The 144179-nt window shown below is 39.4% G+C and overlaps 2 protein-coding genes across 4 annotated transcripts; one reads left to right on the top strand and one right to left on the bottom strand.

The window, feature by feature from the left end:
* The first annotated feature begins 28176 nt into the window (after nucleotides 1-28176).
* Nucleotides 28177-123359, top strand: LOC146546875 (uncharacterized). 3 transcript variants are annotated; one of them, XM_085265511.1, is made up of 6 exons: nucleotides 28177-28462; nucleotides 36782-36903; nucleotides 41526-41573; nucleotides 113716-113921; nucleotides 121475-121723; nucleotides 122063-123359. In XM_085265511.1, the coding sequence occupies exons 1-5, from the start codon at nucleotides 28405-28407 to the stop codon at nucleotides 121689-121691; spliced, it is 651 nt and encodes a 216-aa protein (XP_085121637.1). In that variant the 5' UTR covers nucleotides 28177-28404; the 3' UTR covers nucleotides 121692-121723; nucleotides 122063-123359. The 3 variants fall into 3 exon arrangements, with proteins under 3 accessions (XP_085121637.1, XP_085121636.1, XP_085121638.1); XM_085265510.1 differs by having other exon boundaries at nucleotides 121475-123359; XM_085265512.1 differs by lacking the exon at nucleotides 28177-28462 and adding an exon at nucleotides 29195-29235 and having other exon boundaries at nucleotides 121475-123359.
* On the bottom strand, nucleotides 84676-93706 carry LOC146546876 (uncharacterized). The gene is made up of 6 exons (XM_085263743.1): nucleotides 93605-93706; nucleotides 91700-91903; nucleotides 87096-88118; nucleotides 86698-86853; nucleotides 86288-86380; nucleotides 84676-85855 (listed from the first exon to the last, which is right to left on the bottom strand). The coding sequence occupies exons 1-6, from the start codon at nucleotides 93704-93706 to the stop codon at nucleotides 85532-85534; spliced, it is 1902 nt and encodes a 633-aa protein (XP_085119869.1). The 3' UTR covers nucleotides 84676-85531.
* Nucleotides 123360-144179: the final 20820 nt, after the last annotated feature.

Below are 144179 nucleotides of genomic sequence, written 5' to 3'. Positions count from 1 at the left end.
ACAGCAATAAAGCCTAAAGATGAATGCATGGACTAGTTTTTCCAGGTCCTGTTGAGACATCAGATCTTTTATCCTTGATATATTCTTGAGGTGATAGTAAGCTGATTTTGTTATTGTCTTAATGTGTTTTTCTAAGTTTAGGTCTGCATCCATCACTACACCCAAATTTCTCGCCTGGTTTGTGGTTTTTAGCTGTATAGATTGAAGTTCTCTGGTGACCTGCAATCGTTTTTCTTTGGCACCAAAGACTATTAATTCAGTTTTGTTTTTGTTTAGCTGGAGAAAATTGCGGCACAAACAGTCATTAATTTCCTCAATGCATTTACCAAGAGCCTGTACAGGGCCTCGGTCCCCTGGTGACATTGTGATGTATATTTGTGTGTCATCTGCATAGCTATGATAGTTTATTTTGTTGTTCTTTATAATCTGTGCCAGTGGGAGCATGTAAATATTAAACAGATGGGGTCCCAAGATGGAACCTTGGGGAACTCCACATGTGATACTTGTCTGCTCAGATGTGAAGTTACCTATTGATACAAAGTATTTCCTGTTTTCTAAGTATGTTTTGAACCAGTTTAGTACAGTTCCTGAAAGACCTGCCCAGTTCTCCAGTCGTTTGAGTAATATGTTGTGGTCAACTGAATCAAATGCTGCACTGAGATCCAGTAAAACTAAGACTGACATTGTTCCATTGTCTGTATTCAGACACAGGCAGAGTTGGCTTGCTGAGGCCGGGTTGATTGCCAGCCTACTACTTACAGCAGGCCTGTCCAAAGTCCGGCCCAGGGGCCAATCACAGGTCAGATCTTATATGGCCCCTTTAGTCCTATCTTAAAATGTTTTTTTTTTTTTTTTTATCCAGTCGTTAAGTCTAACGTCACTAGCCGTGTCTGGGCCTACACTCCGCTGCAGGTCCATATATCAAACGATCACTATGGCATTACTGAGAGTTGACAAACTGTCTAATGTCTTTCATCTTTAATAAAATGATCAGCGTTCTGCTCTACCAGGTGTAACAATTGAGTTTAACATCCAGGCATCCATGAAAACGGAATTTATGACTTTTAACGGAGTTAGAAGTTAGCAGGAAGTTAGCTTGCTAGCTTCTATCTAAATACAATATAGCATGTCCTGACTGCGGGGTTTTGGAAACAAATTAAAACGTACAGCTCTGTTATCACTTCCAACATAAATGAAGACAGAAAACTAAACAGCAGCGACGTTGATGTGCTACGTGACCGCTAGCGACACAGCTATGTTAACATAATATAAACAAGCTAACTTTTTTTGCACTCGATAAAAGTTAACGTGAGTGTTCTCGGTGGTCAGGAACAAATGTAATCGCATGGCAGGATGCTGTAAAAGGACCAAAGGACCAAAAAGGACCAAACTTCTTTTTGAGCTTTTTGAGATTAAATAGAAGAAAATACAAAACATTAAACATGTTAACAACACAAAAGCCATATTAAACGCAGACTACTTTAGGCCCGGAAGTAGGATTTGTCACGTCATCACTTAACGACCGGATTGCCAGCTATCACAAAAACAATTAATAAAGTGTAATTTGTCTTTTCACCTCATGGTGGCAGCACCATGTGGCATAACAAATGAATGTATAAAAGTTCTATACACGCTCACAAGAGTACATCTCGTTTAAAATGAACCTGTGATACTGATATTCAGCAGCTTCCCTGAAGTTTCAGGCATTCCGGATAGTTTGATCTTTGTTATTTTTTTCTCCATATGTGAATGAAAAGGAGATTTATTTTATAATGACAACTCTCATGTTACTCAAAATAAAATTTAAAAAAGCATAACATTTATGCTTCAAAAAAAGGCACAAAGAATTGTTGGGCCCTGGGTGATATTAATAAATATGGCACTCTTGAAAATAAGTTTGGACACCCCCCTGACTTACAGGGGCACTGAGTCTTGGAGGACAACTGCTGTTCCCTGTTGAAGTTGTCAACATGCAAAATGTAACTGATTTGTGGCATAGCAGGCCCTGGCCTGTAGTTTTTCTTTTTTTTTCTGCAAGTTGGATATGGATATGGTTATTGTAGCAGATTATTGAATGATTATTTTCCTTTTGATCTGCACAATTTAACTAATAATTTACATTTTAGGATTTTAGCGGTTGTCATCTTTTGCCCACAGCTGAGACTGTTTGTCAAACTTAGTATCTGTTTGTGTTACAACCATGTTTTACATGCCATCCATCCATCCATCCATCCATCCATCATTCCATCCATCGTCATCCAATTCTGGGTCACATTTGGCTGGAGCCTTTCAGAGCTGCCATAGGGCGAGATACAGGGTATATCACCATGCCACTGTGCTGCCCATAGTACACCCCATCAGACTGTAAGCTTACCCCTGCCTGCTGTCGGCTTCGAGGTGACAGGAAGATGGACCTCTGCTGTTAGTGTGGAGCAAGTTTACGCTAAAGCTTGTTGATCAGCTTGTGTGATTATAGGACTCTTATCAGTGTTTTCTTTTAATATAATTACAGTAAAACAAAAAAAATGGTGTTTATTAGCAATGTTTTCCTTCAGTCAGTTTGCTTAACAGGTGAACTCATAACTGCTGTTGGCAGAAAATCCATCACTTACCCCAACATGCCAGAAGGGGCCAATCAACTTGGCCTGCATACTTTTTCACTGGCCGCAGGTTATATCGAACCTTGGAACATGAACAACATTAATGCAGTGACATTTCTTTTGCAAATGTCTTATGGATGGTTTTGATGGTGCGCAACAACTAAACCTGGAAGTGAATTATTCCTTTGGTTACAACGTGAAAGCTTTTAAAACAAGTAAATGTAACTTTGCCTGATAATTCAACTTACTCCTGAATAAACTCCTGCCTGCATCACCCCCCGTAAAGTTGATTCTGTTCATCTGGACGTAGCGTTTTCAGTTAGAGAAACGTCTACCTACGTGTTTTGGGGTATTTTGTAGCTGCCTTTTCGTCAATTTATCTAAGTTTAGTTACAAAACCTGAAATGAATGATACAATTCAAGACCCAGTGACATCAGTCAGTTTTATAGAGAGAATACTTCTGAGTGCAGGATGCTTCTGATAAATGGGTAAGCAGAAGAAATTACTTCCACTCATGCTGTAAGTCCCTCTGAATTGCCTTAATGTCAATTCATTCACCTTAAACTTTTGGTTTGTGTTAAAAAAAAATCATTCTCATCACAAAGTATTAATCAACTACTATTTTTGAATAAATAATACAGAGCACACATAGAAACTTTCCACTTTCAGTAGATTATTTCTTAAAAATCACAGTAAAATAAAAACAATAAAACACACATTTGTTTGTTTACTTGCAATGAAGCTGTGTTGTATATGTTAAAGTGTAAGATTTGTATTCATGTGAAGGATCAATGCCTACTTTTAGGGGGAAAAGCACTAGCGACTTACTGATTTAGTGTGTATTTGATGGAGCTCTGAGCGTCTCAGTTCTTCTGTCTGATATATATGTTAAATTTCAAAGCTGAGCAGTGAAACACACTTTCCTTTTAGGCATCAAACCTCATAGTATACATAAATCCATCATTTACCTCTTTGCATTTTCTTCTTTTGCGTCAGTGCTCGTATTTCCCTCTTTGACTTCTTTGTCACAGGAAACATAATGCACTGTGCGTGGTATATATAATAGGGTGTCAAAGGTTACACATACAGACATACACCATTGCAGTTTGACTTTCAAAAGATGTCAGTGTCGATAAATGACAAGCAGGTGGAGCTGTGAGCAAAGTAAAGCTCAGAAAACCTCCGGCAACATTACTTTTAGGGTTTTTTTTCCCTCTTCTGAAGAGGGACGTGTTGGTGCTTTATTCCTGAGAAGGTTCCTCAGAGAGAGATTATTACTGCGCAGCCTTCTTCCACATAGATAAGTCTGTGTAACATCAAGACCTCCACTCTCCACACTTAGCCCATATCTATTATAACTAGAGGCTAATAGTCTCATTCTAATTGATGTTACTTCCACATCTCTGCTTCTTCCTGTGTACTCCGATGCTGCTGCTGCTGCTGCTGGTTGGTAGTGTAAGTGACAGCGTGGAAAGGCACTTCTAATCCGGAGGTGGCAAATAATCAGAATAATTTGGACTCTGTGTGTGTTTGTGTGGGGCGATGGCCTGTATGTACTGCTTGTCATTTTTTCAATTACTCGAGCTGTGGTTAAATGTTCATTTTCAGCAGTCAGCCCGGAGCGAAAAACTACTGAGCCCCATTAGGTTTTACCCACAGCCTCGCACTCATTAGTTTTCTCCGGTCAGACGAGAGTGAGGGAGAAGCTGGGAAGGCCTCTCTAAAGAGGTCAGGGTGGAGTCTTGTGCAGCCACAGTAGAGATTGTTAAGGAGTTTTCAGCCAGTATGCTACAATGGGAAGATTGCTGTGAAGACTCGGGCGACCTTTTTAAGGCCAATCGCACACGCAGCCATATCTCTTTTCTCTTTCTCTCACACATGCAGGAAACTACTGACCTATGAGAAAACTCAATAAACATGACAGCACAAACATGGGTATTATACTTATGTTTAAATCTAGATTCTGGGAAATGTGCACTGTCCTCACTGCTAATAGTTACAAGGCTTTTATCTTCCCTGTTGCATCTCGAATGGCGCTTTCAGACCAGTACAGGCATCATTAACCAGCGTCCTCTGTTTCCATTGACCTGAGGGATCCTGTCTTGATTTTGTGCCGCTACGGCTCTGCCAGCTAAATGGAGGTTGCAGGAAGATGGCATCCATTATTGAGGTATTCAATTCAAATGTCACCCGTTTCCACTTGGCACTGTTTTCTCTTCCCTAATGTTTGCTCGGGGCATGTGGGAGGGAGGAGGGGCACTGGTTTTTCAGTGTTCTCCCAGCACTTGGGAAGGACTTTTCACAGACATTAGCAGGGAAAAGATGCAAGGTGACACTGTTGTAAGTCCCGCCACTTCACCTTGCACTCTGACACCTGGACGGTTTCTCCCTGCATTGTTAGTATCCTCCTGAGCACAGGCCTAAAACAAGGCTGATTGTAACTATTCATCATCCAGCCTCTGCTTAATTGGACCAAAAGTAGATTGCATGTAGGGCGCCATGAGTCTCTCAGGTGGGTGTGGACAGAATACAGTTCAGATAAGAGCTGGAAATACTTCAGGTGCTCACATGGAATAAACCCAGTTTCTCTCTAAGTGCAGGTTACTTATTTGGCCACTACAGACTCGACTTTCATTACCCGGTTACCCTCCTGTCAGTGTAATTCACTCCTATCATCCCTCAACCCAGTTGAAATTAACAGGTAATTTGTAAATGTCACTTTGGGTTAGACACCTCATTTTCTTCCTTTTCCAACAATCCAGCACCCGTGAGCTATTTTTTTCTCGTCTTTTGAATAAGGTTTTCATTCACAAATAGAGTTATGGTCCACTAAATAAATGAGAGTAATTGATGAGGGGGAAAAAACGTGATTTACCGTAACCTATTAGAGTCAATCAGTGACATACCACCCAGGATTCTTTTAGTTACCCTAATGCTGCATGTCAGCTGAAATTCTGAAGAAGTTCATTTTAGGAGTGAAATGAACTGTGATGAGATGGTAAAAAAGCTGTATTATGTATATTGTTTCCACACAACCCCACAAAAACACTCAAAGATTATTTATATAATTTCTTTTTTTTTACCTAAATAGAAAAAATATTGTTGAGCTCTTTTTATACTTACATACAGTCTATATTTGCAAAGTGATCTTTAATTAAAAAACACATTTATTTACATTGGAAGTAGTTCAGAAAAATCACCCTGCCCTCCCAAATGTTACAGTTGTTATCATAAAGTTAAATAAATAAAAAAAAATCTAGTTGCTTGCCAGTCATTTAATACACATATATATATTGACTATTGACTGTTTTATTGTATTTTTTTAATCTGTATTGCTCCAAATGTTTTAAAACTCTTGACTGTTTTAGTCTGAGTGTTTGCTAGAAAGCAGTGCTGTTCTGAGTGTGGTTTGGCATAAGCAAGGTTTTCTGGCCATAGGATATGTCCCTCCAAATATGTATCATTTAGCTTTAATGGTGTCTTCACAGACATGCAAGTTTCCATTGCCATGTGTATCACGACTCTGACATACCATCGCACTGGGTGACTTTTGAACAGTCTGAATACAGTCTGTGTGTGAGTGCCCTGAGTGATGGGGGTTACTCAGACCGTGGCTCAGATTGTTGAGGTGGGCAGGGGTAAAGTGTGGGGTGATCGTGTTTGTTAACAGTTTAAATGGCCCAGGGGAGGAAGCTGTTTGTGAGTCTGAAGTTGTGGGACCTGATTTACCAGAGGGCGGCGAGTCAAACAGATGGTGGGCGAGGTGCAAGGGGTCACCTATGGAGGGCCCTGGTTTTCCTGAGGTTCTGTCCTCCAGAACATTCCTGTTCTCAGTAGTGGCACCTCTGTACCAAACACCCAGGCAGTAGGAGAGCACGCTCTCCAACTTCTTCTTTACCAGGGTGTTGGTGTTGTGGGCCCAGGTAAGATCAGCGGCGATGTGGGTGTCCAGGTCTTTGGGGATCCGGTGATGAGTGACAGTGGGGGGAGAGAGGTGGGAGCCAAGTCTGACTGATTGAGGTTGGTTTGTGAGGAAGTCTTTGATCCAGGAACAGGTGACTGGGGGATCTGAAGGTGGTCCAGTTTGTTGGCCAAGATGTCTGGGATTATGGTATTGAACACTGAGTTGTAGTCCACGAAGAGCATCCTCACGTAGCTCTTCCTGTTCTCCAGATGGCTCAGCACTTTGCTCTATCACAGGTGGGGGTCGAGGGAAGGGGCTAAAGAGTCTGTGATGTGCTGAGACACTATCCACTTGAAACACTTCATGACTACAGATGTGAGGGCTATAGGTCTGTAGTCACTGAGGCTGTATATTCCAGTCTTTTTAGGGATGGGAATGATGATGGTGGCCTTCAGACAGGTGGGAACGGTGGCACGAGTCAGGGAGAAGTGGAACAGCCTGGTGGAACAGCCCTACCAATTCAATTCAATTCAATTTTATTTATATAGCACCAAATCACAACAAAAGTGGCCTCAAGGCGCTTCATAAGCGGAAGTTGGTCCTCAGAGGCTTTAACCACAACCCCAGGGATGCCGACAGGGGTTACCCTCTATCTCCTCCTGACTTTTAATATTGGATTCGTTTTACTATTTTTTTTTAAAATTAGTTTTACTATTTTAAAATTAAACCTGTAGTTGTGGATTTTTGTATTTTGGTTACTTGGTAAAACTTTATTTTTGTAATTTACACTTTGCCACCATCATAGCTGGTCTTGCATCTCAAGATACTGTATATAAGAAAACTTGCCTTAATGTGTCAGTGAAGTATTACATCGATATAGTCCCAGCAGGTCCCTGAGGTCATGTAATCAGGGCCTGCTGGCTGTGCATCATACCAGGCTGAAAGGTAAAGGAGACAGAGCTCTTGGAACAGTGCCCCCCTCCCCAAACTGTTGAACCCTTTCCCTCTGAACTCTGGACTGTATACCTCTTACTGGCACATACCCTCTATTGAACGTTACCTCAGCTGTTCATGCAGCATTGAAGAGTTATTCAACTTTTTGTTTTAGACAGCTTGTTTCTGGGGCATTTAGCTGCTGAAAAGCCAGATTCTTCCTCCAGGACTTCTTTGGTTTTAAGGAGGTGGAGACCCAAGGAGAGTTAAGAATGTGAATCCTGTACTTTTTTAGGTGGCCAGGACCACCGACTCCAAAGTCATGTTCCTGCTTTTTGACTGTTAAACAAGGGCATCCGACAAAAATTTCCAGAACCTTTCTTTTTTTCTTTACACAAAATTAAAATTCCTTAGTCTCCCAGCTGAGATTTCCTCTACTGTTTCTCAAACAGGAAGTAACTTTATTACTTCAGTGATGCATTTAAATGTTATGCTTTTACAAAGCCCATCTTCAGAGTGGTATTGCTGAGTTGTACTGTCCCAAATGTAGGACATACCTGATTATAAGGCATTTTGAAAACAGTCACTAAACCACAATATGCAAGGCACTTTGTAAAAGTCTGTAGTTGGTTCTTTACAATAATATTGGTCTTATCAATATTCTTCTGAAGGAACTGGCCACAAGTGGTGCAAATAGGTTTGCTCAAGATTTTTGGACAGTCCTGTATTTAGCATCACTCTTCCTCCCAAAATCTGATGCAGATTCAGTTTAAAACTGTGGCTTTAACAGGCTTATAAAACATGCTGAGATGGTGGCATTGAGTTACACAAAGCTAAGTTGATATAACGCTGGTTTACAATTTTTCAAAAGTCGTCTACTTTGGAAATACAGTGTAGTATTTATCAATCACGCTCAGTCCAAACATACACTGTGACATGGACAAACACTGGTTTCATTTCATTCATTTCACATTATAGCATCTGAATATGTTGGTTTCATCACTTGGCTACATGTCTGCCTCTGGCTGTCACCACTAACATAATATTATTTAATTATTTAACAACGAAGGGCACCAGTTGAAAGAATGCAAGAGCTTTTATAAGTCACAGTGCCAGCATGTTGTGAAAGAAAAATAATATAAAACTTGTTGGATATATTAACACAGTTTTTGAAAACATGTTTGACCTTCTAGAAAGAACAAATCTATGTTGAAATAGAGTCCAAAAGTTCAAGTAGATATAGTATAGGTTTAGAATTTCACACTTGCATTTCTTATTTGGTTTGAATTCCAATTAATACAAGCCCTTTTAAAAAATATATATATAAAAATGAGAGAAATAGTTTTGGAAGAATGACAATCTGAAAATGAGCCCCCACACCTATTTGCCAAATTTCAGGGCTAAAAATATATTTTATTTATTTGGATTTCAGTTATAAAACTTGTGGTTCTAAAACTGACCTATTACGATATCACAGAAACTGAAGCCAACCAATAGTTTTCAACCTTATTCAGTTTCTCAGTTTCAGTGACCCAGAACTGGGATTATGTTAATTTCAGAAGCATTTTGGCTGTAGACCAATATCGACAACATAAAAGCAATATTAACTACAGTGTTAACAATGTTAATTTAAAAAAAGACATATTTCTGCTTTATATAAGAGTATGCACAGACAATGAACATTTGTAGGTATAATGATTTTTTACACAAAGGCCTCAGTGCAGGCATCACTGGTTTCTGGTCAGAAGGATATTCTGTATTTCTGTCTGTATGTTTGTGGCTTTATGCCCAAACAGAGACTTTCTGATCAAGAAAAGCAATTTCGTCCGTATATTGACAAAATACAATATTACCACCTTCGCATAATTAATGCGACTGTGTTTTGAGGACAGATGTTATTGCTTTTGTAAGATATTAAAGGTTTTTGAACTGATCATTAGGAAAATGGAATTGAAATGATGGCCAAGCAGGTGGAGGGATTCGTGTTTCATTTGACTCAGCTAGAGGAGTCTAATAAGGAAAATTGTTCCATTAACTGTAATGCAGCCTTTAGTACCAGGAAAAGGCAACATTTAGGATACATCGCAATATTACAACAGCCAAAATCCCTGATAATATCTACTTTCATTTTAGGCTATTATATTACTAAGTCGCAAGGCTCCAGGTGGCATGAGCACAAAAAAATTATAGCAATAACTCTATTAAGACAAAGCATCACTGGCTTTCATACATAATTTATTAGTTATTGAGGGATCAAAAAATTTGGGAAAATTTCACGTTGAAAAGCATGCAGGTAATGTCTGCCTTTTCAGTGGCCAGGGGTGAAATGTAAATAAACATTACACACTTTAATTTATAAATAGTATACAGTTTTAGTTTTGTTCGTATAGCTGTCTTGGCTGTTGCAGTGCCATCATTCAAAATAGCATTCAAGCTAATTCCTCAATCAGTCAGAGCACCGGCTAAGTGGAATTCAAGACTGATTTCACCATGTGATACCCGTGTGCCTCCAGCCTAAAAGCCTCTGTGTGACTGATAAAAAGGAGAATTGAGGAGACATTTCGACTGGGAAAAGGCCCCTCTCATTAAAAATATGGTGTTCGTAATGAAGAGGAAATAGAATTAGCACTGAAAAGGATGAAGGGGAGCAAATTGATGTAAATATTGTAAAGACTGATTGGCAACCTCCTCTTCCAGCCACAGCAGAAAGTCATTATGTGGGTTTTGGGTATAGGTTCCCCATGACCGCATATTTATTATCTATCTAAATAGAATCACTTACCTCTGATGCTGCCTCTGATAGCCAGTCACCACAAATATCAGTTCCCCTGGTGCCTCTGCCGGCAGTTTTACATAAGGCCAAATGATTATATGTGAAACCAGACAGGATTGCATTTTGTTGTTAACTTGATTCCTGTTTTCCTGTGAGAAATAACCATTTGTGGGGGAGATTTTTTCCCTTTTAAGAGTGTAAATTCAACACTGTTTGACATCCTCCATGGTGGAAAATGAGGTCAGTGGTAGAAAGGCAGGATACTTTGTAAAAGCAGAGGCAGAAAACCGCTGTGGCCAAAATCCCTATCTGTGGTCCGATATCTTTATTCACTGCAGTCTGCTGTAATTTAGCATGGTTGTTTTTCTGCGCCGCCATTGTTCAGGCGTTAAGGCAATAAATATATGTATTACGACCGGGGATGCGGCACAATGCCTATTCATGAAGGCAACATATGCAGTGCTCAAAAGCATGTATGCACATAGGTATTGGCCCATTTGTCAAGCCAGGAGAACTAATTATCTCATACCGTGTGATATTGTTTTCAAGCCATGCATTTCATTTTGCAACATTAAAACACACGTGGTAGAGGCAGCAGAAATGGTTTCCATGAGTATGAATGCATTAGAAAATTTTGGGAGGGGATGTTGTATTAGAACTCCACAGGGATATCAGCATGCTACACCTCTTTCGGTTTGTCATTCATCTTCTTCCGCGAGGGCGGAGAAAGAACTGGTGGGTAGTGACGCCTTCAGCCAACTTGGCAGGTTAATGAAGGTAATTTGATTTCATGCATAATGGCTGCCCGTGCCACATTGGGCTTAATTGCGCGCGGTGTCTGGCCGTCATTTCGTGGTACCAGCCGAGGCCCTGCGTATTTCCTGAAGGTTGTGCAGAGGCAAACAAGTTCCTGATTCATGTGAGATGGAACTGATAGCTCAGTTTCATCTGCTAATAGTTTATCTTATTTCCCAGGCAGCTGTGAGCTCTGCCGTCACAGTGTGATGGCAGCGGCTCGGTTTTAGTGAATCGCGCAAGTTCATTACTACATGGCAAACAAACACCATAGTAGGTCGTACAGTCCCAGGATGACTCTAAAGGAACACGCTGGTGTTAACTCTGTCCTATTTGTTACACCTTGATATGATATTATCCATGTGGAAACTGATTTAGCTCTTTTTAAGAGCTGATAACTTTTGTCAGCTGTATGGTATAGTACTGTAAGGTGAGATTGTCCTGATACCTTTGTGGTTATTAGGAAATATTTATGGGAAGGTCAGTTTTGCTGACAATCAAATCTTATTTACCGTCAAGCAACCAAGTGACTGAGATTGTTTATAAATCCATTATATTTTATCTAGAGAAGATATTCCAAAATCATAGTTTCTAAACACTTTTATGCAAATACAAGAATGTAAGCACACATGTACCATGCCATAAAAGTCAGATAATCTCAAACTGGTTTGTTGAACGTGTAAACATTGTACTGAAATAGCTTCCACAGTCACCAGATCTCAATCCAATAGAGCACCTTGATAGACCACTTCATATATATATACAGATATACAACCAACAAATCTGCAGCAACTGTGTGATGATGTCATGTGAACGTGGACAAAAATCCACTGGGACTAGCATTGAATATAGCGTTATAAGATTCGATACGGACAAAAATTCAGTTTAATGTAAATCTGAAGCATTTAACATTTAATTTTTAAGTCTTTGCACATTATCAAATCTGTCTTATTTTTACCGTCAAAGTATGTGGAATAGTTTATGTAGACATATATCTGTTCCACGTATTTTGTTGTCATTATTCATTTTACTTTTCTTTTAGCGGTGTTATAAAATAAGAAACTGTGGAAATAGAACACTTTTAAAAGTTGCTTCTTTGAATAAATAAATACAGGGATGCATAAATGTAACTTTTTCCAACATTTGATGTAAATACTTTTGATGTAAAAAAATTATTTTCTTTTTTTTAAATTAAAAATTCCAAGAATAAATAACATGTTCATATATATGTCTGTGAAGCTTCTCCTTTGCAAGCTCCTTTGACATGTTCATATATATTATATATCATATCTATAATACTTATTATGTTATTGCATTATATTAAGCCTGCATTTTAAAAATAAGCTTGACTATATGGGTTGTGCCCATGAAAAACACTCTCTATTGACTCTGCTATTTCTTTACTTCTTTTGCTGAGTTTCTATAATTCTTTTCATCTGTAGTTCTTCATATTGGTCTCACCATTACTTTTTGTACATCTTAAGTATCCAAGTCTTTCTCAGTTTCTCTCTCTCTCTCTCTTTGGACAGAATTTTCTATCTTCTCAAGTGAATGAGAAAAACGATGCATTTAAGTAATGTGGAAAAAATAAAGTATGCATTTAAAATAGTATTTTCAGCAGTTAGCCCTAATCAGGTTTTTCCGAATAAAATAAAAACAATCTGAGAAAAACCCCTGCCTTTCTCCTCCAAACCAGATCAAATCACAAAACAATGGGAACTACAGGCCATTCTAAAATTAATTAGATTTTGTTTCCCACCCTATAATTGGATCCTAATTAGAATTGGGGTTCAATCTATTTTCCTAAGACCTCTTCACTTGATTATTATCTACAAAGCCGGTGTAGATATTATAGGTCATATTCCTTACTCTGCCATACAATCTAAATGGATCTTGTTTCAAAGCCTCAAGGACAGTCTGAGATGAGCTTGACTAGATTGCACTTTCCCCCTTATCTTCATCTGCACAGATGTCTGTAAACAACATAATGCAGAGATCAAAAAAATGTTGTGTTGCACAAAATGATTCTCAAGAAATTCAAAAATTATTCAAATATATTTCCAAGGAAACATCCACAGTCCATATGAGATTTTGAATCACGTATAACTGTTTCAATTTGTCTGTGGAGTTATTCTGCCTTAGATGTGGCCTCCTCAGTTTGGGCTTATAAAAACTGCTTTCCAGTGGCAAACAGTGAAGCTGCAAAGCGACAAAAACAATTTGGCTCATTCAGCGCACTTTGACGGCAGCTTTATGACAAATATAAAGCTGTATCTTCCTTAATTGCTGTTACCGGTACATCTACCCATTAATGGGCTCGTAGGCTGTAGTTCCTGATATCTTTCTGTGGTCATCTTGCCTACCAAACAGGTCTGTATGTTCTAGTTTGAACGTTTACATTAGATTGGCAAAAAATTGTGTGAAAATGATGTCTTCCATTTTCACACAAAGGCCAAAAAAACATCACACTGAGGTGATAAAATGAGGAGATGGAAAAAGCTCTTCCTACAGGAACGCCTCACTTTAACACACAAAGACGTAGCTCCACACCGTTTTCAAATTACAGGAGGAACACACTGAAAAACAGTAGGCAATTTCGCTTGTAATTATTGCTGGGGAGGGAGTGAAAAATTACCTGCATTCACACCCCATACGGGATTACAATCACTGTCCAGGGCAGGCAATATTAAAATCACCCCATAAAATCTTATCCAAATGGAGCTTTAGAACAGCAGTGACAAGGAGCCTGAATGAATGGCTAAAAAAAGATCCAAAACAACAACAAAAAAAAGACGTGCAGAACTCTTAAAATGTGCAGTCGCTTTATTTAGCAACTTCTGAAAATGGTTGAAGAAAGTTTAAAGTGTTGATGTTTCGTTGTAGTAACAGTTTTGTCTTTGATTATACAGTTTGCTGAACATGCCAGCACGCAGGAGTCTAGAGCTGCTGTATGGCTGCATGTTACCTTTGACCACATCAGTTATGCACAGAAATGCTTCAAAGTGCTGTTTTCATTGGTCAGTCTCACTCTGCTCTGTCTGTAAAACAATTTTCACTCGGTGCCAGAAAGCTGAGTGGAAAAGCGCTCCTACAAATGCTCATAATATGGAGCTAAAAGCCTAGTTCTTCCTCAGCTCACTGCCAGCCTTTACTAGTGGCTGCACAATTAGCAATAATGGTCCCTCACATAAAGTGTGTGCCTGCCAGGATGAACACTGACCACCCACATTTTATAGGTGGGTGTTTAACTGTTATAGACTAAGAGGGGTTCTCAACTACCAACATTATAAGAATGAAGACATGATATGAACCGAGCACCTTCAAGTTTCCCTGTAATTGCAGTAGGGTGACTGTGTAAGAGAAAATACAATAGATGAAGATAAATGGCGTATGCATGTGTACATGTACTTGGTAGTGCTACAGAAGCATGTTGTGGATATTTATTTTAACGTTTTACTCAGTTTGACAAAACAATATGAGTGGTTTACTACTGGACAATCCCCTCCCTCTTATTTTGAAAGCTCAGTTGCTGTTAGCAAGCGAGCTCCTGTCTTTCCTGTCCTGTGTTTCCTTACTAGCACTCTGGTTTGGTCACTGTAGTGGCAGTCCTCAGAGAGGACATTTGGGACTGCAGTGGGCGATACTCCAACCAGAACGTGAAGGAGGTGGAGACCAGAGCTTTACTTCACCAAGGCTGAAGAACAGAAACATTGTTGTCCAACATGTAACATAAAATGAAGTATGATGGAACTTCCTTTCATGCCTTGGACAATATTTAAAGATAGACATGGGTGATGACTCCTACAGCTGCAGAAAGACCTCTGGTTGTGTGGAAGTCTATCCGGTCGTTAAGTCTGACGTCACTCCGCTGCAGGTCCATATATCAAACGATCACTATGGCATTACTGAGAGTTGACAAACTGTCTAATGTCTTTCATCTTTAATAAAATGATCAGCGTTCTGCTCTACCAGGTGTAACAATTGAGTTTAACATCCAGGCATCCATGAAAACGGAATTTATGACATTTAACGGAGTTAGAAGTTAGCAGGAAGTTAGCTCACTAGCTTCTATCTAAATACAATATAGCATGTCCTGACTGCGGGGTTTTTGAAACAAATTAAAACGTACAGCTCTGTTATCACTTCCAACATAAATGAAGACAGAAAACTAAACAGCAGTGACGTTTGTAGGGTTACTGAAGTTTGGCTAGCTGGTATATAATGATGTACTACGTGACCGCTAGCGACACAGCTATGTTAGCATAATATAAACAAGCTAACTTTTTTTGCACTCGATAAAAGTTAACGTGAGTGTTCTCGGTGGTCAGGAACAAATGTAATCACATGGCAGGATGCTGTAAAAGGACCAAACTTCAGCCAGGAGAACAACTGAGATAATCCATCCACAATACGAGGTTAGTCATTCATATACTGCTGCATGGGCTGGGCTGTAGTTACATCCTAAGGTTTTAAAAACTGAGCTTAAATAAATGATTAGTGGTAATAAAAGCCGAGGGAGGTCAACAGTGATCACTGACTGTTTTAGGAGCTTTTTTAGATTAAATAGAAGAAAATACAAAACATTAAACATGTTAACAACACAAAAGCCATATTAAACGCAGACTACTTTAGGCCCGGAAGTAGGATTCGTCACGTTACCACTTAACGACCGGATAGTAAAGCAGTCTTCTGCTCCATCGCTTTGTGACCTTACTAAAAACTTCCCTGATGATTTTATGGGCTTATTCCAAGAGTTGGGAAAATTATCCAGGATATTGTCATTGGCTGGTGACTTGTCAATCATAAGCTGTTAACTAATAAGCATTCATTTTTAGAGTCAGATCCAAACCTTGCTTGTCACTGGTTTCTAAACGCCAAGATGGCAACAATGAAAATGCTTAGCTCAAGGCATTGAAATGGCTCATGCATGTCACCATGACTACAGCCATCTGTTTCACAGGCGCACACACTAGCGTACAAGTGCAGGCTTTGTCCTGGACAGTGTATCTCTTTCTTTCAGTTCTGTGGGAAATATTTATTATTATTAACTATTTTTGTCTTCAAAGTCTAGTTGAGTATGGCACTGTACACGTTGAATGCCTAGTTATGAACTTTCTTTGATTTTAGCTTAGTAAAACAAATCTCGTCCTTGTTTATGCAAAAATCTTTCATGGCTCTCCTTCTCACTTTGAAATGTGTTACCCTCTCAACTCAGACATTATCTCCACCTTGTTTGAAGAGGTTGGGATGATCCAATTGCACTTGGCTTTAACAGATCGAGGCTATCCAGCAAAAGGCTGCTGGGCAGCTGAGATCGCTGTGGGAAATTTAGATGCTCTGTTTAGATAGATATTATACAACATAATATTAGAGAAAAGAACAGGACAAATCAGCACAGATCTGCATCACAATCACAACAAAATACTCCCCTGCTGTGCATTGATGTGTTTGTCTGTGTTTTTTTTAATATACAGGTTGTGGGTTCTATACACAGTTACTATCTTACCAGCGTTCCTTGTGAAGCTTTGCCTTTCTTCTTGGCCCTGTTACTGGGTAGTCATGTCAGGCTGCCTGCTTTTCAAATATAGAAACTTTCCTTTTATAAGGTCAACATTTATGATTGTTTGGCTCCATAATCTACCATAAAGCCAAAGCCAAAGTCCACTTCTGAAAATGGCTCATTAAGATTTTGATCAATCTTGTGCTTTCGGTGAGACAGACTTAGGAAATGCCATCAGAAAATTGCATTTCCCAATGACATTAGGCGCCCAGTTGACCATCCAATTCCATGTGTTTCTATTGAGATGTTAAGATCTGATATCATTTGGGTCAGAAAACCTGCTTTTTTCTCTAAGTGAGGCAATTAAATTTCCTTGATGGTCTCTGAGAGCACTTAGCTTAAGAGAATACACTTCTAAATCAAAAAGCTTTCAATCATCTCAAATCATATTTGGGAGAAATCTGCCCCCGAGTGTAGTGTCACATGCAATGCCATTGAGCATGTGACAGACTTGTGCTGAGATAGGCGATGTTGGGAAAGGTTATTGTGCGTGTCTCTGTGGGCTGTGCATTGGTTGCGACATGTTGTTTGTCGGAGATCCAGTGTAACTTCATATCAAAGACAGGATGGGAGAAGAGAGACTAACCTTAACTGAGAACAGGCCTGCCAAATTGAGACAGAAGATATCAAAGGACATAAATGAGAAGAGAAATACTTACAGCCTGCTGAATTTATTAAATTTTTTTTCCTCACACACCACAAGTAAATTTGGCAGTTGATGTATTAAGAGTAGCATTAAGAATGACTGCAAGTTTTAAACAGTTATCTAATTAACGATTTAGATTGATTTGCCTTTAAAAGCTCACTACAACACCTGCTGTGGATGAAAGCATAGGCCATAAACATTTATGCCTAAAAGAACATTACCTTGCCAAACACATTTATATGCATGTGCTTATGAGTCTTTATCCTTTGCTCATATAAAACTTCCAAATTGAGTACAAACAGTGAACTTCTAACATACAGCCACTGATTCATGTTCAAATTTAAAAAGCAAAAATTCACATCAATTTTAAAAGATAAATAAGGTCAAATTAAGAGACTAAAATGCAATTGAAGAAATAGTTTAGCAGACAGAGCCTAAATAGACTCAATCATCTGTTCAGGCTCCATCATCTATCATAAAGCTCTGCCATGGTAAAAAAAAATATGTGGATAAAGACTGGCTAAAGCAACAAGAAATATTTTTTAGAAGTTGAGTCTACTTTGGCACAGCATTGTTCTTTTATTGTAGAAGTAGCAGATTATTATAATTTGTTTTTGTTTTTTTTAATCATTTTTGAGTTTGTTGGCCCTTTTTCATGTGGTTTTTATTGTTTGAAAAGGTTATGTTTAGCTTTTAATAGTGTTACTGTTAGTTTAGTCTTTTTAAATTATCTTACTATAGGAAGTAAAGTTTTCATGAATGCCTTGACATATTTGTAACACTTCCAAAAACAGTCAGAAAACTCTTGAACCTTGTTGCATTTGGACAAGTGAAAAGCACTGCTAAAACTCGAGACATAAAATAAGACAAAAAACTAAATACTAACAAAGTTTGTTGGGTGTAATGATGTACTATGGTCAATATAAATCTTTAGCTTGTGGAAAACAGAGGATGAAGGTTAGGTTATTATCAGTTAAAAACAGTAGCATGACTAATTGGAGACGTTGTACATTTGGAAGATGGTAACTGGCGTCTCTTTTTTATGGCTCTGTCACACTAGAATAGAAACAGGACAAAGCACTCTTTACGATTGTGCAATCGGTTGTTCTCTGGTGATTGCAATGACGTTTTTTGTATTTGGTGACCAATTGCAAGTAGTTACCGTGACCGCTTTTGATTGCAAGACAATTGCACAGGTCTGGTCACGGGAGACAAACAATCTTTAAAGAATCGAGGTCCAACTTGGACTGACTATCACTTCTATCACTCTGACAGATTGGCAGTGGTTTGCAAATAATTTCTGTTTAATTTATAAAAGCCCACAGATTGCCAACACGTTAAAGTCAGTCAAAGGAAATTTTGAATGATGTCAATTTTTTGCAGATTATTATGAGTTAAACTGACTCTGTGTTATTGCTCTTTTATTGATGTTTTGAGACAAAGTTGCTTTAAAGTTGCTTTGAAGACAACAACTAACTGCAGCTGGTCGTAGTCCTGGTTCACATCTTTTAATAAAACCATTTCAAAAGTAAGAAGATCACATTCCACATGGTCAAAGTAATTTCGACGGTGCCACAGTCTCCAGCAACTGTTCCCTAGTATGACCTTAGCATTAGAAAGGGATTTCAAATATACTAGGATCATGTGACCAATAAATTATTGGTAACATGAATAATAATAATAATTATTATTATTCACTAAAAAACCCAAGTAATTCTGGATACTTGATTTAAAAAAAAAAATTCAGTACAATTCATTAGAATTTTTAAAATAATTGGTGACTGAATTTTCTAATTCAAAATAGGGAAAAAAATAAAATCTTTGAATATTATAATATAAAAAATTATTTTTCTTTGCTGCACAGTTGAGCATTAGGTCAAATAAATGTAACACATAAAGATCTTTAGTTAATAAAAGTGAAAAATATGCAAGGAGGCCATCTGGAGAGTGAGAAATAAAATCCTTAATTCTTTGTAACTACCTGCTCGCTGGTTTACCGTTCAGCTCTGTTTTACGACAGCTAATTAGGCTGGTTTTATAACCAGGTTTACTTAACTCTGTCATGCAAGGATAAATTACCATTTTGCACTTCTCACTTAATCATTTTAATTACCACAGGCAATTTATCAGGCTGTCTTCAGGGCATGAATAATTGGAAATATTATTAGATGAGAATATATACTGGATATATCAAAGTAAGCTGCATATGTATGCAGAAGAATATATGGTACACTTTAAGGAGATACAATGTATGTTGCTTTTTATATTTATAGTATAAAATGCATTACAGATGGGCAGGTAATAGGTTATGGCTTCATGCTCTTATATATCTTTTATATAGTCATTCATTGGCTCTGTGTTTGGAAGAGGCTGACCCTTTGCTGACTTTGTCCACGTTCATTCTCACACTATATCAGCAACAAAAGTGGGAGGCAGCAGCCACCCCTTCCACACAGATCAAAGTGGGGTGTGCCGTGCTGCTATGGTGCTTACTTGAGAGACTACCAACATGAAAATACCACATCCCAGTTCTCAGCAGGGGGCTGGTCTGTAATTGTGTCTTGTCAGACCTCCAGAGTCGCTCTCACAGCTTCGTACCTGACATTTTCCTCCAAAGAATTTATTTTTCAATCTCTGGTATTTTTGCAGTTGTGCCACTTGTGACCAAATTTAGCTCCTTTTTTCCCCTCTTCACCATGTGCACTGTGAGCCAGTGATAAAACTATGTGTGAAAATTGCACTTTTTATGAAAAGAGAGCATTACCCTCATCAAGAAAAGGTCACATCGTGTAACTGATGAGCGGCCAAATGCACCAGTGTTTTATGAGATTGTAATTCATCACTTTAGATGTCTGTGTGTGTGTGTGTGTGTGTATGTATTTTATCCAAGATAGAAATGGGCATAAAATTATAAACACTATGGTTTGAAGAAAATCAAATTTCCCACAAAGCCCTTTTAATGTAAACAACCAAAACCACGAAGGACGTGTACGACGTGTTGTCTCTTCAGCTGTCGTTGCATAAAGTGTGCCTTGGTTATAAAAGAAGGCATTGTCCACGACACAGATCCCAACCTCTAACCATCATAACAGACAATTACCTGTCTTTAAAGGCAAACGATAACGGTGATACTAAATACAGATATGCTGTTTTTAGTTTTGTTGAACTCATTCCCTTGGGATCATCCTGAAGAAGGCTGGATCATACACCTGAGTCACTAGCATCCACCTCCACATGCAAAAATCTAGAGCAGCAAAGAACAGCAAACTGGATAGACGAGCTTTGGTTATTTTTGTATCTGTCAGAGTGCTTTTGTGAGGCTGTGCAACTGTGTTATGCTATTGTCTAGTTTAGGTTCCACTTTACCGTATTATTTTGTTTGCTTCTCTTATGCTAATTCATCCTTTGTTTTCATCTTTTCGTGTTAACCTTGCCAGAGAAGGCTTGAAAGGAGCGCTGCCATTTTCCCCTCTTCTCTTTTCTTTGAGTTGCTAGGAGGTTTAGTTGCAGTTTTTCTTTTGTTTAGTTAGTTGACGATGATTTTGTTTTAACTATGGGTCTTATCTGTTGCTTTGGTTTGACCTTTGGCTGCCCTGTCACCAGCTTAGGGATAAACTTGGATTCATTAGAATGAACACTTTCAGTGTTGGAGGAGGTCAGGGTTGGACGCAAATGCTCAGAAAGTAGATACAAAAGCACAGAGACTAAATCAAATCAAATAATTTGCCTGTATGGAGACTAGAATATGTAAATATCTGGATAAAACATAGCAGAAGTGACTTTATTGTAGGTTTTTTAGTCAATCTGAGGCTTTAACAGTAACTTAAGCTGTTACTGTTAAAGCTTAACAGTAACAGTAATCCATACCAATCCATACATTGGTATGGATTAGTGTTGGTCCTGTTGATGACACTGGCGATGTGAATGTGTAATATTTATATGATTTGTCCCACTAATTTTGTGCTGGCTAAATGATTGACAGATGTGTGAAGAAGAACTTCTAGACCAGCCCGTTGTACCACTCTAATGTACCGTTCTCTTGTGGTAAAGATAGGGTTTAGCACTAAAGCAACGAACCACGAGCTGCGGCTCATGACCAAAAGGATAAGACTGAAGATAATGTACAAGCTGCATAGATGAGCTTCATCGAAAGGGTGTCTGGGGTCGGTCTTACAAATCAGATGAGGAGCTTGATGATTCAGAAGAAGCTCAGAGTAGAGCTGATACTCCTCCACATTAGAAGGAGGTGATAGATGTAGATCAGCATTTGGCCAGGATGCTTCCTAGGTGAGGTGTTTTGGACTCGTCTAACTGGAAGGAAACAGACCCAGGAGATGCTGGAAAGATGATCTCTCTCAGCTGTTTTGGGAATGCCTCCCACATCCCCACCCCCACCCCAAAATTATAGCTGGGGGTGGTGTCTCCAGACAGGGAGGTCTGGGCATCTTTGCCCTGACCCATCCCCCGATCTGGATCTGGACCAGGGGCACAGAATTGTTTTGTTTTTTTGTTTTGTTTTTTACAGTGACAATTTGCTCGTTTCCCGGGGACAAAAAGTTAAATAAATTTAAAAAAAAATCTAAATACTGGGGAAAAAATGGTGTTGGTTATCAGCCAAATTGTTATTTTAAACATCGGCAACGAATTTCACAATCTGTGCATCCCTGCTAATAACGTCTGTCCGACTGGGAAATAAACACGGAACTAATGTACCAATACACTGATGTGAAATACCAACAAAGCATGTGTATAATACACATCATATTATACAGATATGGTTTTCCCTGTGCTGTTTATTATTTCAGTTGCAATTCATTTCATCGGCTTTTTAAAAAAAAATATTATTTTGTGTTTTCGTATTATTTTCTTATAGATGTTAAAATGTTGTCATTGTGTTTTTTTTTATGATTTCAGTCATGTAATGTTATGACAGCCCAAACTGTAGGCAGTCTGAGTTGTAGGAGAACGCAAACACACGCTGTAGGCCGTCTCATAGCACACCTCTGACTTACTGTAGTGCTCCTTGAAAGCTCCCCGTGCTAACATGCTGCATGTTACCGAGAGGACTGAAGATTAGCATATGACATGACAGATTACATTAAATCATGTCTGCGCCGTACTTTATGACATTAGCCTCTTAGCCCAGGCATACAGATGCATGCAAATGCTCCCTCAAACCCTCTTATTTAAATCTGCTGCATGACATGGCACCTTTGATATGATTATTAGTCATCTAAGCGACTTGACTTCACCCTCATCAGATAGAAGGTGTCAGCAAAGGTGAGAAATGATGGCCACTTTGAACACGAACCTTGATGAGCTGCGGAAAAATGGTGAAAATCAGACGAGCGACTGAAGACGTTATTTAACAAAGGACGGCCATGTGGGCGGAGGGGGGAGGGCCTCCGACCCGTCCGTGCTGACGTTATGAAAAAAAATGTTGTTAAAAAAGTTGAGCAGAAAGTGTCGCCACCTCCTCAAATATCACAAAAGGAGAAAGTTGTTGAAAATGTGGTTGTTCATTTCATGCTGGCCAACTCATTAGCAACAGAAGTCAGTCTGTCTCAGTCGTAACTGCTGCCCAGATGGCTCTCCAATCTGCCCTGTGTAAAGAGCGAATAGTCATAATAATACATAATCTTCTGTTTAACACATGCCTTTTGCTTCATTTTTTTGAACTGAACTAGTACAGTAATACATAAATCAAGCTCTCCCTTTTTTTTAACATCCTGAAGCGACACAGAGATCGTGAGTTATCACGCTTTCTGAAAGACGTCAGCGATTGTGGTATTTCAAGCTCATTCCGATTGTCAGTCACACCCAGTGTTTGCATATAGTGATACCCACATTCGCCTGCTCTTTAGGGAGGTAGGGATTGTAGATACTTCTCTCCAATTATTCCCAGTATCATCAGAGAAGCCCCCAACACCACTCGAGTGTCTTGTCTGTTCTCTGTGGTCTTTAATCTTAATTATAAAGCTATCATTACAGCATGAACCCTGGGCTGCCAACAGTGGAGCCCTGGGCTCATCTGCTCTGAATCAATCAAACTAAGTTCTGCACTGGAGGACTTTTTTCTCTTTTTTTTCAATCAGGTCATTTTGATTCTCCCTTATCTCATTTTCATAATTATGCTTGTCCCTTCTCTAATGGAGTGAAAATGCTCTACCTCCTGAAGCTTTACATGGTCAAGTCTGAATATTAAAACCGTGCGGCAACCTTGAACGTCTGACCTTGCTTTAGAACTTTGTGACAATAAAATGCTTTTTTTGTTTTTCAGCGGCAAGCAAAAGCCTCTGTGAGCAATCCGAAAGATTAGAATTTGTTCCCTGCTGCGCTTGTTAATAACGCCTCGTTAATAGAGAAGGATGAGACAAGAACAAAATAACTTCGGCAATTTATTGTTTATGAGAAGGTGTTAGATGTGGAGTTATGTGTCTGCGAAACACCCTCATTCACACTTAAATTGCTGGCGTCTGCTGTAAATCAAGGCAGTGAAATTGGATGACGGAGAGAAGGCTGGCTGCAGCCAATGACAAATTCTCCCTATCTCAAACACAGCTGACATCTTAGAGCTGTGATCAAGTGGAATGATCAAAGGCATTCAGTACTGCATTTAGAGGTACTGCGTGTGTGTGAGCGTGAGAACGGGGTGACAGTGTCAGGAGGTTTATTTAATGTCAGACCGAGACTTTATACTCATTTCATACAAACTCGTCGTGTTTGCGCACTCGTGGTCAAAACTGTGACTGCCATAAAGAGGAATTCTGAATGTATTTGTCACTTCTGCTTGAATTTACAGTTCATCTGACAATGTTGGTACTGGTAATTGGTAGTTTTATTGATGCAATGTCTGTGTGGGCAAGCACTAAAAATAGTTTGACAGCAATTTCAAGAGCACACAGGCTGTTAATCAGCTTGAGGGGTGATGTTGTTAGCAGCTGCTTAGTCCCATCTGTGATATGAGCACTCTTTGTGTTAGAGTATTGATTTGATTTTTTTTAATGTATGCACCTTTCCTAATTATCGTATATGGAGTGTGTGACAACAATGCAGCAGTATTAGAATTTGTTCAACTTTGAACTTTTGCCAATCACCCGTGACAACAGCTTGAACTGACAGCTAATTAGACTTATTTCGCAGCTCCCAGTCCTTATAGCACTCACTGATGAGCATACTTCTTAATATTAATGAGAGCATGTTGGAAAACACAATTTATATGCTACCATACACTGTATTTCTTTATTTATAGGAAGATATCACCACAGAATAAATAAAATATCACAAAATTTTACAGAAACCAGACCTACAAAAACCAATCGGACTGTGTCATATTCCCAGTAATTATTCTTTTCTAAAATGTAGTTTATTAAATAGTTTCTGACACATAAACTGCAAATAAGAGCTGAGAGCTTCTACACACATACCGTGCGTTTTGGATCACTGTCAGATGCTTTGTCATGTGGCCATTGGAGGAACTGCAGTTTTTACTTTGACGTAGGCGTCATTTTCTAGCTGTTTGATTTTCATAAATCTTCATCAAGATAACATTTTCTTTATTTCACATGTTATTTTATTGTCATGTTGAATGTGGAGTGCCATTTTGTTATGAAAGTTTCTTGTACTACTCCGAAAAAGCAGCAGTCATGCTGTGTACTGTAGGGCTGTAGGCATTTTATTGTGATGTAGGGTATAGCTAGGAGAGTGAAACCAGAGTTTCAGTGCAAACTCCTTTAAAATAGTAACATTAGTAATAATAGTTGTTATACTTTTTTTTTTATTGTGCTCCAATGTTGGGAAGGCTTGCTAAGGTGGCTGGAGTTGGGGACATTTGCTTCAGAAGTTTATCAGTGCCTTCAGAACTGTCATAAGATAAAGGTGATCATGAAGAACAATTACACATTGATTTGCTGTGAGGCCTCTCTCTCATTGGATCACTGGAATCCAAAAATTCAATGTTTTTCATTTAATTTGTCACCAATTTTGAAATGGTTTTATTTTGCAAACACAGTCATAGTTACTCTATTTATTCAATACTTTTTAGTGTATATTTATTTTTTCATGTATATTTAGTGACCGTTATGTATAGTATATATTTTGTATAGCATGTACAGGTTTTACAAAATGTTGGTCAATGGAAGTTGGAACTTACGCGCATTAGATGAAATACTGTCCTTCATTAAAAAAAAATAAAAATGTGGAGAATTAAGATTTCAGTTGAGCTGTAGTGTAACATAATAGCATAAATGTGTATCAACTGCACCGATCAGTTTCTTGTCAAAATTCTTGAAAGGTTCAATTTGCAGATCCAGAGCTAAAGTTTAACCGAGAGTGAACTTTTTGTCTCCGGTGGAGAAATTCAAACAAAATCTTACACAAAGACAACCTGTAAGTCACGTTATTCATCATTAAAGACGATAAAACAGATCAAAGAGTAGATGAATCGAGCTTTTCAACTTTTAACAAGCAGAGCAGGTAGGGTATTACTTCCCACTGTCCGTGGCACCCAATCCTAGCACAATGGGGAAACGAGCCTGACAACTGAGCATAAGGCAGAGAAGATTACGTGGAGTTCATAGGTCACAGTTCTTTAATGCGCAAACCCTCCAGAATACCTTTTTATTGCTGTCTGGGAGAAAGCGAAAGCCTCGGTTTAATGCGACAGAACTGAGGTCCTCATCGGTGTTAAAATATGCAAAGCAGTACATGCTAACATTAACCAGTGCCTACATTATTTATCCTCCTGAAAAGTGTTTTATCAGCACTAGGCCTGCTTTACTTCACTTTAAAATATTCAAATTAGAGCAGAACTAAAATATCCACCTTGCAAAAATCAGCGCTTTTTAACTCTGGATTTGAAAATTAAGCTCACAATTCTCATATATTTGGTTAAAATACAGTTTGGTGCATTGCAAATTCTGTAGCACCGCAGTTATTAAAGGAATTGCCGAAGGCTCAGCGCTCCACAATAATCAATAGTTTTCCCTCTGAAATACAGTCAAGTACTGACAACTGTTCATGTTTTTCACAAAGTTAAAGTTTGACTTTAGACTGAAGTGGAGCTGAAACGAAGTCACACAGTAAAAATGTCTCTAATGATCATTTTTGTGAAATATTTGGACGCCAACATTACTTCATGAAACCAAGGCTGTATTTTTAAAATTATGTTCCACTTTGGGCACTTGGGCTTCAAATCCACTTCAAAGTGTATGTTAGGTAAGAGAGCTGCGTGAGAAACATAACAAATGAACATATTAATTTCTCAAAAGTTACTTAGCGTTCATTTCTTAGACTTTGGTGTTTGATTCTTCCCCTGATGTGGTCTTTATTTACATGGCAGGGGGTTTTAGAGGGAGAGGGAAAAGCTTTTACTGTGGTTTACGTTGGCCATGTATCATTGGGCTTACTAAAAACTAAAGAGCTGCTTTGCTTTTTAGCACTCAGTCTCCCCCTCCACGCTCTTTATTCCCTAACACCCATCGCAAATTTGGTCTGGTATGTGACTGCTAATTTATCCTTTCAATGTATGATATCCTGTCATCTCCTCATTTGTCCCTGAGTGTTTCTAATCTGAGATAATCCCAGTCAAATCCTTTGATTGTGTGTTTGGACCAGATCCATCTCTAAAGAAGCAATTTAATGGGCTTCATGGCACTTGGTGTAAAGTCATTTATCTAGTGGATTGGATGTGAATGCTTGTTTTAATAAGTGCTCTTCATGAATAGTAGGAGACGTGCCATTTAATTAGGCAGAGTGTAGACCTAGCTCATCCTCACAACTTCTCCAATGTGTTTTATTTTTTTCCATATATATATTTTTATTACTATTTCTGAAGCTGAGTGCTTCGTTATAACAGGTATGAGACTCTTCAGATTTCTGTATAAAGAAATAAACTGTGTGATCTGGTGTTTTAAAACACGGCTGCACGATTTAAACTATATAAACGCTGGTAAGAAAAATCGTCTTTTTGCCAAACATATTCCAGACATTTAGGAGCCAAGAATGCATTAACGTCATCTGACAACACCCCAGACTACTTGTTTTCTACCAGGTTTAGACTGGGAAAGTAGAAATAAGAAAAGGTGAGCTATAAACGATTTAAGTTTTATTATTTCTTCTTGATTCAAGTTGGGAAGAGTTGGATCGTGTCTGCATCTTGCAGTGAATATTTGGATGTTCTGTATCACGTCGTGCTTTGTCTGGTACTTGTCCTGCTGACCTTTCATTCATACATTATGAAATAAGCAGTTATAAAACCTTTACTAACACACTGACAACTAGCTCATTTTATAATGAGTTTTTGCTTCTCATTCATTTGATGTGCTTCTTAACTTGAAATGTTATAACCTTGCATTTACTTGCTTCTACCCAGAGACACTGACAGATAAACTGAAAATCTTTATTCCCTTGTGTCTGTGACAGCTGTAACATTTTGTGTGTGTTTCATGGCCTGGCCTCACTTTCAAAAAGGAAACTGCAGGAGATCTATCAAAATGCAGCAGTAAAGGGACAAGTAAATGTCACAAACTGCTGGTGAGGAACTTTCCATCGATGAATGTGTTCCGACACAATGCAGAAAGACGTGTGGGGAAATTCCAGAACCTGTTAATCATTTCCCAGCAGGGACTGTACACGACGGTTTGTTGCAACTCTGGTGTTTTTTGGAAAAAGTCTCATCCACTTCATGCTCCTCCCTCACCATGAAACAATGCTCACTGTAAATCATTTTACTCTAAACAAGCAAACAGACAAGCACCTTTGTGCTGTGTGAGTCATCACTTTATCGCCAGCAGCATCTGTTTTTTAGACCTTCTTGAAAGCAACACAATGAAATCCAGCGGAGAGCCCCCCTCTCCAGCTCTCTCTCTCTCTTCCGCTTTCTCTCTCCCCTTTTTTTCTTTCATGTGGCTTCCTGTCGTGACGTGCTGCAGCTCACGGCTGTAATTGGCTGCTCACTTTCACAACTTCCGTTCAAACAAAAACACAGCTTATCAGCTGACCGAGTGCAGCAGCAGAAAGTGGAGCTATGCTGTGCTAAATTTCTGTTCTGACATGTCAATTCGTCTCTAAATGTTCATCCGTCTTCAGCGAGGGAAAAAAGAGGAATGCCAACAGGAAGTAGAGCAACTTGCTGGTATCTGAAAACAGTCAGAGGAGAGTGGAAGGAGTTGTTTCTCAACACAGAGTGAGACATGGGCTCCGAGTACCGACCTCTGTCTCCGGCAGAGTCATGTAGAAGCTTGTTTATAGGTATGTGCTTGACGTTTGATGATATGTTACAATTTTCAGTTTATGTGTTCAAACAGAAATGATAGATTGGCTTTTTTTCTTGGAAATGAAATGAAACAGCTGGCTGTCCATTTCTGACAGCCAGATGTTTCAGAACAGAAACCACAGCCTGTATCATTGGGCTGGAGGGAGTCTATGTGCTGTTGTCAAAGCACGCTGGCACAAAGCGCATATTTGAACACATTCATACAAGTTTTTATAACCAAGTTATCAAAGTTACCTTTAAAGATAATACGTTCAGGTTGTTTAAAAAAAACAGTTGGTCTCAGTCTGCATCACTGTGTGAGGTAGCATAACGTAAACAGCATCAGCAGACTAAGTATACTTTATTTCTGGCATCTACCACAAAACAATCAACCTGGTACGCAAAAATCCCACTTGCTTTATACAGGACGTTACCCACACCTGAACCTCGTTAGTCTCTACCATTGAAAGAAATAGGTCAGACCAAACAATACAATTCTAAACAAAGAACAGGAATAAGATTATGCATGAAACTGACAAACGCATTTACTCAGCTAAATGGTTTGAAAAGTAAAACACTACATACAATACAACTCAAAAGGCTACTTTAAAGAAAATAAACAATACTAAACAAAATGAAAAACCCTTCATTTGGTTGCACCCAGTGATGCGCGCAGTGACCTCATGACCCTATATAAACAGGAAGTACTGAGGCGGCCCTTCCCATATACTTGCCTTAAATACAGGACCTGAATAAATGGACAAACATGGTAAGTATAACCGAAGAAACATAATTTACCAGACATTTGCCTGTGAACAGAAGAAAATTCAAGTGACCTGATGGTTAGCAGTGTTTGCTTTAAAAAACATGTGCATGGATGTAATGGATGTAACTACTGCTACCACAAACAAACCCGGGATAGTGTGTTAAGCAAAGTTACACCAGCAATGTCTAAATTAAAGCATTATGGCTGACTGTAAAATAACAAGGAAATACATTATCAATATGGTCAAGGGACCAGTGGTAAATGAGCATGTAGCATGTAAAGCTTGTTTTCTTGGTTTAAACATTATAAGAAATCTATCATCACTTTGTCCTAAGCTAAACACAAAAATAAAGTGCAGATTCATTTTTTATAGCTAACTAACAGTGACTAACCAATGCAATTCTCTAAGCTTTATATATGTATGATACACACATATATGATGTGCTGTTTGCATATAAGTGTGTGAAACAAAGTCAGGATCTGCCTTTGTCTCTGTCCTGCTCTGACATCAGATTCAAATGTTTGAAGCAGCAAGAACATGAATTTCATTCTTCTGTTATCAGACTTTTGGAGATAAGTTTTCTAATTTGCCGGAAAAAGCAAATGAAAAACAAATAAAGAGCTTAAATATCATTGACATTTAATAATAAGCTGTTGGCACAGAGGGCTGTAAGTAAACAGTGGGCAGCTTCTTAAGGTCACAGTGAGGAGATTTAAATCAGGTCCTTCACATCGATTTGATTGCTCAAAAGTCTACGTCAGTTAGCATTTATATGGGAGTATAGAGGTGTAGTGGGCAAATTCACTGAAAGGCCGCCTTCTGTATAACTACAGTGGATGTTGTGCTTGATTTCTCTTTTACCAAATTTGGAGGAGTTGCAGTTGAGAAAATGTATTTGAACAACAGCAGAGCCAAAGTTTTATGGCTGTTTTTTAAATTTTACATACCTCGAAGCATCAGTGGTTATTGACTGTTGTGATATTTTTTTTTTAGTTTTCTTTTGAGTTTTAGTTTTGATATTGATTTGGTTTCACTTTTGCTTGTTTCGGTAAGTGTTTACTGTTTGAAAATGGCGAGCTGTCATTGGTTTCACTTTTACTTTTAAAATTCAGAACCCATAATATATTTCAAGCACAGCATTTGACTCAGTCATGTAGACATCCCACCTCACTGAACAAAGCCTCCTTGCACTGGTTGTTTTGAGGAATTTGTCTAAATTTAAAAATGTAAATATAAATGTTAACCAAAATGCTTTTTCCCACCTAATTTTAGTTTTTGGTTTAGTTTAACTTAACTATGGCCACACCCAGTTTGCACCCATTTAGCAGTGTTGGAAACGACACTGCAAAATGAATTTATCATTGAATTTTTATTACCAGAGTCCAACAGCCAGTAATTATTACACTATGTGAGGTGGTGGTCTTCCCATTGCAAAGATTTTGGTTTTACCTGTCTTAGGCCAGTCATAAAACACTACAATGTCAGGTGTTTAAGGACGATACAGTGTTTTTAGGTGTGCATAAATGCACTCTGTGTTTGATGTATAATGGATATTATACTGTATATTGCAATTACCTACAAATAGACCTAAATGCTGAGAAAAGTCATTGAGCTCTTGTCCAGTATTAGTAATATTTTCTCTCATTTTCAGACTTTGGTCACATTTTCAGTAATTAAAGAGAAAAATGTCGAATTTACACTTGTTTAGTAAAACACCACTAACTTCCATCTAGAGGTGCTCTAGGTCTGCACTTGGAAGTTGCGATGGTCGTGGTGTTAGCTTACAAGTTCCCCAACCCCCATCGCAACCCCCCCTAACCATTGTAGCCAGATGGCTGTCACACAGGCGGTTCCTCGCCCAGACCATGCTGATTTCCCATCATTCTTTTGTTAATGAGGTCGTTAGCAATGCAGTGGACAATTAAATTATCCCAATCTGGCATTTTCCTCATTTGTTTACTTTGTAGTGCACTGTACAGTGTTTCAACCTCGAGTAACACTGCTCAGTTTGCCTCTGTTGACATTATGGTTTCCATCCTTCTGTCGTTTTCTCTCAGGTTTCATGTGTGATGCTGAGCAGCGGTGAATTAAAACATCACTGACATGCCTTGCAACTGAAGCTGGTTTCACAGTCAAGTAGCATAAACAGAGCTTTTGACAGAGTGTTGGTACGTTCTGCTTTGTGATAAGATCATCACCCTGTATGGAAGCGCACAGCTGAGAGCTGCTGCTGCTGTACAGAGCAAGTTTTGTTGGCTGTTAAATCGTGCAGAGAGGAGGACTTCAGCCAGTTAGTGGAGCACCCACCTTCATGTGAAACTCTGCTGAACGCTGACACCACTGACAGTTAATTATGGGAGTCACAGATCACGCAGACGTTCCAGCTCGACTACGATTGACACACTGCATGTTTACATCTCTGTTGTAATGTTGTTTTCTAGTTATTTTCCCAGCAGTAGTGCTGTTATTTAGCTCCAGAAGTGCCCCAGGGCTTGCCATAATGATCGTAAAAGCAGCACAGATTCGGGGGAGTGAAATGTTAAAAAGGACTTGTGCGTATAATTGGTGAACCTGCCATCACAGTAACTTTGGCAATATTTTTGGTCAGGCTGTTGAATCACTCAGACTGCCTGTTAGCTAGATTGTCATTCTCTATAGGTATGTCTGTACATGGCTCCATTATTTTCTGCAAACTCTTCAGCACATACAAACTTATTTTGACAGTGACTGAAAACCAACTAAACTTGCTATACTGTTAGGAAGGCAGACTAAAGGCGAGCAAACAGATGAATGTTGACATACTAGTATGTGGAAAGTGTGTCAGTGCAGCAGTAGGCCAGTTGCTTGCTGTCAATAACAGCGAGTTAAAGCAAGCAGCTAAACACCAGACATTTACCTCGAAGTGCCAGCTTTGGGACTGAATCAAAAATAAAAGTTTAGGGTTTCCTCCTTTACACAGCCTGTCTCAGAGATCTTAATGCAAAGTGAAATATATGCATGGTCAGTAATAAAATCTGCTTACACAGATCGTGATGGGTTGCATTAAAGACTCTTCCTTTGATTAAAAGATTTTTCATCTGAGGATAGATTTTCACCTGAAGCAATGCAGATCAGTGAGAGGCCCAAAAGAGACAGGAGCTTCTGAGGCAGCAGTTCATCCTCCTATCAGGCGAGAGCACAGATGACAGCTAGCCCTCGCTGCCGTCTCTCAGTGTTTTTCTGGGATGAAACCAGCGGACCTGGCTTCTAGCTACTGTCCAATATTTAGCTTCAAAGCTGCTGCTTGGGAATCATCACTGACGGACGGTCCTGGCGAAGTGTGCTGTTAAATCAGAGGTGCTGGTTGCAGCACAATGGGGCCTAAAGCGCTGGATGGATGTTGTGGCTAACCCCAGCCTAGGGCCAGGACCGCATGTCTGGCAGCTCGCACATGATGTATTCTTCTCTACTTTTATGCCCACCCCTAATTGAACCGGGACGGATCATTTTACTGCGAGACTTTAGGCTTTGCTTCAGCTGTGCGCTCAAAGCAGCTGTTAGGAGTTTTGATGGCAGCAGATGAAGTGTTGTTGTTAACAATTAGCAGCTCCTGACCTTTCTTTACATCCTGTTGCTTAACACAGTCTTGCATGAGGACCGAAGCAATGGAAATTTGGGGTTTTAGAATGTGTGGTACTAACCTCGGCACTACAGGGGGCAAAACACCACCTTAGCTTAGATTAACGTATATTTCCACAACTTTGTTGTATATGTACAATGACAATAAAGGGCTATTCTATTCTATATAAGGGTCGGTTCAGATTTCAGATTGTAAGGACCCGTGGTTGTTGCAAACATATATATATAACATATGAACATAGCAGTTAAGATACATTCACAAATGAAATTATTATTTTTCACCAAGAAGGAATCAAAGTTAGAAGATGAGCCTGCTATCAAAATATAGGGTAAAACGAGTCCTTCCATATCCTGCCTATTGCACATGATGATGCAAACCCTGAAAGTTTACCTAAAATACATTTTTTCAAGTTTTCTCCAGTGAGTTGTGAGATCAAACAATCAGGGTACCAATGCTTGTTTCTGTTCCTCTACGTCATAGAGATTAAACTGGTGCAGTTTTGCTGTTGAAGCTATGAGGTATTCCATGACAGTGATGCTCAGGGTTGGTCAGAAAGAAAAATGCAAGAAACAAAACAAATGTGACGCTTGGTGTAAAATCGATCTGGTTTTAGAAGCCCTGAAAATTTCATGTCATGAGTTATGATGCAGAAAGAAATACAGGAAAATGCTACATTTTGACCCACCTTTACGTACCTTGGGGACATGTAACTTGAAACATATTTGCAGTATGAAAGGAATATTACGCATGGCTTCATTTATTATACTTGAGTTACTACACAAAAACAACATCAGCTGATTCTGATGGGGTCAGGTGGGAGGGATCGGGTTTTCGTGAAATGACCCGTGAATGTTTTACGTGGTATAATCACACTTATAGCTACAGCTGCATCGGGATTTTTATAGTGACAGGAGGTTATGCAAAAGATGCCAGACTCACAGAGTTGTCACCTGACTGCAATTAATGGAGTTTTTAGCATGTGTGAGCTCATTATTTTGGTTTTATGCCTCAGTGCTCTCATGCGCATTGCTGCCAATAGGAAAATAGTGGAAAAAAAACCTCCCTTATCCCCAGTGTATGCTAACTGCCCAGCCCCAAACTGCAGACAGATTTAGCAGCTAGCTGGTGAATTTTGTGGAACATTTAAAAACTGAAATGTTTCTCCAGATATTTCTTTCAGTAGTTCTTCAAGGTGAGTGTATTCTTTTTTCAACTTCAGCCCGGTTTTCCAGCAGTGCTAATATTGTTAGTTCTGAAAGTGGCCAGTGTTCACCTTCTGTATACTTTTAAGCTAAAATCAGTTTTTTTAAATGAATTTTTTAGGCTAAATGTGGCTTTGATGCAATGTGAAAACTTCCAAACTGACTTTTGAATGAGAATTACTCTTACCTTTTGTTTTTGTTATTTGCACGCACTAGTTGAACTTTGTAAAAGCTGCTCTAACTGAATAAACACTGCAGTGTCATCATGGTAAACCCAGTGAACCCAGTTCATGCTTAAAATCCAGTTTACTGTGTAGAAATACAGGTTTAAATAGATTGTCCCTTTAATGTTCCCTTAATGACTAAATAGAAAACAACATTGTTGTTGTTTTTCATCTCTTTATTGAGTTGGATTTGATGTATTTTCTGTACTTTCTATATTGTCTCTAGCTTATCAAAAATAATCCAAAGTTCAGAGGTAAGCCACCAGGACGTTTGATAAAGGCCTGTCAGTTGACTCTTCTACCACCTAACATGCACACATTGGTATGACAATGTTTTACGTCCTGAGAATTCTCAAAGTTGAAAACGCCCAGACTGCTTTTGACTGCCGACTGTGGGGCAACCAATCTGTAGAATAACTTTGTAAAGCTTTTATTGTTTTAGAAAGAAGCTGCCGTTTTTCTACCAACTAAATATACGTATACTTAAACGCTGATACAGGGAGTGCAGAATTATTAGGCAAGTTGTATTTTTGAGGAATAATTTTATTATTGAACAACAACCATGTTCTCAATGAACCCAAAAAACTCATTAATATCAAAGCTGAATGTTTTTGGAAGTAGTTTTTAGTTTGTTTTTAGTTTTAGCTATTTTAGGGGGATATCTGTGTGTGCAGGTGACTATTACTGTGCATAATTATTAGGCAACTTAACAAAAAACAAATATATACCCATTTCAATTATTTATTTTTACCAGTGAAACCAATATAACATCTCCACATTCACAAATATACATTTCTGACATTCAAAAACAAAACAACAACAAATCAGCGACCAATATAGCCACCTTTCTTTGCAAGGACACTCAAAAGCCTGCCATCCATGGATTCTGTCAGTGTTTTGATCTGTTCACCATCAACATTGCGTGCAGCAATCTGACATTTGATGATGGACCACAGGTTCTCAATGGGGTTCAGATCAGGTGAACAAGGAGGCCATGTCATTAGTTTTTCTTCTTTTATACCCTTTCTTGCCAGCCACGCTGTGGAGTACTTGGACGCGTGTGATGGAGCATTGTCCTGCATGAAAATCATGTTTTTCTTGAAGGATGCAGACTTCTTCCTGTACCACTGCTTGAAGAAGGTGTCTTCCAGGAACTGGCAGTAGGACTGGGAGTTGAGCTTGACTCCATCCTCAACCCGAAAAGGCCTCACAAGCTCATCTTTGATGATACCAGCCCAAACCAGTACTCCACCTCCACCTTGCTGGCGTCTGAGTCGGACTGGAGCTCTCTGCCCTTTACCAATCCAGCCACGGGCCCATCCATCTGGCCCATCAAGACTCACTCTCATTTCATCAGTCCATAAAACCTTAGAAAAAACAGTCTTGAGATATTTCTTGGCCCAGTCTTGACGTTTCAGCTTGTGTGTCTTGTTCAGTGGTGGTCGTCTTTCAGCCTTTCTTACCTTGGCCATGTCTCTGAGTATTGCACACCTTGTGCTTTTGGGCACTCCAGTGATGTTGCAGCTCTGAAATATGGCCAAACTGGTGGCAAATGGTATCTTGGCAGCTGCATGCTTGACTTTTCTCAGTTCATGGGCAGTTATTTTGCGCCTTGGTTTTTCCACACGCTTCTTGCGACCCTGTTGACTATTTTGAATGAAACGCTTGATTGTTCGATGATCACGCTTCAGAAGCTTTGCAATTTTGAGACTGCTGCATCCCTCTGCAAGATATCTCACTATTTTTGACTTTTCTGAGCCTGTCAAGTCCTTCTTTTGACCCATTTTGCCAAAGGAAAGGAAGTTGCCTAATAATTATGCACACCTGATATAGGGTGTTGATGTCATTAGACCACACCCCTTCTCATTACAGAGATGCACATCACCTAATATGCTTAATTGGTAGTAGGCTTTCGAGCCTATACAGCTTGGAGTAAGACAACATGCATGAATAGGATGATGTGGACAAAATACTCATTTGCCAAATAATTCTGCACTCCCTGTACAGTTGAAGCTTTTTAAAGTTCACAGTTAACTCTTACTCCTTATTGGCTGCCCCTCGAAAGCAGACAGTTGTGTCTGACCATATTAGGATATCTGCTAACACTGACATCATGCAAAAAACTCTCTGAAACTTCATATTTATAGCAGTCTCAATCCTGAACTTTTAACTAACAGGGATGACTTGTAAATATTCGGACCTCATTATCTGAAACTGTGGCCGTATTTAATGTGAGCATGCACTATTTTAATAGTTTATATGTGGCAGAAAATAATGAAAAAGCATCATAAGCCCACATTCCCTTCTCTGCGTTCCCACTGGGAATAACATGAATGTCTAATGCTCTGTGGAACCGTACTGTGTGTGTTGAACACTGTAATAGGAAATAAGTATCGCTATACATGGATGAATATTTGATATGAATCTTAACGCGAATCAGGGATTAGCCTTTGATCCAATGTGAAACCATTCATAATCTCCATCTTCTGCTCGTCTTCCACAGAGACATCAGAGTGCTTTATATGCAGGGATGGTGAACTTAAAGCCAGTGACCCGCTGAGGAATTTCTGCGACTGCAAGAATTTACTTGCCCATCACGTGTGTCTGTCCACATGGATCCAGAGGGTAAGACAGACTTTCCATGTAGGGAACTGTGATATTTTTGAATTGCCATCAGCTGTTTGTTAAAGTGTAAGCGGTGAAACGTCTGTGCTGGTTTTCCAAAATTGACTAAATGTATTTGCCGTCTCGCCTTATTGAGACAAAACATTGCTTGCCTAATGAGCTACCTTTCAAATAGAAATACCAATTAGTTTTAATGAGGGTTGCTAACAATGGTGACGCGTCATCGTTATACAGTTGAAACACGGAGGCCAAGACAGTGAGAAGTACCTCTTAATGGACTGGCTGAAATCCAGGAAGCTATCAAGTGCCCAGCACAGGTCACCTACCACAGAGGAGCTCATTAACATCTGTAGTCCTTCTTGAACCAGCAGTTGTACTAACACATTGGTCGGGGAGCCGGTGTTTTTGGACTGCACCTCCCAAAAGCTCACTTTACACTCTTCTCAGTTGATAAAATCTAAGGTTCCGTAGGTGGCATACATTTCTCTTTCTGTTCAGTCATGGAGCTTCTTTCTGCTCATGCTAATTACTCTTCCACCATTAATTCCCAACAAACTGCTGCTGCTGTCGCTGCCAGAAATTGGATTGCCAGAATGTATAATTACCGCTGTGTACCAAGTATTTTCCCAGAAATAAAAGATAAAAGCTAAAAAGCGAGTGAAGAGGTGTGTTGATGTGAAAATGTAAATTCAGCAGCGGACTTTAACACCTCAGCTGCAGTCTTTCACAGAAGTAAAAAACCTTCTCTGTATGCAAATGAGTTTTTATGTCACAGGACATGAAAGTGCACTTTACGAGCTTGTTACTTTGCTTGGACAGATGCACTGATGCGCTGTTCAGTTTTACATAATGTGATCACTGTACAACTGCCTTAAAGGGCGTCATACAGCAGTAATCACAATATGACTCTAAAAGTACTGGTTGTTAGCTCTGAGAATCGTAGCAGACGGCACTGTGAAAGTTAAAGCTCTAATTTAATGTTTGAAGTGAAAAACAGATTGAATGGCTATGTGTTGTGTGTAATGACTCTCTCTTAGGCTAGGAGCTGTGGTTTTATAATGTAGCATTTTTAGCGCTTCCATTTAGCTGTCTTACCAACCTTGTAGCAGCAGGTAGCTCTGATAAACCCCCTGAACGTCACCAACATGCAGACTGACAGTTTTAGGAAAAAGCTGGTAAATATATTTAAGCATTTAGCAGTTAAAGAGCCACATTTTCCTAAACTGTGGGTGGCAACTAGGGGCTGCTTTTGCTAGTCAGCTAATCAGTTAAACAAAGTATTCTTACTTTATTAAGATGGTATGATGCCACGCACCATTAACAGGGTCTGCAGCCCCCACAGACGGCTTTAATGGGAAGTTGTAAATGAGCGCGATGGAAAGTAAGCAGACAGCTGTGCAAATCGGTGCAGTGCTGCAGTATTTGGATTTCAAAAGTGAACATAACCATTTGACTGAAACATTCCATAAACTACATCCTGCGCAGGCGTGTGGATGCTAGTCTGCAGTAAGACAAGGCAACTAACAGCTAACGTTAGCCACACAAAATAATCTGATGCACACAAATTGATGAGTGATGCATTTCAGGAAAAAGTATATTTTGTGTAGGGACGACATCACCATGGCAACCATGAGCACAATGATGCGGACCGTTTTTTATAACTAAACTTAAGTTAAATATGTAAGTTTAACCTTGTCATGAAGTTCTGTCACCATTAGGGATGCTCCCAAAAACAACAACAACAAAAAAAAGCAGAAGATAATTTCAATAAATTAGAAAGTCAAACGGTGGAAAAAAATCTTCCTAAAATGTTCCACGTTTTCTGCTTTTTCAAATAAAATCTATTCTCAAGTTGAATAAATACACACACGGACAACTATAAAGACTACACAGTTGCATGGTGGGAAATGTAGTAGGCTTCAGTCTGTGTGGCGTTTACGCCTTCTAGAGAGTTAAATGTGAGGATGTGTTGGCACAAATTTCAACCATCTGATTTCGGATTTGACTGTAGAGCCAAAGAGCAAATAAACTGAAAAGTAATTTCATCTGTGTCACTAATGCACGTTTGGATAGTGCTTGATTCCATTTGAGGTATAAACAAATTCCAGCTGTATATAAATGCATCAAGATCTAATTCTGCATCATAATGTATGCACTTCACAGCATACTGATGCTTGTAGATTAATCAAAGAAAAATGTGCGTAAGCTTGTTGTGTCGTCCACTCCAGAGAGCTTTGGGTCTCTTTGGATACTCCACAAGTGGTAGACAACATGCTACAGCAGACCTTTCATCTGCACCACCCAGCTGTCAGAGTGAAGAGCCTCTTCCATTAAGTGTGTGTCTTCCCACTATACAATTATATACAGACATACACACAGGCTTATGAAACGGGCATGCTACACGCTCTGGGATGAGTGTGTGTGCCGAGTACTTTTAACGTGAGTGTGTGTGTGTGTGTGAGAGAGAGAGAGAGAGAAGCAGACACAGAGAGAGGGGGGAACATGCATCCATTTAGAGTGCTCAGGGTTGGGAGCCCCTTTCCCTTTTTACGGAACAGAAATCAGCAATTGACCTGTCACTTTTGCTCTGATAGCCATCTCTGGAAAGCAGGTCATGCACATATGTCTAAAGTGCCTCTTAACCGCATTTTATGAAGCCAGAAAATGTAATCCAATAATGATTTGACTTGAGAGAGACAGAGCTAGCCAGCTGGGAGTGATAGCATGCACAGTTACCACTCCTCTAAAAGCAGCTTGTACGGGAAGGGGGAAAAAAAAAAATCCACGTCCTTATTTAATTTCAGCCACAACAGTATCACACAGATGTTGTCACTAAAGAGTGGGCACGCAGAATTCAAACACGGCGAAACACCACTGGCATTCATTTCAGCTGTTGATACATACTTCAGCATGTTTGCAGCAGAGGACTGTCTGAGTGATTATCGTCTCCACTGAGGCAAAACATACGCTATCTTTTTTTAGGGCTGCCTCATTTGGCTCCCTCCCCCTTCTCCTCCTCCTCCTCCTCTTCACTCAGGTTCCTAAAGACAAATAGCATGGCACAGAACTAATTAGTAACCAGGAACTAGTTAGGAGATGCCCTTTGAAAAACATGTCCTGAGGCAGGATTTAAATATATGGACAGAGTCAGTGACTGAGTGTGCCTGGGAGATCCCGGCCTCCAGGCACGGCAGCACTTTGACCTCTGACCCTCATTATAGGGAGTGCATTCCTAGAGGGGTGAAACCCCTCAAAGCACGAAGTACAAGGGCATGAGTAGACTGTATAGCACCAGCTGAGTGTGGACTGGTGTGAGCACTGCCTGCCCACTCACTGACAGCTTGAGTACTTGACTAGGATCTCTACAGATAAATTCTTATTTTTTTTATCCATCTGGTTTCATTATATTGAGGTTAATCAGAAAAAAAATGCTCTTTAGAATTTGTAATTCCAACCGTTTGAAAAAACGCAGAGGAAAAAAGAAGTCACGCTGAAGAGTTAAATATAGAACCGATTCAATGGAGAATGTGTGAAGTGATGAAAAACATAATGAGATGTGCAGAAAATGAGTTTAGTTTCTGACGTACGTTAGATATGTTTCTCATTTGTGATAAATTTGTTTGGGTGCATGACTATGTCTCCTTTTAATTGCGAGTTAAGCGTCTAACCCTCTTCTCTCCCTTTCACTCTCATTGGCTGACATCTCTGCAAACAGACCTGGTTTACATTCATCAAACCAACACTTGCAGCAATCAGGCCACAGTGCCAGGGGCAATGGTCCTCTTTATAAAATCACATTGCCTAATAGCAGTGTTCTATAATTATATGCCATTAACATCTATCAAAATGTGCTCCTGCATGCCATGCATGTTAGTGGTTTGTGTACGCACAAATGCTTTTCTTGTTATTAGCGTGTTTAGCGAGCGAGCACCAGCTTAAAGATTGTTAAACATGTTACTGGATGCGTGCTTCTGTCATATGAAGTGATGCATTTAGTCTAAGCGTTAAATACGCGCACGTGTTCATGCTATTTATTGTAGTTAGAGGAGGCCTCGTGTGCAAACCAGCCAAAAAAAAACACAATCAGTAAAACAACAAGAGTGCGGTGTCTGAAATGTTGCTTTCGGTTTGATGTGTTTTTTGAGTTTTGTGAAATATTGATGTTTCATATTTTGTTGTTTTGTCAAAGGTTGTTTTCTGATCCTTTGTGTTTTTAATGCATTTTTTGAATTGTGTTCTCTCCTTTGTCCTTGTGTCTTGTGAAATGCTTTTGTTAGTGTTATTTTTACCATTTGTGGTTTTTTTTTTATACAGTGTTGGTTTTCTGTATGATTTTTTTTTTGGCTAATGCTTATTTAAAAAAAAAAGAAGTTGTGTTTTTGCTCCTCAAGGCCACCATACTATAAAGGCTTTTAAGCAATTTAATTAAATTAGCATTGTTATGCATAGTGCACCTTTGGGTTTAAAATAGTGCACCATTTCCCCAACAAACTTAATTAGTTTATTGATCAAAACAACAAACAAATGATTCGTTGTTCATGCGTGTCATTCAGGAACTTTGGAGCCGCTGTTTTCACGGCTCATTGTCACTAAATTACTTTTAAATATCCTTTTCCTTACAGGGATGTGGGAGTGAAGACAGAGCGCGATGCATCATCTGCAAGGCCAAGGTAAGTGTATCGACGAGCATGTGTGTTTTGAAAAGGGGGCCGTGATATCAAATTCAGTGAGATATCTGGTTATGTCTCATTCTTTTAATCTTTACTGTGTGAAATGTAGATGGTGCACATTTAAACAAACCCCAGTTAAGCCATTAAACAGTGTCTGCATCTCACAAGCAGATTTAAAGAGAGCAGATCTATAATACTAATGAGCAATCAGGTCTTTGTTTTGCTCTGTGATTTAGCTGATTTGCCAGCAGTTGTGTTGCTTATGAGCTGTAAGCTGTCTTTTATTCCTTATTATTGCAGCCGAACACTCGCTGCGGAAAAGGAGGGCGAAGCATTATAATATTTGGCAGAGGATACAAGCCATGTAATGACAAAATCTGTATTCATTTCGTGAGCAGAAATTAATCATGCTTTCCTGTGTTACATTCCTAATGCAAATTTTCTGTCAACACATTGTGTCTCGTGTTTGTGAGTTTATTCGTTTGAAACGGCGGAGCTGATGTGTCATCACAGATGGGCCTGCATGCTGGAGAAGGTGGCCGCATTACTAACCATCTCAGATTAGGAAGTATGCCGTTGATGTGTTGTATGTATTCATGCTTGTGTCGTGGGTCAAAGCATCACAAGCTGGCTCTTGAGTGTTTTATTCATTGTTTGCTCTCCAGTGTCGGATTCGCTGTCTGGTCCTGTGTGTACGTATGGGAAGGATCCACTCTGTGGGAGAAAATGTCACAGTAACTTTGACGACGACCTTTCAGGTGTCGAAGATATTTTAAACATGAAATCGTGCGAGTGCACATCCACAGTCTCACTCTGAGCAAATTAAATGAAACATTTAGCTTGGGGTGGAAGTCTCGAGTGTGTGTCGTTGCCACTGTGGGGCTAAAAAAACAGTGAGATGTTGTTTTTTGGCAGCGGGGTGATGAGTATGTTTTTAAGGTCTTTTCATGGGTTTCACGTAAAAGAAGATGATAATCTAATAAGGCTGGTTTAAGAATTGTGTTCTTATTTCTTTTGTTTTTCTCCTTAAAAATGAGCATTTCTTGCTTCTGAGCGAGGAATTCTCATTGAAGCATTTTCGAGCTGAGATTGTATACGAAGATGGTCGATGTCGACGGGCTGTCACCCTACTCTGGTAAAGCGATTTCTAACAAACTGCAGTTGTGGTATTGAGGTCCTATTTTTGCTGGAAAGTCCCTTGAATGAAGAACTCTTAGAGTAACTGCTAATGTTTCTGATTTTAGGTGTTGTGCTCCTGACTCACCAGCTAAAGCAAAATTATCTTGTCAGTTCAGCTGGCCTTCAAAAGTCAAACTAACTTTCTAAACAGAAGAAAAAAGAAAAGAAGAAAAAAGCAAAATCCCTCAGAGTCTCAGTTAGTGCAGTTTGCTGCAGAGCAACTTTCTTGGAGGTTGGAGAGAGGTGACAAATCACAAGGTGCCAAAAAAGGAGCCGTCCTTTATGTTCTTATGTCTAATTTCAAAGGTCTGCAGATGCCTCCAGGTGTACTTCATTCAATCAGCAATGTTGCAGTTTTTGGCATCAAATAACTAATCAAACACAAGACTGACTTGAGGAAAATGAACATTAGAACAAACATAAAAGTACTCAGTATCACAGAAACCATATTTGTCCCAATGCCTTTTAGCTTTCAAAGGGTCGAATTCTGCCATTTTTTTTTTTTTTTTACAAAAGGTGTCCTCTGTCATCAGCAGTATTACATGCCGGGAGCAAACTGTACACTTTTTGCAGTGTGTATTTGGAGATTGGCAAGGTGGCAGTGCCATAAATTCTATGACTATTAACCAGGCAATGGCTGTTTAAGTCCCATTTGGGAGCTCTGCGTTTTTCACTCACTGTTTACTCTGACTTTCACTCCCTGGTCAAAGAAACACGGCACTTAAAGACCAAGTGTCCTTATTTTCCGACTTGTCAGTGTTGCTGTGGCACCAACAACAGGAGAACTTCTCCTTTCTGACCTATTTAAACATGCTGATTCATACACTTTCAATTACATTTTCATTTCAGTTTATCCTTTAGCACAAATCCTGCTGCTCTGTTGTCCTACAGATATAATCATGCACCTGACTGTGGGGCTGTGAGTTACCGATTTGCTGTATAAAATGAAGTCGCCATGATATATAAAGAGAAGTTATGGAAGCACTACTGCGAGCTGTCACACTACCCTGCAGACTATCACCTGACTGTAATAATGTAATCCAGTGTTGAGGCCATTTTCATTACTTTCCTTCTTCCCTGACAGTATCTGGCTGCAGGCAAACGCATTTTTTTAGGTGTTACAACCATCCCTCCCCTTCTTTTAGCTACGAGGGGACATTTCTCGCACTTCTGCAGCATCTCCAACTGACTGTTGCATTTGTCCTCGCCTATTGTACCGATGGCATCATTGTCAATTATTAATGCCGAGGAGTAAGTGTCTGAGAGACATCCCACTGAGAGACCAAACAGCCACGAACAGGGGTTAGTGGCAGGGCCAGGGAGTGCTGCGAGTGGCAGCTGCACCATTTAGAGAGTGATTGTTGGGAAGCTCCTACTATATATTGATATGAACTCTGCTACAGTAAGTTAATGCATCAGTATAATAACATTTTAATGTCTGCAGTGGCATGGGCATTTAATATTTGTCCACAGAGAGATGTATATGTAGATCTGCAATGACTCTAATGATGGTGATAATCATTTTGTCCTGCGCAGCTATCGCTCTATAATGCATTACTGCAATCACCCTTGGTTAACATTAAGAGGCTTTAGCCATTACGACTTTGAGCGAGCAGTGCTCATCATAGTCTCCGATTCAATGCGCCAGCCATTTCATTTTGCATCTTTATTTTTATTCTTCAAGCTTCTTTTTCCTGTATGTTGTTTTCCCCTTATTGCAACGGGGTCTCAAATGTGGGCCATTTGTATGAGTTATGCTAATTTGTTGGGGCAATGAATGCATTAATTTCATTAGCACATGGCCTCAAAGCAATAATTACCAGAGTAGGTGTGTCAGAAGCAATCATGTTAAAATTTGCCAGTTAATTATTAAGATTTTGTTCTGAGGGACCTGAATTTGACATGAGTCGCCGAGGGAAAAAAAAAAGAGAGGAGAAAGTTAATGCATTCCAGTGGCCGAGGCTAGCTGCTTGTTGTTGAACACAGTGGGGGTGTCTGCGACATTGTGGGCCTACTGGCACGATTTTTTGCATGTTGACAGCTCACATTCTGGACTAATTACCACAAATAGCAGAGGGTTAGCTGGTGCTTGGTCAATCCAGGAGGGTGTAATTTTAAAGAAAAGGAGGTCCGGTAGTTCCAGGCCGTCTAATGGCCCCTGCTCCGTCAGATTGCAGTCCAGTGTAGATGATATTGGTCATGACTTGTGATGAACAGATTCACAGCTCACTTCGTTGGTCCTAAATTGGATCAGGAATATATATTTGCAGCTTCACTGTGGCAGTAGTGATCTGTTGGGGTGTTACAAGGCTTTGTAACAGTAAAGTATAACAGCTTTATTACAGCATGTGAATAATACAGGGTAACAAAAGCAAATAATATTTCTGTGTATGTGGATGCCTTAAATCAGTAGTATGAAGCTTCTTAATAGCTTTGATTGTGTTGATTATAACAGGAATGATTTTAATTCATTGCATGGATCCAATATAACTGTTTGATATCTTTATTTATATTTTATGTCTATCAATTTTATTTAAATATGATGCATGTGTTTGAAATATCTGTCAAATTATTTGCTGCTTAAACATATGAATACCCCAGAAAACAAGAAATAAAGATACAGAGCATGCTTTGTGAGATGCTATGGCTTTATACTTGGAACAAGAGTTGGGTTTTTCCATGGCAACTAATGCACAGTACATGATGACAAGGATTGGACCATTTAGAAAAGTGGTTTTAAGTCATTCAACAAACACTGGAGTCTCTTGCTGAATGCTCTCTGAGGCCACGATGCCACATAAATGCAGGGTGACTCAGAGGTTTTAAAAATGCACGAGGTATACAGTGCATATTAATCAAATATGTGCACGCTAATAACTTAAGGAATCCTCTTCGAAACTTAAAATGCCACGTTTTTTATGTCTAGCAGTTTTTGGACGCTTATCTCAATCTGGGTCACGGAGGCAGCAGTCAAAAGCTAAATTTATGGTCCTGCAAATGCGTCCGTCTGCATACACGTTGCCATTTGGACAGCTCCAGCGCAGTCCTCCAAAATCCGAGCTGCACAGTGCTGGATGTGGATGACCTACGCGTCGGTCAAATGCTTATTGGTTGACAAGTGGTTTGGAATAAGGAAGGGAGCAACAGAGTTCACCAGGAATGGGAGAAATGCAAAACATAATCAAATATTTTTACACCATGAAAATCACAGACAGTGAATGCAGTGAATACTTTTTATTGTTTTAGCACTCAGTGTGACTTCAGCTCTTTGTATGCTATAACTTCACTCTATTCCACGGCGGACTGATGGACCAACAGCACAAACTAGAGTATCATATTTACTGCATATTTTGTCCACTCCATTGACAGCAAACACTCTCTGCAGTTGGACTGCGTCTGCACTAACCCCGCTCAAGCATAAATCAGCAGAAACCCCGCCCACCTCCTCCAGCTCTTCTGGTGGTGTAGATGTTCCCTAGCCACCCAAGAGACATAATTTTTCTATCGTGCCTCCTCCCTGTTCATTCGAAACGCCTCACCTGCCCAGGAGGGAACCTGTTCAGATGCTTGAACCACCTCAACTGCCTCCTTTCGATGTGGAGGAGCAGCTATTTACGCTCCTCTCTAAGGAAGAGCCCAGGCGCCCTTCGGAGGAAGCTTGCTTCCATCGCCTGTCCCAGATTGACTATCATATCCCGCTTTTCACTACAACTCATTAGTAGCATAAGTTTAAATGGACATTAAATTTTTTTGTGGGAAAAAGGTTTTGTTTTCCAAAACAGGGCTAAATCAGCATGAACATTGTGGGACTTAAGAAATGTTGTGAAATTAGATTCTCCAGCAACATTTCTAGTATATAGAGCAATTTTGTCATATACTGAGCTTGTGTCCTTCATAAAATTAGATTTTTCCATTGCTTTAACAGTAATTATCATCAACCAAGGACAGGCCAAACTATAACCTGCTAAGCTCTAAGCTGTAGCAGATTGTAGAGAGCTCCTCCAGCCATACTAAATTTTCTAGTTTGGTTTTTACACCCTGATATAAAAAAGCTGCTCTGCTGTGGTTGTCCTTCATTTATATATGAAATAATGACTTCAGTGTAAATACATTTTTACGTTCCCTCTGTGTATAATGCTGACATTACACATTTCTCTGCTTCTGCTTCTTTGTCATTATCTATGCTTTTCACATGTGCAAAGGTGGGTAATGGTAGCACTCAGTTTGAATCATGTACAGGAGCCTATTGTGTGATTTGTGTTTTGTTTGAAATTAATCCTGATTACGATAAAATGAAATTCCTAATTCAGAAGTGAGCCTAAACAGAGCAGCTCTCTAACCTGAGAGCCTCAAATCTTCCAGCACCACTCTGCACTTTTAGCGAACCTTCCCCGCCTCTTGTCTCTCAAGTGTCTCCTTAAAGGTGCTAGCATTTACGCTCCCACCCTCCCCCTCTGGGGGGGAAAAAAGTTAATCATCACTTGATTTTATATGGAAAGCAGATTATCCTTTGATTTTGATGAATGCAGCAGCTGCCAGACACTTCATTTGACTAAAAGCAGGACATTGTGCCGAGGCCTCTCGTATGTCACTAAGCCTCTGTCAGGACAGCACTGTGACAGGAGATGACACATGAAAGGAATTCCTCCTTGTGGCTCTCCCAGGACAATGGAGTATGGCCTTGAGGTAAAACGCGTGCGCATGTGAACACACACACACACACACACACCATGCTTAGCTGCCAAGAATAAGCACACAGCAGCATTTCTTTGTAAATCTCTTCAGACACTTTCTTTTTTCTTTAATTTTGATAATTGCTTTAATAAGTATGGATTGGAATGTAGTTCAGTTCATAAATCTATTTAACCTTCAAGTGACCAATTGGAGTCATTTAAGACCCCACCCTTGTATTCATGCGCACAGTTACGATTTCTTAATCATAAAAATCTTTCCAACCGTGAATTCGCCAATGTATTTTTCCTGCAGCTTTTCATAGCTTTTCACTGGAACTGGCCCTTTGGTGTAGCAATGATAATGGAAAGCTGTGTGGAAATATACTGGGTTTTTAAAAAAACATTATAGGGTTTGATTTCATTGTAATTTTCCACTTGTAGTCAGTACATTGTACTAAACCAAAAGTAGCAAGACTTACTGCCGTTAAGGGTTTCTCCACAAAATATTTAAAGATTACTACAAACCAGATGTCCCACTACGACTTCATTGATCAACATATTAGAGTCTGTAAAACCTGTTCACAGAAACATATCTTACATTATAAATGAAATTGTTTTTCTTCGATTACTTAACCAAATAAATTGGTTTATTAGAAGTAACAGAAAAGGCAGTCAAAATAAGTGTCATTTTTGTGCCTATTAACTGCTTTGTGCATGAAAAAAACCTAATAATGAGATTACTTACTTTTGGAACATGAATCATAGGTAAAAGAGACCAGAACCATCTTTAAAATACTCGCTGCAGGGTTAAATCTGTGTGCTTCTTATTAATGGCAGCAAAAACAGGTCAAAACAAATAATTTTAAAAAGTGTTTTAATCAAAACCATAAACCTTCAGCAGGGTATTCACAAAAACATGTTTAAAGCCTGTCATATAGTAGGTTTTGAGGACTGTGGCTACTTTTCCTATTTATGGTAAATTTGAATAGACAGAATTTTGATGTAAAGTTGCAGATTTAGTTCATATATGAAATTTTTATAATCATTGTGCCAAGTAAATTGCTCCTGATAACATCAATACAGCAGATCAAACAGATATTCAACTAACATGAGATCATGTTTTTAGACATTCCCAGTCCAGTCAGCAGGTTAACAGCTGGTTAACCATGCTGACAGGTGACCTGCTAGTCAGCCTCAGATTGGCCTGCACTGCAGCCTGACATACACATGTCTATAAATGTATAGATGCTTATTGCTGCAATGGAAACTATTATTGGTCCGCTTGGAACCAATATGCTATATACACAAACCATATTGTTCAGCATTTATTAGCTCCATCTCCAGCTGTGTAAAATAAAAGACTTAAAGCGTGACGCAGGCATGGGGAAAAGAGGTGATTATACTGCAGTTCAATGTCAGTGCATTTTACCAATAAAAGCTCAGTGCAGTATCTCAAAAGAAAGTTAAAATAAATAACTGGGCATATTTTATATTGTAATGTGAACAGAAATTTAAAATTACATTTTAAAAAGTTTGATTTTTTTATGTTGTCAATCATATTTGTTAAATGGAAAATCTGAAGCGGTATGTCAGCATTTAAAAATTCTGAATAATCTCTCACACAGAGGCAGCAGTGGGGAATTTTCATTTTTGAGGCTGTAATTACTTTTTCATTTAGTTTTTACTCATTAGCAAATAAAGTGAAGCATTTTGTCACTTCTCGCTCTGAAATGCAACTTGTGTTTCTCATTCTCCCTGGCTGTCAATAACTATTTTCTCCGGATTTGCTCACATGAGGAACAGAGAGGACTTTAAGGTGGACATTTTCAATTTTGTCAATTCATCGCCGAGATCGTTGTTGAGGTTTACGCTTGTATACTAAAGCTACTACAGGTAACAAACTAATAGAGGCTAATACGAGTTTGGAATTTTTTTTGTAGACCCCGTCTGTCGACAGCTACAGCATGTGGTTTGGCAGGATGTAGTTGCAAATGCAATTTAATTCACATCATAGCAGGGTCAGATTCTAACCATTATTCTGAGCAAAGACTGGGACTCTTGGTAATTTTACCCTCCTTATTTAACCTCCGTGCCCTCCTCCTCCTCTCTCCTGCCATCCGTCGCCAAACACAATTCATTTGAGTTCCTGTTCAGGAGGGTGATTCAATTATGTTCTCCTTTAATTGGCTTTCAGGCATCTAAACTGAAACTGATGGGGAATTAATAACAGCTCCACTAGGTCTCCAAACTGTTTGCAACCCTGGAAACATTCTAAGAGCCTGAGTTGGTCCCATTTTCCATGTGTCTGTTTTGGACGTTTGATAATGCAGCTGCAAAAACGTGGTCACAGTTGCTGTGTGGTCCTCGCTCTCGGTATGCACTTTGTCTCTTTGTCAACACCCTAGACGTTTGGTGCAAACTTTGTACCCATAAAAACAAAGCAGATGCCAAAGAAAGCTCAGCGTAAGTATAGTGTATCTTATTTTTCCTCCCTGACCTAAAAGATGCATGTGGTTTGAAAACATTTACTTCTCTCCAAATCAGTCGGTTAGCGACGTGAGATGGAAAAAAAAAAATCTCTGCATTCCTCTTAAGCCTTCGCTGTACGTTCTCTCCTATTTGTTATTCATTTAAGCACGTGTTGTACACAGCAAACACAAGATGGAAAACCAGCGATATTTCTGCCTCTCCGTGGGTACGGCTCTCTTTGGAGTCCAAAGAAAGAGAAATCACTCGCAGATGCGTTACTATTTAGGTAGCTAACAAAAGAAGAGTTGTGAAATGGCAGGAAATGATGGCTGCTAAAATGAAGGTTTGAAGTTCACATGTCATTAACGTCCATGAAATCAACTTTTTCCTCTGAATGTACTCTTCCCCCAGAGTCTGCCTTTGTCTTCAAACAGCGCCAAAGCAATCATTATGCTCAGACATAATGCACCATAATGACAGTAATTTCAGTATCAAATTTTCAAATGTTAGGCTTTAATTCATTGTGGTTAAGTAGCTTAGTTGTAATTCACATTTCCTACCCGTCTTAGCAGAGTGCTCAAGGAATGAGACGTCTACAGCAGGACATGGGAGCACCGCATGAAGGAACATTTTAAAGCCTTCATTCATTTAAATACTGTCTAAAATACATGAGAAAATTCAGTGACATTTGGGAGGCAACAAAAAACATTCTGCAGTCTCTCTGTTTAACTCTGGTATCTAATTTTAACAATTTTAACATAAATCCAGATCTGGAATCATTCCTATCCCGTAATGTCAACATCAGCTTGCAGCTTTCAAATCTTTCATGTAGTTTTCAGTTGGAGCAATTATAGCCTGTGTAAATGTAAAATTAATTGGCGACGCTTTTGATAAAAGATTACACTGAAGTAATTGTCAAAGCAAAAATAGCAAAATATTCAGATTCCTCTGATTCAAATCAACTAGTTTCGTGTTCTCGTTAGATGACTTGAGAAAACAAATTCTTTCATCAGGAATGAAAATCTTTAATTGCAGCACTAATGATTTAGCTCAGGATAAAACTCATTGCTCCCCCTCTGAGGGCTTTCTGACTCTCCTACCTTGTCTGACAGTTCCTGTTGAAGTCTTTAAAAGCACACCGTGTACTTTCATCGTTGATGAAAGGGTGGGAACGTAGGGCTGACTTACATTTTCCTCGCACATGTACAGAAAAACCAGTAACCAATGAGAGGGTGTGTCCAGGTGTGTAGCCAAAATGGCTTGTTAGCACAGAAATTTAATACAGGAATTTCATTTGTCAGATATTAAAATACTTTAAGGCTACATTCACACTGCAGGCGAAAGCGCATCAAATCCAATTTTTTTTGACCCTATGCAACCCATATCCGATCATGTTATGACAGTGTGAACGGCACAAATCCGATATTTTCAAATCCGACCTGGGTCACTTTCGTATGTGGTACTGAATCCGATACATATCCGATGTTTTAGAAAGCGACTGCTGTTTGAACGGTCATGTCGCATTAAATCTGTCTTTTACGTCACTGACACAAGCCAATTATCAGCTCCGGAGAAACGCCCGAGAAGACATTGCGAACGCTTCCTGGCCATCCAGTGTAGATGTTAGTGAAACTGCTGGGAAGACAACGTTGGACAACGTTGAACATTTTATTTGTACTGCATAATCTGCAGATTCTGACAGAAATCTGCAGCTATCCTTTGAAGCACCACTCCTCTCTAAAACAGCAATAAGGATAATTATTAGTAGTATTGTAGTGTGAACAAGCAGACAAAAAAATCGGATTTGATCAAAAAATCAGAATTGAGCATTAAGACCTGCAGTGTGAACGTAGCCTTAGAGACACTAAGAAGGTTCAAGAAGTCCTGTCATTGAATCTGATGAGTGTAGACCTGCAAGGCTGCTGTTGGCCTTTACAAAATCAAAGTTAAAAGCCTTTCAATTAAGTTTTCATATGAAACAAGCTCTAAATATGTTTATTGCTCTGGCCATCGGAGGAACGATGACCAGAGCGATTCACCGCTGCCATGAACACATTAACCAAACTACTAATATGTCCCAAATCCAACTGCCAATTTCTGTTGGGGCACACTTTTCATTGTGCTGTTTTCTCAGTGAAGCTGACCATTAAATTAGCAAATTACAACAAGAAAAAGGATACAAAAAAAAAACAGTCATGGACTCGACAGCTGATGTAATCTTTAGTACTACCAAATCAGGGCACTGTAGTTGTAGCTGCAATTACTCAGCTTGGCTGCGGATAAAGATACCGAGGACTCGGTCAGATTGCTGTGTCCTGGTTATGTGTGTGTGTGTGCGCGCGGGTGTGTTAATCATAAATATAATATAGTAAATATGGCATCAGTTTCCTTTCCTTTGTGTTTTCTTTCAACTTGGAGTCAGACAATATGAGACCATTTGGCGGTGGCCTCATTACTGTGATTTGCTGGCATTAAAAACTCACACATAACACCTCCTTATAACTGAAGCTGACACTTGGGCAGAAGGCCCAAAGCCTATATAAGAGAGAGCAGTTACCTTAGCAACTAAAAGCGATCGAAAGAAAACTGCAGTTAATTGAACTATTTCAGCATTATTTTTGTGCTGCTTTTGACCAGCGCTAACCTTTCACATATGTACTTGTTCATTAACATTTTCCTCACAGCGGACCTTGCTAGTGAGGATCAGTATATTCATTATGAGGGTCCCCACAGCCATTATGCACCGAATCTTTTGGTTCCAAACTGAGCTGTAAATTTTGAGAGAATCTGACACCCCTGCCCGAGGGTTACAGCAGAATGCTAACGAGGCCACGGCGACATTTCCATCACCATACAGTCAGTCGCACCATACATCAGCTCAGCGCCGAACATCTCCCAGAGACGCATGAAGTCAGTGACAATTTCAGACGTAACACTTTATTAGTATCCCTCCCATCTCCGCCGTGTAATGAATGAGGCCATTTAGACAGGATTTACGATATCTTTAAAACTTGATTGCTTAGAATTTGAGAATTATTCATAAGACTAAAGCATCATTTGTCATACAGCGAGTGCTGTTTTGGTGGAAACAAATGGTTTTGTTGTAGTTTTTCAAATGAACTCCTTTTCATGCACTCTTCAAATAAGCCATTTGTATGCATATATGTCCATGTAGAGGCTGTAATTAAAGGGAATGTGGCTCAGGTGACAACTCGCAATCAAGTTTTCTCCGTAATGTGTTGTGCCACTATGGAGCTGAGGTAACGGATACGGATGCAAATGATTAGGAATACACACACGTATTGGATTACACCGCATCTTTTGCTGAAACAAAGAGTTCGCTGTTCACATGCACTCCTATTACTGTACTTTGGAGGTGTCGGGGATGCATAATTCATGTCAGATTTTACTTTGCTTAAAGGTAACCTCTGCTGAACTTCTGATTGAACGATACGCTGAAATAATTAAATTATTCCCCCTTGAGTTTCCTTATTTCCATCACGGGAGGAGTGAGTGAGAGAGAAAGAGAAGTGTCCTCGCCTTGTTACAAAGATTATTGTGTTCACTTCCTGAGGCGGTGTGGCCACGCTTTGTGTGCGATGCCCAGATCATCTCTCAATTACACAAGGATCCCGAGGCAGAGGGTGGGGACCCAAGCGAAGGACCAGTTATGTCCACACACACTCTTGTTCACTCTCTCTCTCTCTCTCAAACACACACGCGCACACACACACACACACACACACACTGCTATTGCTCGGAGGCATGGCTTACTATAGCCACAGCCAAGAATGAGGCCTCTCAGGATAGATTTACACACAAATAAAACCAGTCTTATCTTGGCCCACATGTGAACGAGAACTGATTACACGGTCTACATTTCAATGCTCAGATTAAATAGAGTCAATTTCCTATGGCCTATTTAAACCAAATCCAACCTGCAAACATAATGAAACCAAATCCAATATTACTGAACTAAGACCTCAAATAAGTTCAACTGTCCACTGAGAAACAGTTGAGAAACATTTCTGGCTGACAATGTGCATAGCAAGCATTGGAAGGTAATGTTAGACACATGGAAATGCAAACCAAAGTGAAAATGATTTAGTCAAATAATGCAGTGGAAGTTGAAATTTAATATAACTCAAAAAGACAGCATTTTTCTTACATAACAGCTCCCATTTGTTAACACGGTAATTACCTTTATTCCAGGCACAGCGTGGTATTGTTTTCCTACTTTCCTTTAATCATTTTCACGCTGTTATCTAACGCACACAGGCTTCAGGTTTTAACAAGTTATGAGTTTATGCATTAAAACATGTTCATGTAGTCATCTTTTTCACATTGATGAGATAATCTTAGTTTAGAAATGTAAAATAAATCTTCATTTGAGTCATTTTATTTCACAAATAATAAAAAAACAAGAAACTTGGTACCTGTCCAAAGCATCTGTGTCCACAGCTTCTGATCCGAAGCAGTCAGGAATCCTACAAAAAAGAAAACTCACCTGACTAGATTTAAAATACAAGTACCAGCATTTAATTGTTTATCCAAACAGCTGCATTTTTTAAAGGACGTTTAACTTTAGCTGTCAGGTAATTGCTAAAATGAAGTCTAAGTCCTTTATGTCACATGTCTTCATTTCTCTGCATTTTATTTCCTCTCCTCTTGACAGCCCTGATCTAATTACATGTGCGATAGAATGTGTTTTAATTGTTTCCTGGACTAATCAAAGACTGCTTGGTTAAAATTTGAAGTACTCATCCACAGAGTGAGCAAACTACTGATAAGTTATCTACAAGGTAAAATCAGAAAAAGTTCTGAGATGGAACATCTCTGGCAGCGGTAGCTTATGTTTCACAACTCAGCATGATATTGCGCAAGGAACATCAGGAGTTGTGTTACAAGCATTTTTGTGCACATTTACAGCCCAGGGATGATCCAACCTTCATAGCAAAGAGTTTGGAGTCCAAACGGCAAACTTTTTGCCATAGAAGAGCTGGCTGCACCGAAACAGCTGTTGCTGTCCACCACTCGCCTAAATTTGGTTTCCTGTGGCTTTGTGTTCTTCCCCCAAAAGCTCAAGGGCTTCCACGTTGCCACCACGGAGGAAGTCCAGAGCCTTAGATGGCCCTTGATGCTCATACTGAACAGAACTTTCTAACCACAGCAGGAAGGCTGGGAGCTTTGCTACTGCATGGAAGTGGGTGAAGGTGAAATTTAAACTAGGCTAAGACTTTGTCTCTTATTACAACATTTGCACTGTAGCTTTTTCCATGTTTATAATTTTATATTAAACAATTAGCAATTAGTTGACATCTGCCAAACGACTTTAATGAGCTTTATCTTGTTATTTTAATGATATACAAAAAAAGCTCACGTAGAATAAAATACATACTGATAACTTTACTGGAAGAATCCATGTGAAGCAGCTCATTTTTGGAAGGTAATTATTAGACTGTGCTGTTTATTAAAAATAAGGATGTTTAATCGCTTATAGGTTGAACTTTAGAGCTGTTTGAAAATAAAACAAATGACAAGTCTTATAGATTGGCTACTGCATTTTTCTGACGTTAGCTAACTCAAACCACCAGAAGCTGCTGGTCATACCAGACCAAGTAAGGCCGTGGAAGCAAAACGCTGAGAGAAATGAAGCACAGTGGAAGGGAGAATATTATTCCTAATAAAGTAAAGCTTCTCCGTTATACATGGCTCAATTGTGTAAATTCGTGTTACATTTTATAGAACTTCTCACACCAGTTTAATTACAATTAAAGCTTCTGACATATTTTGTAATACGTTTAAATATTAAACATCCTTTTTGGGGGTTTAACAGGCTGCATGCGAGTGGATGTAGACTGTATTTTTCTTTGAGGACATCTCTAAGCACCACTTGGAAAAGGATGATACCATGACAATGTGAAAAAATTAGTTGGGTTTTTTTTACTCAAAAAGCCTGTATAGTGTCCGTATATTACACAGAAGTACTTCTCCAAATTATAAGCATAGGCTACGAATTTCCTGTGGTCTTTGTGTATCTACTCCCCTGATTTTTCAATTATTTTGAAGGCCAAAATCAATGATTCTACTTTCTTTTTTAAAAATCACAGAGCACCAAAGATCATTCTGATGTTCATAGAATTTATAAAAATGAAACTTCTACATTTTTAATCATTAGTTTAATTAATCCTGGACTCACAAAGGTAGGTTTGAGACAGGAAGAGCTCGTAAATGCTATCTACATTGCCACTTGTTTTGCACATATTCAACTCTGTATATTTTATATATTTTATTATTATTATTATTATTATTATTTTATTTTATTTTTTTACTATTTAATTTGTAAAAATGTGTATACACACACACACACACACACACACACACACACACACACACACACACACACACACACACGTAGGAAAATATTTAGTATACACATCCAGAAATGCATACACTATTATATATTGTACATATATTTATTAGTTTCAGGTTGGCCATTCTTGTATTTTGCTCGTTTGTGTTGTTGTGTTTGCACATCTCTGTTGCTTGTGGGGCTCGCACACAAGAATTTCACTCGCATGTGCTGTGCCAGTGTGCCTGCACATGTGATGTGACAATAAAAAGTGATTTGATTTGATTTGATTTACAAGTGGTTATGATTGATGCAATCAAACCTGCCAAACACTCGAGAAGTTTGACGGAGGTGGAAGGTTAAGTTAAACTTTTCAAAATTTTCAATCTACAGAGGTTAAGAACACAAGCGGATCACAGCACTCGGGGTCTTTTGAGTATATTACAATTACTCTAAATCACATGAAACTATTCCAAACACGGAGGTGATTTATTACATTAGCGGCGAGTGGTGGAGACCAGCACAAAGGGAGATTGTATGAAGATTACAGTGATGAAATAGTCAAATTTATTATCTTGACAGCTGGATATTCCAATTTCTTTGCCGCTGAGCCATGTAGATTTTCCAGAGTGCAAACACGTTTAAGTACTTCTTCAGAGTCAATTCAATCAGATACTAGTTAAATTACCATTTTTATTAACCTACAGGTTCATATTTTTGTAATTTTAATCACTATTGGAAAGACTATTAGAACGTCTTTCCTATGAAGACAGAACCATGGGTCATTTAGAGAGCAGCTGAATTAATCACACATTGTCACTTCAAATCTACCTTTCAGTTCTCTTCAAAGCTCGCTCTGTGATTTACATGTGCATGGAGAATTATCTGCAGTTAGTTAAAGGAGAGATTAGGAGTGACGTCGGGCTGCACCCACCTCTAGGAAACTTGAGCATCACACCTTCAGCCAAAGTGAGATTATGAAAATGAAGCACGGAGAGTGTTTCAGAAGACTTACAAAGTTCAACTACTGTCAATATCACGCCACAAATCACTTGTACCTGTGGCTTCTCCCGTCCTCCCCCTGCTGTGCGTGGTGGGAGCCAGCCTCAGCAGACAGTGTGGACAGTAAATAATATACCGAGACAACATTAACCTTTAGTTGTGGTGTTAAGATGGAACCTCAATTAACAAGAGTAAATAATCCTTGTGATTACTTTTGGCTGGCCTTTATCTCATACATAACCTAATTAAATGGACCATCCAAACATAAAACCGCAACTAATCAAGGGCTTTGCTGAGGCACTGCACTATGGCTGTGTGGGATTTTAAAAACACACCCACGCATGTGCGACCATCCATGCGTCTCTACACACACACACGCACACACACACACAGTTTGAAAAGACTTAATGACTAATAAAGAGTTTTAGTTTTGGCATAACTTCCCAAATGTGCTTAATTAAATATAGAAGAGTTTCACTTTAAACATACAATAGTTTTTAATTAGTTAAACTGTAATTTAATCTGAATTAACCAGCCTTTACCATTTGGTACGTGGCGCAGCACATTGACAGAAGAGACTGCTACTGCTGCTCCTGTTACTCCGAAATGAATGTTGGATTTATTTTCTATATCGCAAAAATTTGGGTAAAGTTGCAGAATTTTTTAAAGCAGGTGCCACATTATCGTTTCTACATTTTAATTTTGTGCAAGTAAACTTGTAACATGTTCAAATTTCTCTCTTGACTGATAATAAGAAAAAGTGTCTCTCTTTTATTTTATCCTTAAGTTTTGCATCTCATTTCTTCTGATCCGTGCACTGTTTGACTTCCAACTTTTGAGATTTGTATAGTCTGCATAAGGGGACACATTCCAATGGAAAATGAGATTGGGTTGACTTAATGGGAAACAAAAATCTACAAACCTCTATGGTCCGTTAAGCATGAACTTTTGAGGCAGTGTCTGGTGTCATCTTTCTAAGATTTCATACAAATTCTGTTCTCCTTCTTTCCACAGAGCACATTATCTCTTTTATATCTTTCATTTATTTTCATTGGTTTAAATTCAAATGTGGAGCTCTCCAGTTAAAATCTGCAGCTTTACTTTTTTTGTTTCTTTAACAGCAGATATTACATGTCTGTGTATATTTATATTTGGGGAAATGTTTCCACATTCGGGTTTAATTGTTTAAGTTTCCAGCGCTTCACCCTTCTGTTGTTAACTCTCAAGTCTCCCTCCACTGTGAATCGGTTTGACGAAATGTTTGACACAGACAACTACACAAAATATTTTTGTCACAAATTAAAACTATTTTTAAAATTTTAGAAACACAATTAGTGTTCAAGACAAAAGAAAATATGTGGGGTTTTTTGTCTTTGTCAATTTGCAAGTACTAAGCACTGCTATTAAAAAGATGTGTGAGGATTATTATTGAATTACTTAAATTACCGACTTTGCTCTAGTCTCTGTTTCAAGACAATAAATATCTAACTAATCTGTATATAAAGCATTGGCAAGATCTAATATGTTAAAAGAGAAAGCTATACAAAATTTAAAAATACCTCTGATAGTAAATCTTTCTCATAGGATTATTTCATAAACATATATATGTATTGCAGGTTCACACTATAGGTCTTTTTAAGATAACGGATATTATTATAACTAATACAACAACTTCTGGTGCTTTGGGATTAAAAACACTAAAAACACAACTTTTCTGTTTTCAGATGTGTGTTATTATTTATTAATTGCATGTACATTGCTCATAATAAGGAGGCTAAAATAAGTTGTGTCTGTGGTGTGTGATTGTGGATCCCCGCAAGGCTTGATATTCCTTTCAGGAGCACTTTTTTTTTCATTTCTTATTTATATGATGCCAAAAATATGCTCCCAGGACTATCATTTTTCTGTGCCTGTTTGCGAAAGCCGAGAGCTAAGAGGATTTATCTTCTTGACCCATCACACAAAGACAATGAGCTGCAGAATAGTGGTGTCCAACTGGGAGGACTGAGGGTGGGCACACCCAGCCGTCCTCAGGCCTCGTTCTAAAGGCAGAATCATGTTACAGGCGGAGAAACCCATTACTCCTGTCTGTATCAGCTCTCAGTGCCTTTGTAAAAAGCCTGGCGCATGTGAGTTGGTTGCAGGGATTACTGTATGTCAGTAATATTCTGTATCTCTGGCTTGTTTTGACCAGCTTGGACTTCAGGTTCAGGACAGTAAATGGCATTAGATATCTGCAGTGGCAGTAAACACCAGCACAGTTTAGCCTTTGCATTGAGACTAAGTAGGAAAATGGTGTTGCAGAACTCTCTACTTTTTAGGAGTCGTTTACCCCCGGGCTATGGCTAATGGTTTACTCACTCCCCGACATGCCCTCGGGCTCCAGGTAGTCTCACATTGTCAAGCTGCTCTCATTAACTCCTATAACTCCTGGAGAGATAAGCGTCAGACAGTCACACACTGGAGGCCTTACAAGTGGAAGTGCAACGGACTGACAAACACGTTTACAGGCTAAAGGACACGAGCAACTTATAGTTGTGTGTTGGAGGCAACTTTTTACCCATGAAGTGCTGTTCCAACAAGCATTTTGTAATTTATTCCTGACTGCTTTATTATGCAGCATAGCTACTGTTCAGCCAATTAAATATGCCGTAAATCTATCATTATATTTTCCCACAGGCCAAATTGATATTGTCACAGGGCCCAAAATATTCAGTTTACTGTCGAGATACAAAAAACAAAACAAACATGAAACCCTCATGGTGGAGACACTGAAAGCAGCAGGGTTTTGTTAAGAAACCGACTAAAATGAAACTTCTTTTAATTTATCTAATCCTAATTCACTAATTAATTATTTAGTTAATTGTCGAGGTGCTAGAAATACTCTAGTGCAAGCTGAGTTGCTGTGAGTGAAATATGACTAAAAATTTAGGCTGTCATGTGTCTATCGTAATACATCTTGCTTAAATCATATAATATTATATTAAGTAAAATATTTTATACTATAATATTTAGTTGTATTTGAGAAATGTGATATATTAATTAAAGTAGAAGAAATGTGATAATAATAATAACGTTCCTTAGCTTTGGATAAATACACTTTTTCTTTCTTTTCTCTGTAGGAAAAAATTTAACTATGTAAAATGCATCCAGTATAAATTTACTGAATTGGTATTATATTAATGACAAAAAGAACAAAATAAACCAAAAAAAAAAAAAAATAATTATCTAATTTATTTGCCCTGGTCTCATTTCAGCTTAGTGTGGGAGTCTTTACTATGTGCTACTGTTTTTTGTACTCTGATTAGTTTCTCCTTTCTTCGCTATCGTGACGATATGTCTTCACACATGAAGTAGAGTGGACAAGACACAGAAGAAATGAGAAAGGTTTGTAGTTTAGTCAAAATCTCTAAATATGGCAAGCGGTTTGAATTGCTTTTAAATTGCTGTACTTTTGCTGTTAGCTTCCTCCATGCTATGTTAGCTCTCATGCTAACAGCTGATGTGCTACATTTAGAAAAAACAGAATTCAAATGAGAAATTCCTAATTATTATTGCTGCTACAGCTTCTTTACAGTGTTGGTGTGGGGCGTAGGAGGTGGTTGTATTTTTATTCCTTTTACTAAGGTGCTGTAATAAGGGAGTGGAACTAGCTCTCTGTTCTTACATTTTGTGGTGTTCTTGTAAACTGGAGACCTGAAAATGTGTGGCAGCTTGGTGTGAGGCGCTTAGGTTCAGCAATCCTAGATTCCTTTGAAAACTTTGTACATTAACTCAGACCTCTTTCTCCAAATATTTCATCTTTTTGTTTATTAATTTTGTGTTTCCAGTTACTACAGTATGATAACATCTCTTATATTTATTCTTGCATTTTCATCATTTTATTAGTCATGGCAAAACCCCAATAAAATCTGGTCTGTATTGCTAACAGTCTAACTGAAAGTACCCTTATTTACGTCTACGTAAGATTCCTAACTTAAAAACAGCAACAGTCTAGACCAGGGGTGTCAAACTCAAATACACAGTGGGCCAAAATTCAAAACTGGAACAAAGTCGCGGGCTAACATTAATATTTATTGAAAAAAAATCTTCCTCTAGATATAAGAATGAGTCTTTTCTTATGGACTCAAACACGTTTTGCTGAAAAACTGAATATGGAACAAGCAAAGCTTAATACTAAACAATATATACATTAGCTGTATAATACCAGTAGGCCAGCTCTAATAGTAATTTGGTATGGCTTCGCGGGCCAAATATAATTAGGCTGCGGGCCAAATTTGGCCCGCGGGCCAGAGTTTGACACCTATAGTCTAGACTTAAAAATGCAGCAGCTTGCAGATCTTTAGTTTCAACTGTTCGCTATAAGACGGTTATTTTGATGAGGTGTCATGAGGACCAGATCTTGTCCTGGGTACTTTCACTGTCACCTCATACACTCTTTTCTCCTTTAATCTTGATTAAATATCTTTTTTGTTTGACAATGTTTGAGCCGTTGGACCGTCAGGACTGTTGAGTGAATTATATACTGCTAAGCCGCTATCGTGGATGGAAGCAGCCCTTTTTTTCTCCATGTACGTCACTACGAAGATTTATTCAAAGTTTCTTCTATATTAGATATTCATCTGGATGCCAAGTTAAAGTCATGTTTACTATGCAGATAGCTCAGATCTATAGAGTAGACACAGCTGTCAGCATAAGTTTGATCAAGATGCCAGTCAATAAACCAAGATGTATGCAGCATTAAGTTAAAAAGCAACACATTAAAATTAGTTTAATCCAATTTTTAATCCATTCATCCCTCTATTAAGACTTTACATTTTACAATGAGATATATTTAAATTTTTATAACTATACATTAGAAATCGACCAATAGTTTTGGAGTCATAATTGAGACACATCCATTTACATTTCTGGCAGAAATCATAGCATTGCCTTCAGAGGTCCCATTTATGCCACCATCATCTATTAATTAGGATATGGTCATATTTGTCCTCCATTTAGATATCATGAAGTTTAAACGCCGTAACTGCCAATTCAGTTGACATAATACATTAAATGACATTTTAATAAAGATAAAAACGTCACAAGTTTGTTAAAGTTTTGGCTGAGAGGCGTTAAGAATTTGTAGAATTTGACGCGGTAATTTGCGGTGGTGGTGTTATACTGTTTGCATTATACTGCAACTGTAAAGTTGAAAATAACTGTCATTTTTTAAGACTGCAAATTTCCAGTTTTAGAGGTTCTACGTGTTAATTGAGGAGCCCGAGAACCCCTGAGATCTATGTATTTTGCACTGGGTATACCTAATAAATTGTACTGTAGAGGGGGGAACTCAAATGACTGGAGTTAAGTTCCATTTGTGCAATCTGTGTTTTTATTTGCTGAATTGAATTGTTCCTAAAGATGATAATGAGCGCTAACAAGAGTAAAATGCCACAGCTCAGGAAAACATAACAAAACAAAAGGTTATGAACAATTGGTCTTTTAAAGTAAACAGTCCATAATTCTAACATTTATAGCACTCAGTGCTCTCAGTTGGGGAAAAAATGAACAAAACAATGACACTAAAATCAACAATGATTCATCATAAGACTGATATATTCTCAAGATTAAAGCATATAAAATCTACACGTCCATTTAGAATGTTGATAATTGCATTATACGAACCATTACAAGTAGAAATGCGCAGTTCGTCACTTTTTTGTCACCACAGAGGAAGCAGCCGTTTAGCTTGATTAGACACTGTGGGGATTTTCAGTGGAAAAAAGCGAGTATTTAGCACTGTGAGCTCCATATTTTGGATGGTTGATTGAACAACCAGAAATTTCAGGTTTTGATTGAAAGAAAGGATGATTAAAATGTGTAATGGCTTAACATATCATACATCGAGATTTTCTGAAGCATGTTATACTTTTCCGGGATACTTTTCCGCCCTTTTCAAAGCAAATTTTCTGTTCGCCTATAGTTCACGTTTGCTATTTCGACACATAAGATTAAGATTGAAAACTGTAAACATGTTTAAAAACAGCTCAGTTAGTATCCATTATGTTCAGTCACCATCAGCAAAGTAATGCATGTGTTATAAAAGGTGGAGTGTAGAGATTTGAGAGACAAGGACACAAATGGCAGACTAATCCAGCAAAAATGAACTTTAATAGCTGAGTTCAAAATCAAAAACAAGGCAGTAGAAACATAAGAAAACAGGACACAGACACATATATATAGATAGATAGATAGATAGATAGACAAACTGAGGATAGAATAATCAACAAGGAACACTAGAAAGCAGATCACAAGTGAAAAACAATCAGGAAACGATGGGAAAAGGAAGTAAAACTAACACGGACAAGAAAAGAAAAGAAGAACTAGCGGCAAAGAAGAACTGAGGGGAAAAAACATGAATGCAGAAAGAGGAGACGGGGATCAGAAACACTGAGGGAACCAAATAAATGAGAAATAACAAACTTAAAATGGGAAGTTTTCAAAATGAACACTGGAACAGTAAAGCCATAAAACAGGAGCCAAACAAAAGCTCAGCATTTACAAGACTGATGAAGACGACAGGACAGAAATCCAAAGCCTAACAAACATGAAAAGCAAACTTTAGATGCAAGAATAACAATATGACCTAAACTTAAATAGATTAATTCAGAATTCAAGACCAAAACCCACAAAAAAACAGTGTGCCGGTGATATCAACTGTTAGTTTTCTTCCACCCCTGTGCTATACTTCCTATCAGGGTTATTATCCTTTTCTGTTTACTTTCACTTAGTTTCCACAGTAGCTTTGCTTGTTTCAGTTTAGTGTTTATTAGTTTCTGTTACTCTTTTTCTTTTTCTTTTTAGTTAACTAGCATGTTTTCACACTTTGCCTTATTTTTAGGTTTAATTTTAGCTGTTCTCTATAATAGTCTTGCTTCCTGTTAGTGAGGGAGGTGGTTAATAAACCCCCTGCTGTTCCTCTCTCGTGTGTCTCACGGGCAGCAGTTTGCCTGTTCAGAGGAGCCGTACCTATACAGGGGACAGGCTTGGATGACCAGGGGGAAAGTAAAGAGAGAATCAATATTAATTATTATGTATAATTATTAGTTATTTAGTGGAGTTTGCTGTCATTGGGACAATAATCCTTTATTATTTCAGTGAATATAATTTGCTTTCCGTTTTTATTTGCTTCTACCATAAAAATCAGTTTATTTGTGGTGGGGAAATTAACTTTGTAACTTGGACCCTAAACCTAGAAGCCTCTAAAGGCATCTGACTGAAGGGTGCACAGCCCCGCTGCCTCACTGCGCTCGACTAGTCTCCAAGATTTGAATTTTTTCTTCTGGGAAACAAAAATAGGAGCACATTTAAAAAAAAAAAAATCACCTATATTACACATGCTTCTCTCTTCTCTTCTTGCACTTGTGCTTGTTGAGAATGGTTTGAAAAAAGAAAAGATTAGGGGAAAATAGTGCATCATAAACTGGCTGCAGGCCTCAGGGCAACAGTGTCTGCTCTAAAGCTGGATAATCTCATATCAGTGTGGCGTGTTCATTTAGCTTAGAAGATAGGACCGTTTTAGAAGCACCTCCTTAGGTTATTATGAAGCTTTTCATACTCAAGATGATAAACTCATTCTGGCACCTGTGTAATTTACTAATGACACATGATTTTAGCCCTGCGCTGACTGCGAGCCGGGGAGGAATTACAGTGCAGTGCAGAGCCTCTGCAGATATGCCAGCTGCTGACATTGAGGCAGAACCAGGTTGGGCTGTTTTAACTTCTTTAATTAGGTGTGTTTACTCTGTATTTTATTTGCAGAGATCATGGAAGAGCCTGGGGAAAGGTAGATTTAATTAAGGGACACTGATGAAAGCACACAGCTCACACAATCTCCAAAGTGTTTCCTCTGATATTGCTGCAAAATATCCTGATGACAGGTGGTGCTGGGGAGGAGTTGACACGGCTGCGAAATAGAACGATTTGGATTCATTCTCACCATGTGTAGGTGGGAAAGTGTTATAGGTCTTCTGTTATATATCGCTGCATTCAATTTAACTGCCAAATTAAATCCATTTAAATACACAATCTGACTTACGTAGGAGAGTGGGATTTCAGAGGTGGAAACACAACAAAAAAAGATGATGTGATTGCACATAACTGAATTCTGATGGTCGGTGGGAGAGTGGAAATGTACAAGCAGCTTTGCAATTAGCAAGTGCAGGCCTGCCACATTGTCAAATGCCCTCATGCTCCGTCTCTGCGATAATTGTCACAGCCCCGCTCTTTTATTACAATCTGTCATAGAGTCAACCATATTCATTATGAATTCTTATCTGCTGGTGCTTTAACATTTGCCAGATGGCACGTTGGTATCAAAAGCTAATAATGATGTAGTAAGGAAATTAAGACTTTATCAAAAGCTACTTAATGCCGGAAAAAAGGAAAATCAAAATACACTGATGCATCAGTTGATCCTCGATGATCCCATCTGTGAACGTGTAAAAGATGAATCATCCTATCTTATAGCCACAGAATATGCAAATTACTGTCGAGAGCAAAGCTGAAATTAGATTGGGTTTAGCTTAACTAATCTTCTTTGGTCACAATTTAGCTCTAATGTTGAAATAAATCTTATTTTATACACACTGATCTAATCTCACTCTCCAACCTACAGTATAGAATCCACTGGCAGGAAATGGAAAGACCATAAAATAAAATGTGTACAGTAAGATGTTAGCGCATGGGCAGGAGCTCTCAGACATTTTACCCACCTGCCACTTCCAAACAAAGGGATTTACCTTTGCCACCTGCTACAAATGCACCAGCCTAATTAATCATGATCAGAATACTGAAATCTCCCTTTAACAGAGCAACAAAAGAAGACGTGCATGTGATCCAACACATAAGATCAAGAGATTTTGGAAAGCAGTACGTAGATAAAAAAAGAAGAAATAAAAGCAGATTTAATTTGATTAACCACTTGTGTCTTAAAATTGCTTATTGGGAGGCCTCATGTACCCCTCAGTGTACTCTGAATTTAAATGGTTTGAGCTCAGCGGTACTTTTGAGTCACTGAGCGAAAGGAATCTGCATCAGGGCTGTCAGATTATAGTGTTTGTTGTCAAGTAGCGTGCTCTTACTTGAAGAAGAGATTCCTAAAGCATGCCTTCGTCAGGCAGCAACCTCCAGGACGGAAATGTTCCAGAAACTCCACTTCCTCTACTGACCACTTGATGCTGAATTCCAAAAGTGAGTCAGTCTTCACAGATTTGGACTATCTGGACTTTTGGAATATTTTAATCAAAATACCTGACTCCCAATATGACTTGATGAGCAATTACCAGACAAGTAGTCAGTGCATCAGTGTCGATGTCTGAAAATTAGAATGTTTTTTGGACGTTATTTAGCATTAATTAAGCAGTTGCACCCATACAGTTTACAAATGAAAGTTCTAACCAAACTAGCTTTAGCTGATAACTTGGTGTCTCACTCTGTCATCCAAATATGATCACTTCTGGACCAAAAAATACCACAAATGTGTCATCAGTGTGAAATCACTATAGGTATGTGTATTCATGTGGTCTACGGCCTTCATTTTCCCCTTATTTCTTTTTATTCCATGACTGCTTCACAGAGGCTAAGGGGGCACAGTGGTGTTGTGATATGTGAAGCAGCTTTTTCCCATTTCCCCTGCCCTCATAACTTCCCATTGTGAGAGTGTGACCGTGCTTTCATACCGGAGTGTTCCACTAATGTTAGGATTCACTAGCTAGCTTAGATCTTTTTACTGTAATTTTAAATGGGATAGAAATTTTTATATGTTGAAAAAGAGGCATAAAACAAAAAGTACTTACAGAAAAAGACTCTTCAGAGTGTCCTTTAGTACACACCTGCATAATTGAAGGCTTGAAGTACTATTTAAAAAGGTGAGTTGTTTAAAAGTCATGCTAGTTCATTCATCCTGAGTGGATGAAAATGGCTGTAGAGATGAATGTTTTTGAAACAGGCTGTAAACATTGTTATTACTCCTGCAAAGTTGGGTGTTTTAACATGGGAGTCTTTGGGGATTGGAGCCTGCTTCAAGTAGCCATTAGATGAACTGTGCTTTCGCCTAGAGGTTACTTTCATACTATCATTAAAATAGAAGTTTTTGAAATCCATGCACTTGATTAATTTCATATATTTTGGTATTGATGATGGCTTGCTATTTAAATTTAAATACAAATGTATTAATATAGTGATTGCTCCATTGGCTTCTGCTGGAGGATAGCTCCTATGGCAGAAATCTGCCCAGGAGCTGGCTGTCTGCAGCCCAGATTTGATGGACCATATTCAGACCACACAAAATATTTGTCAGTCAACACACAATCTGTCAATATCATATTTGCATTAAGATGTTTGCCCTAATATGTATAACAGTCAAATTTCCTAGACCGTACAAGACTGCAAAATGTATATGTACTATTAAAACCTCTTAACTGTATTGTTCACTGGCACTGTGTGCATAAAACAAACATAATTCCAGCTATGAGCATTAAATTCTGGTATTTATTAGGTGCATGATGAATAGTCCAGCTTTGTACATGATGTCTTACGCAGCGTACTTTGCTTTCATACTGTTTCATACTTGGCTTTGATAATGCAATAAAAATGAACTGGAAAGAAGCTGATGATATGAATGTTTTATTGTTCTCTAATTTACTTCAGTCACACAGTAACTTTCAGTAGTGAAAGTCTCATCTTGTTCCTGCTGCCTCCTCCATCCTTTTCCTTTCTTGTTCCAGTCGTTGAATTGAAGAATACTTTCCCTGTGCTTGCGGGGGTTTGCTCTGGGCCTCCTCCCACAGTCCAAAGACATGATGATTCTAATTTGGCTGTAGGTGTGAATAGTTATGTCTCTCTGTGTTAGCCCTGTGATAGACTGTAGCAACCTGTCCATGGTGTACCCTGCATGTTGCCCAATCCCAGTTGAAATAAGCAAAATATTCAAAAGTAAAATGCTCACGTTTACATTTTTGTTTTGTTGTACAGTTGTAAATGATGACTTTCTTTTTTTTTTTTGACTACTCAAATGAAATTTTGCATTGTGCCACTAGATAAGCCCTGGAAAAGGTCAACCGTGCAACACTGGAAAATAAGAAAAATATTGAGTTTTCAGTTAGTTCATTTAGGAGCACGATGAAGCACTCACTCCTTTAATATTTATGCGTCTTTGCCACTGTCTTCATCATCACCACTTGCAGAGTAAATCCATTATCTTGGCACAGTTTCTGTTGTCGTTTTTGTATCATAAATTTTCATATTCTATCTATGTTGCAGCAACAAACGCTAAATATGAACAGCCTAAATTCTTCCAGTCATGATTCAGTTCAGTTCAATTCAGGTTTATTTATTTGTTATTTAGCAACAAATCACAGCAACAGTCACCTCAAGGTACTTTATACTATAAGGTGAAGTCCCAACGGTATTTGGGAGAAAAATCCAGCAGTCAGATGATCGTCTATGGGCAAACATTGTGATGGTGGGATGGAAAAACTCCTTTTTAATAGGAAGAAACCTCCAAAAGGGCCAGGCTATGGGAGGGTAGGCCATCTGTTGTGACTGGTTGGGGGAGAGCGGAAAGAGAAGAGAAAAGAAAAAAGCGCATGATGACAACTGCTGGTTTTCCTTTCATCTCACTCTGTTTAATATGAAATCTGGAATTTCCATATATAGCATACACGATGCTGATAACACCTTGTTTCTGTGTAGTACAAGCCAATAAACAAACCTTAATTTATAGTTAAAACTCAATAAATTCTGGACTTCAGACTCCTCCAAACTCTCCATCTCACTCATTTCAGGCAATTGTTTCGACGTCTGCAAGGCTCTGTATAAGAGAATTACTGATTAGTTTGAATTGTCAGTGATGCAAAACAATTATTGTAGAAGAACTCCAGGAGTAAAAATATGGAGGTGGACGATTTGTAGTCTAGTTTAATGAGCCATGACAACATCCTGTGTTTTGACTTCTCCAACTGCACATATTTACTTTGTCCTAAAAAGTGACCCCACCAAGTGCAACTCTCCAATGAAATTAGTTGACTTGGCCACAAAATGTATTCACCGTAGTGGTTTGAGTGCCCGTTTCAAATAAAACAATATTTTTAAATCACTAATTGATTACTTCAACTCAACTCGTCAGTGCAGGTGTTTGAAATTAAAAGCCCTTCAAACATAGATTTTTATCCTCAGAGCTGTTTGAATGCTTTTAATGTGAAACATTCTTTGATGGTAACTTAACCTCACTTAAAAAAAGAAAGAAAACCGAAGAGAAGAGAAACAGAGCTGCTGAGGTTTTTAGTATGACATGATTTAGTTTTAATTATGCCTATGGAAGTGTATATTACATTGAATTTATCAAGATAACAGGGAAAGTGTCTAGTTTGCCAACATCAACAGCAAATCAGAATATGACCATATCTTAGAAACATGGGAACTGTCTTACTAATATATGAGATAAAACAGAGGAAATTAGAAATAATGGCCTCTGTTATACCAGATTGTTGCGAGGCTTACGCCTGGGATGCTGTCATTACTTTTATCTAAAATGTAAGTAAAGCCGGTTATTAATGTCTTTAGTCTTGAAAAGTAGGCCCTGAAAAAAGGCAGAATTTGAGCAATGCACAATAAATAGTGGAGGCGATGAGGCTCATGGGAACAACGGCTCCGGCCCTAGATTTCCCTCCCTGGTGACATCTTGAGTAGTTCAGGAGTTATGTGCAAAAGTTGTGGAAGATAATGTCTGGTGACATGGACTTGTTGTCACATTTTTCATCCACTGATATCCAGTCCTATTGCATTCAGATCACACCTCTTCAGGCAGATAACTATTTCCTCAGGATTAATGTCCCAATTTCTGCATCCTCCAGTACATCACAGTTAATGACCTTGATTTAAATCCCAAGAAGGTTTGTTGGAACTCATATTACTTCCAAACAAGAAAATAGATCAGCCTTTAGGTGTTGTTTTAGTGTGGCCCGGTGCTGCAAAAGTTTTGCCCTCCAGCTATTGGCGAAATAGCCGATTGCCTGTACTCTTTGATTGATTCAGTGCTAGTTTAAAAAGCCGAGACTCCTCGCTTACGCACATACTGTTTCCCATTTTTCAGCGTAAAGTAAAATACCCACTGCATTTGCTGTTTGATTGCCGAAGCTTAAACAGTTTGACATGCTGAATAAATCGCCTAGGTTATGTTGCTTTACAAAAGTGAAAGGTGTGATAAGCTCGTAGGATGAATTAGTGCTGCTTTAAAGCTTGCCGCACGGTTTCAAAATTTCCAATAATTCCCGGCATCTAGGCTAAGCTGATGACAACATCACACAAATGACAAAAGTCAAGGCAACCTGCTTACAGGCCTATAAATGATTTTAGGCTCAGAGGGAGAGGGGGAGGCGGTCCTGATACGTGTCAGTCACAGTGCGAATACACATTCCCCTTAAAAAGCTCCAATATGCGAAACATAGTCCCAGATTTTTCTTGGATGACTCTCTGCATCTTATTAAGCATAACTGACACCACAATTTGCTGGAATTCACACAAAGCTAAAGACTTGCTCTAAGATATAGTGTAGGGGCATTACAGTAAGGTTAGAATATACATCACTACACTACATCATGCTAGCCAGAGTTGTTCTTAATTCTAGAAAAAAAGCCCTGCTACACTATGAATTTTCACATTTGAATTCATGCCAACTTGGGTCATTGCAGTCATTCCATATAAAATCAATCAAATCCCACCTGTGCCCTCAGAATCAGCTGATTTCTGTTTTTATAGAATCACTGTAGTATATTTCATGAAGCCAAGGCCATGTTTTACCTTCATGTAATGGTTTTTTTTCCCTTTTCAGTTGCAAGCTCTTGAAAAACATAGAGCTAGGTAAAATGTGGTGCTTTTAAATTGACTTTTTTTCTGACATTCCTGAGCTCAGTCATTTCTTAGATATTCATCTGAGCTTTTCTGGGCTGGAAAAATATATATTTAAACGGCGCCCAAATCAATTTTACACCCATTCTATGAGGCACTAAACTAACTAAAGTTAAAATATCATTTTTGTTCAGCACAGTTATTAGCTCATTCAGCTGAAAGACCAATGAGTTCATTCCATGGCAAGGTGTCCACCCGTTCATCCACAAATCACAAGAATCACTAGTCCTTGTTAAGTATTCACAGTGACAAGAAACAATGGCAGAAACAAACATTAGTACCTTTAGTGTTTGACTGATTTTGTTATATATCTTAAGAGAAAGATACATTTTGGTTAAACAGGGTCACAATTTATAGAATATAAAGGAGTTTCTTGTTTAACCTGCATTTTGATATATAAATGCACATGAAGTTCTATAATAAAAGTCACAATAACATTTACTAAGGTCACTGTGAACGCTCACATTTTAAAGTCCACAGAGCATATAGTGCTTTTAATAAACCTCCCTCACAGACCTGTAGAAGCAAGTAGCGGGCTTACAATTAGCTGTAGATCCAGTACCTTCTAGGACTGCCAACACAGAGAGTAGTGAACAATGCGCTCGACAAATAAATCAAAGCTTGAAATCTACCACTTTGAAAATTATTCTAAATTATAATCAAGTCATATTCACCCTTCTCTGCCTGGTTTCTTTGTGCAAATCTTTTACTTTACTGACTTTGTCATCTAAATATACACTGTTGACAAAATGACTAAAAGTGTTGGAACACAAAAAAGTCTTAGAAATGGGACGCTTATCACAGTTTTGCTCTGTCACACAGTTAATTAAGGACACTATGCGGTCAGTTTGGTGTGTCAAATTTTGTGGGGAAAACTTTACCGGAAGTGATTTTAGGCCCAACTTAGTAGTATTCAGCTTTTAAAGTTAACCCACATCTTGGTCCAGGAAATTTTGAAATGTACATTTTACATCACCGCTTTGCTAATGAACATCAAACTGCAAGAAGAAAAAATGGGGCATTAAGAATGATGTTCTTGAGGAAATATCTTAAATCTTGTATAGATCACTCAGTAAATGCATGCTATTGGGGAAACTATCAGCCTTGGCGGAGATGTGCACCTTTGGATTGCTCTTATTTTATCGTGTAGGAAGTTTGAAAAGTTTTCAAAGATTTAGCAGGCTGAAGTGACGTGTGTGTGACGCAGTTGAGTTCAGTGAAATTCAGTTCCTGCACATAATCAATAGACAGCAGCTTTATTTGGACCACTGAAGACATTTATGTCTGCGAGACGAATGACTAACATTCATGAGTCACATGTGTTGGACACCAGCTTTAGCCTCGAAATGTGATGTTAGTGTGCTACTCTATAAAAACCATGGCTGCTAGGCTGTTAGGCAGCATATTTAGAAATCAATATGAGTAGATAATGTTTTCCCTGTTTTATTTTTGCAGAGTTCAAGATATAGATGGGTTGTTTAAATTCACATAGCTGCAAACAAACAGACATCTGGACTTAATCTATATAAGGCCCGAGGACTCTGACTAATCACCTGAGTAACCCGAGTAAACTATAGCAGATGTGAGATAATTGCAGATGCAGGCTCTCGAAATAACTGCATTTAGATTTTCATAAGTCATTCTGTCAGCACGAGTGGTGATAGGCAGTTGACCCATCTCGTTCCCCTCCTTCCCCTCAGTGCAACTTGACCTGCCGGGGGTGCAGGGATATGTGCTGTTACAGAGCACAAAGGTATGTTCAAAGTTCTGTGTTGATGTTCTAATTTAATTTAACACACTTTAAAACTGGGTCTTTGTTGTTATCTGGAGAATGTGTGCTGACACACATGCAGAGGATTTTGAAAGACAAACTTGCTCAGACAACACAAACAATAGAGCCTGGACTTTGAAGTGCAAGCTGCAAGGAATCCTCATTAATTGTGTAAAATGGGTTTCTCTCCAACAAAGTGACAGAAATGGTGTAATGGCAGGCTTCATGGGTAGATATGCTGGCTAATTGGCTCTTTAAAATAAGGTTAAGGCATTTTAAAGGCCTCAAATTGGTCTTTTCTCCTTCAGAACAAGTTTGGAGTGCCAAAAATAATTAGGGTGGTGCTGATTGTTATGGACCCCATATCACACTAAGGCGAAACAGACAGCAGGGAGGATGCCAAGGGAAGCTTTATGAGTCTCATTTGAGGTAAGCTGAACTGACGCTCATTATAAACTGTATGAGTTCTGTGAGCCATACAGATTACATAACTATCTGGAGCTTTTAAAACAACCATTTTCACTTTGTAAGTTGGTATTAGTGGAATTGAATATCTCTAAGGAAACACTTGTGCGCAGTGATGTCTCAAACCGCGAGCAGCCCTGAATGCAGAATCAAAAGACTTTACCAGGAAAAATCAGCATGGTTTGTTTGTTGACCTGGTTAAAGCAGCAGTGCATTTCTTTTTTGGCACAGTGGAACAAGCTGTAAACACAAATGTGAAATAATACCACCTCATGAAGGTACACTTGGCTGTTTACACATCCCGTAGGAACAATCATTTGGGCTGACGTTTCTGCTTGTTGCCAACTAAATAGCAATGGGCACAGCTCCTTGTTCTCTGAATTAAACCCAGAAGCGGAAGGTTAAGAAACCCAGTTGAAAACACTTTGCTCTTCTTTCTTTCCTTGTATTAATTAAACTCCCCCAAACTCATCTGCTCATTACAATTGCACACTACCATTCAGAAGTTGGAAGTCAAGAAAGCATGTTTTATCTAATATATGTAATATATTAGATAATAGATACTGCTTTTAAACAGTAGTGGGTTTAAAAAGTTGTTTCTTTCATAGACATAACACTAACCCACATAGCAAACAGGTGGCTGACTTCTGGCATGGTAACTGGTATGTCATCCAGATATGGGCCAGGCCTGGCATAGATGGCACTGTTTATGTGACGGCATGCCACATCTGCCTCGATTGTGGTTTGGTTTATGTGATCCAGCCTCATAGAAAACAGGTCTGGCCCGGATCTGGCATCAAGCTGGCACTTCTGACTGACTAGTGTTATGGCAGGGTGTATGTCAACCAGATGTGGGCCAGGTCTGGCAATGATGGCACTATTTATGTTCCTATTTTCCTACTTTAGTTAGAAGACCCAAATGCCATGTAGGTTTGACAGGTTTGTGAGTGTACACTTTATGCAAAACCTATTGAGGGTTTACTCATGTTTACCACTGGGTGGCTGTAGTTCAGGAGGTAGAGCAGGTCACCTAGTGATCGCAAGGTTCGTGGTTCGATCCCTGGCTCCTCCAGTCTGCATGTCAAGAGTGTGAATGTATATGAATTTAGTTAGGAAGCACTCGGTTTAGAGAAAGTGTGTGAATGAGTAAATGTTGTACTTTGAGTACTCTGGGAGAGTAGAAAAGCGCTATACAAGAATCAATCCATTCACTGTCTGAACAGAGTTTCCTCAAGTTACTTTTGCACTATTATGTTCCGGCATATGTTGTTATTACATGGATTGATTAAGGTACACAATAGGCTGACATCTGGGGCCAGAGCTGAAACTGTTCTGGGCCGACACAGGACCACCAGTGTGTCTGCTGCTGGCCCATGTGTGGGCCACCTCTGTCTGGGCCACCGAAGGGCCGTCATTCTTTGCGGGATGTGGGCAATGTGTAACGACATTGTGTGGGCCAGATCCGGGCCATACCTATTTTGCTATGTGGGAAACCTTTACATTTTGAGTTTTTGCAATACAACTTAAAAATAATCAAATAAATCTGAGCCGCAATCTTCAGCCATTTCCTGCATTTTCTGTGTATATGAGCCTCAAAAAATCTCTTGCAAAATGCAAAGACATGCAGTGTCGTTCCACACTGCCAAAATGCATTTTCTGTTGAGCAGGAGAGTAAAGGTCTCCTGCCACTGGAACACAGAGAGGTTCCTGTGAGTCAGGAGAGAGTCGTCATATGCAAAGTAATTTAAGCCATGTATGCTAGCAGCGACTTACTACCTACTTAAGATCAGACAGAATGTCCCAAGATTAAAATTCTTTACAGTACTCTGAGTATATAGTTTAAAATGTGGCATAAAACTTGACAATCTTCCCATAAAGATATTTAACAGTATTTACATATGAATAATTGCAGGATAGATCTAAAATGCTCAATGTGACCTGCTCCCCCATCTCTAGCTAACTGCTAAATGCACTATTATTTTCAGCAGACGGTTGGTAACTTTGCCAGCCACACAGAATTTTCCCTCCATGCTGCTTTTGATATGTAAAAAAGGTTGATGAGAACAATAATAGTGCATAAAATCAGTGAAAATTGTAAAAATGGTGGAACTAAAGTAAGGCCCCAGTGACACAGGCCTAGAGACCTGGTGACCTTGGTGAACATCTGGTAAGCACTTGTTGTTCCCCGACTGGTTTGCTGGAGGTTGCTAGGAGCTGCTGTGAAATAGATTGCTAAAGTCCCATTCAATCAGCCCTGGAAAACAGTCAGTAAAAATAAAAACACTGGTCATTTTTACACAAAAGTGTGTATTCCACAAATGGTTGACAGTGCTCTGCTATGTTACCAACTTATTACTAATACTACCTGATTTGTCTTAAATACTTCAGGGAACTAATTCCCCTAGCAGACCTTAAAGCTTTATAAGCTTATTTTCCAGATAATATTGGAACTTGTGGTCATGTAAGCGGAGGTTGTTTTGACTGAATATGTTTCCATGTTATTGTGTAACCATGCAAATTGGTCTCATACAAAGTTAGAGACTGTTTAAAAGAGGGAAAAAAAGTCTTTCATATAACAAGCAGTATTTATTTGTATAGAGCTTTTCACAGGAAGGGGTCACAAAGTGCTTCACAGAAATGATCTAAAGCAATTCAGTGTTTTAATTAAATGTAGAAAACTGCAGAGCAGTAAAAAGAACTCAAAGACAAAATGTAATGTATTGCATAAAAAGCAGAAGTGAAGCAAACATAACTCAACAGAGATGTATTTAGCTGACTTAAGAGTCTATAGAATTGGTACAAAGCTGAGATGAACTGCAAAGTTGGCTTTGGTAATTCAGTTTAATTCAATTCAGGTTTATTTATGTGGCGTCAAATCACAACACAAGTCACCTCAAGCTGCTTCATACTGTAAGGGAGAGACCCTACATTGTTCTAGAAAGAAACCTGACAATCAATCCTTTACAGCAAGCACTTTGTGACAGTGTGAAGGAAAAACTCCCTTTTGACAGGAAGAAATCTTCTTCATAACAAGGTTTAGGGAAGGACAGCCTTCTGCCATGACCAGAGGGGGTTATGGAAAAGAAAGAAAACAGTGCATAGGGAGATAAGACAAAGCAAAGACTATGGTGGAGAAGATACAAATCTGAAATGCTGCAGTGGTGTATAAACACATAGGTAGAAGAAAGAAGGAGGAAAAGTGTTCATTGCAACAGAGGAACATCGGGAGCAGCCTGAGCATATAGCAGCATAAATAAAGGGAGGATTCAGGGTCTCCTGATCCAGCTCAAAGAATGAGCTTTATCAGAAAGGAAAGTTTTGAGTGTAACTTTAAAAGTAGAGACTGTGTCTGTCTCCTGAATCTAGGTGGGAGCTGGTTCCGTGGGAGAGGGGTCTGATAGCTAAAGGGGCTGCCTCCCATTCTACTCTTTAAAACTATAGGAAAGCCTGCAAAGAGAGAAGTGCTCTGTTGGGATAATATTTTATACTATGAGGTATTTAAAATATGATGAAACCTGATTATTCAAGACTGCGTGCATGAGGAGAAAATTTTTAATTGAATCCTGGATTTAACAAGTAGAAGTGAAGAGAAGCCAGAATGGGAGCAAGTATGATCTCTCTTTCTCATCCCTGTTATTAGTCTGGCTGCAGTGATGTGGATTAACTGTGTTTTTTAGGGGACTTTTAGAACAACTTGATAAAAAATAATTGCAATGGTCCGAAACTACAAGTAATAAAAGCAAGAACTAGTCTTTCAGCATCACATTGAGACAGGAGATTTCTAATTTTAGAGATATTGCATGGATAAAAGAAAGCAGTCATTTGTGCACGTTGAAGGATACATCAAAAGTGCATCAAAAATGTGCTGATCAAAAGTGCTGCTGTCGGCCAAGGTAATGCCACACAAAGACACCATGTTTCTGAGATTTTCTCAGATTTTTAGTGCTGTGTATTATCATTTTAGTTTGCTGCAAGAAATAGAAAATTAGAGTTAATACATGTTTTTAAGGCATGTCTGTAGTTGAACTAATTGGTTTGCATCATCTGGCTCCATTATAAATAAAGCAGGATATCCACGGCATATCAGTGAGAATGCATGCAGTTTTTTTTAATACTATTACCTAAGGAAAGCATGTATAATGCAAAAATTATTGATCCTATCACAGAACCTTGTGGAACAGTGAGACTAACTTTTTTTGTGTGAAGAAGACTCCCCATTTGCATGCACAAATTGGAGTTCATCAGATGGATCTGATTAAAACCAGTGTAACTGCAGTGCAAGTCCTTCAATACCACCAGTGCGTTCTAGTGTCTCTATTAAAATGTTATGATCAGTGTTTCAAATGCTGCACTGAAGTCTAACAGGACAAGCACAGAGATGAGACCAGTGTCAGAGGTGAAAAGAAGATCATTAGTAACCTGCACTCGTGATACTTCAGTGCTCTGATGAACGCTATATCCTGACTGAAACTCTTCATATAAACCATTTCTATTCAAATGATCAGTTAGCTGTTTGACAACTATTTTCAAGTGTTTTTAAAATAAGAGGAAGGTTGGAGATTGGTCTATAATTAGCTAAGACAAAGACAGCCACCTCAAAAGCCTGTGGTACATATCCTTTTGGTAGATGTAACTGATCGTATTTGGAATTGTTGTCTTTATTAATGGTGAGAGTTCCTTAAACAGTCTTGCAGCAGTGGGATCTTAAAGACACGCTGATATGTTTATGATGGAAGAGACGAAGGAGAAATTATTGTAGTTTGGAAAGATTGATAGGACAGAAACTGTAAGTAAATATCAGGAGTTATTAGGGTTACTGTACTTAATTATATGTCTGTGATACAACTGTTAATATTTTTTTCTCCAGTTTTATTTGTGAAGAAATCCATGCTCAAGCTCAAGTTAAAGGAATACTCGTAGCACTTTAAAGACAAATAAAAAAAGTGAAATTGGCTCTAAGCAAGACTGATCTACTCTAACTTTTAATCAAAAATACTTTTGTTCTTCAAACAAAACAATTCAGCAATAGTTAAAAATGTAACCAAGACTATTTTTATTGCTTTTTTGTTTTTTGGCAAAGATCAAGCATTAGTCGTCAGCCCCCTACTCTGAATACTCATTCCTGTGTTGCAGTTGTTTGGGGACCTCCACATTGTGAGGGTCGCTTGCACTGACGTGGAAGCATGGTGAGCAGTCGGATGTCCTAGTAGCCTCATTCTCCCTGCTAGCAGAGCATGTCCCAACTGTTGTCAATTTATCAATGTATCGTGCACTAGTGGGCACAGTTTGAGCCACCATTAGGACAGGTGCCTCCATCCATCATGGCCAAGTCACTTATTCCACCTTGTCAGGGGAAACTAAATGGAGCCTTTGAGGAAATGTAAACAACTCTCAGTGGACAATCGGAGGGCCCATCTCAACACTCCCGACCAGAGAGCCGAGGACAGAGAGGGTTCGGTCTCTCGTTACCACCCTAATGTATTCCCATATGTCCTTTAATTGCATGCTGAGACAGGCTGATATGCCGCACGTTAAATGCAGCATGTTTTCTTCAAGCTGTAATTATCCTATTGTCATGATTACCCAGAAAATCACTCAGCTCGGTTATACGAGAGCTTTCCATCTCAAAAATGTCACATTTTTAAAAAGCAACCAATCTGAGATGATTTTTAGCGCAAGATTTTTTTTTTGTGGCGGACGACCTTTCTGCCAAATACTGTAAATTATGAAAGAAGGAGAGAAAAAAACTGAAAAATGTCTCATTCTCCAAAGACACTTACTGTGGCATTTATGATTTAAAAGCATGGATTAATAATGCAACAATAACAAAAATATTATGCATGTATTCACTGTACAAGGGAACTCACTATCTAATTCATGTTTGAACATTTGTTTTTCTCCAGCTTATTTTGGACAGTTTCATCTTGACAATTATAATCTTATGAGGATTGCTCTTACCCCCCTAGGGATGCACTTCATTCGATTTTGTTATACTGATGCACAGTACACCCAGAGGTGAAGTGAACAAGGATTAATTGAAAGACAAAAAAAGAAACAGAAGCAGGGGGTGCAAAAAGCTGTTAATCAGTCCCCACCAATCAGCCACGATCATGATTGATAACTGTTTTTTCTTTTTACTTGCATGCATTCTGTTATTAAAGCTTTTATTTTCCTAAATTAGGCCTTTTCTCTAAATACACTGCGCTCATTATATTACAGATGTTCCTGTCACAGACATGGCTCTTGTAAAATGTTAAAAGTTGCATCAAGTTGAAGAGAGAGCACCAGTTATAGTCTGTAGTTGTTTTTAGAAGAAATTTTGTGAAGGACTTGAACTACAGTTGAATTGCTTCTAAAAACTAAAGCCTGCTGTATTTGAGATTGTTCCTCTGTGCTGCAGAGCTCTATTGTGGTCCCAAAACTATTACAAACACACCAGTGAACCACACCATTGCACTGAGTGACATGTTTCTTTATTGACATTAATATGGACACTAGGGCTGTCACTTTTCATTTGAAATTCAAACGGCCTTTTAAACATAGGAAACTGTTAAATATTTGATCTACAATCATCTGTTTGAAATTGGATTTGATATTTTAAATCACTAAGCGCAACAAGCTACGTTTCGTACACCAGGGGGTTTGTGTGATCTGCTGGATGGGCGGTTGTTCACTTAGCTAGCTATTTCACCCAGCACCATTTGAGAAAAAAGAGTGTTGGTGGTTGCTGCTGGGCGATTACTCAGAAAAAAAGAAACTCTTTTGCATTCATTTTCCCTAGAAAGCTCTCATTTTTCTTCCAGTGATAGCTTTTCCTTTATATTGAAATGTTTTTATTCCCTTAGAAGCTCAAACTCACTCGAGCCAAGACGAGTAAAAGAGAGCCTTTGGTCAACACGATCGATGTAGAAGTAAAAGGCATAGCTGAAACAATGGAATGGTTTTTCACTGGCCACATCTTCCTTTGGCTCCACATCATCTTATGTTCCTAGATCTCCACTCCTAAATCTGTGTGGTATTTGTTTTTCATTTCACTTTCTTTAATTTAACGTTAAAGAAAATGAACTCTTAAAAGATGCATTCAATAAATGCAGGAATACCATGTTGGTGCTGTAGTTGTTTTTACCATAATCATTTCAGAAGAACGGTATTGTGTCTCCATGGACTCTTATTTTGACTTCTTCAACTCCTCTTTGCAGCTTGAAGCAACATCCCTCAAAAATAGAGTTTGTATATATTTTGTGATGAAGACCAGCATCTGGAAATCACTGGCATCGACTTAATTATGGACAGTGGAGCAGTAATTCCCACTGGGATTCTTGTTTTACCTTAAGCTTGTACTGTGGAATGGATTCTGATTACTGGTTTCATTCTGGATTCAGTTCCAAGTTGGTAAAATTCACAGATTTATTCATTCCTGCATCCCATATAGAATCTTCTTCTTCTTCTTTGCTACTTTGCTCATAGATGGGAGGAGGGATTCCAAACGATTCTGATTCAATAAACAGATTTGAAACTAGATTTAGAGCCAATGAAATGCTGCTGAATTCCATTCTTATGGAAAGAGAGGGCTCTGAATGAATATATTTTAAAGTGTAAAATTTGTTCTTACTTTAAAAAGTGATTTTATCAAATTGTGTGTCAGTCACATAGTGCTTTATGCTTGAGTGAATATTAAGAAATCCAGTCTCGCCCTGCGGGATCTCTACCAGAGGCCTGGGATCTTGAGGGTCCTGCGCAGTGCCTTTGCTGTTCCTAGGACTCCTCTCTTCTCGACAAAGACCTTGAATGTTGTTCCTGGGATCTGCTGGAGCCTCGCGCCCACTGTTATCTTCACCCTCCACATCTTTTCAACTTCCTCTCTGAGCTCTTGGTACTTCTCAAGCTTCTCGTGTTCCTTTTTCCTGATGTTGACCTACATCTATCGTTATGGTCATCTTTTTCTGCGTGTCCACCACTACTATGTCCGGTTGGTTAGCCATCACCACTTTGTCCGTATCTGGAAGTTTCACAGGATCTTAGCTCGATCATTCTCAACCATCCTGGATTGTCTCAGGGGCATCTTTACACAGCCTGCACCTGGGGTCTTGCCTGGTGTGGTAGACCCCCCCGCCTTTATGGATCTTGTGCTCAGAGCTTGTTCCTGTGCAGCCATGATTAGTGCCTCTGTGCTGTCTTTACATGGGATCTGGTCCTTTTGTGTGTATACATGCTTGTGCTTACACTCCCTGCCTTGCTGCAGCCACAAAAAAGTGCTGAAAAGCTGAGCACTACTGTTAAGTAGCTCTGAAGCTTTTGTTAAGTCAGTGAAAGTCTTTACATGCATCACAGATATTGAATCATTTTGCAGAGCCCACATAATGTGTATATATTTATTAATAAACCCGAATTGCCTGAATTGAATGGAATTGAACTGACTTAATTAAAGTGCACAAAATTGTCTTTTCTAATTTCTAATTGTAATGACTATAGCTGTATAAATTAAAAGAATAGACTGCAACATTATCCTCATCCAGACAGAAGGGGAAAAAAACTATCCCTCTTTTAATCCAGACATATTTCACCTCATTCTGATATATTGTTATGAAGTGAATTCAGTTCAACATGAAAGTAATTATATCAGCTATATTCAAACAAAATGTTGTAAACCTTTGGCGACGCTAATCACATCTTCTTTTATTCCAACTGAAGACTCGAGTTGGCTGTTTCTTTCCTTTCATATTTTATATGCTTATTATCTAATTTTCTTTTGAAGGCCTTGATTATTCCCCGTCTGAAAATGAACAATAATTGCTGCCCTACTGCTTACAAAGTCTGCCGAACAGAAGAATAAAAGAGTAGTCTTTTCAATGGTCAATCAGCAAAGAAGTACATTAATCATTATCTTGCATTACAGTTTCTTGTTTTGTGCCTGAAACATGGCTCTGTAAGAATTAAAATGTCTTTTACCCTCTCAATTACACGTGAGATTTGTATGGTCACTCTGAAACGTAATATGAACAACAAGCATAAAATAGAATTTACAAAGAGGAGAGCGCTTTGATCACATACTGTATGCCTTGAGGAGTCTTGCCTGAGAGTCTTTGATGTGAATCAGTGCATGAAAGACAGGTCCAATTGGCCTGGGGTCACCCTCAAATTTGCACTCTTTAATCATGTGTTCTATGTCAGGTGTATGAAAAAAAGAAAAAAAGCCCCTCGTGGTTTATGATTTTTCCTTTTTACCATTATTGCATGAGGCAAATTTCCTGTCAGACGAGTGCGAAAGCATTTGCTGGCCTTAAATATGGTTTTAGCTATTGCACAAAGCTCTGCGTGCTGTGAAAGACATTAAAGAGGACAGAGACAAGATGGGAGGAAAAGCCCAAACAGTTGTTGTGTTAATACCTTCATAAACACTGGGATCGCTGCACCTAATTACCATCAGATGGATGGAACTGAAAGGTCAGTCATAGCCTTTTTTAGCTACACAACCGAGGCAGCTCTAGGGACTTCGATGTTGGTCTGTCCGTCTCTCAGTCCAGTTTTTTAGTCCACATTAAAGTCTCTCAACAATGTGGAAAGATTTCTGTGATATTTGTTTAGGCATTCACAGTCCACAGAGAATAAATTCTAATTTCTTTTCTTCCTGATGTTTCTTCTTAAGCTTCCAGCAGGTTGGAGTGTGCATCATCTCATTTGTATTTTGAGTTTGATAATACTGTTGTTTAGTGATGTGCTGATCATTTTTAATAAAACGCTCAACCTGAAGAAAAACACACATATAGCAGCAAGGTGATATCTTCCAGGCAAAGAAAGGAGGTAAATGCTACACACATTCAAAACTCAGATGTGGCCATTTATGCTCAAAATTAGCAACGGCAGCAACATTGACGCACTTCCAAAGAAAGCACAGCTAAAATAATCAGAGTGCGGCTGAAGCTAAAGTTTGACAAACCTTTTCTGGCCTCAAAAGGGCCATTTTTTTATAGTGTCCTTGAAAATTTAACAGTATATAAATGATCCAGAAGGCAATTTTGCATGGTTGTCCTCTGAGAATCTATATGATTTTAGTTTGCTGTGGGGGCCAGGCTTCCAGTCCTTGGTTTCTCCCGATGCCAGGGGACAGGGGAGGAGATGTGGAAGGCTAAGAAAAAGCCCCAGCTGTGTGACGTTCCCATTCCTGCTCTACAATCATGCTTTGGACTATTATTTTTGCTGTTGCATCCATTGGCTACCTGTCCTTCAGCATCATGGATTGACACTTTTCTTTCAGCTACTCCCTTTAGGGTTCACCATAAGGAATCAAAATCATAACTAGGGATGTTCCTGGCGATTTTTCTTAGCTGACTAACCATGAAAAAAATTAGACTAACTGACTAGTTTAAAACTAAGAAGCATACATGTCCTGCACCACTCTCACGTACTTCTCTACCACTTCTGACTGCTTCGTGCAATACCACAAATCCACTCTAGGCACCTATCACTTATCACATGCTTTCTTTGGATCAACAAAGGCATCGTTCAACTCCTTTTGACCTTCTCTATACATCTCTGTTAACACTCTCAAAGCAATATGGCTTCATGCTTTTTATCAGCATGAAGCCATATTGCTGCTCACTGATTGTCACCTCTTTACCTAACCAAGTTTAACAACTCTCTCCCATATCTTCATGCTATGTCTCTACAGCTTTATCCCACTTACTACATTATAGCTCTGTACCGGTACACATTTTTCTCCATTCTTCAGGCATCCTCTCACTCTCTAAGACTATGTTAAACAGTCCAGGTAAAAAGTTCACTGCCTTTTCAACTGGACATCTCCATAACTCTCCATGTCATCTGGACATACCTGTGTTATCTTCTCCCTTGATGTCCAGCTTCACGTACAGCTCACTAAATGTGCATTGGAGCCACTTGTGTTTGGGTCTGGGGTTTCACTGCCATGCAACACATAAATCATTGTCGGTAATATATTGAGTAAAGCGATTGGCCAAAACAAGACCTCAACAACTTTTCCTAGGAAGGCAACCCCAGGCTCCCGCAGGGGTCTTGCTTTTCTGAGATATTTTCAGCTTGTTGTGCACATCCCGAATCAGCAACGCTATTAAGCTACACTGAAAAAAGAAAATAGTTGAACCAACTTAATTGAATTATTTCAATTGGTAACACCAAATTTAATTAAGTTCTTTGAAATTAAGTTAATACATTAAATTAACACAACTGATTTAAGTTACATGTACTTAATAAATTAATTGCTGTCAAATAAACATTTTGCATTAATCCAACTTAAAATTAAGACATTTCAACTTAAAGTTTTCAGTTTTTCCAACCCAATAATTTGCATAACCCAAAAGTAAAATATTGCTCTTTGCTAACCTAATAATGTGGTTTAGTGTAAATTACTTTTTGTAGTGACTCTAAAATGAAATTTTAGTTTGTATAATAAAGCTTAAATCAAAATTTTAAGTTGCCTGAAAATATTTTTCAAAAATTCAAAATCCAATGTTTTTTTTTTTTTAAATGCTTTATTGTATAAATGTAATAAAGTATTACCTTTATGGCAACCAACACAGCTTTTGGTCAAATACATTACACATTTGTCCTTTTTGAAACACATATGCACAAAATGCAAGTAATGCTTAGTAGGACCACAAAGTTGTCAACAAAGTGTAAAGTGCAACACAGTATTACACAAATATCAATCTTAACACATACAGTGTCAACTATGAAAAAGTGCCCCAAGAGTATACAGAAACTTCTCTTCAGCTATAGCCAATGAATAAATATCTGAACAGTGTAGCTGACCAATGGGGATGAAAAAATATAAACACTCCTCTAGAGTTTTAGAATGTCACAACAGTTTGTTGTATAACTGAGCACATCAAACCTGAAATGCAACCTTTCCCTTGAAACGAAGGCAAATATGTCTGAAAAAAAATTAAAAAATAAATAAAAATACCATAAAAGCACATTAAATTGGGGTTTGAGGTCTCTTGGAGCATAAAATAGGCCCAACATCCAAAAGAGACTACATATTTTACATGCTATATGTCCAAACACAGTTGTTCCTTCGCATTATGGCACAAGGCCATTTGTTGGTCATTGTTCTGTGCCATTACTGGGAGCTTTGAAGTTTGATATACAGATTTTGGACTTTGGGGGACATCTTGTGCTGATCAAGCTGCATGAAGATTTTTTGGAGCACTTCAAAAGTGAAGCGAAAGGGTTTTGGATAAGCTAAGTTGAGTGCATAGATCAAACCTAGAAGCAGGGCACAAGCTGAGGCAACTGAAGTTAGTTCATGCAACACTTCCACACCCTCAATGACAATGCCAATGTCTTCAGGTGGCTCCTGCAGTCCCTCCCCCTCCTTCCGAATCACATACACTGCCATGGTGACCTCCTCCAGGTCCCTCTGAACATCATCTGCTCCACAGTCCTACAGAGGGGTACAAGACACAAACACAAATCATCATTAGCCTCACTTCTTACTGTGATTAAGTGTTTGGGTGATGTACCAATATGTGTTATGTGCTGGGCTATTTCTTGGCTGGGTGTCATCACACACCAGAAACAGCAGAGAGAGGTGTATCAATCTGACTCTAATCAAATTGTAAGCAAGAAAGATAAGATTTCCCAACATGTCAAACTATTCCTTTGAACTTAAATAATCAAGTAAGCCCGTCTTACTTAAAACAAAGTCAATCCGATATGTAATGTGTTGTTGCTGGGAATTACATAATGTCCAATATGGTCATGATAATAAATACATGTCAGCAATCCAACTAGGGTTCACGTGTTATGTTTGTTCTAACAGTTAACTTTTTTGTGTCCCTTTGACAAGATGTGCTGACAAACTGTTGAAACTTACAAGGTATTCCTTGATCAGGCCATCTGCATCTTCTCCCAGGAAGATGGTGAGGGCTTTCAGCACACATTCCCTCCGATGATTAATGTCCACAGTCTAGAACAACAAATGTTGAGTAATTTTAAACTCTAAATTTCATAAGACAGACATCCTTACTCTTATTGCTTAACTTACAAGTACTTTATTTAAAAACAGTAATTCACAAGCCCAGAGATTCATTACAGAAAGAAAAGGGGATGAGTTCAGTGGAGTCGCTAAAAACATTCATGCATATGAAAGCCATGATTAGCATTGGCCTGCCCATATTGTCTTTATGAAAGATTCAGTTAAATATATATATATTTTTTTGGATTCAGATATATTTTGACAGCCCTCTTAGTTACGAAGCATCTTGTTTGATGGTACAGATTTACCTGGTCCAATGTGTCCAAGATGTTCGCAATCTTTTGGCGTGTTGCTCCTCCTTTGGCACGTATGACTTTGATCAGCTGACTTGAGTGCATGTCTAACTGAGCCATGAACTTCCACTCAAGAGGAACAGCCATGAGCCTCTGGAACTCTGTATTTATCTAAAAACAAAACACAAATGACAGTAGATATTGTATTATGGAACAAAATGCTGAAACTGATTGTATGCCAAAATGTCTATATCCCAAAAAGTATAACATATATGGGAATTCAAAATGTAAATTCTTTCATTAAGTTCAGTGTTATAAAATCTCAACCAAATCAAGTTATGACCGATTCATGAAAGTTAACTGCAATAAATCCCGAAGCATACAGACTTCGATCACTTCAGTTCCATTCTTACCTCTTTCTGTGTGAAGAGTGCAGGCCATCTGTCCTTCAGTTCCTGAATGCTTGGTTCTTGGTTTACCACCTCATGTCGTCTGTAGGCAAACGTGTTAGCCATTTTGTCTGCGATGACCCTTTCATTGTCCCTTATCCCGATCTCTGTCAGAAGTTCTAGTCTCACTTTTTCCATGCTGTCCAGAGTCTCACCAGTAGGAAAGGATGGATAAAAGTTAGCTTCAGAACGTTTTGGCTTCTTCACTTTTTTAGCAGGGAAAGCATCTGTAGTAGCTTTAGATTTCAGTGAGTTTACACACAGCTCTGGACACCCCTGTAATTTGAGCTGGGTCCTGTAGTTTGCCATTTTGTACTTCAGTCGTTGTTTCCAACCGTAGCAGCCATTGAATGATCCAGGTTCTTTCAAACATGGGTGCTTTTTGATAAGGGCCTCTGCAGCTGCGCAGAAATGTGCATCCTCTGGATAGGCCTTGTAACGGTAAATTTCTTCTGCAACTCTTTTCAGGATATCAGACAGCATTCGGGCGCTTAAAGTCAACATTTTTTGGCTCACACGGTACTCAGTATTCCCCCTCTCTAGCTGTAGCTCTGTGTCATATGAAAATTGGGGAATTGCAAAGTCTTCTGGCCACTGTTGTGTTCGAGATGACATAGATTCAGGGGATGAGAGGATAATTGTGTCATTTGATGCCACCGAAATACCGTCATCAGACTCAAATGAAAGAGACAGAGATGAAGTGGACTGATCGGCACTGATCAAAGGTGGATTTGTTTGCTGGTGGATCACTTTGATTGTCCCCAAATTCCGAAGTTCGGTGGTAGAATTCAGATTAAAGAAGTCGTTGCCAAAGTCTTGGTCCATGTATTGCAGTCTGAAGTTACCTTTTAACCCAAAGGTAGTCTTTATCGTGCTGAGAAGGTCTTCAAGTGACTCTGGGATGCCATTTGGAAGAGTCAGCTTTTCAATGTTGTTCTCTCCTAAAATCACCTTCAGTCTTGCAGGTGTTGAACCAGCCATGGTGGTCTGAGAACAAAGCACAAGCACAGTTAGTGAGGATCAACATGTAAACCACTGACATTTCCAATTAGGAGAATTTAATGTCAAACTAGAGGAAAAGAGAGAAGGCAAAGAGAGGAGGAAAGGGGAGGAGAAAATGAAGAGGAGAGGTGGAGATCAGCTGAGGCAGCGAGGAGAGAAGGCAAACCGAAGAGGAGAAGGGAGGAGAAGAGAGATGGCGAGAATATGGGAGACATTGAAGAGAAGAGAGAAGGAGAGGAGGTGAGGAGAATATAGGAGACAATAAGGAGAGGAAAGAAGAAAAAGAGAAGAGAAGCAGAAGGGGGGAGAGCATAGGATTAGCATTCACTGACTGGAATCCAGCGACCTGCATTAAAAAAAATGACATAACTGATGAATTGCCAATGACATCATCACACCACTTTGGCTTGCAGTATAAAATAAATATGTTCTGAGAACACATTAGTATCGTATGGGTCTGGGTTTTGTTTTCCCACTTAAGAAAATACTTTATCATATTTTGAGGCCTCACCATTTAAACATGGACATATCTTTTCAAGGTGACAAGACGCATCCCTCTAATATTGTAGTCTGCCAGTGGGTAGGTATCATGCAGTTCTTGTGGCTCAACAAGTTCCACTTCTTTGCTTGGTGATGTTTTGAGATCATAAGCTCTGTAGTGTTCCATATACCATCCGCTAAGCTTTTTCAGAATGAAGATTAGTTTGTCCTGCAGTATCACCATTTGGATGATTTCACCAAACTCTGGCAGTCCTCCCAGTGAGCCGTGGATCAAGATCATCCCACACTTGTAGATTATTCCATTATATGCTACACTTTTAGCCAAGCACACATTGTCCATATCTGGAGACTTCTGTCTCAGTGCATTTGAGATGTCCTTGTTAAGAACATCAATGTGAACAGTGGAAACATCTGTTACTTCCAGTGGGGGTTTGGCAAAGCTAATTGCATGCAAATGATATGCAATCTGATACTGATGTCTCTGTGAAAGGGAAAGAAGTACATTTTTGAAGCATCTGATGTTCCTTGCAACTCTTTTAAAAAAACTATGCTTTGCTTCGAATCGCATAGTCCATAGTGCAACCAGTGGCCCAAACTTACGGATCAAGTATGGATAATGTTCCAAGTAGTGGTGCTTTGGTTTAAGATTAACATCTGGGAAAACCTCTTGAAACTTGATTCTGTGCTCGGAGATCTTAAAACCAAGATATGCAATGGAGTCCTCAGTATGAACAGGACTGACAACAAGATCAACAATGTCCTTCAAGTCTGTTAAGATGTGCCAAGCAGGCTCCTCACAGGGTACACTCTGCCCAACGAACAAAGGCAAAAATCTGATAAGACTCCAGTTCTCGTGTGCATTCCCTCCTACACTTTTTTTGGATGCAAAACTGAGAGCCACAGGATGAGGTCGATTTGTTTTGTCAGCCCACTTAAAGTTGAAAGATGATATTGCTTCATTCAATGTACATAATGTGAAATACTTTTTTTTGATTAACAAATTGAGGCAAAGCGCAAGTTCAAAAGGAACAATTCCCTCAAAAAGATCATGTACAACATCAGGTGGAAACCCAGTGGTAACATCAAAATGTGAGAGGTGCTTTGACAAAATACACTTTGATTTCACACCATAATAACTGGGCCATTTGTTTTCCTCAATAATTCGTAAATGATCTGCATGAATGTCTTTTGTTCTTAAAGTAAAGACTTCACTTCTGACTTCAATAGTCTGGAACTCTGATGTTTCTGCAGTGCAAAATCTACATACGTATGTCCCTGAGAAATTTTCAAAGAATCCAGCAATACTGTGTGCACCAAGGTTGTCGGCAACAACACACTGAACAGTGCCTTTTACTGTTCTGCCCAACTTTGACAGAAATATCCCACTCTGTTCCAAAATTACAAGATCATTAATTACAGGTTTTAACACTTTCTCATACCCATAGCACTTCAGATCATTACTTTTGATTAAAGCAGCCAAATAGATTGAGGTTAAAGCAGAATTACAGCCTGGTGGCAAATTACCCAAAACCCAGTACAATCCACAAATTTTATGCTTCCTCCGTGATGTACCAAGGGGATTACATATTTCGAATTCATCAATGTATAATATCAATGAAATGCTTTCCTGCTTGGACAACAGTCCATTTTCATGGAAGAAGTCACCATCGAAGATAGTTTTGTAGTGCACATAAGTTTTTTGAGGCTGATTATCTACAGTATTCAAATTAACAGCCTGATCCAAGATTGTCTGGCAGTCAAGAATATGCTGCAAAGACTTTAAAATTGAAATATATTGGAATGACTTGTTATTTTTTCGGTCAAGTATATATTCCACTGGTTCCACTACTTTAAAGTGGCTCTTATAGTATGCTTTTCGTCTCCAAGGACTGGAAAGTGGACCTTTATCTCCAATTGCTTTTTTTACAGGGTTTGTCTCACAGAGTACACTGGCTAGCTTTTCAACAACTGACTGGTCAAATTGGCATCCGTTGTCTTGTAATACTTGGCTAATAGTCTTTTGGGTAATCGCCACAGAAACAGAACCAATCAAATAGTTTAACTCCTGCAAAAGCTCATCTACAGCTGCATTAGACACAAGAAAGATGTGTTCCAACTTAAGGAGCACTGAAGCAATTTTAAGCTCAATATCCTTCTCTAAGTTTTCAGAATACCCATTGTCAAAAGCAGAATTTAAATTTACATCACTCTCTATAATTTCCACATCTGAAATATCACTGGCAACACTGGCAAAAGATTCATCAACAGAACTTATTCCAGGCTTAAATGTGTTCACTGTACCAGAGTGTTTTCTGTATTTATGACTTTTGAAGTTCTCATAGACATTGGTTTTATATTCACAGTTTTGGAACACACATGTTACAGTCTCCTTATTTTTAAGATGCTGATAGATATGTTGAAAATATTCTCTTTCTGTGGAGAGTTGATTATGGCCACAAATATGGCAAGTGAATGTGGACGCAGCTTTGGAGACTGCTTGTTGGGCAGGGTGATTTCTTGATAGATGGCTCAGTAGGGCGTTCCAAGTCTTGAACCTACATGCACAATTTAAATAAGTGCATGGATATGAGTGGCCTCGTCCGTAATGCCTATGAATCAGTTTGTAGTGTTTGAGCAATTCAGATCTTTTTGTTAATGTTGTCCCACAGTCCTTGCATCTCCACATGAAGCATAGCACTGGAGGAACAAAGAGACACGCTTTACTGGGTGTATATAAATAATTTGAGAAAACACAGAGGGAGAGTTGGGCAATATTACAATATATCAATATGGTGATATGAGACTAGATCTCATCTCAGCTTTTTGCCACATTGCCCAACACAAAGCGAATCATTTAAACACAAAATGTATTCATCAAATGTAGCCAGCCCTCTCTAATTAGATTTTAAAGGGATAAGTTCAAAACAAAAGTTTAAAAACAAAACCCAAATGCCCATAGGTACATTTTTTTTTTTTTGCAATTGTTTTATATATAAAGCCGATTCCTGTTCAGTGTAAAACTGAATTAAGTTTAAATGAGACATTACTATTTTGAACTTGCATACCTTTGTTGTTGATAAACTGAAAGTACGCAAGTTCACAGGTAAAACGAGCTGCCTGGCACGCCTCCACACAGGAATGCCCCTCTTGAAGTAGTCACAGAGCTGAGAAGAAGTTAGGTCAGAAGGTGGCGATGGGGCATCACATTGGACACCAAGCCAAAGGTTGTGGCACTGTCCAGGGTTCCAACCAGAGGTGATGTAATCTTTCTGCCATCAGCAGACACCCCTCTGGAGAGGTTGACAGGAAGGAAAGGAAGCGCTACCCAAAGTCCTAAAGATTAAAGATATGTTCGAGTTAGTCTGTCGATCTTTCATCATGTTTACAGTGTTCATCTGCATCTATGTACTTATATATGTATTCAGACACAGACCAGAAGTGTGCTAGGTCTACAAGAAATCTGATGGCTGTATTTTCTGTGTTCAATAGCGTAATACTTTCTTCTATGATTTCTAATTTTGATTTTCTGCCGCACACCATCTCCCTCTCACACGGCTGATCCGTGCGTGTACGAGCGCTGCACGCACCCTTTCTCCTCGCCTTCTTAACGTTATGTACATTGAAAGCAATGCAAGCGGCAGTAAATGCATGCTTCCTGGAGCCACCACAGCTAAACTTTACCTCCTACATCACCCGTGGCCGTGACCGCGTGAACTATTCGCGCCGACAGGCATACTGCGAACAACCACTCGTGTATAAATGCGCGCGCCCGAAGTAACGTATTCTGAAGAGAACCGCGGCCCAGCTTGCCGCTATAATGTGCTAATGCTAATGAATAACTAACAGTAAGCCAACACCGACACACTGCATGAATACACAACTTTAAGCTAGCGTTACGATATTAAAACAAGAGAGTACCGCCGGAAAACTACTAACTTAACCTACATGTCCAAGCACAAACTACCAACAGGTCTGACATTTCGCTAATGTTAGCAGGGCTGAATGATAGCGGTTTGGTCAGGTCAGTTTACTAAACACTTAACAAACTTAACAATACAGTTGGAATATTTTTATATCTAATATATTAAAATATGTGTTCTACATTTGACTTACCTTCAAGGACTATGGAAAAAGTAATATCTTCGTTACCTTATTGACCAAATTGTTCACGAGGTCCTGCCTGCAGCCAAGTGCCTCTCAAATTGTTGTTCTCAACCGCAAGTAGAAAATTCTGGAGAAGGCGGAGACGTCATGACATCAGATGCACTGCGTCAGGAGAAACCTAATTGATGCAGGTTGACTCTAATGAGAATAGCAGGTTACATGTGTACTGAGGGAACAACACGTAATAACAAGTTGATATACTCCACAAATTTAGACTGGCTCCACTAAAGCAGAAATCTTAATGAAACTGACTCTGAACTTTACATAACTTCAACTACTGCTGAAATACACTTTTTAGAGTGTACCTAATGAGCTAAGTGCAGAAAGTTTTTCCAGGAAGTCATCCAAACTGTTGGCAACTCAGGCCCACTACTTACACTATTTCCCGACCTCCATAAGAATTGAGTCGCAGGGTAACCAGGGTATAAAATCCAAATCTGCAGCTCACACAAGTAAACAAATCAGCATGCGCTGGTCTGGTTAACCTCCCCAATCAGTCTCCCTAATCAGTTATCAACAACGCTGTACCAAAAATATCTGACACACCAACTCCTTCAACGCAGTAAGAAACAATTCGAAATTCCAAAATAAAATTGCTGCAATTTTAGTTTGTCAAAGAACAATTGGGCTGAACTTAGCTACAGTTGGAATAATGACAGAAACTCTTGCAGTGAAGGCACTCTAGTTCTGTAGCACAACAAACAACAAAGTATTAGCCCTCATTGCTCTCTGTGTTCTTCAGAGCATTTGATCCTGTTTTATCTAACTTTGTGCCACAAGTTTTAAGCAACAGGAAATAAACTCACCCTCAGATTTACCTGCTTTGGTCTATCTACTGTACGTTTCTGCTTCTTTGATTCGGGCTTTGACACGGTGACAGTAGTTTTCTCTGGCTGTTCTTCTGGCATGCAGTATGTTGCAAACAGCCCAAAGAACCAATAAATGTTTCAGAAATACTTTCTTTTCCGCATCACTATTTTGACTGGTTTAGAATGAAAAACCTACATATGGGCCTCTTAGTCTTGACATGGGGATTGCAAATTATCTGTCTAGAAATTTAATTCTGTTGCAGTCGCAGTATAGACATTCCTGTGTGATTTAATAGGGTCTTATTTCTATATGGAGATAGAATTGGAAGACAAATAGGATTTAAGGAAACATATTACCTCTTGTCCCTCTCTGAATACAAAGGGCAGACCTCAGTGCTATCACAAAGAAAACAGCTTAGCAGCAGTGCATTTGTTTTCCCATTCAGCGAGAGAAGCACTTTGTCTTTCCAATCGTTACCTGTCTGTGAATCAGTTGCTCCATTATGGAGGGCCTAAAGAGGGAGGTGCTGTCTAGGGCTAAATTGCAATTAGTCGGCCTGCAAGTGAGGCTGGCACCAGTTAACTTGGGATATTGGAGTGCAAGGGCCTCGTAATCAGGCCTTGGTCATGTAGAACAATGCATAAAATTAAATTGACATTAATGAATAATTGTATAATGAAAATGGACGAGTAGAGTTAATTGCATGTTACAGTGAGTGTAATGCCCAGATAACCTTGTGTCTAATGCTATTCTTAGTCTGACTGCCAAGGCTCTCACCGTGGCTCCTCTCGGCGGGAAGTCATTAAAGCAAGGGAGTAGATAATGCCAGTGAGCCGAAACCCAGAGTAGCTACAATCTCGCAAAGACTTTCTTTCACAGGCTTTTTTTCCTAAGTGGGCTATGCTGCAGTCATTTGTACACAGTCTGAATGAAATTAAAGGTCACCAGTGCTGCGCATCTATGTCTGGATGGGCTTTTAGAGTGGGGCCCACTCACAAAGGGGGCTGTCACATGGTAGAATGAACACCTTGAGATGGCTTGGAGGACGAGGGTATTTGCAACAGATGAGGACTTGAGTGACAGCTGCTGTGCCTAATTCATAAGCGCACCCCATGTTGAACCACACCTTCCATTTAAAAATTATTCCAACCATTAAACACTTTGTTCAGAATTTCAATATGGCTTGAACTTTATTACAATACCTGACTAACATTACCATACTTATTTTAAAATGTCACTGATTTTTCAGCCTCATTAAACATATAAGAGGACATAGTTATTACACTGCGCTGTCCAACATGCAGGTTGGGATCCCTTCCGGGGGTCCAAGATTAATATTTGGGGTCCCAGTATGGTTAATAGGATGGTGAAGTTCAGAGAGATGTTTGTCTCATGAGTGTTTTTGCAACTGGTGAATTATGTTTTTTTCACCCTCACTGGCATCTAAAAAATATTGTAGTTATACATAATTTTACAAACCTTTCAGTTTCATTTACTTGCCTTTAAATTCCTAATTTCAGAGACAAGAAATATATATACGTCATTCAAACAGTTTCCACTGGTCAGTATTTAGTGTAAATGTAAGTGCAGCATAAAGTTTGATGGATCATCTTATTCAGTCACAGGGCGAGACAGTTGATTACAGGAAGTAGGATAGATTTTTTTTCCAGGAAATAATAGTCTAGTTAACAAAAAATGTGTTTTTATTATAACTGGCTATAACTGAGAATCAGTAATTAACACATATTATACAATGTTTATCTTAGAATGTCGTAAACCAGGGGTGTCAAACTCATATTAGTTCATGAGTCACATGTAGGCAATCCATTGTCTTTCACTTATTCAGTTCAGGGTCACAGTGGTTCACGCTCATGTTCACACTTCTGGCCAAGTTGTAGTTAGGTTCACTAATTAAGCTAACATCCTTGTCTTTGGGGTGAGGGAGGAAGCCAGAGTATCTGGAGAGAACCCACACAGGCATGGTGAGAACTTGCAAACTCTTCCCAGAAAGGCCTAAACAGGCTGGTGGATTCAAACCCAGGACCTTTTTGCTGTGAGGCGATCGTGCTAAACAGCACATTCTAAAAATGTTCATATTTAATGAAGCATCCATTTAGAGGCAGATGAACACAGTGAGATGTCTTAAGAACAAGAGAAATTTGAACAGTGTGTTTGAGGTCTGCTACGCACATTCTCGGATTACGAAGAAATGCTACTGGTCCTTATTTTTGTGTGGCATGTGAGGCCATGAGCACCGTCTTTGATAGTAAGAAGCATGTAAGTGTGATGATGAAGCAGATGATTATGAAACAGACAGGTTTTATACTATCATGATGTAATAGCATGTGCTTTGGAAAACAGCCTGATTGGAACCTTTGGCAGGGACATTATGGCCCCCTGGGCATATGTTTGAAACCCCTGTTACGAACTACAAGAACCACTTACATACTTGAAATAATAAGAAAAAATGTCCTAAACACTAATTAAACTGTTAAGTTATTTTTAAGAGCATATAAGTTTCCACAGAAAATAACTGCCTCCATTTGTTTTGTACTGAAGTGACACAAATGCCCACCAGGGCCTAGCAGCAGCTTCCCATAGGGAAATTCACTGAAAACAACAGCAATGTATCAATTTACTAGCTGCTAATTTACTGTTGTCTCAGCTCATTAGGTTGAAATGCATCACTAACATCACATTAACACAGAACCAATGCAATAAATAAAGCTAAGGAGGCAATATAAGCAATTTACCTGATCATTTCTGGTAATCACAGATTTGTTTGTTGATTGCTTTTTGCTATTGATGAACAGAATGTATGTTATCCAATCATCTGATAAGGGGGCCCAGGAAAGAGTGAAAATGGTAAGCAACAGGGTCACTGTTATTTTTTTCGGCAATGACACTGCAAAAGTGTGTCGCATCAAAATATGATAAGCAGAATTTAAAGGAACAACAATACAAGAGTTCATCCTTAAATCTGATGTCCCTTTCCTGTAGCAAGATGTGATATTTATTTATACTTGATCTCCAAGGAAACCTTTTTCCAGATGTCCAGACCCAAAGTATTAAGATTGTCTCCTAACAGTGGTTCATCTCGAGACCTGGAATATCTACATTATTGGACATTAAATGAACAGTCAGTTCTCTCCATCAGAATATCAGATGTGGGGGGGAAGGGGGGGTTAAACTTGAGCAACTATGGCAATGCCAAAATGTGTATCTCCAGGTTTGGGAATTTGCTAAAAATCAAGGCTTGTGGGCTTGATTTTGTGAGCAGCAGTCTGACAAACCATGAACCTGTGGCAGTATGGTTGAACATGTGCTGGAGCAGGTTTGTTCTACAATAGCTTAAACTCAAACTCACAAATTAGAATTTAACAGATGTGCTGTTAATGTTTTGTTGCCAGATACCACAAGGTCAAAGGTCTCGTAGAGCCCATGCCTCAGCTGCTGGCAGCCGTTTTAGCAGAACATAATGGACCAACACCACATCATTCCAAGATGGCATAGTGTTTTGACTCATAAAGTCACATGCATGAAAAGGAAGACTGGCAGTCTTTTGCAGTAATCAGCAGCGATTTTCGACTGTGGTTTTGATCCTCTCTATAGTACATGCAGTTAAAAATGTCTGGTGTTTCTCTGCGTTTAGAAAAATAACCAAACTTCCAGCAATAACTCATTTCCTCCAGATACTCCTGTACTGTATTTCACTGCATTCTTTCTTTGTGGCTAAGTTTTCACAAAGAGAGACTGTATGTATATGTAATTCACATTGATGCAGGGCCAAATACTTTGTAATATTAATAATAATAATAATAATAATACATTTATTTATAAAGCGCTTTCAGACAAAGTGCTGTACAGCTATTTGAAAATAAAGAGATAAATAAATAAAAGTGATGCATAGCAATACAAAAACGATAAAAAGGATTAAAAAAAAAACTAAAAGGCAAAGAATTAAGACATGTACGATAGGGTGAACAAGTGGATGTTCAACTTAGCTTTAAAAACCTCCACAGAGCATGCCTGCCTAATATCTTGAGGGAGGTTGTTCCACAAAAACGGGGCACGAAAAGAAGAAGCACGTTCCCTGATATATTTTTTTTCTGGCTCTAGGAATCTTTAAAAGGCCAGAATCCTGGGATCGGAGAGCACGGGATGGAACATAAGGTTGCAAAAGATCAGAGAGGTGCCAAACTATTTAAAGCCTTGTAGGTGAGCAGCAGGACCTTGTAAGTGTTTGTAGAACCACCACAAAAATAAAAAAGGAGACATTGTAAGCCATGCTAGTTTGTTTGTATCAAAAAGTATCTGTAGTTTTGGGGAATGGGAATTGGCATTGGCATGAACTGTAGTTAGCAATGAACTGAACTTCCCTTTTCCCCCCACTTCTTACGTTTTACATTTGTTGCTCTACTATTTGTGGCACTTGTGTGCTACATTATTATCATCGCCTCAGAAAGCTGCCTGAAATGTGTGGCAGTGTTCATGTACAAGACTCTTAAAGGTAATATATATGCCACAATGTGGAGTTTTAGTTATTTTAGTTAGTTACTTTTTTCTAGTTCTCTATCCTCGTCTTAGTCCCTTCGTTTTTTATTTAGAAATCTCCATTTCTCGTATACTTCAGTTAGCTGAAATTCCATACTTTGTTCTTTTGTGCTGTTTCAGTCATAATCAGCTTTGCTCTCCAAGATCGTCTTTTTCGCATACTTTGGCTTTTCCTTTGTGATATTATTTATCTCTCTGTGTTTGACTTTTCGGACTTCTTGTGGATTTTGCCTTCTGCCTGTACTTTACTGGATTTGTTTGCCCTACTGCCTGATAGCCTTGGCCTATTTTATGATTAAAGATTTGGATTTTGGCCTTTTTTGCTTCTCCCTGCTACCCCTTGAGCATTTTTGCTGTCACCATCATGGTGTTTTGAAACCAGACATGACGTGCAGGGGGGGAACTGATGAGTTTTTAAAAGCATGCCCATTGGCTAATGAGCATAGCCCATAATTGAGACCATAAAGTGATCAGTAAAATGCTTATGGAGGAAGAAACCCTTTGGGCTGTTTTCCCTTAAGTTCTCTCTAAGTCTTTTTGCAACCACAAGAGTCTCCCCCTACTGACCATTAAATAATTTCAAATTTAAGCATTTCTGATTTGGTTTCACTTCAGACCCAGAAGCTATGCCCATCTTTTAAACTATCTATGCCTCGGAATAAACATAGGAATATGGGAATAAGACTGGGAATGGAGACAAGTCAGAACGTGTAGACAGGGAAAAGAAAAACCTTATCCTCTACTTGTGTGGTATACACACTGAACACGTTGGTGAATGAATCAGAATTAGTATGCAAGTGAACTGAAGCAGTGTCCCAGATCATTCCCATCGATAATGTGCAGCGTTATCCACATTTTGAACACTCTTTGTCATTGCCGGTATATCAACATCTATTGTTGTCATTCAGAATGACTACAAGTCATTATCATTAGTTCTTAGAAGCAATGCATTTTCTGTATTTCATATGAATTCAACAAACAATGCCTTTTTGCTATATACAGTGGTATTCACAGGATAACTTTAGCACTTTATTGTTTCTAGAGTAGATCTAAGAAGCTTTTTAGACACAAGTAGCATCAATAGGCCTGATGTCATTGTATTTAGTTTCATATTTCCATGCTCTATAGGTCTGGATGCTATGGCCTAGATAGGTTTACCTAGTTATGTCAATCTATCCTTTTCTGTAGTTTAGCGTTTCACTGGAATGGCTTTTAGCTCATCCAGGGAGAGATCAAAAACAGCTGTTAGCTTAGAGGCATTAACCTGCATAGTGATAGTGCACAGAGATATACCACGGCATGATGTCATGTTTTCTGTCTTATCATAGGCACTTAGTGTACAGCATGAGGCCCCTTGTGTCCTGTACTGTGTGTGTTTGGCTTCATTACAGATTGTGGTGATGAGGCAGTGTTACCTCCAACAAGCCTTATCATGTACAGTTTTACAGTTTCCTTGTTTCATTGGTGGAAGTATGAGAAGTGGGGTGTCACACTAGAGGAAGTAGGCCAATTAATCTCCAGAACCCACCACCACATTTTTCACTGTTACCCACTAACCAGGAGTTTCTCAAAGTGGAATCCCTGGAGAGTTTGTAGTGGCTGTTTGCTTGGGGGGAGGATCCTGATGCGCTGGTTTGAGGCATGTATGAGTTCTAGTGCTGTCTCCTGTCCAAACCCTCAACCAAACAGTTTCAGGGTTCGAATATATATATATATATATATATATATATATATATATATGTATATATATATATATATATATTCATGTAACAGATTGGTCTTATTTTACATCATAATAAACATTGTAAGCCCAGCCACAAACAAAAATGCTGCTAATTCGGGATATAATCTCAGTAATTACATTTGCCCAGGGCTGTACATTTGATCTATTTGAAATTATACTCAGCGTAAACATTTGTTTGCTTTCTCACTGGTACTCGAAACCGATATCTGTGCACTGTTTGAAAAATATATGTTTACGTTTATATGATACCAGCCAAATTTAAACACATAAAATAAACATCTAAATATTAGACATCCATCGTGTATGAATTTTAGATGCTTGGACGTGGAACTTGCCATCGGACATCACTTTTTGTCTCACCTGTAATTTACACTGAATACGTCCCATTATGAACACATTATGCTTTAACATCACCTAGGCTGTGCTTTACACATGCAGCAAGCTTTAAATGTATGTGTACTATGTTTTATGAAATGTTGACCTATGTGGATAATTTTTCATGAAGTTTGGCCTTTATTCACCTCAACTTCAGAAAGCAGCTGACCTTTATTTGAACCAGGTTTGTATGAGAGGCAGGCTTTTAAGTCCATTTCATTGATTGGAATAAATGGACATGGTTAAGTAGAAAGCCTCACTCTGATACACCTCCTTTAGCTCTTTTAGATTAGAAATTGAAAAGATGCGTCGGCCTGTGCATGAAACTTTTTTTTTTATAAGAGCAACGAATTTCTGTGTATAAATATATGGTCATCATACCAACTACCCAACTCACCCAGGGTGTCACGTCTTTCCTAGTCTACTTTTAAGGTTAACATAACATATCATTTCTTTATATGTGAAGAAAATGGGAATGGGAATCCAGGTTAACGGGTTGTAACTTCTCATAACAGTGATAAGATTTATTTCTTCATCATTTTCTAAGGTTTCACTTAGAGTCAAAGCAGAGCTGCCCCTGTACAGCCCTCACTGCCCTGTGGCTCCCATTTGTGCTGTTACAGGACAATAAATCATAATGATTGACAGTTCTTGGTATAGCATTTCTTTGAGAATTAAATATGTTTTCAAACTGAAACTCGCATTTTTAAAATTGGAATACAGTAAAACAGCACTGTGGTCTCAGATCATCTTCACTCTGTCCACATACCAAGGAGTATCTTGTGGTCAAACTATTTGATGTAATATTTCATACATTTCTGATGCTGTTATCAAGCGGCTAGAGTACATCAAAGGGGGCCACTACTGGTCTTTAGATTGACTGCCTGCTGGTGTCCACATTGTTTTTAATAGGCTCTTCGCAGCGGGCAGCAATACTACCGTTTGTGTTTCTCGGCCCTTCTCCTCGACTCCCTGATGCTTCCTGTGTTCTGTGTCTGTAACTAAAACTGAAAGAATACAGAGGTTTTCCTACTAGAGGGCTGCGTTAGTCCATTTGATCAGGAGTCTTGTTCATGTCTGTTACATCAAAGCAAAACAAACTGTATAGTTAATAGTAAATAGTTATGGGGGTTTTGATAAAGTCCAAAGCAGAAATATACAATAAGGAAGCATTGAAATGGGCAGCATGATGACACGGTGGTTAGCACTGCTGCATCATAGCAAGAAGGTCTTGAGTTCAACGCCACCATTTAGCTGTGGCCTTTCTGTGTGGGGTTTGCGTGCTATCCCCACGCACTTTGACTTTGTCCCACTGTTCAAAGAGATGCAATCAGTGGGGTGGGTTAGTTTTTGATTCTTACCCATAGGTGTGAATGTGTGTGGGAATGGTTACCTCTGTCTCTATGTTAGCACTGGGTCAGATTGGCAACCTGTCCAGGGTGCACCCATATCTGTACCTACCTCTTACCCTTATGTAGCTGGGATTGGCTTCAGCCCACCCGTGACCCTGAATTGGATAAACGGAAGAGAATGGATGGATGAATGGAAACAATGTAACAAAACTATAACACAAGTACCTGTGGTTGGTTTTGAGCCTTGAAGAGACAAAAATAAAAGAGTCTGCAGCATGCGTTGGTATGTGTTTGTATTTCTTGGTAATTTCTGATGATAAACCATTCCACGTTTTCAGCTCTCAGTACATAACAGTGACAGGAAGTGCAAAACAATTTCTGGATGAGATGTTATAGCTGTGGCCAGTCAGAAATGGGCTTTATTTTGAACTTTTTGTAGATTATTTTTTAATTACTTGATCACAACACATACAATACTTGTTTTTGTTAATAATAAAAAGCTTTTTTTATTTGCAGCCAGTATAGATAATTCCCAGTTTACAGTGCAGGTAAATATAGTATATTTATCATTTGCATGCATAGCTGTCCCTTCTTGATATGAAACAAGAGGAAAATCGGTGAAGTGGCCCTTAAAAGCATTTTGTGGGTCAACAGGTAATTGTTAAATTCGAATTGTAATTTAATTGCAATAGAATGAAAACGCATAGTGATTAGTATGAAATCTTAGGGCTAAGAAAATTAAACATAATTCACTCAAACACATTGACTTAGTGCAGTGTAGCACCAAGCTTCACTCTTAAGAGGAGCAATATACTGCTGTGAGTTTTAAGTATGCCCTCTGATCCAGTCAACTGAAAACCTGCCCTGAGTGAATTTTCGGAATTTCTCAATGTATGCCAATATTCATGAACGGGTAAGTCCGAATTGACCAGATGGGAAAGTTGCTAATGTAAACCTTTAATTTTGATGTAAATCAAATTAATTGAAAAAACTCAGGAGAAGCAAAAAAAAAAGAAGGAAAAAAAAACTTCTGGAGCTCAAGGCTATGCTAGCTTTACCTGTCTAAAAGGGAGCAATGAATAATTTGATCACATTTTTCATCTCGCCCGAGTGCTGAACAAACAGGAATCTGTGATTAACAGTTTTAATTAGGATTCTAACTTGACAAATTCTTACAGCCTCGCAACGTTCCTAAGATGTATAAATCACTGGCCTGGGATCATCAAGCTGCCTCTTAAGTGAATGTGCCTCAAGATTACTTTGTGATTCCACAAACTGTGAGTCAGCCAAGGCTGAGCGTGTGTAACTAATCCTCTTCCCACCACATGTCAGGTGGAGGAAGTTTATGTCCACTCAATGAGCTGACTACCCTGCTCAGGTATTGGACCCTGGTGTTTTTTTCCCCCTCTCTGTTTCTTCTTCGACTCTTGAAAGCTCGATGTCAAAACTGAGAGGAGCCCGTGTTCCTTTGCCTCCAGAGTGTCAGATGTCTACACACCTGGATTATGAGGTCACTGGGGAAAAAAATAGTGGACTGGTAGATGAGGATCATTTACAGATGCCAGTTAGGGTTAGAAAATATGAAATTGTCCTCTTTTTGATGAATTATTTAATCAGAGTTTTTTAAAAAACCTAGTTCTTTTGAAATAAGTACTTTTTAAAGTAGGTTTTGATTTTATAAAATAGAAAGATATCTTTTTCCTGTAAACAATAGCTTTTACCCTAAGGGAATTTAAATTGAAATAAAGCCTAAAGCATTTTGTTTGAGCATAAAATCTATTCTTGTTCAACAAAACAGGATTAACGGTAAAATGCACAAACTTCTCTTATGTGAGGTAGCAAAGACTCATTCCCCTTAACCATATATGGACCAATCTTAATATTCGTATGTGCATAGTAACCTATCAAAGGCCCATTTGGAGCCATGAGAAGCTCTGGAGGGTCATAGAAAAAAACGACCCTCCAGTGTTTTCAATGTCCAAACACTTGAAACAAAAAAGTTTACAGAATTAAAACTCAGTAACCTCATTTTGTTTTCATCCTTTTGGTTTTTCAAGGTGATGTCGCATTAAGAGGGATTTCATCCTAAAAGAAAAATGAGAAAAACTGTGGCCCCAGACAACTTCCCTGTGGAACACCATACTGTAGCATACTTCACTCAGAAAAGCAAAAAAATTAAAGGTCGTGTTCCATCATATAATTAGTTTCTCAAGTTCAATAAAGAAAGCGAGGTCTGACCCGTTAACTACTGATTACATTAATTGAAACTCTGCTGGAATATGAATGAATTAAATTAAATTTAAATCTTTGAATTAAATTAAAGATTTGGTGTTCAACTTGTTTATTCCCAATTATGGAGCAGAGCACTTTTTTCCTACTTTTCCCTTTAATCACTGTGCACTAAGTGTAAATTTATAGCTATAAAAAGTGCTGCACTGTAATTTTGCAGCACTTTGGTTAGTAATGGATGAAGACACACACCATCCCTCAGCCCCCATGACCCGCCCTAATGCCAAATTTAAACATCAGTAATGTGCACTGGTGTCTGAAATTCCATTGTGAAATGTTAAATTTAAATCTTGATGATATGCATCGTAACTATTGTAATCAGACACCCCAAGCTTCGCCTCCGTTATTAATTGTCCAAAGCATAATGATTTATTGTAGTCCTGCAGTAGGATTATTAATTTTCTGGTTGATTATACCTGTGGGCGGCAACAACGCTGTTCTGCATATAAGCATCTGCTAAATGAAAAAGTATTCTTCACATGAAAATATGTCCTTGGAGAATCAGCAGCTCATTTTTAGTTTAATCAAACATATGTAAAAGTACTGTTGATTATGGATACAGTGGCATGTATTCAGAGAGGAAATGTATAATGAACATTACTTAATGATTTTTTTTCTTTGTTCAGACTTGTTATTGAAACAGAAACTTCATTGTGTATGCGGTTAACTCCAACTGTTGCTCTTTCCAATCAGTTGCACGCCGTGACTTGGCAAAGCCTTTCGGCCCTGCATCCCAAACTGCACCTGCACCGCAACAAAAACACGCAGCCCCAATATATGGCTCTGCTGTGACACTGGCGGTTTGCATTCCAAAGGAACGGCAGAGAGTGACAGAAGTGTGTGTACAATACAAACCGCTCGCAGCCAGGCAAGTCTGGGTACGCCCGGACTGCAAAATGCAGGCCAAGTTCAAACTTCACTCAAAGAAATCACTGGGATCTCAACACTTAGAGGAATGCACAGGTGCAGACACTCAGCAGCAGACAATCACAGCCAACACTTGATCAGTTTGACACTTTGCAGGGCCAGGGCCAGTGGCAAGTTCCTGTGGGAGTGTGATTGGGGCCCACGTAACAAAGGAAACAAGTCCACTGATGCCCCCCCAACCCTTCCCTGTATTTGTGCAGTAACCTGGCTGGTTGAATCCATCTCCACTCTTCTGCTCATTTACAGCCACACAGCTGATGGTTGTGTAATAACACTTTTACTCTGATAAGCTTGGCATGAGTATCCACTGGCATATTAATCTGTCCATGTCCAATTAATCAATGCTGGATTACATGTTGATGCTCTTAGCTGCAGGCTTCCACTTACATTTACTGATATCAGGATGTTACTTTTAATAGAACAGAGCACATTGCGTTAATTTCTTTGGCACCAAATAGATGTTTTTGCACTTCATTTTGGTTTAACATGATCAGTCAGGAGAGAATGTATGAAGAGCTCTGTTTGCAGCTTCATTGATCACAAGAGATATTACTATCGATCAAATAAATTTTCTCATGACTTTCATTAACCAAATTAAATTAAATATGCAATTAACGAGCCTCCCTGATAAAATTGGGAGGAAGGGGACATGATGCAGTACTTTAATGATACTGATTAGGATTGCTGCTTAACATCGCAGCAGTCTTATGCTAAATCAGGCTTGTTTGCAATACCACATCTGACACATCAGTGCTGAGAAGGGAAGACAGCACAGTGCTCACCCCGTCCTCTCTGGCCACTAAGAAGGAGAGGCAGATTAATTAACAGACCTTTGCAGCCAATGAAGACAGGTGGCAATAATCCTGACAAGCGACAGATCTGAAGCCTCTCATACAAAACCAATTTCAACTGAGCTCCATTTTTCAAAAGCTCATCAGGGTGAAGAACGAGAGAGTTGAACCCATGTGGCTGCAGAATTTGTTTCTCTCTGATTGCCTTGTCAGGATATCTTATCCGATGGCAGATGACCAAAACCCCACCCTTCATAGACAAACTCTCCCTCTTTCTGTCTCTCTGACACACAATCTGTTCCACACAATGCATCCTCTGTTTTCCCACTCACATGCTGTGCCTTACACTTCCCCACAAGGACGCACATTCAGCCACAATCAACCAGTCTCCAAGTTACTCATCAGTAGTTTGAGACTAGCAAGGGCATTTTGAAATGAATATGAGAAACAGACAGAGGCAGGCAACATCATTTTTTTTTTTGGAGACTTATATGACCAATATCACAGACAGGCTTCATCAACCTGAGCCAATACCATAATTAAGCTAAAGCTCGTTCGATGAGTTGTTTGAAAACAATGTCTCTCTCTACTCATTTTAACACACCAAGTCTGTGAAAGGGTGTTAAATATGCATGATACTGCGCTGCTGAGGTAAAAGAAAGGGAAATACATTAGTGGGTTTGTTGAAAGCTGGGCCTAATTAACCCTGCTATTATAATATGGGAAAGAAATGTCAGATCATTGTAACGTGATGCCGTTTGGCTGATCTGTACAAACCGCATGGTTAGATTTATGCATTGTTGCTCACATTCTCACACAGTACGTGTCGGGTTTACACAATACAAGAGAAAAGGCTTAAAGAACCAGACAGTCGGGTTCGAATCTCAGGTAACAAGTACAGGAGGAGGTAAAAAGACCAGGTTGCATTGCAGTTCTGGCTCTCACACAGTGATCGTACTACAACCCCTGGCAAAAAATTTGGAGGATGTTCATTCAACTTTTTTTGCTTCATAGGAAATGACACAAAGCTATTTGGGACTTCAAACAAATTCAATTATAATATTTCAATTAATGGTATAATTGGTTTTACAGATTAAGTAGAGGAAAAATTATGGAATCATCAAGAAAGACATCACTATCAGCTTTAACACTCTTTGCTTGAGACCAACTTCTATCGCTGGCATAGCAACAGTGTGAGCGAATGATTGCCATCTCTCCTGGTTTTTCACTTGACATCCAACCCATATCATAAACGAGCGGGTAAATGTGCTTGTTTTTTATAGGCATGTCGCTTTAAGTTTGAGTTTTTTGCCACACTTTGTGTTGGATTTCCTTCTTGAAGGAGTTGTGTAACCCTTTCCATTGTTTCAGTCTGGTGCAAAATCATGTTAAGGTCTCTGAGATTATCATCTATACATTCAGGTATTTAGATTAGAAAAACACATTTCAATGTAACGCTGTCATTTTTTTCCTCAACACTGAGTGATTCAGTATTTTTTTCCCTTCATGTGATCTAGAAAAGATTTCTGAATTACAATAATTTAATTTAAATTGATTCAGGAATGTTAGATTAAGCCAGGATGTTCATCAATAAAATAAAAATAGTTTTCTTTGATCTAATTGTTTCCTACAAAATAAAAGAGCCGAGTGAATATCCTACAAGTGTAGTGATTCTATCATTATTGTCAACTGCCGTACTTTTAATTTAACACTGAAGAGGTGGTGACCTCACGCTGAAGGAAAATCACCAGGACTGTGATAATAATTATCTTTAACATTGTAGGGTTTAATTTACTTGGGAATAAAATGCATTTTGTTTATCTAATTACTAGAAAGAAGTATGTCTGCACAGAATCAGTGGCTAAACTATGCGTGCATCAGTCCTGCTTCTGTGCACCTCCTAAAGGCTAATCTTGAGCCAGTTAAAACCCTGTAGCGTAGAAATAAAAAAAACACTTTGTTAGGAAATTTAAGAAAAATCTATCTGCCTGCCTAAGAAGGCTTTGGTGTATATATTTGTTGGTACTGGGATGACTGTGAGTAAACTGTGTTCACAAACTGTTTGTACTGTAGCACCTGGTCTGAACTTGTTTTGCACATGACAAATACACATATTGTTATTAATATAGAACTGAAACTATTGAAAAAAGCAACCAAAAATTTAACTTGATTAAAAATCAGAAAATAAAATGAATAAAGATTAATGAGTAAAATTCATACTTTTTCCTGTTATTTAAAGAATTACACTCCTTTTTAATTCATTACAAGTGCTGCTTTATAAACCTAAAATATCTGCAACATAAAAGTTGAAAAGAGTCAGCTGCAGTTTAAATTGAAGGCTCTGATTCTCACTGTTTATCTTGGTTGTTGTCTTTGATGTAATGAGATTATTTGTCTGGACAGAATGGACCCCAGTTGGTTTACTGCAGTGCAATCACCAGCACATTATAGTAATGTTACTATCCATTGGAAATTAAGTACATAATAATGTGCTGCACTTGCATTAATGTGATTGATCGTGTCTGTTGGGGATATGCATACATAACAGTCTTTGCTTCCCTTTTCGGCTCTTTAGCTAACCCTCCTCAGGAGAACCTCAGTGGTCGATGATAGGATCCACCCTGACTGTCCAAACACTGCTCCCTCTGGGACATTAATTTCCAGCCAGTCCAATGAGTGAGTCAAAAGAGACAGCGCTCACTAAGCATGAAGATTAGGGAGTCGGGATTCAAACTTCTCAATTAAAAAAGTCTCTTTTTTTCCCAGAGAGAAAGTATAATGGCAAATGAATTTCCCAGAGATTAATGTACAAGGTAAATATTTTAGTATAAGTAGTTATCTTCTAAAAAGTCAGAGGATCTACACCCCCTTTGCTCCCATCCCCCTCCCCTGCTCTCCCAGTGTGTGTTGAAAAGGCTCAGATGCATAAGGAGTCTAATGAGAGAAGAGATTCCAAGCAGCCTGATGGCTCTCATCAATCACCTTTCTCCTTTGGATGTGTGATGTCGGCCGGGGGATGGGGCCACGGAGGGGTGGGTGAGTGGGGAGGGAAGGCATCAGGCTTTTAATCTCAATAAGTTAATAGACTTTCGAGTTTGGTCATGCTAAGTAGAACTTCATCCTTGTTGCTTGCAAACAAGCAGCACTTACACGGGAGACGGTCTCAGGAGCTGCTTGGCATTTCCATGTTACAGAGTTAATTTGTGTCACACCTGAAATTAGGAGATCTAACTAGAGTTTGTCGATACACCTATAAAGGCCAGTTAAAGGTTACTAAATACTGACGCAGCTTGGGGAACCCAATCTAGATATCTACTGTGGCAAGAGTAATGGATCTTAATGTTAATTAGACACTAGCCTTTCCAAGCAAAATAACTGTAACATATTACTCCTGACTGTATAATACCATCCCATCTCTCTGTGTAACGTATTTAACAGCCCAGTGTCTGGTAGGTGAAAGCATGTCGTTTGATTTTTGTTGTCTAATGGCTGTCAGCAAACATCTTGTAGTTCTGGCAGTAGTAGCTCGTTGTATCGTTCCAGACACCAGTAAAAAACTAGCTGCATAAGCCTTTTTTTATGTGTGTTTGACAGTCAGTTTCCTAATATTAAGATTTTTGCCCAAAAAATCTCTGATTCCTTAGAAACACATTAGAACTTGAAAAAATTTGATTCCTCACAAAAAGTTTCAACAGTATAAAAAAAACAAAACACTTTATAATGTATTTAGCATTTTATGGATACTCATTCCTGTACTTTCAGCATTCAGCTAACCAACACATCATGACATTTTCTGCAGTATTTAACAACTAGAAGTGCACTTTACATTTTTTTAATCTTTATGTGATTTTACTGAAAACATGAAAAATTGCAATATTGCTAGAGCAGCTCTAAGGCTGTAAGTTTGTTTGTTTTTCTACTTGTAAGTGAAATCAAAGACTTCATTTCGCTTCTTGTCCTCTTTCTGAATGTAAACGCTGCGTAAAAACCTCGATGAAACAGAAAAACATACAGACCTGGATCAGATTATCTTCTGCCATATTACATCACCTGTAGCGGTTTGTTCCTCTCCAACACGTTATATTAAAACTTTGATGTTATTATTGGAGTTATGTGATGTAATATCGCCATGACAGTCCTTTAAATGATGGGCCAAACATTCTGACCATGACTTTATGAGGATTCTAACATATTTTTGTATAACACTGACGTGACAGCTGTGGTTCATTAATTATCTCCTTTGCTGGACATTGTGTATGAGTACTTCTGGAGGGAGAGGGGCTAATGTGGAAAATATGTAGAAAATGTATTTGGGTTGACAGTCGGGCTATTAATAATGATTGTGTTTGGATAAATAGTGCCCTACTTTCACAATCTGTAGAATCTAAATATTCCCAATAGGCTTCTTCCCTCCTGTATTGATTGATTAGTATAGTGTTTAAAGGTCATAGTCATAAAACATCAGGAGTAAATAACAGACTGATTTTTTTTTTTAATGTATTGCTTGTTGGGTTTTTAAATTATTGCTTCTCAGTGTAGTGTTTGGATTACCACGTGTTATTTGAATTTGGGATTGGCTGCAGAGCAAATGTAATTTCTGGCAAGACGGCGTTCCTCTCCATAAAGGGGCAGACCTGGGGGTAGATATCCTTTATGTACTGTGTTTGTAATCAGTTCCCTTCACGAAGACGATGCACCGCTGCGTCTCCTTTCTCTCTCCTCCCCAAAATACTCAAAACCTGCTTTCATTCTATGCAGAGTTACGTGGAGGTGAGACAGATGTGACTGGCTGTCTCCTTATTGTCGCCTTACTCAGCGTCTTCACAGATAATTAATTTGACGGAGAGCTTACAATAAAACACACTAAGACTGGTTTGGCCTTGATGTGACTAAAAGCTGCAGCCCGGTTGATGGATATGACGCTAACAGCTTCATTTCAGTCTGCCTTTTTAGGATTGTGTTCAAATGCTTTCAGTCTCGCAAACATTAAGGACTGACCACCACAACTGGGGTTTTTTTTTTAATAGCTTTCCTTATAAGGTTCCCAAAATAAAAGAAGATAGCCTTGGGAGTACAGTCATGTCTCGGTTTATGCAGACATTTATCTCAATGTCTGGAGTTTCTTTGGCAAGAACGATGGCTCGCAGTATTTTCTTTTTTTATTTGTATTAATAAAAACATTTTCACCAACAGATATTTAAGAAAATTCAATTTCAGAAGAAGTCATTTCTGAATAACTAAATTCACTGACTATATATATATATATATATATATATATATATATATATATATATATATATATATATATATATATATAAACCCCAAAAGGTGATTGGTTTTCATTTGGCTGCGACACTGCTCGACCTTGACAAGGAAAAAAAAAACACCACAAAAGAACCACGAGAGAACACGAGTGGAAACCATAACCCAGTAATTTAATCAGATCAACCGAAATCAAAGGAGGCAAAAGTTCAGGATTTGAATGCAATGAAATGTATCAGCTTCTTAGAACCTACTGACATTGCTCACTTGTGGAGGAGCAAGCCTCGACAGAAAGGGCTGAGTAATGAAGATGGATGCATTCTGTTATCAGCCAGCCACTTACTGGGGCCTGATGTAACCTTAAACATTGAGGATAGCTCAGTTGCACAAAGAATCTAATTAATGAATAACAGCCATGAAAGAGGACAAGGCAAGTGTGCATTTGCAGATGAATTCCAGACGCTAATCAAACACTGTTTAAGTGGTTTGGTTTGTCTCCAGAGCGAGGCAATATTTGGACAGGACTTAAGGCACTGTTTGCATGCACACTTAATGACTGCATGCATTTTTTTAGTGCTTATATGTGTCTGTTGTGTGTGTGTGTGTGTGTGTGTGCTTTATCTTGCTTTCAGGTGTTATGTACAACCATGCCAAGCCTGAAGTAATGAAGCACTGAATGTGTAGAGCAGGTGTGAGGTTAAAGCATTAGTTTGAGTTTCTTCCAATATTAGGAGGTTTTGTTTAATCTCTATTACAGGGTCAAAGTGCAGTTACTGTACTAGGATTTGGATATGAAGAAACTTTGTTCTGCTGCTCAGTGTATGCTGACTGCTTTAAGCTGGGGACACATTTACAAGCTAGAGTGCCTCTAATTTCTACGAGGTGGACAGCTATTAATCTCTATAAACTGAGATCTTTGTATGGATATACCAGATCTGTGGCGATCGGGTCAACATTTTTGTACTTCCATTTGTAGTCCAAGTTGTATTGACCAATCACAGCTGAGTAAGCATTGGCTGCATTTAGGTATTTCCATGTGGGCTGCAGAAGTGGCGCGCAGTGCTATCTTGAGACCGTTCCCTATCGTCTAATGATGATTTATCCTTCATTCTTTCCCTTCGGGATGGTATTGCTCTCTCACTTATTCTCTGTTGTGGTCAAATGACACATAAATCAGTCGCTAGATGTCAACAATGTTATGCGCAGTTTTTCTTAAATCTGTTTTTACACAAGTTACTGCAAACTTTTCACAATACAAGTGTTTTCTCTGAGAGCTTTTGATGTGAATTTGCACAGGAAAGGTTGGGTTGTTTTAATCCATGAAGTTAACAGAATGGGAGGAGATTGAAATGACAAAAATCTGCCAGTGTTTCCATGTTAAACAGAAGAAATAATGAAAGGATATCTATCTTCAGACAATTAAAGGTCCGTCTCTTAGTTTTGTTGGGATTTCACTGTTCCTGTTCGTGTTTTAATATTAATGCGTTAACCACAGCTGGTAGTTTTAACATGAAGTATGTTCTCCAGTGAATCAGTCAGCACACTCCAGGCACTTAAGTTAGGTTTGGACAAGCAGTAACAGGCCATTATTTTAGTCAGCTAGAGAAATTAAAAACAAACTAATCCAAATCTGTGGAGTGCCTGAACCTGTTTTTTATGCCATTTTTTATGCTAATAATATTCTTTTTAATATCATGTCCTTTCACAGCGCTCCTGCTGTTATAACACCTTATTAAGACATGTTTCAACGTTCGTTTTGCCTTTATTGGCTCTTGAAATTAACCAATAGATGAAATTAGCTTGAATGATGTTTGATGTCTAAAGTATGCTAAATGTGGGTATTTTATTTCCTCTTTTGGAGAATAAAGAAAGTACAGTGTTGTTTAGGTGCTCTCCAGAATTTATGGACTCAAGTCAAACATTTCATGTAAACTCAGAGAAAGTAATTTCCCCACAGGGATCAATAAAGTACACATTATTAAATGACAAAAATTTAAATTACAAACAATAAGATAAGAATGCAGATCATGTTATTGTGTTTCAAAATTGTGAGTCTCTATTTATGTAATCTTGCAAACTTCAGAGAAACAGCTTGAATTTGACTTTGGAGGATTTCACACTGAGCCAGAGCGCTCTGCACTTACCTGTCTGCGCTAACGTGGCGATAGTCATCGGCTCAGCTCACTTAACTCTTCGTGTCATAGATTTGCTGAGCTCATATTCAGGTAAACAAAACAACCTGAGCTACTGACTACAAAATATAATTTACCAAACCACTTAGAAGGACATAACGCATGCATAATATGCACACCCTTCACTTTCCAGGCGGGCAGTCTGGACATTATTAATAAACAGAGTGACGCTGACAGACAGGTTGACGGTTGGTCTTTGCTTTTACTTCATGTTCTCCTGTCTTTCTTGCATAATACTCTCAGCTTGACAGGACTCATTTTAATGCTTTCGTTTTATCCCTCACCAATAGCATGAATATGTTGATGTCACGCACACACAAGCTCACATTCAGTCGAAATGAGCACAGGGTAATTGTACTTTTAAGTGGTGCTTTTCATCCACACTGTAGTTGAAGTTGTTCCGAAATAATCAGGGTGCTAAATTAAAAAATGAAAGTGTCGCAGGAACGTTATTGTAGCATTAAATATGAAGTTTACGCAACTTGAGCTTTTTTTTACTGCTTTGAGCATTTAAAGTGGGTTCATCCAAACGTGATCACGGAGGTCAGAATCAAAAACATTTCTGCGTTTCTACATGTAGAATGAACGTTGTCACGAGGCTTCCTCTTTTGTGTCGTCCAGTACCAGCTGCAGAGGAGTTCCCCGTGGCGGTCGGTGAGCTTCCAGTGGCAGACGTGGCTCGTGCTGATCACAGCGACCGTTTTGATGAGTCTGGTGCCCTACGCTGTTTACTGCATGATGACGGCCTTCACCAGCCCTCCTCCTCCCAGCACCTTTAAAGTGGCAGCAATTTTCTTCGGTATACTGACAGAGACCCTGCTCATCAAGTGAGTGTGTTCTGTTTTACTGTGCATTTATTAACTAACTCATATGTGTACTGTTTTTTTCCCACCATGGAGTGCCCTTGGGCTGAACTCAGTCTAACACGGTCAGAATGATTAATGATTAAAATGGTGATAACATTCTTTCCGCACTCTTTCCACATTCTGTTCTGCTAAATGCATAAAACAATATTATCAAGTAACATTTCATTTTTATGTGAGTTTAAAAACAAGAAGCAGCGAGTGCCTGTGTCATCCAAATAATCATCTCTGAAAACATGTTGTTGTCTGACCCACAGCACCCTCCCACCTCTCTTGTTTTCACTTAGTCTCCTTTTCCATCTCTATATTGCTAATTGGAACGATGCCTGCGGTACTGTAAACCATTAGTAAATGAACAGTCTGTTTTTATTAACATCTTACTTGTAAATAATGCATTAGATTTCTGGCATAAACAATAACTACTCTCTGATTAGAAAGCAGCATATGGCAGGTCCTGTAATCAGATTACAGATACAGGTTATGTAACCTGTAATTGCCTAAATTAGTGATAAATATATAATGGGTTACTTCGAATTATATTTCCTAATAATATTTTTGAAAATCAAGCTATGTTTTTAATGTGGCTTTGCCGACTTTGCTTAATTAAACTGGATGCTGGGATTCAGACAAGCTCCCCTGCTTAATAACATACTTTCTAAAATATGATGGTTGCAGTGGAAGTGACCCTCCAATCACCCTAAACAGCTTTCTGTGCCAGTAGCAAAATTAAAACTTTGTGTTCTACATGTGTCCTTCCTCTAGTATTTGTTTTAACTTGGAGGAAAAAAAAAGGCAGGCTGTTTGTAATTAACTCAACAAGGCTTCTAACGTTTTTTTCCCCTTCCTCTCTCTCCATTAACCGCCCTTGCAAGGAATGTGGCTACTCAACTGGTAATTAATAAATATAGTGGTGGTAATGTGCTTCTGCATCATTATGTTGTTGAAGCCCTTATCCACACTAGTAATGAGCTGTAATTTTATGACAGGAAGTTGGTTTGTTTACAGCATGTTTGGCAGCGTCAGATGGGCTGCGTTCTCAGCAGATCTCAGCTGCAGGTATTTGCTCGATAATTAAGTCAAAAGAGGTTCAAATATGTTTTAGTTCAAATGCTCACACTCTTACAGGAACCATTCATGCTGACATGTGGTTTTCAGTGAGTAGCACATTGGAGCATCTCCTTTGTGCTATTCATGTTCCCATGTGTCTACATAACAAGTTAAACAGATGATCTGTTTAGGTCCATAATGTCCATAAGTATTTGGACAATGATGCATTGTCTTTTTTTGTAATTCTCGCCCCTGTACAGAGCTACAGTCAGTTGATGTTAAATTAAAAATCAATCAAAAATAAGACTGAAGTTCAGACTTTCAACTTTAACTCAAGTGGTTTAACAATCATAGTCATTTTTACACACAGCCAAACCACTTTCCAAGGTTTAAAAAAAAAAATTAAACTGTTGATGGACAAGCAGTTTGATATCCAAGTGAGCCTGCTTGCCTTGTATTTTCATGACAAAGTATGCAGATAAACAATCTGTAGTTGATTTCAAGTGTTGAAATTGAGGCCTAAAGAAATATCAGTGCTAGTGAGGAAGGCATTTGAACTATCATAGATTTAGTAAAAACGTCATGAGTGTCCAAATCAACAATCTGGGTCCTTCTTAAAAAGAGGCCTGTGCTGACCGGCTCAGTAACACCAACAGGTGTGAAAAAACTCAGTTCGATTAAAGTTGAACTACTAGTTATATTTTTCTGCTTTGATTGAAAGCCTACAACCAAGAAAGTGCGAACAACTTGTTACACCCAGGAAAAAGAAGGTAAGATTAGACAAACATCTAAAAGTGCCTGCACAGTTCTGTAAAACAGCCTTTGGACAGAAGCCAAGATGAAACTGGCACTGAAAGATGTACCAGAATGATGGGAAGAGAAAAACATGGAGAAGAAAAGGAACAGTTTGGGACCTGAAGCATACTACATCATCTGTAAAACATGATGTAATGTTATGGCATGGGCATGTATGGCTGCTAGTGGAACTGGGTCAGTAATGTTTTTATTGATGATGTCACTGCTGATAAAAGGAGCAGGATGAATTGTGAGGGGTACAGGGCAGCACTCTCTGCTCACGTTCACCCCAGTGCTGGAAAACTGGTGGGACGGCACTCATAGTGCAAATAGATAATAATCCAAAGCAAACCTCAAAAACAACCCAAGAGCTTCTCAAAGCAAAGAATTTAAAAATTCTTCAATGGACAAGTCAGTCATAAGATCTCAACCCAATGGATCAACTTTTCAGTCATCGAGTTTTCAGTTGAGCCTCTGGAAATGGGGCACTGTGTATAAAAAAAGAAAGCTAATAAAATACTTTTTAAAAACCCTTTGAATTAATTAAAAGTGAATGTTAAAATCCACGTGGTGGTGTACAGAGGTAAAACTGCAAAAGTTGTTGTTGTCTAAATAGTTAATGACCTAACTGTACATTATTACTGGTACAGTAAGAAGGTTAATGGGAGCCCTCATTAGGATTGGTGGTCTACACAGACCTTGTGTCTCATTGTGCTTGTGCTGCCTGGGATGTGCCAGTGTCCTGCTGCCCCTTGTCAGTGTGCATCTCAGTCACACTTCAGCCCCAAGGGTGGGAGCTCTAGTAAGGAACGACCCCAACTCACCCCCACCCACGACTCTGCCCGTTAGTCTGACAGACAGGGATAAGATGAAGATAAACAAGCAAACCGCTCAGAATGACCTTTTATTGTCTGCATCATGTTGGATCCTTGTTGTGAACTCATTTGCTTAATTTGAGTTCACAACAAAAAACCAATGGGAGAAAATAAGTGCAGGACACAGGTTCATCTTCTATGGGGTTAAGTGCTAATTAGGGGGTGTATTTGACCATAAAACCTCGTCTTGCAAGAAAATCCACCAGTCAGTCCCTGGTAGATTATGACACCAATGAGAGACTCAAGGGTGAGTGGACTTGCACATCTTGAGGGTCCTACTCAGTAGCTACAGGGTGAACAACAAAAGGCAGAAGCTATTTGTTGCCTGCTACCAAAAGTGACAGACCCCGGACGATCCAGAGACAAAGGCAGCTGCGGACGGACTCGCCAGATGTTGAACGACAAAAAGTTTTACTGCCCATAGAATGAAAAACCCAACAATCATATGACCCCCTATGAGCAAGCACTTTGGCGACAGTGGGAAGGAAAAACTCCCTTTTAGCAGGAAGAAACCTCCAGCAGAACCAGGCTCAGGGAGGGGCGGGGCCATCTGCTGCGACCGGTTGGGGTGAGAGAAGGAAAACAGGATAATCACTGGGAAGCAAAATGGAACTGAGATTAAAATCTGATTAATCACCCAGATCTGTGTAGTTGTTGTGTGTCAGCTACAGCATCTTTTGTTATGTAAGATTTATTTAGACGAAACCACGCAGCAGGTCCAGCTCCACATGTTAGCTCAACTTGACAATAATAATTTTATTTCACAGTTGAGTTCAAGAATACATTTTTGTTCATCTCATAAAAACTCGAACAATCCTTCTTTCAGCGATGCTCTGGCCTCCTTCCGGCATTTTGACCCTCCAAAATAATCTTCTTGCCTCCTCCTCGTGCTGCAGGTCTGTTATTGGACACATTCACGAAGTCACATGATATTTGTCAGACTTGAACTGCCTTTCAGAGGGCTGTCACACAGTATGCGCTCTCTCCTTCCTTTACTGTCATGGTGAGAGTTTGCGGCGCTGCGACAGTGCCCTGACCATGCAGCTCTGCGCTGTGAATTTTTATATGCCATTGCCTGGAGGTTAGAAACTCTCATTATGCCGTGTTAGATTTATTAAAATAGATTATGGAAATGTTAATTAAGTCATTAATTACATTATTTAAGCAGCATTGACAGATAAGGGAGTGTGTATGTGTGTGTGTGAGGGGGGGTGTCGAGCTCCCTGGGTGGTTTAAAAGGATGTGATTGGTGACAAGGGACACTGTGGAGATGGCGTCTAACCGCTAGCACTGACATGATACAAAGTGGCCTACACTGCTCTCTCACCTCACGCTACTGTCTACAGCAGTTTGCAGAGCTGCCTGAGGATGAATAGCTCATCGCCCTTTTACAGATTTAGAAGTGAACACAAGGCTACAAATGTGCTGCTTTTAAGTGGCCACTGCACGTAAGTTGAGCAGATTTGGAGACGAGTGCTCTGAGCGTACATTCTGCTTTACATTCTCGTTTTTTGTGAACGTTTGGATGAAGCATTCGCGCTGACATATGAGCAAAAGGCCTCAAACCAAATTTGCAAGCCGTTCCAAAGGAAAACACAACAGCACAATTGTAAGATGAATTACCCACGAGTTGATACCATGGACTCTCTTATCTGTTGACAGTTTAGTTACCACAAAGCACAAGAAATGTGTTTTCCAATTCTCTGAGAATTGAGCTTTTCTTTGTCCCATCAAACCTATATTAAGGGAGGGAAAATTGCTCTGATCACTCTTGATAAGAACAAATGATAGATGTTGTAAACAAGCCGAAGGCTTCAATTCTGATCTGAGGCATTGATTTGCCTCAGCAGCCAATTACTGTGGTGGACCGAGGTTATGCATTCAGTGTACTGGGAAAAGGATTTTTTTTGTTCACCTATTATTATTTTGTAAAATGCTAAATTAAAACAGTTTTTTTTTTTTAATGGTGAAAAAATCCAGGTGGAAATAAGCAGTCTTCGCTTAGTTTTCGATCAGGTTGAAGGCAGCGCTGAAAGGTGAATGTCTTCATATTAAGTGGCTGCTGATTGTAGGAAATGATACAGTGTGTTGCTGCCTGGCCACGTCAGAGTCAAGCTATCATGATTAGCTTCTACATCAGTCACATGAACCCAATGATCAGTAACTGATTACTGAGATAGTTGGTATGCACTGTGCCTACAAGAAAACACTCATGGAAGGTCTCCCAAGACTGAAACATGCTTTTTTTCCAGTGTCACAGTAGAATTTTACATTTTCAGCATTTTTTCTCTTTCTCTCTTTTTATGTATGTTGTATGTATGAATGTATGTATTTGTTGTCCACCACATCCACTCCAAAACAGACATGGGACACTTTGTTTTTCACTTGTCAAACATTCTCGGAGTCGCTGATGCTTAATGTGTAGGTGGGAGGTAAGGTGGAAAGAGCTAGTCTGGCTCCCATCACCAACTCCTCAAAGGTTTACCCATTAACATTTTATATTCAGATTAATTAAAAATTAAAGAAAAGACCACTGATGGCTTCTTTGGCATTGATTCTCTGTTGAGTTTCTGGAATTCAATTCGAGTTATAAATGCCACTCTACCAAAGCATATTTCTTAATTTGGTGTTTTGATGGTGAACACAGTCCAATGCACTGGCCCGTTATCTCTGGGTTGAGAGTTGGTTAATCTAAAAGCTTTATCATTTTTTTTATACTCATCAAGCCACTCGGTGACCCGTTGTGTCCACAGACATTATAGAAGATGAACATAGCCACTGAGATATTAGTGAAGACCTCTTATGAGTCTATTTTTCATTAGTATCTTGGTGGGTTGGATTTAATTGTTGTTCAAAGGAATTCTTCAACAATCTGCAGTGCAGGAGTATTGACTAAAGAGTTGTCATTGAGTTATTACTTAGTTAGCATGCCATAAATAATCCTCCTTTTTAGCTTTAATAATGAGGATAATTTATATTTACTGAAGTCAGAAAACGGGGGCGCCGAGGGCTGAAATCCCAGAGACTTTTATGCAACCGGAAGTCTTTTTTAGTGAAGGACCCCACTGGTCATTAAAAAGAATGAAAGTTTAAGCACTTCCTCACTGGATTCACCTTTAAGACCCGCGAGCTCTGTCCATCTTTTATACCCTAGTTTTGTGCTGTGGGCGGAGGAGATTGTCAACCTGGAAGCGATCTCTCCCTTCAGGAAAGAGTGTAGTATTTATTGTGCTGACCTTTATTTAAACAAAATTCAACTTGTATCTCATTTTGTTCATAAGCGGACTCAAACCATGTAAGCAAAATCCGCCCGCAGGACAACACAGGCACCAGATGCTCGCACAACAATACAACAATGCTCTCGTAACAACTGTTTGTGCATAGCAACTAAAAGGTGAGCGCAGTGGTTGGTGAGATCTTTTCAGATACATTTTGAGCTACTGTGCACAAAGAAGTACATCGTTTGTTTGTTTTTTAAAAAAAACATCCTCACAGTTCAGTTGGTCTCAGTTCAGCAGCAACAGTTTTTTGTAACACAAGGGCAAAAAGGTTTTGGTCATATTAGGTCACATGTGCTGTTTGCATGCAAGAGTCCAACAAACAAAGTGCTTCCAAGTTTTTATCCCTGTTTAATAAAGAGGGTGAATGTTAAGGAGTTAATGGCCCTGATGTACTCTAAAACACACAGACCTGGTTCTGTTAATACTTATTTCCATCTTCATGTGCCTGTTTACAAGAAGTTCACAACAGTAAATATTGAGCAGCATCCGGACACTCCTTGTGGACTTTCACAGAAACGGTATTTAATCATTTACACTCTTGCAGCTTTGTTGACCTCTCTGTGGAGTCCTGTTCTTTGGAATCTTAACTGCCCACACTGACCTCTTTCATACCTTTTCTCTGCAGTGCAGGAGTATTAAACATCCTGGCTTAGACGATCCGAGCAGTTTCTTCCAACATGTTTTTGACCAAGCAAAGACGTCTTGTATAGATGTTTTTGCAGGAGATGGTGCTGGATAGAAAAATGTGTAATTTCACTCCAGTGTAGCAGGTTCTGATTTACACAAATTAGCCAAATGATTACAAGAACTCGCAGAGGAAGTGAGTAATGATGATTGGCTCATGGCATGTTCAAAGGGTACGTGAACAGTTGGTTTGTGTAATCAGTATGTTGGATTTGGGAGACACGACCAGGTGTTAATCCCTGTAATCCAGACATAACGACTGATGACTAAGATTGATTGTTTCCAAAGTGGGAAAATTTGTGGGTCAACCGCAGGGTGAGGAGGGACAAACAGCCACAAGCTGTTTATATAATATATAATATAATGAAAAAAGTATGATCTGCGGCCCCTCAAGCTCTTAAGGAATCTGTTGCTAACGATGAGTCGTGTAGGGATCGTGCCTCAGCTTGGATTCAGTTGCTTAGCGGCAAGCAGAGGACCACAGCATATTTGGGTTAGTGGTCGTAAAAGTTTGGCTTATCGGTGTTTACTGATGCATCAAAAGAATTTTAATGTCAGCATGAGACGGTGAAGCTCGTGAATATTTTAAGACTGGGCTGTATGGGAGGCCCTCTGAATTCAGCTGCAGGCTTCCACGCTCTCTAACGACTAAGTTAATGGGAGGAGAGGGACTTAGTAATGAGATTAGGATTATGTTATTACACTAACAAAGTTATTTGGGATTTGCCAAAGTGCGAATGTAGCTAATTGGACTTTTTCGGCAAAATTATGTGGGATGAAGCAGTCAAACCTTGAGTCTTTTCCTAATCTTTGTGCTTTGGCTGGATTTTCTCAGGTGTCTGTGGAGTTACTTCAGCTCTCGGTACCGGCAGGCGGCGCAGAACTCCCTCGTAGTCCAGCCCAGAGACTCGACAGAAGACAGAAGCAACCCCGGCCTCTGGGATCGGCCTGAGGCCGCCTCGGCAGATCGCGCTTCATCAGCAGCCTCATCCACTCACATGGAGGAGAGGAAAGTGGATGTGTTGAAGAGTGGATGCCTCAGCCTTTTCTGAACCAACAACAGAAGGAGTTTACAGATTACAGGGTGAGAGTAAATCCTTGGGGAATTAGATGTGTCTGAGAGCCATTGAAGCTAACACATCAGTATATCAGTGTGGCATTTATAAGAACTTACACTTTAAAACCTATTTTTGAGGTGTCAAATATTCTTGTTTTCCTTACACTCTCACTCGTTTCAGTGGATATATTCACACATGTTGCAAATTGATAACAAGGAAGGGAATGCACGCAGGCAGCATGAGTGTATTCAGGCTCAGAGAGGGGGAAAAAAGCCTGAAATTACTCCCTTTCCTTAATGATGCCCACACAGAGACAATGGGGCGCCGCTCTGATTAGTGTCACCTGTCCTTGTGCATCTCATCAGCTCCATTATGGCTCCATCTCCCATGCTTCTTCTGCTAATTGAATAGCCTGTGAAGTGGTGACGAGGACGGGGGCGAGAGCAACGTCTGTCCTGCTGCTGCTTCAGAAATGAGACTAAAGCTTCCCAGAGAGACACTAGTTCTTAAAACATAAACCATTATTATACAGACAGAAAACGTGCTAACAAGTCGCTCTCATGTTATATTACCATCACACTGTCTGCACATTATTTTCACCTATAACTGCTTGGAATTAACATTTTGGGCCATTTGCAGCAAAAGAGATGGATGAGAGGAATGATAATCAAACACACATCTGTTTATTAAATATAAAATTATTGCTGGTTAGGTTAGCTTAGCACAAAGTCTGGGAACATAGAGCCTGGCTTTGATGAAATCTGCATACCAGGTGAGCTCTGAAGCTCGCCACCAACCCCCGATATGTTGTGTCTTTGGTCTCTTCCAAAACTGACGTTGTGGGCAGTTGAAAATGGTGTAAGACAGACATTAATCTATCAAGTGCATCTTTTTAGCCTACAGCTCCTGATGACTGTTACCAATCAGCTTTGCAGCTGCTAAATGAATCATGTAAAATATTAAATAGTACCGATTCCCATCTGCCATGGTTGCAGCCAGTGGGTCCTGGTGAATAAACTGCTTTTCTGGAGGAGAGACCTAACATGTTGATTGCACAATTACCTTGCTTGGTGTACGTTTGCATTACTTTCAAATAAAGTTTCCCATAGCAGCTTCCCACAAAACCTTTGAATAGTTCACTTTGAATAGTTTACATCAGAACAACCCACTCAGACATCAGCAGTTGCTCCTTCTTTATTCAAAGCAGCTGTCAGTCACAGCGATCTGTAATGAGGACAAATAATCTTATTATAGCATCAAATAACTTATAATCAGCAAACTGATAACAAAAAATATCAACATCAGTGTTATGGCAAGTTCCTGCAATAGGAAACTATTTGGTTTTGGGGGGAGGGGGTTAATTAAAGGTTATATAAAGGTTATTGCTGGAAGTAAATATACTGCAATTTTGGGAGATTGTCCGGGATTCGTTTACATGTTTTTAACGGGGGGAGAAACTGAAGTTCCCAGGAGGGAATTAGACCTGCACTCAGAAGGACTCTTAACCTCCAAGCTGTCACCCGAGTGATGACACGTTGATGACATCATCCAGGTTTTGAGTGGAGCTCTCCTTCAGTATTCGCTCAAATGTGCTGTAAATTGGTGTTCCTGTATAAATGTGTTTCATAGGAAACTGTCTTGTATATTAAACAGTCAAATAAGTGAGTGTTGTCCTTTGTTAAATCACTGTGTGTGTGTGTGGGGGGGGGGGGGGGGGGATTAAAGTAAATGAGAGTTATTATAAACTGAGGCGGGCCTCTATCTGATGTTTGTATTCAGTTGTTTTCAGGTCAGTCTATATTTAGTCAAAAGCAAAGACATGAGATATTATTCAGATGTGAAGACAAAACCTTGAAGTATAAAAAGCGCTCTTTTATTTTGATTGGATAAACATTGCCAGCTGTGATGCAGGGCTGCAGTGTTGGTGCCTCTCCTGCCAGGCAGGAGCTTTGCTGTTATCTGCATGTGCCCGAGGCTCAGCTAATGTAAAAAGATCCTCCTCGCTCTGCTCTGCTAGCAGTGAGCTCTGCAGGCTTATCCTGCTCAGTCCCTTTCCGTTTCACCTCCCAGTCACAGCCAAGTGACTCTCAGCTGTGCAGCGCCTCAGCTCGGGCCTTCCTACAGACAGAATAGAAGAAGTACAGCAGTATCTCATGCTCTCGAATCTGTTAAATGCCACAACAACAGTGTCCCGACGCCTGTATGGGTTCTGGGACTTAATTTGAGCGCGTGGGACCAGATGGACACCTTCATGAGTGTACAAGTGTGGATTATTCTGTAGGCTACATCTGGGGCTCCACATGGCACAGCAGACTGCAGTAAGAGAGGCAGGTGGGCACATGGGGAGGGCACACCTCCAGTGGGCTCTCTTACATCTATACACACCGACAAGACATCTCCGCAAATGGCAGACTGAAAGGTTACGAGACCATCCTGCAAGACAAATGCCTTTCCGAATCCTGGCCGGTGTCCTCTTCTGTCCTTAACTTCCTGTGTGTCATCAGCATTCTGCTGCTTCCAGGTGACTTCAGGTTGTGTTTTTTTTTTTCTTAGTTTGTTTCTGTTTGACGCTTTTGTCCAAAACATATTTCACCACATCCACATAGTGGGAATAATTTGGGTTAAAGTGTCTTGCTCAAGGACACTTTGTCATATGGACAAAAAGAGAGAGGGAATGGACTGCCACTCGTATGATTAATGGCCTGCCTACTCTACCACCTGAGCTACAGCTGCCCATAGTACTGTAGGAGCATACCACCACCATCAGCACATTATCACATTGTTCAGTATTTATCAGTGGTGGAAATAGTAAGATCATGTGATAACAGTAAGGGAGCAATATGCTGTGTAGCATTAGGAAAATCCACTGCTGAAATAACAACTCAGTAATTTGGTAGATTAATAAAAATTTAAATCTAATTAATGATTATTGTGTGATTGAGCCGTTGGTGAGTTCATTTTCTTAATCACGCTGAGAAAAGTTAAAAAAAAAAAAAAAAAAGATGAGGTGGTAGACGTCAATCTTTTAAAAATAGGTCATTCTAGCCTGTTGTTAGGTGGTTGCCAGGTAACCTAATTGGCGTTATAATGTATCATGAGTAACTGAAGCTTCGTGGATACAAATTATTACAAGTTATTGTGGTGAAATAAGCATGACACAATGCATAAAGGCTAAAATGGTTGGTAAGTAACTTAATGACTTAATATATTTCGCGTAGAGCGCACACACACACACACACACACACACACACACACACACACACACACACACAGCAAGAGATTTTATGGAATATAGTAAATTGCACAATTCCAAATTTTAGTCAACAAATTTAACTATTATTTATTGCATAAATCTGCTGAATTACCATAGTAGCAAAGGGATAATGCAACTTTATAAAGTTGATATTGTAAAGCATGCTAACAGCTAATGTGTCCAATATTCATTTTACACTGAGCTCACTTTTGGTCTCCACCATTGCGTGAAAATGTGTCTAGGTCTAGTTTGTGGATGCTCAGCTATGTGCACTTGCTATTTTCTTTGTGTCATTTGCTGCTGTGTAATTGGATTTATCTGAGCTTGTAAACCAAATGACACTAAAATGCTCCACAACACCGAGAGGAATAGCAGTGCAGTGTATTTGTGGGTTCATGATTTCTAGGGATGTCTTTCACATTACGCACAGTTGGTGCTGCTGCTTTTCAGTATTGCAAATCAAACGTCTTTAGGGTTTAGACTGACTAATCTGAAGAAGTTGTATTGCAGTATTTTGGAGGGGTTTTTTTACATGATTTTTTACATGTGATACATTTTTTAAAATATATTGTTATAGTTACTCTGTGTGACATATGTTGCATACTCTATATATTGCGTTTGCACTGACTGCAGTAGCGAGGAAAGAAAGTGACTCGATTACCTGCCATTTCATTTCTTGTGACTCCTTTGTGCATAGGTAGGCAATCTAATTACAGCGTGGGAAGGACAGACTCTTCACTCCAATAAATTTGTACTAATATAAGGAGGATTTGCCTTTGATACTGGCATTTGATTTGTTAACAAGTGCATCACCTCTATAATCACCTTATGACACTGATACAATATGTGTTGCAGTTAAAAAGCGCTACCTACAAATGTCTAATTAGACCATAATATATCCAAGATGTGTATATTGTCACGTATCGGGGAACCCGAATCGTTCTGTTTCCTAATAAAAATTTTCCACGGAGCACATTCGCAAAACTCAACCCAAACTTATTAATGCCCCTCACTCATTAGATTGAACTCAAGCCCAGGGCTTTGTGAAATCAGAGCTCATTAGAAGAGTCCACCTCATTATGAGTGGCCAGATCCATCAGGAGAGATAAAGCTCCCGCTCTTCGCTGACTGAGATCCAGTCAAACACACCCGCAGCGCTTCAGACCACATGTGAACAAGATATTTGCTTTGAAGCGCCAACACACGGATTCGAATGAGCGTGTCAGAGCGCCAAATGTCCTAGGTTGCAAGTGACAGGGGATCCGCTTTAGAGCTGGCTACCTGTTGAAGAGGATTAAACAAAATACAGATGGTGTTTACATATTAAGCAAACAAAGGCAGGCTCTGCTCTGATGATGACAGGAGAGAGCTTTCATCATTTTAAAGTAGAACATTTTGATTTGTTGTTGTGACGCACTGCTTCTATACCTTTCCACGAGCCTCCAGAGTTTCACATTTGAGCAAGTGGCTGCAGATAGAAAGTCCTGAATGATGTTTCTGTGGCCCTGAGATCACCTCTGAAGGACGAAGGCTGCTGAGTGTCCGTCCGTGTACTCCAGCCATCAACACAACAGGAGCCCAGCGCGGTCTGATCCACCGCGGGTCGACTTGAATAAATTAAATGAATTACCAGCTGCCTCGTGCAAGTTCGCAGGATGCAGGGTGGCATGAGCACGCCATTACAACAATGATAAGGATATCTGCACGGCCTTGTGTTAAAGGAATTACGCATAGCATCCAGAGCCTCTAAGGGAGTGTGACAGTTTTGCGCACACTGGCAAGTTAGTATGACATGAAAATGTGTGTGGCTGCAGAACAGCACGGCTGCCACGTGGCCTGAGTCAGGGGCACGGAGCGCTCGCTGAGAAGTCAAAAAAAATGGAATCTTATTGTGATGCAAATGGACACCGTATTGTGCTTAAACAATGCATTAATCTGTCCCCTATTTGTGAAGATAACATCAGAAGACGCACAGTAACACAAAATGATATCCTGCGAGGTTATTTAAAGCGATATGACATCACATCCTGACACTGCGAGAAGTGCTTACTGCCCGTCCGGCTGGTTTTGTCTCCAGCTTTGATAAAAACTGATGAAGGATAGAACGCTGCTTTTGAGTCCCGGCCGCTATATTGGAGAGTCGATTTACATAATATTATGTATATTGTATTCCGCTGCGTCCTAATGTTTGAAAGTAAACTGAATTTAAGTGTTCAGCGGCTGGAAGAAGTGTTAAACGCAGGACACGTGGCGAGGTGTCCGATAGCTTTGTCTTCTACCTGTAATCTGATGCCGCGTGGAGAGGAGGGATCGGCCTCACTTCCCCTCAGAGTGATTTATGATTGAGGACATGTTAATAAAAATATCAAAACAATCTGAGCTCTGCTGGGGAAGATACCGGTCTGCTACGTACATCATGCTCGACAGGTCCATGCAGGGAATCGCCTGCTCGGTGATATTATGCTCATATGGATGCCCCGTTGCCCTGCTCTTGAATAGAATATGCAGCTGTTGTTGGGGGTCGGTGGGGGAAGTACTACTCACACAAGGTGACATTTGCATGAATGTATGCTCCTTGAGTGCAACTCTGCTCAATAGGTGAAGCTCCTCTTTAAAATCTTATGTCAACACTTGTATGTACCTATCAATCCATCAGGACGAGTTAAAAGTCATTAAATTTTGAGCTGCACGGGTCGCCTGCCCTTTTCAAGAGCACAGTGTGCTGTCATTTGACAGCCGGCGGTACAGGAGTGAAGAACACGCCGCTTTTACTGAGTAAACACCCATTTAAAATCTGCTTTTCCTAAAGGATTCATGTGTGAAATCACTGGAGAGACACGGCCCAAATTGTTCATTAAATGCCCTCAGTGGCTGAATGAAACCATGTAACTGCCACACCACCACCACAATCCCCTTTGATGGATTTATATCGAGTATGGGCGTGGACGCGCTGTAATTTAGTATGTGTTAGGAGCTGCTGCCGAGATGTAGCCGTAACACTCACTCAAATCCACTTCCAATATCCCTGTTCCTGAAATCTCAATGATTTTCTGTCTCTGCCCGAACACAGAATCATCACAAAGCACACCGTCAAACAGAAAATATTCTGAAACATGAAATCTTCTCCACAAACGCATTGGTGTTGTTGTCAGAAAGCACACGGTGCATTGATGCTGCTACGCTGTGAAAAACTTTAGTGAAGGGGGTGAAAGAAAATGCTGTAATAAGCATCGTGGATGTTGTCAGGTGCTTTAATACAGCAGATTGTTTCTTTCACTAGTCTCGCCGTTTCACTGGCTCCCATACGCGCACTGCTGGGTGTAGCAGCCATTCATAATTGTCTTATGTAGTCCATAATGGTCTATCCAGTGGAAGGTAGTGTTGTTTCGAGTTTTTCTTTCTTATTGGAAGTAATTAAGTGGATATTGTCAGATGTCAGAAGCAGATCGCCAGACAGGAGAGCAGCAAAGGCCGGGCTTCAAGCAGAGGAACTCAACAGACTTTGAGTGGGAGATCAGCCCTTCTTACACTGCTACAGTACAGTACACACGGGTTTGTGAACTTGGATGAGTAGATGGATGGGCAGAAGCGTTAAAGTTATTTTAAACAGAGTTTGTCTGTTAGATGAAAATAGGGACGAGATTACAGTAAAGGATCTGGAATCTGGGGCGTGACTTTGGCTGTTGTTAAATTCACAAAATCAAGTTATAACATATATGAACTTTTATGCAATTCATTAACTCAAGCACAACCCACAAAGCCTAGTTGTAAAAGACACCGTTGAACTTTTACTGGCATTGCAAAATCTGTCAGTTTTAGTTTTACTTTCTTGAAAATCAGCAATGTAAATAGTTTTGAGGTAAAGGTCACGTCAAAGCCAAGCAACAAGAGACACTGCTTGGAATTGCAGAAGTAAGCTTCTCTAAAGCTTACTTCCTCTAAAGGGGCCCACTGTGCTAGCATGTAATAAACTCTACCCACGGGCTTCTACTCAGAAAGGGTCAAAAATTCTCTCAAATCAGTTTTTTATGCGAAAATTTGAGTGGTCAGTCATTTTGAATTCCTTAGTAAGAAGATATCAGGCTTTAATGATGTGCATATTTACAACATGACTGACTCCACTGACACGCCTCGCCTGGGAGAACAAATAGTTTGGACAGAGTCATTCACAGCTCACAGTTTGTTGTTTGTTATCCTGTTTTAAGAAAGTTCCAGGTCATCATAGTCATGTGTTGTGCTTTTATTAATTGAAGTAACAGACCCTCAGGTGTTTCCACCTGCAGGGCTGGCAGGTTGCTGTTGTTGTCCTCAATATCATTAAGCTGCCTCTCCAGTGAGCCTCTGATTCCACCATCTTGGATTACATGTGGTGATGGTAGTTCTTGTTTTGCCCTCCAGCAGTTTGCGCTGGAGGGACAGCAGGTAGAGAACCGGCTCATGTGAACTGATTCAACCTCCCAGAGGTCGCAGAGAACACATCTGCCCAGGAAGGAATAAGCCCAACGCCGTCGCCGCTCACTGAAGTGGCATTGAGGGCACCTGACCCACCCGACACTGGAGAAAAAATGAGAGAGGTCGTGTCGGGGTTAGCTGATTAGCAGAATTCAAAATAAAACACTTGAGTGTAAAACCTCAGCACGTCTCCTTTTATCTACCAGGAAACCAGGAGTTCAGTTAGGCGCCTTTTACTGATGTCGGAGCCAGTCGTAGTTTTGAATCAGTCTCCAAACAGTGCAGGAAAACATTCCTTCAAGACAAATTTTACCCAGCATGAGCTGTTGCACCCTGACACTGGCAAAGTTGTATAAATGTCAAGAGAGATGTGCCCCCCTTTTGTTCGCCGCAGAATTTGCCAGCAGCTCATTTCCTCCAGGAACGCATTAACAAAGCAGTTAATTCTATCATTAATTAAAAGGAATCACAATTCAGTGAACACTTCAAATTAATCTATTGAGATTTGCTCTCACACAAAGCTCACATTCTATTTTCTTTGTCTCATCAAAGAAACTGCAGCTCGAGAGACATGTTTTTTTTTTTTTTCCTTTCACTTGCGTCAGTCTGGTTGTGTGTAGCTCTGTTAGCAAAGCATGTCAGCGACGCTGCCAGGTTTAAGGGTTTGATTCCAAAGGATGCATCCATGCAGTAAATGAACACACTCGTGGCATTAACAAGGCGCTAACACAGGAGCAGTTTGGCTGAAAAAAAAACATATATATATATATATATATACACGCACCCCCTCCCACAACCCCCCAAGTCATCTCAGAGATGTATTATGATGACGCCTAAACTTGCCAAACAGAGCGGCCTCTGGAGCAGACAGTTCAGGTGAAAGTGATCTGAAAGGCGACGTCTCCTTTGTCTAGAACAATGCAGCTAAATAATTCTTTAACACCAGCAGAATGTTTGATCTGGCCATCGGCCACGCAGAGCTGTTTATCTCCTCAGTCACTGGGTTATAAATACTCGTGTGCTTGGCGTCTCCGCAGTATGGAGCTACTTGGAGGGTGATAAGGTGCTAATTAGCAACTGTTAGCACAAGTAAGAAAAAAAAAAAAAAAACTACATCCACGGAGCGAAGCACATCTTGCTGTTGCCACTGAATGTTCTGCCGCTGATCCTTTCTCCTCTTTCACCGAGACTTGAGAGATGTCTCTTATTAACACAGCGCCGCACGAGAAACTTGCCTTTTTTTTCCCCTTCCAGGCAAGCCAGGTCTGACAAATTAAGGCTGTGGAGTCATTAGATTAAGATAAGAACTTATCTTTTACTCTGAGACAGACTTTTATCTATTGTATTTTTCTTCCCTCCCATCTCTTTGGCCAGCCCCCCCTCCTCAACCGCCTCCCCCACCACCACCTCTTCCTCCATTCACTGTGAGATTGTTAAAGTAATTGGGATGTTATGTGACCAGAAAGGCCAGATAAGTTTTTAACCCTGTCATGGATTAACCTTTCGTGTCTGAGGTAGGTCACGAGAGGTGCAGCCCGAGACATGTTAAGACTCATTTAAAGGATTCTTGATGTATTATTGCGCGGACACGGCTTGTTTTTTCTGCAGGTACATGTGCCAGGAGGTCTCGAGATGACTTCTGTATGCTGTCAGGGGGTTATTAAAGCATAAAGTGTATTCTTTTGGGGGTCGCTGGGCGAGACTGGTCTTCATCTCAGAGTACATCATTTCCAAACGTTCAACCAGGTTTCATCACGTGCTCCCTGAAAGCTATTTTAAATGACCTTTTAAAGTTAATCACGGTCATGCTCTGTTGAACTAGTTTAAAGAGAATCAGCATCAAAAAAGAGAGGAGAAAGGAGGGGGAAAAAACTCCTTCATAATGTAATCCGCGGCAGGATAATTAGGAAAGTAGCTCTCCGAACATCAAATAAACAATCAGCATCAGATGCTTCATCTTTGTCTAAAAGCTGCGTATGGATTCAGCTGAATCTGATGCTTGTGTATACTTTTCTGCGTTATTAATATCTAAGGGAAGAGTCACAGCCTGGAGCAGCGTGATTAGAGCATCTAGATTTATTATTCTTCAAAGCAGAACACATGAAAACCACCTGAAATAAATGAGTTGGAGCCTTATGGCGGCAGCCAGCGCACTTCTGTGATGCCGGTGTTTAGAATCCTTTGTTTTAAAGGTCATTGCACCACCTCGTTGATATCCAGACATCTCTTTGTAGCGCTATTTGTGTCTACATTCTTGACCACTTTGTCAGACAACTCCGCACTAGAGCTGAGAATTCAGAGGAGTATATGCGGCTTGTTTACTGCGATCAAGATAACAAGGACAAGTCTGTGAAATAACGAAGGCCGGGGCTGATGCAGAAAACACTGTATTTTCCATTTTAATGGTGTTTAAGCGTGGAAGCTGGAGGAGAGAGAGCTTGAAAAATGTAACTAAAGGATCGGATTCAGTGGGATCCAAATGGCAAGGGTAGCTGTTGGGCACGATGACGTTCCTTTGATGTGAGCTATAACTAGCTTTAAGCTCAGCTCGGGCGCATCACGGCTGCATCCTGACTGATGTGGGTATTCCACTTAGATGAGATGGCCACTTTGTCGTGTGCGCCAACTGTACCTTTAATTTCAGATTCTCTAATGTCTCTGATGGGATGACATTAAAGGGTCGGGTCATTAGTTTATTGTAATGTTTGCCCGCAACTGTGTGAGCTGGACTGTCATCTTTTGGAATTTTTGTCACATTCATCAATGTTCTGCATAATGGGATGAGAAACTATTTACATATCGGATCAAAATTGCCAGAGGAGAGCATTAATTATTGAAAAAGTGACAGAATCAAAAGAGCTGCTTCCCCCCACCCCCTCGTAGTTTGTGGCCTGCGCTGACTGAAAGCCACTCTGTGCCCAGTAAACACAATTATCTCAATTTTAAAGACATTTGAGAGAACACGCTCAAGCACAAAGGCCGGAGCATCTTCAGTCGGTGCAGTAGAATGAAGGTTTACCCTTCACGCCGCACTTCCGCCAATAGGCTGTAACAAGCATGTGCGAGAGGGTGCAGCCTCTGGAGAGCCTCCTCGTCTGCTCTCTGCATCTTTGTTTGTGTGTCAGGCTGCTGAACAGAAAGTGCGTCGTATCGATCGGCGTCATTGAGCATCAGGCTTGTACGCACTTAATTATTGAAAATAAAACAAGTGTGCTAACAAGAAGCGCGGCGGATTGGTGTGCATAATCATCCCAGGTAGTCCACTTCCTTCAACCTGCTTCGTTCGCTTCCTCTGGCCTAAACTGTGATTTTACTGCACATTACTGAGATATATTATCAGAAACTGTATCCTGTACCTGCCTTGTTGTCTTGGCACCGCGAGCTGGAACTTTTGGATTTAGCTGTCATTATTTAATTTTTATGCTTGTTCCCTGTGGGGATCATTAAAATTTCATCTTGATCTTATCTTCTGAATCATAATCTTTAAATCTGTTTGAATCGTTGTAACCTGCTTTTCCACTGATGCAGTAAACTGCATCTATTTTTACGCTCTAAAAATGAAAATATATCTTTTTTTTTTAGGTGTCGCACACCCTAGACATCTGTTTCAACAGTCATAATGGCACATAATGAAGTTTGTTTTGCAGCACTGCCCTGATACATATACAGTAAATTATATGCATAGGCAACTGGGACAGTAAAGACTTGAAAATGCAGACGGATACATTTTACTGCATTTCCCCCCCCCCCCACCCCATCCACAGTGTCATCCCCTTAAGCTGCCAAGAGAGTGTAGGGGGGTGAATTCATGAGGGTCTTCTGTAATAGGCTGGCACACACACAGGCACAGCCTGTGGAACCTTACAGGCTGCTGAAGCTGGTCTTGGCATCGCTTTTGGCAGCTATGTGGTTATGCGCTCTCTCACACTACACATTCTTTCTGGAAAAAAAAAAAGTTTTAACTAGCTGGTCCTACCACTCCTTTATAAATGAGGAAGCCCTTGGCATAAATAGATCTACATGTTCATTTGGTATATTAAGAGAGACACACAGTTAAAGAGTGTTCATTACAATTGTAAATTTCTGCCCTCGGGCCCTTCGCCCGGCGCTAGATTACATGAGGTCTATGCTCACGGACAGCGCCTGGCATCTGATTGAGGGTCCAGTGCAGCTAATTAATTTCATTAGAAAGTGAAGTCATCTTCTAGCAGGAATTAATATTTGGAGCGTCATGTTGCTAATTTATTTCCAGATTTAATTAGCTCAGAGAAGAAATGTTGCTTGGGCAAGAGGACTTTTTAATTATCAGCTTGGATAAATTTGAAAATGTTGATGCCTAAGGGTTGAGTTAATTAAAACCTGCATTATTTTAACTTTAATTAGCTCCCATCTTTGTTTTTCTTCACCATATGGCCATGTCCTGTAGTCAAATTTAGTTAATTAAGCTAATTAAGCTAATCATTTTAATTACTCAAGACAATGTGATTGGATAGAGGATGACTACAAGTTTATAGCCAAGTACTTGTTTTTCATTAAGTTGAAGGGACAGAGTTATTTCTGATTGCAGTTGGCAAGCATAGCAGAGTAGTTTGAGAATGTGACAGCCTCTGAGATATTAAGGCTGAAGTCTAATTGCATTCCTTGATAATAAAAAAAAAGAAATCTTGTCACCAGCACAACTCTTTTTAAAGGAGAAATGGTTTGCTACAACATATTCGAGCTTTCTGCTCGTATGCTGATATCGGCCCCTTGTACTCCATCACATTAAATAATGTCTGCTCTTCCTCACGTTTAAAGAGGCTCGACTCCACAATAGATGCTCCCCACCGGGAGCATGTGGGAGACGAAATAACAGATATCATGATCTGCAGATAGAGTACGTGTTGTTTCTTTTGACCGCAGCAGGCTGGGAAATTGAATTGTAATTGGGTAATAGGGTGTGTGGTTGGTGGTGGGATAGTATGCTGCCCTTCCCATTTGTGACCCTGGAGTGTGGGATGGCCGGGGCGTGGGTCTGTGCGAGCTGCTAGCAGCTGTGCGTCAGTCTGGACACAAGCTGGGCCCATCCAGAAGCCAGGCCTAGCTGACAGATGCAGGGGCTAAACCCAATAATGAAATAATACTGGGAGACATCATGTCCGTGGTTTCCATCATTGTTAAAAGAGTTGTTTTTTTGTTTTTTTTTGTAGTGAGTACCCCCACTTAGGTAATTTGTTTCCATGTATAATCCTATTGCTCACTATTAAATTAAACCAACTGGTCATTTCAGTTTGAGGCTTATAAATAAACTGGTTGCTATGTGCACGGGCAGTATGTGGGACGTCTCATCTGATTAGAGGGGAAGCACTTAATAATTTCAACTGCAAGAGGTGACCTTCAGTGTCAGGTGACCTCAGTGGTCTGCCACACATATGGCCCTGTAATATTACTAATGTCCCTTCCTAATGTATTTTTACAATCCTCATGCTGGACCACTATCCACAAATTGTTTTTTATCCAAATGTTGATGTGCGTGGAGATGGCAGAGGGTGCTGCTGTGAGAGCTGTTTACATGGTTGAGAGCGGTGATGTAGTGGACCACGAACACACCGGTGAAGAGAGACAATAGGCCCCTCTCTGCTTTCATCAGAGCGAGGCTGGTTAGTCAACAGCGTGCGTTCGGGTTCTGGTCAACGCTGGAGGGGCGGAGCCCCTGGCCTTCTCGTAGTCGCACTGTAACTTAGAAAGCAACACGAGAGCTGAATTAGTCACCACGTCCCCAACAGGCATGCACATCCTTCACTAATGGTTTTTGTCACCACCTGCATACTGTAAACGCTCCACCTGATCTGCTTGCACAGTTATGGCTTCCAGATGAAAATAAGTAGACAGGCCCTCAGTTACTCATTCCTTTCATTACTCTTAGAAATTATCTGTTGCTCTTAAACATTTTACAAACTAGAATATTTATTAGTCCGTTTGACATTTATGAATCAGTTCAGGATGGACAAGAGTGGTGCAAAGAAATCTGAAAGAAATTTTAATCACAAGTATCCTCTAAACAGTAAAATACAACTCTTTGCACACTGTCTCACTTTTAAAAACACATCTATCAGTCACGAGAAGTATCTATGTCCCCCTGCGGGGTGCAAGCTTCAAGCTCAGGCCCACCTGAGCAACTCTCCCAGTCGACGGGGTCACTGTCCCGACTGCATCAGTCTGCCCCACCGATAATGAGAGACTTTATCATGCGCTTTTAACTCTCAGATGTCTTAGAGTCTGCTGTTTTTAGAATATACTATGTACTGGTCATATTACATGGACAGCAATTACAAGTTACATCAGCTGAATAATTATGTAGCATAGAGTAGGACATCAAAAACATGGCAAGTCTGAGCAGATTTGAATGAATGTACGATACAACTGCATGATAATGTCAGGAGTATCTCAGGGAAGTGCAGGAGAATCGCAAGACTGTGGTGAGGTGTGCAGTAGGAGTGACAGATGGCTTCAAGGTGGAGGTGGGATTACATCAGGGATCTGAGCCCCTTCTTATTTGCAGTGGTGATGGACAGCTGACATATGAGGTCAGACAGTCTCCGTGGACTACGATGTTTGCAGACGACATTGTGATCTGCAGTAAGAGTTCAGAGGATGTGGAATAGAGCCTAGAGAGGTGGAGGTACGCTCTGGAGAGACGAGGAATTGCAGCAGAAGCAAGACAAGAATGCATGTGTGTGAGTGAGAAGGTGACAGGTGGAAAGGTGGACATGCAAGCAGAGGCAGTGAAGGTGGATGAGTTGGTTTGGTTTGGAAATGATAGGACTGGAAAATAAACAAGAGGCTGACCTGAATATGGCAGAGCTGAAGATGCTAAGAGTGATCAAGATGGACTGTATCAGAGGGAAAGCTCAGAGAGGCAAGGCTGAGGTGTTGTGGATATAATGTGAAGAGCAAAGATGAGGTGAGATGGTCAATAAATTGGAAAAGATGTTAAATATGGAGCTGCCAGGCAGAAGAAAAAGAGGAAAACGACCAAGCGTAAAGGACATGCAGAGGGTCAGTGTGACAGAGGAGAACGTTAGGGACAGGGTAAGAGGAAGGCAAGTGATCCACTGTGGTGACCCTAGCCGAAAGAGATGAATATCATGAATACACATGAATACCGTATAAATTCTCGGGTGCAAAAGCACTACAAAATTGGAGCACTCTCCACTGGTAACATTTGTTTCTTGTACTAGCTGGGATGCTAGCTTGTGGCTAGGATAATTACAGTTTTGTATGGACTGGATTTACTAGATTTCTCATTTACAGGCTAAGAAGGCTGGCCTATTATCAGTGTTAGCATTTGTGGCTAGGATTATAATACATTTTTTAGATGAATAAATACTTGCTAGAAGATATTAACACAGGAATGGGCTGACTGTTGTGTTTTAAGTATTATTTTTCAGGGCACAGCTAACTGGAAAAGTGGCATGTTAGCATGTAGCTAAAGTAATAGAGAATTTGTGATGCTCATTCAAGAAGATACTTACCCATTTCAAGATAGAAACCATCCAAAAATGTGCCTGAAGTAACTAAAAATGGCAAGTATGTTATAAATATGGGCATATGTGTTTGTTTTAGATGGTAATTATTTGTTCATTTAAGAGGTGATCATCGGTAGTTCTGGCCACTATAACCTGGCAAGCTAACCATCCTGCTTGTAGCTAAATTAAATTACTGATATCAAGAGTCCATTGCTGCTAAAGGGCATAAATTACACATCACCTTGACTACAGTATAGTAAAAAAAAATAAAAATAAAAGGGAGAAAAGTAAAGCTGAGTATAGCCAACTGTGGTTAAATTTAAGCTGGTGTTTAAAGGAAAGAAATACTTTTTAATTGCCTTAGTATACATCATGTGAATACACACAGCTTTACAATAAGAAATAGTAAATTATCTCCCCAAGGTTTTATTACATTTACATGAGCCCCAGAGCCTCAGCTAGATTAACTATTGCAGCCTACATTAGCCAGTTGTTTATTTTTATATTTGCTCACTTTTTCAGTCTTATTCACAACTTAACATTACAACATAACTATCATTTTCATTGATGGCATTATAGGATTCAATGCTTTTTAACTGTTGTCATTTGCTTGGGGAATTTTTAAGGGCACAATTCAGTTTAATGCTCAATGAAAAAACGTTAATTATTTTTACCTTATAATCTTAATATATCGGGGCGATCGCAGCTCAAAGAGTTGGCAGTTCGTCTTGTAACCGGAAGGTCTCGGTCGTTGTGTCCTTGGACAAGACACTTCACCTACCGCCTACTGGTGATGTCCAGAGGGGCCGATTGCGCGATATGGCAGCCTCGCTTCTGTCAGTCTGCCCCAGGGCAGCTGTGGCTACAACTGTAGCTCGCCTCCAACAGTGTGTGAATGCGAGAGTGAATGAATAGTGGAATTGTACAGTGCTTTGAGGGCCCCGAAAAGCGCTATATAAATGCAATCCATTATTATTAATATATATATATGCATGCATATATATATATATATATATATATATATATATATATATATATATATATATATATATATGTGTGTGTGTGTGTGTGTGTGTGTGTGTGTGTGTGTGTGTGTGTGTGTGTGTGTACACTGGTGTGACCAACTGTCCAGTATAAGCTCCTCCACCAGCCAAGGAGCTCGGTGAGAAGCAGCTTAATAGCTTTAGATGAAAGGAGGGAGTCATGGAAGCTTCAACCAGCAGAGAGCGAGGAGAGCATCTGCTTAAAGGCCACCTCCCCACGCCCAGATCACCATCTCCAGAAGAACTCGGGCATGGAGCCTCCATCTCCACAGCTCCACACTAATTCCAGTGCCCCCACCACACGCAGGCTAATTAAGGCCATGCATTTATTTATGACTGAGCTCATTAAACAGGGAAAAAGATGGTCGCCGCTCTGAAAACACATTAGTCCCTGAGGAAACCGCCTGTGAAGTCGCTCTCCTCAGGCTGTTTCAGGTCACAGATTCTGAATCTTTGTGACATATGAAGAAACAGCGAGCTGTAATGCCTTCAAAAAAAGAATAGGGGGTAAAAAAAAAAACATCAGTTGTGAGGCGATGAAGTGATAGTGCAGGACATTCTTCAGGGTATATTTGAAGCTGCTTGAACTGGTCCTGTAATTACATGTATAGGTCATTGACTGGGGGACGAAAAGAAATTTCACTTGCAGGACTTGTGCTTTGCATTTTTGTCTTCGGGTCTTTGTGAAATCTGTTCCCTTAATGACGCACTTCCTTTAATAGGATATGACAACTGCAGCAAAAAGATGGCGATGCAGTCATTAACAGACATAACTCAGTTTAGCTGCACACAGACTGTCCCCATCCTCAACCACAACTCACTGCTTCCACCCACTTTTTATATTACTATGGTATATAAGTTAATTTAGGACTCAGGCAGAGCTATGAAATCAAAGAGGATATCCTCAGGTGTATTTTCCTCTCCCTGGAGTGCTTGTCTTCTTACTCTCTCGCTCTGTGTGTGTGTGTGTGTGTGTGTGTGTGTGTGTGTGTGTGTGTAAAGGGCATAGACAGAGAGATCTTAGGCAGATCCAGCTCCCTTCCTTGTAATTGCAAAGATAATGCCAAATCACACAGTTCTTTGCTGGGACAACTGGAAACTTGATTTAGTGCTCTTTAATGGCTCCAACTTTTAAGACACTGAGAAATTCCTTCGCTCTGCTTGTAGGCTACCTTTGAGCTGCTTGTAGAGATGCTTAAAAGACAGCATTGTTATTAGTATAGTTTGAAGTGTAATGCCTCTGCTAGCAGTGGTCACAGTCTGGGTGAATTTCGCAAAGGAAGCAAAGGAACACTGAGGCAACATCAACAGTTAAAAATGGTCCAAATTATTTCGGCTTCATATAATTGAAGTGTGTCACTGTTCTCCCGCATGTTACAACAGTACAAAATAGTGCAAAAATACGCCATCATGTAGAAACCCACTGGTTTGTCGACTACTGTTTTGGCACCTGGGACAGATACCAAATATTAGGTCATAAGATTAGATCATCATTACATCATAAGTTTTTAAAATCTTAAAGACGTGCTAATACCCAGCACATACACTTAATTCAATGTGTAGCCTATTTATCGTAAAAATACTTGTCTGTCTTTATTTTTTGAGCCTTTGTCGTGCTAATATGTGACAGTGGTCATTTTACAACATTAGTGAGAAAGTGGGCTGAGTTATGTGCGACTGTGTCCTTTACAATATTGCTAAAGTTATCATTTCTGGCCACTGCTAGCTAGAAAATTCACAGATTGTGGTTAGAAATAAAGAAGAGGAAAAAGCCGGCATATTGTTCGCGCTCCTGGTTGCGTTTCAGGAAGCTAACACGTTGGCTGGTTTTTAGGATTATAACACTGCTGTGTTTGGTCATTTGAGGAAACCAATATGTTTCCTCAAATGACAAAATGACCAAAAAATTTGAGTTTTATTTTTTTAAACACCTTATCTATAGAACTAGCTGTCAAGACGTCACCCACTGATTTGTCGAGTACTGTTTTTAAGTCTTGAATTTTGTCCATCATCTTCTTGGGGTTTTTTTTGTTTTTTAAACTGAACCATAGCTGGACAAGACAGAAGAGTTCCCAAATTAAGCTCACTACTCCATACCAGGAAGTTCTATCTGGGCGACTAGATTAAAGTCAGAAATCTGAAATGTCTTTATTTGAACCGATATCATCATTTTAATCTTTCTTTAGTATCTTGTCTGCTGGAACCTGAAAAATTTGTGACATAATTTGCTTTAAAACTTTTTTGGCTTATCAGACTTTTTTAAAGTGAATTTTTCTTCTTTTTTGTCATTTTAATTAAATTATATGTCTTTCCTTCTCATATTGTGATTTAGGGGATTTTGTGGCAATTATAGGCCACAGTAATATAGAACAGATGGCGTTAAAGCTGGGGTGCCATAACCTTGCTTTTCTGTGTACCCCTGTGCTCCCCTGTAATAAAGGCATTAATGTCAAAAATAAAAATGTTTATCCACATATTGAATTATTACAGAAATTCACTTTCTTTACATCATATTTACAAAAACAAACAAAAACATATTGGTTGTAAGCTTGCCCAGTCATTAAGCCTACAGCCTTACTACTTTTATATTTTTTGCAGTATTTGCGTGGACATAATGATTATGGTGTGTTTGCGATGCCGCTCACTGTAGAGGGGCTAAAATCAATCCACAGGATACTCGCTCGGTGCTTCATTTCAGGATGGCTGATAAACAACAGCATTTGGTGACCTTTTGCTGTTCTTATGGGGGATTTAACCCCCTGCTCAGAGCTGCACCATGCTGGTGGCTCCAGCAGACAGAAGCACGATGAACGCTAAAACTCAGGTGGGACTCTTTCTGCAGGATGCCTGCACAAAAGCAACGATACCAGACGCAGAAGTCCTCAGATTCACCAGACAGCACGAAAGCCCGACGGTGTTTTTAGTTTCTTCACCTAGACTTGCAGATAGGAGCGTATTCTGCATCTGTCTGTGAGTGTGTGCGTGTGCGAGGCAGAAAGAGAAGGGTGGGGGTGGGGGTGCCGAGGCAAACTCTCCACTCTCTGTAGGACTGTGTGTAAGATGCTTTCAACAGCAGGCAAACTGGTTCTGCACTTACTGTGAGAGGAAGCTCTGAGTGTTTAGAGTACTCAGCCCACTTAATGCATTATTATTGTTACTACATTCTTGAGGAGAATGGGGGAAAATGGAACAAGGAATGCTTTTCAAGAGTCAAACCAGTAAAAGGGGAGGAGATGGTGTGCGAGTGTGTGTGTGCGTGCGTGCACGAGAAAGTAAACATGACACGACTGTTGACTGTCTCATTCCTTTTGTATTTATCCTCTTTTTTTAATATGAGCCAGATGTCATGTTTGAAATATTCTCCTGTGAAATAAACATTTATGTCAGCAGAGAACGAGTGGCTCCCATTCCATTTGTGTGTTTATTTATTTATTTATTAAAAGAGACGCTGCAGTTTGAAGACAAAGAAATGTAATCCGTTTATAAGCAGCTAATAGTGTAATTTAAGGGAAAGCTTACAAAAAAATCTGAGATCAAGTTTAATAAGTGAAAAAAAGTCACGTTTATTGCTCATAAGAAAAAGCAATATTTATTTTTCATATGGTCTCAAAACACTTTGGTGTCTTCTGCCATGATTTGCCAAGGAGGTCATCTAATCGGTTCAGATTGTCTGTTTGTTTGTTAGCAGGATTACTCAAAAAGTTATGGACAGATTTGCATGAAAATCTTACAGAAGTTGGGACTTGGCCCAGCTTAGAAACAATTAACTTTTGGAATCGATTTGGATCTGGAGCCAGGAATTTTTGGAAGGATTCTTTACCATTGTGAGGTTGATTAAAATTGAGCATTTTGCATCACAGCTACACAAATACATATCAAATAGAAGTGAAGGGAAAAAAACATTAGGAAGCACTGTGTTAGAATATAACAAACTTTTACAAATCCAGATATACAAATCCTTCAGTAACTCAATTCATGCAAAGGTGATATGGAAGAATTTTCAGCCTCGGCATATGTTTAGCGTCTTGGATTGCTTCTTGTTACGGACATCAGTTATGACTCAAATCGAAATGTGTGAAAAATTCACTTTTAAATAAAAAAAAACACAAAACAATTTGCTCTTTGATGGAGCTGTAAATTCTTCAAGTATTATTTGTTACTTTTCCAATTTCCACTTTGCCTAAAGGTGGCTTCAGGTCCTGCGTGCATGAGGTGCTTCATTTCTCTCATTGCATTACGAGTGCATTTCCACCGTGAAGGACATCTGAGTGTAAAGTGAACCTCTTCTGGTCAGTTAAAAGCAACGCTTTACCAGTGCACCTCGCACCACACTTCACAGCATGCATAATGGAGAGGATAGAGTTACCTGCTACTTTAGGCCAAACACAACTGCCAATAATCACCCCACTAATATTTGCATGTCCCTCTCTGTGTGTTATTGAACACCCGGCTAAGTAACTGAGCGCTGTGCCCAGGCATTATTTTCAGTTGTTTGCTGATTCCACAGTGGGCTGAAACAAGGCAATTATGAAGCGCATTTCACACCATGATGGTGTTTTTAAGGGGCTTCAGGTTTCACTGAAAGCTGAGATTCTGGTAACCTTTGTATGGATAGTCTATGGATGTCTGATGGTGTTAAAGTTAATGGAAATTAGACTTTCTAAGATACATTTATAGGTGAAGATTTGCCAAGTGCTGGCAGGAAACTGCATACACCTTTGAATCTTCACTGTGACCCGTAATCATTAGAAATCTGAGGGAAAAGATGCTTCACTTTCTCAAGTTTAGTGAAAGCCTGATAAATGGTTTATGAGATACAAGTGAACAAAGGAACAGACAAAACCCCTTGGACCTCATCAGTGTAATTACAGAAATGCTGGAACGTGAAAGTGAGATGCATAATTTTCACAGGTTTTGGCAAAATCTGATCAAGTCTGGCCAAGAAAACAGATGGCTGGATGAACTAATGAAGGAACAAATAAAGAAATGGAAGTTGAACGATGCTATAGAGAACGTTCTGTTTAAGAAGTACAGGGAGTATCGGAGAAAGGAAGGGAAATTATTCACACAAACCTAACAAAAGATAAAATGAAAGAAAACAAACAAATAAGCTTTAGTCTAACACCGATTTAGTTCATCCTTCTGGAAGTGATGTTGATCCGTTTCCTGATGGTTTTATTGATTAGTTTGATAGATGTGAAACTGATCGCTTTAATATAGGTTCATTACACATCAGGCTACAATCAGCAGCTGTTTCCCAAAAATGGGAAAAGCTAGTAAAGCTTGACATAGTTTTTGAAACTTGAGAGCGTATGTAGGTTATAATTAATGAATTACTGTTAATTAATGGATTAATTAGGGTAGCACAATGGTTAGCACTGTTGCCTCACAGCAAGAAGGTCCTGGGTTCAAATCCACCATCTGGCCGAGGCCTTTCTGTGTCTGCGTGGGTTCTCTCTGGGTACTCTCGCTTCCTCAGTTAGAGGGAATAGATTAACTGGTGATTCTAAATTGCCCAGAAGTGTGAATGTGAGTGTCAGTGGTTGTTTGTCTCTCCGTGTTAGCCCTGCAACAAACTGGCGGAGTGTCCAGTCCCTTCTCACCCTATGGCAGCTGCAACATGCTTCAGCTCCCCTACTAGATCGGTGGATGGATAATGGATTAATTAATGAACTTTAAAAATGCCGATGTTGCTTTAAGCTCTTCTGAGGTTAGCCATCTCCTCATGCTTCTAGTGTAAATAACACTAGAAGCATGATTGTACTTTTTCCCCCCTTTCTTCATCCTCTAAGAACGTATCCCTGGCCACATCACATAAGAAGTATCTTTCATATTAATGCCACCTTATATAAATTGCAGCTACATTCACAAACTAGACCTCACAGTGGCTACGTCCATCTTTTACATACAGTCTATGGTTGTCTGACTAAGTGCAGGACTCACTGTATTCAATTTGAGAAAAGTCTGTTCAAATTCATATACTACACAAACAGTATATAACATTTTATTTTGAAAGGTTTCACCGGGACTCCTGTGGAAAACTAAGTGCACCCCATGATTCAGTGTCTTGTAGAACCACCTTTAGCAGCAATAAACTGAAGTAATCAGTTTCTTTATGACTTTATCCGTTTCTGGCTCCCACTTCTTCAAAGTGTTGCTTCAGTATCTTGAGGTTTGCAGTTCTCTTAAGGTCCCAGGTGGTCTAGATTGCGGTTTGTTAAGATGC

This window comes from Mchenga conophoros, linkage group LG23 (assembly GCF_057382185.1).
Source record: "Mchenga conophoros isolate Kocher_MC1m ecotype Shallow Benthic linkage group LG23, M_conophoros_male_GT1.1, whole genome shotgun sequence".
In the NCBI taxonomy this organism is placed as follows: domain Eukaryota; kingdom Metazoa; phylum Chordata; class Actinopteri; order Cichliformes; family Cichlidae; genus Mchenga; species Mchenga conophoros.
Note: the sequence above shows the minus strand (reverse complement) of the source record. Positions and strands in the feature narration are given on the sequence as shown.

What these genes read in the sequence shown, in the direction of transcription:
- LOC146546875 (XM_085265511.1), top strand. Translation starts at nt 28,405, where the DNA reads ATGGGCTCCGAGTACCGACCTCTGTCTCCGGCAGAGTCATGTAGAAGC. An exon ending in TGTCCACATGGATCCAGAGG is followed by an intron (nt 36,904 to 41,525) that starts GTAAGACAGACT and finishes TTTTCCTTACAG; the next exon opens with GGATGTGGGAGTGAAGACAG. An exon ending in GCATCATCTGCAAGGCCAAG is followed by an intron (nt 41,574 to 113,715) that starts GTAAGTGTATCG and finishes TGTGTCGTCCAG; the next exon opens with TACCAGCTGCAGAGGAGTTC.
- LOC146546876 (XM_085263743.1), bottom strand. Translation starts at nt 93,706, where the DNA reads ATGCCAGAAGAACAGCCAGAGAAAACTACTGTCACCGTGTCAAAGCCC. An exon ending in CAAAGCAGGTAAATCTGAGG is followed by an intron (nt 91,904 to 93,604) that starts GTGAGTTTATTT and finishes TGCTGATGGCAG; the next exon opens with AAAGATTACATCACCTCTGG. An exon ending in TCTTGGACACATTGGACCAG is followed by an intron (nt 86,381 to 86,697) that starts GTAAATCTGTAC and finishes TTGTTGTTCTAG; the next exon opens with ACTGTGGACATTAATCATCG.